Source organism: Podarcis gaigeae (genome assembly GCF_964106915.1).
Source record: "Podarcis gaigeae genome assembly, chromosome: 4".
Classification (NCBI taxonomy): domain Eukaryota; kingdom Metazoa; phylum Chordata; class Lepidosauria; order Squamata; family Lacertidae; genus Podarcis; species Podarcis gaigeae.
This window is the reverse complement of record NC_139677.1, coordinates 70,864,074-71,003,245: the sequence shown is the minus strand read 5'-3', so window position 1 is coordinate 71,003,245 and position 139,172 is coordinate 70,864,074. Positions and strand designations below refer to the sequence as shown.

At 43.4% G+C, this 139,172-nt stretch overlaps 1 protein-coding gene across 6 annotated transcripts; it reads right to left on the bottom strand.

Annotated features, from left to right (window-relative positions):
* Positions 1-39,748: 39,748 nt before the first annotated feature.
* CD47 (CD47 molecule) lies at positions 39,749-85,334 on the bottom strand. Of its 6 annotated transcripts, none has more exons than XM_083737206.1 (11): positions 84,341-85,334; positions 80,031-80,384; positions 71,536-71,625; positions 62,696-62,797; positions 59,568-59,660; positions 58,638-58,733; positions 56,443-56,535; positions 53,006-53,037; positions 47,553-47,577; positions 46,829-46,856; positions 39,749-42,956 (listed from the first exon to the last, which is right to left on the bottom strand). In XM_083737206.1, exons 1-10 carry the CDS (start codon positions 84,387-84,389, stop codon positions 46,831-46,833), a joined length of 960 nt encoding a protein of 319 aa, XP_083593332.1. In that variant the 5' UTR covers positions 84,390-85,334; the 3' UTR covers positions 39,749-42,956; positions 46,829-46,830. The 6 variants fall into 6 exon arrangements, with proteins under 6 accessions (XP_083593332.1, XP_083593334.1, XP_083593331.1 ...); XM_083737207.1 differs by having other exon boundaries at positions 42,751-42,956; positions 46,825-46,856; XM_083737208.1 differs by lacking the exon at positions 46,829-46,856.
* Positions 85,335-139,172: the final 53,838 nt, after the last annotated feature.

The window sequence follows — 139,172 nt, the reverse complement described above, 5'->3', positions numbered from 1 at the left end:
ATTGGCTATATGCTTTGTATTGTATTTTCAGCTGATTAAGACTATCACGAAACAGTAGTATCATTCCAGAAACACTGTCCTTGAGACTTTTGGGATGTCTTCCGTTGAAACTTTTGAAAAACTGTTGAGAAAACTTGACTTTTTAGACTTTTCAGATGTCTTTTGTTGAAACCTTTGAATAACCATTGTGAGACTGACCTTCAACGCCTATCTTGAACACATGACTTCTGCACCACTAGTCTGTTAGATTGTATATATGAACTCTAATAGATTTATTTCTACCTTTTGAATGATATCATTATTCTATTATATATGATTTAACAGTTATTAGCCTACGTGTTGTGTCTATATTTCTGTCTATATTTCTGTGCTTGATTGCAGCAGTAGCAATATCCACTGCCTTTCATTTTAAACATTAAGGCTGCATTTGTTGGAACGTCTGCTCTAGCAGAAGTCCATTAGTGCCAACGAGACTGACTCTCAAGTATGTGTGTGTAAGATTGCAGCCTAAGTGTGTGTGAATACTCTCTCTTTCTCTCTCTCTCTCTCTCTCACACACACTTTATATGCGGGTGGGCGGGTGGTATCAGGTACGCACAATGGTAGACCTGAAATTGCGTTGCTTTCTTAAGCTGTAATCAAGAATGCTATTTTTTGTTTTTGTTTTGTTCCCAGAAAGCTGCATTAAGATAACATCTGGAGTATAAATATAGTGCTTGAGTTTAAAAATGATAGTAATTTTTCACCAGTGCAATGTACGTGGGCTGGTCAGGTCTCATCTTTGGCACAATTGCTATTCAAAAGCAGCAGATCTGACTTTGTGTTCAGTTTTCAGCAGAGCCTTCAATCTTTTTGTCAGCTAGGCCTCCTCCTCCTCTCTCTCTCTCCCTCCCCCTCTCTCTGTGTTACAATTTTCAAATACATATTATTCATCCTTACAACAGGAGGAAAAGGTTTCATAAACATTTAGGTGCCCTAAGTGGAGATATCCATGCCTATGTGAATTGCATTTTCCAAATACATATTACTCATCCTTTCAGCTGAAGCAAAAGCTTCCATAAAATATTTTAAGTGTCCAGAGTTTAAGATAACCTTAGCATATCAGCCCATAGCAGAAGGTATATAGGAGATTAGATGAAACACTTTATTAACATCTCACAAAAAAGAACACTATATATTGCTATAAGTACACATGTGTTGTGCATTTGCACAGTTTCTTGCTCAGATGTCTTCAAAAACAGTTCAGCCTTAACCAACATGGTGCTCTCTAGATGTTTTGGGAAACAGCTCTCCATTCAACCCAGCCATGCTGGGGCTGATGGGAGTTTTAGTTTAAAAGATTTGGAGGGCAACAGGTTGGTTGACAAAAACTGGATTAGAGAATTTCACAGAGAACAGGTCTACCAGTAACAGCTAAATGGAAATTTGATGTTGAGAAGCAGCAGGAGATGCTGAGGACAATAATAAGGGAAGACCACTTGGTGTATTGCTTGCGAGCACGGAGAGTTATCTCATTCATTGTGGATGGGTTGAACTAGTTGCTCCTTGCTCTGATCCAGTAAAAACAAAAAAAAATTCCTTCCAGTAGCACCTTAAAGACCAACTAAGTTAGTTCTTGGTATGAGCTTTCGTGTGCATGCACACGAAAGCTCATACCAAGAACTAACTTAGTTGGTCTTTAAGGTGCTACTGGAAGGAATTTTTTTTTGTTTTGACTATGGCAGACCAACACGGCTACCTATCTGTAACTGATCCAGTAAAGTAATTATTATGTGCTTAGTTTGCACAACCTGAGAATTTCTATAAGCCCAAATCCAGGGTGGTTTTCTTTTTTGGGTCTAGGTGTCTTGATTTAATTCCTGTTTGTAGACCAGTCACCCACAAGTCCTTAGGGCATAGTCATGTGGGAGATGAACCAATAGCAACCAAAAAAAGAGGCAAGAAAATCACCCACCTTGGCCTATGAATAGATGAAGAACTGACATTGAAGAAATCTCTGCCCTCCATTAGATACAACATTAAATAATTAAACTGTATGTTTACAGTACTTGCTTACAGCATATGGCTCTCAGCCTCACGGCCATTTCTGTCTCTCCACTTAACCAAGACTGTCACCTGAGGGCATTCACATGACACCAAAATGCTGTTTGCATTTCCACATTGTGGTTGTAAAACGTACAAGAGCTAGAATATACATTGGACGAGGTTTGAAGGGTTTTTTGTTTTTTTAAAACTGAGGCTGTTGGGTGTGTTTTTTAACTGTCTTCTACATTTCATCCCACTTTAACAACATTCACACATATATAAAAATTGCAAGAAGAAGAAAAATCTTGAAAATGCATTTAGTATCATCTGGGGAAATACTCTAAGTTGCTCCTCTCCAGAAAATGAAATAAAATGTTCCAAAGCAGAGGTAGGAACCTGTGGTCCTCTAGATGCTGTCAAACTTCAAGAGCCCTTCAAATACAGTAGTACCTTGGTTCCTGAACTTAATCCATTCCGGGAGTCTGTTCGACTTCCAAAATGGTTTGAAAACCAAGGCGTGACTTTCAATTGGCTGAAGAAGCTTTCTGCACTCAATTGGAAGCCCCAGAAGCCGTGTCGGACGTTTGGCTTCCAAAAAATGTTCACAAACCGGAACACTCAGTTCCAGGTTTGCGGTGTTCAGGAGCCGATTTGTTCAGGAGCCAAGCCGTTCGACTACCAAGGTACCACTGTATTATAATTATTGTACATTTGTGATGATTTGTGCTCATGATGGTATCAGGGCATTTATACACAATCCTACTTTTAATTGAGTTTGCAACTGCAGAAGTTTTGGGGTGGACATACTGTTTTGTCTCCATAACTTCTTGCTGAAATCCAGTAACTTCTTATGCCACGAATGTTCTGGTTTATTTTTTCGGGTGTGTGACAGGATAAGAATTATGTTCACTGTGCCTTTCACTTCACCACTGAATATCTGCAACCTGTCACCACCACACAGTTAGGATTAGGGAACAAATGCACCTAGCAGATGGCGTGGATTGAAGGAAGTCTTGAGCCCCAGGATTTCTCTTTTAAAAAGAATTAAGCACTGGTGGTGGAACTCAGAAAGCTCTGTTTGTGCCAGCTGATATTTAAGTAACTGAAATCAATAACCTGTGTCAGCTTGTAGCAGAGTATAGGCAGAGGACAAAAGCATCTGTGCTAACAGTTGTCTGTTTCTACTTTGGTCACAAAAGGTCTTAGTGAAGTTCACTATCTTGGCCAGCACAACACTTGTCTGTCTGAAGGACCCTTCAATGGGGGTCTTGTTTGGGAACAAGCCATTTTTTGAGGCCACTGGGGGTGGAGAGCATCGTACAAAACACAAAAACTGGCGTTTTGAGCAGATGAAGGGAGACAAAAATAAATAGACATAATTTGATTTGTGTGCTTTGAGAGGGGAGGGATATTTAATAAGCATGTACACTTGTGGATCTCAATGTTAGACAGAATAATAATACAAGCTTCACTCAAATTGACTGTACTCCGATGGCTTGTTTACACCGCAATTCATATTTGCACAACGGTACCCCATTAGGCTTGAACAGTTCTTATTTTCTATTAATTTCTGATAAAAGGTTATGCAAGTTCTCACATCCCACCCACCCTCAGCTCATGCACCAAGTACTTTTGTGGAGAATGCTTCCTTCATTTCCACTACTGTGCTAAAGCACCAGACAGTCTGTAGGGCAGCTTTTCTCAACCTGGGAGTTAGATATTTCCCTTAGATTCCAACAGCAGCTCCTTATGCCCTGACACAAACCCCGACTGCCAAGCCCTGAAGTGAACCCTGAAGTATATATTTTAAGGACACAGGGAACCTGCAGTTGGACTCTAACTCCCATCAACCCCAGCCAGCATGGGGATAATGGAAGCCGTAGGCAAACAACTTTGCCTAAGTGTCTGGGCCAGCAATCAGCTTCACCTGCTGAACAGCAGCCTGAAGGGGGAGAAGGCAGAGTGAGTCCACCTGCAGCTGATCAGCCTTCAAGGACACAGGGGAGAAGGCACTGATGAGAAACAGCTGGCTTCAGCTTTCCTTAGCAGAGCTTCCAACAGCAGTCAGTTGCTGGTAACAACACTAGTAGTTCCTGGTCCTACCTTGCTGCTTCCTGTTCATCTTGATCCTAACCATCGGATTCATCTGACCATGTGGATTGCTGTTCGCCCAACCCTGCGACTGGACCTGACTTTAGATACAGACAAGGCAAGTATACCTCCAAGACTCTTCTGGTTGGCTGGCCTCCCAGTCCACTGAGCTCTGCTTGTTTTTGCTCAGCATGAGACTACAACACCAAGTCTGGTTTACATATTGATTTGGGGCCTCCTGTTTCTGGAAGATTGCCCCCTGGTTTTAATGGTGTCTGCCACACTCATTAATTTCTTTATGTTTACATTTAGCAGCTGGGCAACAAGGGAGAATTGGTGGTGTACTCTTAAGTGGGCATAGGTCTTTGGCATGGCTGAAGTGTGGTCCAAGCATATAAGCCCAAGCAAGGCCCATGGCATACCCCGCAAGCGTCCTGGAAAACCTAGGACATCCCATTAAAAAGAAAGGGCAAAGGGGTTATGCTGGGTGTAGGTGATTGGAAGCTAAAGTAGGGCTTTGAGGAAGGGTGTGTGTGTGTGTGTGTGTGTGTGTGTGTGTGTGTGTGTGTGTGTAACACAGTCTAAATAATGGTAGAAGATGATAATATTTTTTTGCAGCAGAGTTTCTGGACAGAAGCAGGGAAACTGAGTCATGGCAAAGGAGAAGCTAGAGAACAAAGTTGCAGTGAATAAAGGTCGGAGATGGCTAGCGTCTGGGCCAGGGTTTTGGTTGAGGAAGAATGGGCGGGTTCTTAAAAGCAAAAGCAAATGACTTGATTGTGCATTAAAGGAGTAAAGGAAAGGGAAACTGAGTTGAATGTATGAGAATTTTTGCTTGGATATTCTGAATTTGAGATGGACCATCCAAACAGAAATATTGTTGGAAGGCTGTCTGACAAAAAGTCTCTATCTCAGACTATTTTCTTCACCTGCTCTTGCATCTCCAAAGGCGAGGCCTCATGGGCAGTTCAGACAGAAGGCGTCATGCGTTCACATTCAGTGGGCATAGGAGGGGGAAGCAGGATTGCATCCATGGTGTTTGTCTGAAAGGGACCTACAGGTGTACAGATGCATGTGTGCATCTGCTTAACACCACCAGAAGTCCGGACTGGCCAGCACTCTTACTCACATAGAGTCATCCTTCATGTTCATGCAGAGGCGTATTTAGGAGAACGCAACCAGTCTGGTCGCACTGGGCACTGAGCCTCAGGGATGCCACAAGGAAAACTGCAACTATTATTTAGAATGGAGTGTGAGAAGTGTGTGTGTGGGGGGGGGGTTAGCGTTGCACAGGGTGCCACTGAAATTCAAGACCCGACTGGTGCATGTCTGTACCGGGATTTGGGTTTGCTATTCTGTACTCGTTCAGCTTTTGATCACGCTATCATAACTCAAACTCATCTGTCGTGGTTCACATTTTGTTAAACATACATGATCTTGGCCCACTCTAGTGGTTTGCAAAAATAGAATGATTGCTTTTCATCCTCCGAATAATGTTGTGAGCCTAGTTTACAAAATGGATATTGCTATTTACAGTTATTCATGGCCCACCATCAAGTAGCCATTTGTATGTTTTCAGGGGTATTGTAATGCATCTGTCTTGTGGTGCCACATTAACTATGACATGCTCTTTGCCTCAGTCTACATTTGAAAAAGAATTTTAATGAGCTTCAGGGGTGCCAACGTGAATAAAATGTTGCGGGGTAGGTAAGCCCAACCCCATATCATTGATCACAAGATGTGACCCCCCCCCCATTTAAATGGCAATTCCCAACAACTTTGGGGGTACCTGGTCCCATCAAATATTTTATTGGGGGGCAAAAGAGACCTTGGCCTCTAGGAGTTGGCTTCTATGATGAGATTTGTACGCGTGACTGAACAAAATACTTTGCTTTACTATTTTGCTATTATTATTTTTTAACTCAATCCTCAGTTGTGTTGCTGGCCCTGTTTTATTTATTCTTACTTATATTTTTGGGGCAATGCTAAGAAATGTCTCATGTCTTAAAGTTCTACTTTAAGCCTTATCAGTTTGTGTACTCCTCTCTTGATCATGCAGTTGCAGTGATCCAACTCAAAATTTATAATGCTCAATCTACCCACCCAGTGTAGAAAAAAATGGTATAAGTAATAGTTTTGTTTCCACAACCCCACTCCATTCCCCTCCCCTCAGCCTGTTCATTTAGCCTCAGGGCACAGACTTCTAAGCAACATTTTTGCACAAATTATTGACCCATTTCATTGATAGAAATTCCTCTGGGAGAAGCTCAGAGAATCGTTCTTGTAAAATTTATTTGCCTATGTATTTATAAAGCTACTAGTACCTCTAAGTATTTCTATCTTACTCTACCCCCATCCCCTGCCAGTCATGTAAATGGAGAGCTTTTTGATAAGGTAAGAAGCATAAGAATGAATGTTAATGGCTCCCATCATGGCCTCAGTAAAAGAGAGTTCAAGGGAATACACATTTCGGCGCATCAGATCAGACAGTAACTTTGAAACAATAAACACAAGCAGAGTCTGTTAGTATAATGAACTGGGTTATAAAGCACTGTTGATGTGTGTGCGTGTATCTCAGTATTGTTGTCTGCCACCCTTATTTCCAAGTAGTGCGAGATTCCTTTTGGAATGAGGCATGATATATATGCAACCTGAGCCTGTGTTGGAGGGGTTCGCAGCATCAACACTCCAAAAGAGTCTTGTTTCTCCCATAGTCACAGTCTTGGATACAAGCAGAAATCAAATGTTGCTCTCAAACATTTCTCTCTCTCTCTCTCTTTCTCTTGCTGCTTTTCTTCCAGGTCACATCACTGCCTCCAAGCTCTCTATTCTAAACTCTGGCTTTATCTATTGAGGGAAGGGCCCCCATCCAATGGCCATCTCACACCAAGCCCTTTAATGGCTCATCACCTGGGCTATCACTTTGCCTCGAATCCCAAAAATTAGAAGCCTTGATTAAATTCTAACACTTGCTGGATCCAGGGATTAGAGGAGTCAGGCACACATTTTAACACCCCAAACTCATGACAGCATATTGTTAACTAAAGCTACTGCTTGCATGAAAGCCAATTGGCTTGCACTGTTGGTGAATGAGCAAACAAAGTACAGGTCATGTTAAAGTTTGATGACTGCAAATTTCTCCACCATCTTTAGTCTGGACACATGTAGGCATCCTTTGAGGTTAGTACCAATGCGGCTGCCCCAGGGCATGTCCAGGAGGCATATCAATGTTGGGGGTGTGAGCATTGAGGGGTGGGGTAGAGCAATCCCATTCCCCTCTCACATATTCACTGAGCACATCAGCCCTTATATCTAGAGAAAAACCTAAGATCGGGAGAGATAGGAGAGGATTATTACTTTATATTTGTTTTATTTGTTTGTTTAAGCCATTTTACTTGCGCTCCTCAGCTGGGAAAAAAAAAGCTTCCAGAGCAGCTTATTAAATCAGCAATAAGACAATTCAAAAGTCATGACACAAATGGAAAGGGGATTGCGGGGAGAGAAGGGGGAAATCAAACTCAAGCAGTAGTTCTTAGATACAGAGTTCTTGTAATGATCAAGCGTAATTGGGGGGGGGGGGATGAATGAGAGGAGGAGCCAAAAGTGGCTGGACTCTCTCAGCTAAGCTGACGGAGCTCCACCTCTCCATTTGCTAAAACATGTTGAAAAGTGAGCTTGTTTCATCAGAACACCAACAAAGTGTGTGTAGAGAGAGAATTGCTAGGAACCCTGAACAGAACCTTGGGGGGGGGGGGATACCAAGAAAAGAGGAGCAGCAGCTGCTACTGCTAATAATAATAATAAATAATTTCCACAATGGCGAAACTGAACAAAAGTAAACCATAGGACCTGGCTGGGAAGAAAGCAGCTGTCACAATTTATTATCCAAATGTTCTCATGAGGTGAAGCCCAAACAGGAGAAATGAGCACAGCTGGGAGGATTGTAGTAGCATAGCAAGGGTAGCTATTTAACTTGCAGATCAAGAGCCAGGGTGCCAGTAGCCTTGTGAAAAGTGTGGCTGAGGTCAATATCCCTGGAGAAAACTGGGCAAGCAGGACGTCAGCTATGATTATTTTGTAATGCGTGAAGGGGTGTAGCCTCTTATTCTGACAGAGGCCAGTGTGCCTTCAAAAGCTGGATGACAGGCAGAGACCCAAGGAGGGTGGCTTCCCCCCCATCCCTGCTAGAAAAAGCTGCACCACTTGAATGATGGCCTGTTAAAGCATGTTTCAAGGGATGCAGCTGCCAGAAAGGTTATTTCAGGAGGGCTGCTGGAACAAAAAGGGTTTTCTCTGTTGTATGGTGAATATTTTTTCTTTCCTATGACAGGTTGAAAGGAAAGGTTTATTTTGCATGTGGGTTTTATCTGTTTCGCAGTGAATATTTTAGCATATTTCTTGCTGTCACTTTTATAGTAACACTCCTTGGCTCACATCATATTTAATGTATGTGGGTTCAATGTGAGTTTTGCCCAAATGAGTATCTCAGTTAAAAGGCAACATTCTGGATGGAATATATAAAAAAAATAAAATGAATCAAGGAACTGTCCCTCATTCAAGATTACAAAATTAGAGTTAACCAAGTTTACTGCTCACACTGAAGGCCTGGAAGTATTTATATTTTGTTAACAACATATTTGACACTTCTGTTATGTCCACCAGATCTATCAAACTATTGATTAGAATATAAATAATCTAACCCTGATCAGGCTGCAGTCAGAGCTGGCATCAGGGGATTGGCTTTGTCATTTAATTACGTATTGATTTTATAGTTGTAAACCACTTAGATGCCATTTTGGCACATAGATTAATAGGGAGGAGGAGGAGAAATAATCATTGTTGAGCACCAGTGGAGGGCACCATCTGAAGCCCCCAACATTGAAGCCCCTGCTGCTGCTGCTCGCAGCTCCCTGAAACCGCTGCTCTTTCTTGCTGTTGCTACTTTCTCACCTGCATCTGAAGAACATCTGCTCTGCATGTAGAAAGTTCCAGGTTCAATCCCTGGTATGTCCAGGCAAGGCTGGGAATCTTCTTCTTTTTTGGCAATCACTTGTAGCCGAGTAAGATTGTCTTCCATAAACACGGTTTTAACAATGAGTCCGTAAGTGACTATGGAGGCCAATTCTGGATCCACATGTCCTTCCACAGTGGGGACATTGGTTTCTGGGAGGGAGCTGATCACGGTGTGGATTTGCCAAGCGTGCCTTCCTCTTAGCACGTTTTCCCCTTGCGTCCTGAGTTCGAGTGCCCTCAAAGCCCATGACACCTTTGGTAAAGGCTGTTCTCCAACTGGAGCGCTCACAGCCAAGTGTTTCTCACAGGCAAGTGTTTGTACTACATTTTTAAAAATTTGCCTTGAGACAGTCTTTAAACCTCTTTGGTTGACCACTAGCATTACGCTTTCCATTTTTAAGTTTGGAATAGAGTAGTTGCTTTGGAAGATGATAATCAAGCATCCACACAAAATGACCAGTCCAATGAAGTTGATGTTGAAGAATCATTGCTTCAACACTGGTGATCTTTGCTTCTTCCAGTACACTGGTATTATTTCGTTTGTCTTCCCAAGTGATGTGTAATTCTTTTCGAAGACACCATTGATGGAATCTTTTGAGGAGTTGGAGATGGTGTTTATAAGTAGTCCATGTTTCACAAGCATACAGAAACGTTGGTAGTACAATAGCTTTGTAAACAAGCATTTTGGTTTCCTTGTGAATGTTCCGGTCCTCAAACACTCTGCACTACAATTGGGAGAAAGCCGCACTCGCAGAGGTTTGAAGGTCATCCTCTGAGCGTAAGGCTGGGTATGTCCCCAGCCTGGAGCCCTGGGTAGCTTCTGCCACTAAGTGTAGACAACATTGAGCAAGATAGACCAGTGATCTGACTCCATATAAGGCAGTTTCCTAAGTTCCTTCTCCAAATCTAGGAGGAAGAACAGCCTTCACTGACCTTGCCAGCTGTTCTGGCAATGGTGCTGACTGGGCCTAGAATGAGAGGACAAGTAAATAAGCAGTGATCATGGGAAGGCAGAGCCCGGCTCCTCTTCCTCAGTGTACATAAAGAGACCTGACTGAATCTTCTATCAACTCTGGCAACAGGACAGCGTCCTTCACTACACCTGAAGGCAGCAGGCTGGCTTGCAGGGCACTGAGTGGCCCAGCCAGCATATACACATTGCTCAGCCCTCCAACACCTCCATCACCTTGGGCAGCTACATCACTCTGCCAAATGACAGGACCCTTCTGCCACACACAAGCAACCCAGGTGTGAATGCACCTCCCCATTTGCATCCAAATATGCACCCAGACAGTTCAGCAGGAATCAGGTGAGCCTAGCAATACAGTGTTGGCATTCCATTCCCTCACTGTGGGATTGTTTTAATCGCATGTCTGTGTTTTACATTCCAGCACTGATTGTTGGAGTCTTGTGAATGGAAGCTCCGTTCTGTATTGCTTTTGTTTTCCCTTCTCTCTGAGAGCAAGAAGGAGAGGAGCCATGTTTTCCTTTGTCCTGATTTTGTATATAAATAAAGTAGCTTAGTGCCCACACCCCAGAGCCCGGCTTCTGCTGGTGCTGTTTCCCTGCTAATGTGTGCTCATGTCCTGGGATATGAGTCACATCAGCGCGACGGGGCACGGGAGTGATGAATTATCCCGGGCGGCGATGCGTTGCGGGAGAGGCATGGGCCTTGGCATTTCCCAACATACAGATGGGGATGCATGCAGGGAAGTTTTTAATGTCTGACATTTTATTATGTTTTTATATGTGTCAGAAGCCCCCTACCCCCAGTGGCTGGGGCAACTCAGCCAGATGGGCGGGGTATAATGAAGAAAATCACTATTATTAAATTATTATTATCATCCTCATTACATCCAGACTCACACCTGCATCAACACCACACACAGGTGGGCAGTGAGCATCTCTTTCTTGCTGGGTTGCATAGATCTTTATCTACATAAACATCATATTTAGACATTCTAATTTTCATTCCATCTCAAAAAAGGAGCAGGAAGAGCCCCCCTCCTTTGAAATGCAGGATGGTATTTTAATAAAATCGTGTGGGTTTTTTTGCCTAAACAATAATTAGGAAACGGGTTAGTTATTCTGGGGTTTTTATTTTAGTTCTTTTGGCAGCTGTGAATTCTAGTATGCCTGTCTCTCTCTCTTTCTCCCCCTTTCCCCCCCCTTCCCATCTGACCTCAGCAGCTCCTGCAGCGCTGGCACTTATGTCTGGTATTTTTGAATTCAAAACTGCTGATCCTGGATTGGGGCCAGCACCAGAGCTTGGTGGATGGACTGTGTTGGGAGCAGGGGCAGGAGCAAAGGCTTCCTGTTCATCTATTCTCGGTGTTCCCTGTTGCCAAGTAAGTAGCAGTCCCATCAGGCAGTCCCAAAGCTAAACTCTACACAATGCAGACTGCAGGTGCATCCCCAGCAGAAGGCAAGAATGAATGGAGTGCGGGCAGAACAAAACATGTCAGATGATGGAAAGCAAATGGCCCAAGCGACAGGCTGCAGGGCAAGTCAAACATCTTGCATTTATTTATGTATTTCATTTATATACTGCCTTTTCCTCCAAGGAGCTCAAGGTGGTATACATGGTTCACCCCCATCATTTTATCAGCCCTGTGAGGGAGTTTAGGCTGAGAGACAGCGACTGGTTAGACAGTGAGGTGCATGGGTGAGTGGGGATTTGAACCCTAGTCTCCCAGGTCCTGGTCCGACACTCTAACCAGTAAAAGGTAAAGGTCCCCTGGGCAATTAAGTCCAGTCAAAGGTGACCATGGGGTTGCGCTGCTCATCTCACTTTCAGGCCGAGGGAGCAGGTGTTTGTCCACTGACAGCTTTCCGGGTCATGTGGCCAGCATGAGTAAACCACATCTGGCACAACAGGACACCATGATGCAAGCCAGAGTGCACAGAAATGCCGTTTCCCTTCCTGCCACAGCAGTACCTATTTATCTCCTCCACTAGTGTGCTTTCAAACTGCTAGGTTGGCAAGAGCTGGGGCAGAGCAATGGGAGCTCACCCCATCACGGGGATTTGAACCGCTGACCTTCTGATCAGCAAGCCCAAGAGGCTCAGTGCTTTAGACCACAGCGCCACCCATGTCCAGTTTAACCACTACACCACACTGGCGCTCTCATGCATGTGTGTGCAGTATCAGCAATCACACATTTGGAAGATATTTGTACCAGAATATCAGAAGAAGCATTGGGGGGTAATTGGGTAAGCACTGAGGTTGAGACACAAGCCTAAAGGGCAGTTGGCAGATCTATTGCACAGGGACTTTCTAACCATGGAAAGACCCCCTTTGGCTTTAGGAGCCAAATAAATCAAGGCCAAGTAGATAAAATGCTATTGGTGTTTAAAATGTCTTTGCATTTAACATGCAGATTTTTTGGTTTATAAAGCTCAAATAGCATCAATTTGTGTGTTTGAGGGATGACGGCAGTGCTGATGGTTATTGGGATCACGGCAGGTATGAACTGCTGCAGTCCTCTGGCAAATCTCTCCTCTGAAGCTGATGCTTTCATGGAGGTGAGAGGGCTGCTCCTTGTGTGTGCGAGAGCCACAGAGAGCCCCTGTGCATTCAGCAGAGTCAATAGGATGGGATGATGACATAGCCATGGACTGGTTCTTGCTCATTCTGGGCTCCTAAACGTGCTCACATGAGCATTTAAAGCCCTAAATGACTCGGGGTCCAAGTATCTGAAATTGCGGCTCCTTCCCTTCAGAGCCTCTTGGGTTTAAGATTAATTGGGGGGGGGGGCTTTTGATAGTTCCACCATCTTAAGAAGTTCAGTGGGTGGCAGCCCAGGAGAGGGCTTTCTCTGTGGCAGCCCCTGAATTGTAAAACTACTTCCTCACAGAAGGTATCTAGCATCATTGTTATATAGGCTCCATCATATGCTGAAGATACAGCTCCTTAGGGGCTGCTTCCAGATTTGGAATTCCCTCCCTAGAATAGCTAGATTTGCTCCCTCCTTCTCCTGCCACCAAAATATGAAGACTCTCTTCTTCCAGCAGGCTTTTGGGGACTGACTGCTGTTAACGAAAGGGCTGGTGCTGTGCTGTTTCTATTGTAATGGTTTGTATGGTTTTAATGTATTTAATATATGTATCTAGTTTTAATTCCATCAAGGTATGTTTTAGTGGTTCTTACTTGTAAGTTGCCTTGAGTCCCAGTCAGGGGGAAAAGCATTGGGGGGTAAATAAATAAATAAATAAATAAATAAACAACAATCATAATACACTGGCATTTGATACCTGAGAAATATAATTTTAGAACCCACTCTATTTGCTTGATTAGAATGTGTTTTAATGGTTTTCAATACTGTGTTTTTAAACGGTTTTAACCTGCCTTGGGACCTTCGTGGTGAAAGGCAGGTAAGAAATATAATAAATACATTGGTAGATGATATATTTTAATTCATTTTTCTATTCCTATTGGGTTCTTTAAAAAAAAAAAACTTTGGAAAGGGTTGATACAAACTCAACTTTATATACCAGGAACAGCAAATAAAATGTCTCACTTTGAAAGCTACAGAAACTTCCAGGCTTTCATTTCATCATTAAAAATCCATCATCCCTTTTCTCTCTTTTTGCTAGTGATGTCCCCAGGAGTATTTAGAGAAGCAAGCAGAGTGAGCAGAATAAAATAGTGATAAGTGAAAAATAAGCAGGAACAAAAATATTCAAAAGCACATTATTTTGATGGCCAGCTCCAGAAGACTCGGGGAAGAGCCATCACTCAGGGACAGAGCACCTATCTGGTAGGCAGAAGGTCGAAGGCATCTCCAGGGAGGGCTGGGAGAGAACCCTGTCTGAAACCCCAGAGAGCTGCTGCCAATCAGTGGGTGAATACTAAGCTACATGGACCAATGGTGTGACTCGGTATAAGGCAGCTTCCTTATCAGCAAAGAAGCATGGAGGGGCATAGAAGCATGGAGGATCATAGTGTCAGAAAGTAGCTTCCTGCTCACAGGGCCAACACAACATATCTGGCTGTAACTCAGCAGAGACTCTTAACATCACCATGACCAGCTGAACCTCTGCCTGAGGCAGTCTAACATCACCTTCCCTCCTCACAAGTAGCCTTAACAGTGGCAGGAGCAGCAAGGGGGCCGGTTAGGTAAAAGAGTGGACAAAAGTGGGCCCCAATCTGCATCCTATGTGCATGTGGCAATACAAACGTAAAAGACTGTAATTAAAACAATAACAATACATATTAGGTAGAAGAAGTAAAGGACCCCTGACAGTTAAGTCCAGTCACAAACGACTCTGGGGTTGTGGCACTCATCTCGCTTTACTGGCCGAGGGAGCTGACGTTTGTCCGCAGACAGTTTTTCCGGGTCATGTGGCCAGCATGACTAAGCCACTTCTGGCGAACCAGAGCAGCACACGGAAACACCGTTTACCTTCCCGCTGGAGTGGTACCTATTTATCTATTTGCATTTTGATGTGCTTTCAAACTGCTAGGTTGGCAGGAGCAGGGACCGAGCAACGGGAGCTCATCCCGTCGCGGGGATTCGAACCGCCGACCTTCTGATCGGCAAGCCTAGGCTCTGTGGTTTAACCCACAGTACCACCTGTGTCCTAATATATTAGGTAATTGTCTGCTAAAGCCTTTTTATTATTCCTTATCTTTCAACCTGGCTTCGACGAGATAGCGTTCAAATAGAGGACCATCCTTCATAAAGTTGGGACAGTTTCTTGGTTAACTTTTCTTCAACTAGCACAGGGACAAGCAAAGGAGGACACCTTCACCCCGGTTTGGTTCCTCTTTATCACATACACTGCGCAAAAGGATAATGACCTATCCTCCCCCAACAGCATGCAAATCAATATGACTAACCTGACCCAATAACCTACTGCACACATACAAACAAACAAACAAACAAACAAGCCATACTGCAACCAACTGAACGCAACCAACTGATCTTGGGACCCCTTAACCTCTGTATTAAGGGGTGGTACAGTGGTACCTCGGGTTAAGTACTTAATTCGTTCTGGAGGTCCGTTCTTAACCTGAAACTGTTCTTAACCTGAAGACCACTTTAGCTAATGGGTCCTCCTGCTGCTGCTGCTGCTGCGCTGCGGCTGCGCGATTTCTGTTCTCATCCTGAAGCAAAGTTCTTAACCTGAAGCACTATTTCTGGGTTAGCGGCGTGTGTAACCTGAAGCGTATGTAACTCGAGGTACCACTGTAATGTAAATAAAGGTAAAGGACCAGTGGACAGTTAGGTCCAGTCAAAGGTGACTATGGGGTTGAGGCGCTCATCTCGCTTTTCAGGCTGAGGGAGCTGGCGTTTGTCCACAGACAGCTTTCCAGGTCATGGGCAGCATGACTAAACCACTTCTGGTGCAACAGAACACTGTGACGGAAACCAGAGCGCATGAAAATGCACACCCACACCCTTGCTATCCATGTGATGCTGACACAAACCCTACACTAACACTATGCATCAGAATGAAAGAACAACACTCCCCATTTTTCTCTCTCTCCTCCCCTCCCCCCTTTTCCCCCAGTCGCAAGATGCCTATGACAAAAATGTCTCTCACTACATGTAAATGAACTGTGAAAAAGACTATGAATTGAAAGTGGAGACGAAAAATGTACTTTCCCCCATTTATCTGTAGCACAAGTACATCTTTTTATTTTTAATTAGTTTTTATTAAAATGGGACAGTTGGCCACCCTGAGGAGCTGGCAGCTGAATGTGGCCACTTATGAAATGCCAATAAAGAGTACAGCGGGGGTGGGGTGGGGAGGTAATAGAGTTTTGCATAAGGAATACATAGGCTAATTTATATGTACAAGTTGCAAATTTAGAAATACTAACTGCAGTTTAAATAGAAATCCAACACACTTTGCCATACTGGTTGTGCCCAGATGACCCCTCCTTTCTCTCTACCCTGCACGGCCAACTACCCTGTGGGAAGGATCCTGACAACTTGTAATTTGACATTGTTTATTATGAATTCCTTCATGCATCCTGATGTAAGCCACAATGGGAAGAAAATGTATCCTGAACTGTGGTGATGCTGATCAAGGGAGTTTTTATTTTATTTACTTGTTTGTTCAGTTTCCTCTCTGAGCAATAAACAGCCATAACTGCAGCACAGATCTTGCTTTCCCAAATGCTCATAACTAAAAAATGTATATGCACATAGTTTAATTGTAAATGAAAATCACTAGGTCCATACGTTGTTATTTATTTATATCCCACTGGTAAACACATGCATATATATATATATATATATATATATGCAGGTTTTGGTGTCCTCGGGTGTCTTCCCGTGTAAAAGTTGGGGTGTCTAGGCGACGTTTCGACGAGGTCTCACTCGTCATCTTCAGGCTGGTGCTTTCGGCTTCTTGTTACTGGAACAGAGCGGGATCTCAATGTTTGAGTTCCTATAAATACTGTAGAGGGGGTGTGGTGTCTAGCCTCCAATGTTCTGGGCAGAGAGGAAGTTCCCAGGCTAGTGTGCCTTTTCTTCTTTTGTTCCTTAATTACTTGAGAGATACCTTGAGTGATTTCTTGAGTGATATCCTGAGTACCACTTAGGTGGGTCATTAGGTGTGGATTAGTTGCTAAAGTCTTTGTGTCTTGACCTCTTGAACTTTGTGAAGAGTTTTCCTGAGAAGATGGCTGTATTGCACTTAGTTGTGCTTTGGCTTGGCTTCGTGTATAGGGGCGAGCTGTGGTTTTGTGGCTTGTGTCAGCCAGATCTGTGTAGGGATTGCAGGGGGGTGCAGCATCCGGAGGTGCCACCATGGATTGGCTACTGGATGGTGTCAGTAATTCATCTGTGGAGAGGGTCTGGGTTTGGGTCTGGTGTGGTTGATTGGTGTTGGCGTTCTGTGTGCCTCTGGATCTGGTGTCAGTTTTTGTGGAGAGGGCTAATTTCCAGATGTCTGGCAAGCGGGATGTGTCGTCACGCTTGTTCATGTTGTGAGGGTGTTTCTCTATCTCGATGGCTTCCATGATTATTCTCTTGTGGTGATGTTCCGTGTTAAAGAGCAATTTGGAATCTGCAAAATTAATTTCGTGTCCTGTTTCTTTCATGTGTTGGAAAAGAGAGGAAGTTTTTTCTTCTTTTTTGACGGCATTCTTGTGTTAATTTTGCAGATTCCAAATTGCTCTTTAACACGGAACATCACCACAAGAGAATAATCATGGAAGCCATCGAGATAGAGAAACACCCTCACAACATGAACAAGCGTGACGACACATCCCGCTTGCCAGACATCTGGAAATTAGCCCTCTCCACAAAAACTGACACCAGATCCAGAGGCACACAGAACGCCAACACCAATCAACCACACCAGACCCAAACCCAGACCCTCTCCACAGATGAATTACTGACACCATCCAGTAGCCAATCCATGGTGGCACCTCCGGATGCTGCACCCCCCTGCAATCCCTACACAGATCTGGCTGACACAAGCCACAAAACCACAGCTCGCCCCTATACACGAAGCCAAGCCAAAGCACAACTAAGTGCAATACAGCCATCTTCTCAGGAAAACTCTTCACAAAGTTCAAGAGGTCAAGACACAAAGACTTTAGCAACTAATCCACACCTAATGACCCACCTAAGTGGTACTCAGGATATCACTCAAGAAATCACTCAAGGTATCTCTCAAGTAATTAAGGAACAAAAGAAGAAAAGGCACACTAGCCTGGGAACTTCCTCTCTGCCCAGAACATTGGAGGCTAGACACCACACCCCCTCTACAGTATTTATAGGAACTCAAACATTGAGATCCCGCTCTGTTCCAGTAACAAGAAGCCGAAAGCACCAGCCTGAAGATGACGAGTGAGACCTCGTCGAAACGTCGCCTAGACACCCCAACTTTTACACGGGAAGACACCCGAGGACACCAAAACCTGCATTCCTGTACCCGTGAAAATCTACGAAAGCAAATATATATATATATATATATATATATATATATATATAAGTTATCTCAACCAGTGATTTCAACATTGCCGGGATAAGCAGGAATGTTTTTAAAGTCCTTGTGATAGTCAGTAATGAGAGAGACATGCACCTCACCATGGAGGGCAGCCTACAATTGGTGAACTGCTGCCAAAAAGGCCCCATCCTTTGTCAACACCAACCAGGCAGCACCACCAAGATGGCTGATAGATCTGATTGCCCTTATAATTAAAACATCCCTCCAAAAGCATGTATGCATCCCTGGAGGGCAAAATCCTAATATTCCTGCATTAGCATAGGTTACATGTGTATCATGTATCAGTGAAACAGTGTTGATGCCCTAACTCTAGAGCAGGGACCATTTTATATCCAGAGGGCCACATTCCTTTCTGGATGACCTTCTGGGGGCCAACTGACAGTGGTAGGTAGCCCCGGAGGCAAAAGTTGGAGAAATGAATGTGGATTTTACTTTACCTACCTGTGCAGTAGGCTAGATCCTACTTATACACACACACCTCTCTCTGCCTTCCTAGTCCAGCGAAGCAAGCTGCATGATCAGAGTTCAAGGGCTCAGTCCAACCAGACAAAAACCCTCCAGGAGGGTTGCCCAATGTGGGGCTCAAACCCACAGCCCTGAGATTAAGAGTCTCACGCTCTGCCAACTGAGCTATCCCAGGGATGGATGATTCTCAGGTACACCTGTCAGAGTTCTCCCTGCCCTTTTGAACCTGGGTCTCCCCTGGAATTGTACATAAGAGCTTCTTCCACTCGCCTCCAGTAGTCCTGACTAGTCTCCCCAACTCCTGGCTGTGCTCCTTTCTTTTCTGTGTTATTCTTGCAGTAGTCACTAGGCAACTTTTTATTTTCAGCAACCTCCAACTGTGCTGCTGTTCTATCACCGTGAACTGCTTCTGAAACTATGTTCTGTTTATCATTGCTTACTTCCAACATGGCTTCCTGACTCACCTTGACACCCCTCCCTGCACACACACCGCTTGCCTGCCTCTCCTGTTCCTGCTTTCTGCTTATTCACTTGGATTTTGTCCCTTCTGCTGCAAAGCCTTCCACCCAGGCTCCTTCAGTGAGTTTCATCAGTCCCACAAAAGGCAGAGAGGAGGGATGGTGAATGGAGCTGTCAAGGTCATCTCTCCTTTAAGAGCCACCTGACCCACTGTCCCTTCAAGGTATGAAGAAGACTAGCAGTGAGAGCCAGCAACAGCAACATCTCTGGAGAAACATCTGCCAGGGCATGTTGCCATTTTTCAAGTACTCAACTTTGAGGGATGTCTTAATAAGACCCCCAGAGTCTTGAGGCCTGGAGCACAGTAGCTTAAGCCTGCTTTATATTAGGGGTGCCACTGTCCACATCCCTTGTCACAACTAGTATTAACAATTCAGCGGACACACGTACCACCAAACATTATTATTCCAAAGGCTGTGAGAGCATCGAACACTTGTTGCGGGTGCCGTCTGCTGCCCTGACATTAACGTAAGAGTTTAATCATCCTCATCCTCATCAGAAGTAAAGAGTAAAAATAAACATGCGTAATAATGTTCTCTTTGTAAAGAATCAAGGCACCAGAGAGGATGCAAGGAATGCTTATCTCCAGTTATTTTGCAGGTGGGACAAACCTATTTTGCAATCTTTCTCTCGTAATCTCTATGATGCACCCACAAAACAGTTTTGAGGAAAGAGGCATTTGGTGCACATCAAGCACTCACAGTCCCTACAGGCCTGGACCTTCATCCCATCCCAGCTCCCAGCCAACCTCATGGGCAGTGATGACCACAAGCTGGCATTTTGCAAAACTGAAGTTGCATTACGACCCTTCCCAAAATGGTTTTGTGAGAAATCCTTACAGTTTAGTACGGAAATGCTAACTTGGTGTGGGGAGTGGGATCTGATTGGAAGGCTGGGTCCTGAGCTCCCCCCAACACCCCATATGCCACTTTGACATGTGGGTAGGGCTGCTCAACTGCCAATCACCTTTCTTCCTTTTCAGCCTGGCTGGAACTATGCTGGTACCATCAATCGAGTGAGCTTTGCTTTGCTAGGGAAGGGTTGGCTGCACTCAGGAACTCTCACCTGGAGCTCCCAAGTGGAACCAATCTGACCAGGTCTTGCATTGGGTGTCTAATGTAAAATATGCCAAATACAAGTCTACCTGCCAAAGAACACTTTAAGGCACCTGATGGTTTCTTTGCATCACACCTGATGTCACATATGATGTCAGATGTGGGGCAAATTGGCATGGCTGGGAGAAAACTGCTTCATGGGCCATATTAGGACCCATGTTGGTCCTAATTAGGTCCTCAAATGGGACAGTCCCCACCACTGCTAACTTTAGAGCAATACACAGTTGTCTGAGTCCCTCATTCAATCTGCCGTAAGACATATTAGTATTAAAAGATAGTTAGCTAAAGGTATATATATTTGACAGATTATGGGTAGGATTTTACCAACTATTTCACACTCACAATGGGCCTTTCTCGTTGATTCTATGACCACATGAAACTGTCATGGGCCAGGAGTCAGCTTCTCCTGCTGAACAGCAGCCTGAAGGGGGAGTGAATCCACCTGCAGCTGATCAGCCTTCAAGGACACAGAGGAGAAGGCCCTGATGAGACCCAGCTGGCTTCAGCCTTCTTAAGCAGAGCTTCCAGCAGCAGTCAAACGCTGGAAGCAACACTTGTAGCTCCTGGCTCCACCTTGCTGCTTGCTCATCTTGACCCTGGACCCCTCATCAGATTCCCTGACCCTGGACTGCCTGACCTCGTGGATTGCTGTTCGCCTGACCCTAGGACTGGGTCTGGCTTTGGATGCTGCCTCTGCCTCCAGGCAAGTACATCTCAGAGACTCTTCTGGTTGGCTGGCCTCTCTCACTTCCCCTGAGTTCTGCATGCTGCTGCTCAGCAACAAGACTATGACAGAAACACCAGTAGCCTTTGTGTCATGAAATAGTCTGATTCAGACCAGGCGTGGGAGGCACTTGAGGAAATGGACTCTGAATGGGAAAGGGAGGGGATGACACAGCAGTGCAAAACCTTTTGACAGCCCCCCCCCAATGCACCAGGATCTGCTGATGAGGCAGGTGTTCCAGAGGCTGCCTCTCCTTCACCTGTGAAGAACAGGGATCCATTGGAGACTGGGGAGGCCATATCCCTGCCAGAGGGTGAGGAAGACTCTGCTGTGTCAGAGTGGGAAGATTCAGAGTAGAAGGTTGGCTGAGGGAGAGGCAGCACAGTGAAAGAAAGAGACGGCTTGCTCTTCTTAGGCAGAGCACCTGTATTCAGACCAAGAATGTCTGCAGAGAAAGGGATTCTCATCAGTAACTGGTCATTTGCAGCCTCTGCTTGGCAGGTAGGCAGGGAAACTCATTAGGACAACCTCACTGCTCCTGTGCAGTCTTTGAAGCCGTATTACTGATCTTGGGCACCTGAACCTAGGAACTCTTTATTGATTGTTGTGCTCCCTTTGCCTTTTAAGAGCAGCCGTACTATATCCTGCTCTTTCCACAACACTGAGTTTGTACCATGAGTCTGCTCTAATAAATATCCACTTCTTTACTTACAAGAAAGCACACCAATTGTCATTTTGAAGCAGGAGCCAGGACATGTTGACTGATGTGGGAGAGGGGAAGGATTGTCTATGGATAGCTCTCACAGGACCAGGGGCATTGTCAAAGCATTGGTCAGTGTTGCCTATACAGTCAGTGGCTCTCCAATGTTTTAGACGGGGGGGGGGGGGTTATTCACACAACCCTGCCAGAGTTCAAACCTGGGACATATATAGACAAAGTGTGTGCCCTACTCACCGACGAACAATGCAGTCTTTCATCCTTTTTGGAATTCATGATTCCCATGTTAAACAGCGCAAAGCGGTGTGAGGAGTTTGCACGCCTATCATGCTTTATATCGAACAAACAAACCACCTTGTTCAATTCCTCCTTTTCCAGCCAATTGAAAATCTACCCAGCATTTTAACTAAATGTTGTTTTCTCAGTGGTAAATCAAACTAGACCTTGAGCAAAAGGCAGAGATGGCATCTGTCTTAATTTTAGAGTGGCAAAAGGGAGATATATTTAGGGCAGTATAACGGAAGATTCAGTTGTAACTCTGGAGACAAATAGCAGCACTGATTAACTGTGCTGCAAACTGGATGGATGTACTGTTCGCTTAAAGCTGGGGTGATATTTGGACACAGTGCATTTATGTTGCTGTGCAAATCTCTTCTGAAGCAGAACAATACCTTTATTGAACCCAGAGGTTCTTCTCTATGAGAGGCTTGTGTTGTTTGGCTTTAAATCCAGCATTTGACTGATCATCGTAATGGGGCGGGACACGCAAAACTCATTCAGGCCATTTTGGCTACCAGCTTGGGTGGGAGTGCTGTTTTGAGTTATTTTGGAGCTGCTTATCTGCTTTGTCATGTGTGTGTCTTTCCCCTTCTGCTCTCTGTATAGCTTTGCATGGAAATTTATTTGCCAGAGTTGCTAAATAGGAGCCGACTTGCTCTGTATCAGAGCTGGTGAACTAGTGTCCCTATAGATGCTGCAGGACTGCAACTCCCATCAACCTTTACCTCTGACAGTGTTGGCAAGGGCTGATGGGAGTTGTCATCCAACAATATTTGGCAGACTGCGGGTCCCTCATCTCTACCCTTACACCTCTGCTCCTGTCCATGTATAAATGAACAGTCTATGATTATTGGTGTTAACCGCCTTGAGGATTGATTGGCAGAAAGATGGCATTGGCCTTTTCTAATTAGTTAATTAGGAAAAGCAACCAAGACATCAGCTTTCCATTGGCATATTTCTCTGAAGAACCAGCACAAAATAGCACAAACGGTTAGTGTTAATACTGTAAGATATCTAGACTGGGTGGAAGGGAGCAAGGGCAGGGGAGAGAGGTAAGAACACCTGTTGTTTTTGCTCCCTGGTAGTCCTGCTGACTTGCCGATCGAAAGGTTGGCGGTTCGAATCCCTGCAGCGGGGTGCGCTCCCGTTGCTCGGTCCCAGCGCCTGCCAACCTAGCAGTTCGAAAGCACCTCCGGGTGCAAGTAGATAAATAGGGACAGCTTACCAGCGGGAAGGTAAACGGCGTTTCCGTGTGCGGCTCTGGCTCGCCAGATGCAGCTTTGTCACGCTGGCCACGTGACCCGGAAGTGTCTCCGGACAGCGCTGGCCCCTGGCCTCTTAAGTGAGATGGGCGCACAACCCCAGAGTCTGTCAAGACTGGCCCGTACGGGCAGGGGTACCTTTACCTTTACCTTTAGTCCTGCTGACCCTCAGTGTTGTCATGTTGGAGCAGAACCATGTTATGAAGTGAGTAGAAGCTGTTGTGGACGGTTGCCATCCAGTTAGACTGCTACAAAAAACAGCAGTGCTGAGGTGAAGGGAACTTGGGATTGCAACGAGGGTACCCTCTGAAGTGTTTAGTGCTTCTTGTGTTTGCTGAAATGTCTGATGGTACCAAAGAATCTTTTGGTGGAAGAGAGCAACCAGGATGAGAGCCAAATTAATGTTGGGATCCCTACATCTTTTTGATTGAAGGGTGGCAATTCATTTTGGTTTTGATGCAATTCTGACAGTGAACAGTTTGGCTGTATCCTGGTGTTTTTGCCATAGATTTTTAGTTGAGTGGAAGGATACAGGAATGATTGGGTGCATGGGTGTGAAGTGTTGCAAGTAGACTGGGGTGAGCGATATTGAATGGGTATCATTGTATGATTTGTGTGGATGTAAGACAGATTTTGCGTGCGATGTGTATGTGTTAGTGGGGTGACTGTTTTATATTAGGAGCCTTGGCAAGAGAGAGGCTGAAGGAAGAGAACCCTGACTCTTAAGATGCTTTCAAAATGTGCTGCTATGGTTTTGTTTTGAGTGGATTTTGTTTGCTTTATATTGCATTGCCTTATAGTTTTGTATTATATTGTAGTTGCTCTGTTTCCTTGTTTATTCATTTTTTTTATTAAAGATTTTCTCGATTTACAAAAGTGTGTGCAATGTCTCTCTCTCGTATATTATTTTTCCCATGTAACATTTTTACAAATCAGTTTCATTTGTTGAGACATTGGGAAGAAAAGGGGGAAAGAGTTGGAGGGGGGAAAGATGGGTGGGGGTGAGGTCGGGTGGCGATGTTTCTATTTTACTTACTATATGTAGGGTTTGGTGTCAGCGTTGCTTGTGCAGGTTCTTTGCTGTTCACTTGTGTTCCTTTGGTGATGAGAGAGGTTGGGGTTGGCCTAGGGTGTGGTTGTTCATTTGTCGTTGGCTGTGGTGGTCTTTGTTTTCATGTGTGAGTGGGGTGGGTGGGTGTCTTGGATCAGGTTAGCCATATTGATTTGTATGCCGTTGGCGGATTTTTGTCATTGTTATATATACATATTGCATTTGTTGTTTAGCTAGCTGCTTAGAAACTGTCTTTATGAAGCTATATCTAAAGTTATGAAATAGATAAACAAGCAGCAACAATAAGCACAGTAGATTGTTCTTTCTAGCAAGGGAAGAATGTAAGTAGCAGGGTTCCCCAAGTCTGAAATGAAACTGTGGTTCTTAACTAAGTCTATATTCTCTTAAGGTAGCCAACTTTGTGGGCAACATTGAATTATTTGGGAGAGGTGTGGTTTGCTAAGATTCCAAAGGATCTCTCCAAACTGGGTGAACAGGCAATAAAATGGTAAATGTGATTCAATGTACACAAGTGCAAAGTGATGTGCTTTGGGGCAAAAACTCCTAGCCATGTATATGCTGATTGGAACTGACTAGCCTCATGATGGACAGCTAATGAAAATGTCAACCCAGTGTGTGAAGGCTGTAAACAAGGTAAATTCCGTACGGGGGATAATTAAGAAAGGGATTACCAAGAAAGCTGCCAAGATTTTAATGTCTTTATCAATGCGATGATGCGGCCATAACTGCAATTCTGTGTACATTGCTAGTTGCTGCAGCTCTTAAAGGGACAATATACTGCTGGGAAAGGTGCAGAAAAGGCAAACAAAATGATCAGGGTGTTTGAGCAACTTCTCTCTAGGGAAAGGAAAGGTCTCAGTCTGAAGGCAGACACTTCTGAAGCTAAGGAGGCTGGCAGTCTGGTCAGTGAACGGATCTTTCTCCATCTCCATGCTAAAGTTACTAAACAGCTAATTATTATGGGCTGACAGTTGTATCGCTACAGTTTCCACTATAAACCACTAAAATGAAGCTGTGTGATGCAAGTCAGTTTATCATTCATGGTGCTGTTCATGTCAATTTAGCTGCACCAAAATCAGCTTAAATACACTCAAATGCAAGTAATTGAACAGTACAACTGTTCATTTTAAAGTAGCACACTCAGCATTGAATAAGGACAATTAGCATTCAAGATCTCAGGCCTCTATCTGTGTGCAATCAATACAACACCAGCAGTCCCAATCTTTTATTGTTGCTGTTGAGTTTACAAAATAATGTGATGCCGTTTTCTTTTTTTGTTCACTGCAAAACAACATTGCAGACGTGGAACTGCTGGCTGTGCATGAACTTCTCTGTTATTTGCAAGGGAACCGACAGGCTTTGTGAAAGGGCAGACTTCTTCCATGGTCAATTGTGTGTCCTTAATATTCTAGACCAGGAAACAACAGGTGCTTCCTAGGGTGATGAATAATGTACTTTCTTCTGTAGCTTCCAGTGCCACACTACATCTTGTCTTCTAATTGCCTGAGAGTAAGAACGGAATCTGGTCCACACTCTCCAGTACATGGCAGCCAATATGTACATTCAAACTTTGTCTGCTCTATCCTGCTGCCACCCTGCCTCCACTTGTCCCGTTTCTGTACCATGCAATGGGTGCTGGCTCTCCAACAACAGAAAGGCTCTGAAACGGAGTTGCGCTTTGCAGCCCTTATCACCGGGGCATTTTTTCAGCCGGAACTTGTCAGAACTGTTCCGGCACCTCTCAGTTGGGTGCCATTGCTATTCTAAGAGAACAAGGGAAGTTTTCATGGTGAGTTCTGGCATCCTCTTTTGCTAGAAAAACAGCACAGATTATTACTCAGGGCATCACTCATGCTTAGCATAGAAAGCCCCAAGAAGATGGAAATATTGTGTGGTTGGAGAAGGTAAAATAACAGGAGACAGAAAACATTAAAAATGCGCACATTATACAGTGGTGCCCCGCAAGAGGAAGGCCTCGCAAGACGAAAAACCCACTAGACGAAAGGGTTTTCCGTTTTGGAGGCGATTTGCAAAACGAATTTCCCTATGGGCTTGCTTCGCAAGAAGAAAGCCCATAGGGAAATCTCCGGGGACCTCTTTTAAATGCTAGCGGTGGGGAGCAAAGCCTTTCCCCCCCCTCCGGCCTTCAGAAGAGGTCCAGGAAGGCCGGCGGGGGCCGAAAGGCTTTGCTCCCCACCGCCAGCATTTTAAAAGCAGTCCGGGATAGCAGGGAAGCGCTTCCCGCTATCCCGGATGGCTTTTGAAGGCAGGCGGCGGGGGGGGGGGAGCAAAGACTTTCGCCCCCCACCGGCCTTCAGAAGAGGTCCTGGACCTCTTCTGAAGGCGGGCGGGGGGCAAAAGTCTTTGTCCCCCCTGCCTGCCTTCCTGGGGGCTTTTAAATCGCCCCGGGACAGCGGATAATTCCTCCACTGTCCCGGGCGATTTTAAAATGCTGGCGGGCAGCAGCGCTGCCGCCCGCCAGCATTTTAAGATCACCCCAGACAGCGGAGAAGTCCTCCGCTGTCCCGGGGTTTTTAAAATGCTGGTGGGCGGCAGCGAAGGCTTCGCGGGCAGCAGCGCTGCCGCCCGCCAGCATTTTAAGATCACCCCAGACAGCGGAGACTTCTCCGCTCCCGGGGCGATTTTAAAATGCTGGCGGGCGGCAGCGCTGCTGCCCGCAAAGCCTTCGCTGCCGCCCACCAGCATTTTAAAAACCCCGGGACAGCGGAGGCTGTCTGGGGTGATCTTAAAATGCTGGCGGGCGGCAGCGCTGCTGCCCGCCAGCATTTTAAAATCGCCCCGGGAAGTCTCCGCTGTCCCAGGGGCTTTTAAAATGCTGGGGGACGGCAGCGAAGGTTTCGCTGCCGCCCGCCAGCATTTTAAGACCGCCCGGGACAGCGGAGAAGTCTCCGCTGTCCCGGGAAGGCAGGCGGGGGGGGAGCAAAGACTTTCGCCCCCCACCGGCCTTCAGAAGAGGTCGGGGGACAGACTGTCCCCGGACCTGGTCTGAAGGCGGTTTCCATAGGAACGCATTAATTGATTTTTAATGCATTCCTATGGGAAACCGTGCTTCGCAAGACGAAAAACTCGCAAGACGAAAAGACTTGCGGAACGAATTAATTTCGTCTTGCGAGGCACCACTGTATATATATATATATGTGTGTGTGTGTGTGTGTGTGTGTGTATAGTTGCACCACACAACTAGCCAATCACTTTCTGTATTAATAAAATAATAACAAACCTCATTAACAGTAAGAGTTAACAAGTTTTTAAATTTTTATTTTATTAATACAGAGATTTTCAGGTCAGGATTTAAAGGCTAGAGCAACAGTCTGCTGGGCAGGTAGTTCTGTGCTGCCTGTGGCTTTTTGTTGGAATCTGGTTGATTTTAGCTTCCTTTTATATCTTGGGTATTTTTTTAGCTTGTTTTTCTTTTTTTATAATGAAAACTTTTAAGCTGCAATGCTGGTAAAATGTCAACACTTAACACACAAGAAACAGAGAGAGAGGAGTAATGAAACCTTGAGCCTAATCCAACTTAATGGTTTTGTGGAGCTGGGGGGGGGGGGAGGGACCCATGCCATTTATTTCTTCCAGAGATACTAATATTAAAAAATGAAAAGAAGCTGGGGCAATAAACACTTCAACATACTTGTCACACATTACTTTGCCTGACCAGAAGCCAACACTAGGCAATTATCTATCCCAGCATTTAATAGAGGGTTAACATTTTTGTTGAAGCAACGTTGAAAAGAAAATCCTTTATCGGAGCAGAAGCTAATGCAACCACTTCTGTTGTTGTAGGAACAGCAGAGAGCCTTGATGTAACAAAGGTCTTTATATTAGATGCTATTTGAAAACAAGGAGTGTCCAATCCCAGTGCATCAGTCAGCGTCAGGTAGATTAGTCTTGATATTCACCCTTCACTTATTTGTTAACATCTGTTCAGTTCCTTGTCATACAGTGGTAAATAATTCCACTTCTCTCCAGCTGAAGAACTTACTCTTCAAATATTTGTGCTTGGCTCAGAGTCACCAAATCATGTTCATCGTTGCCTACATAGAACAGCTTTTGAAATATTGATAAATGGCTGCTGAATTATTAAACCTCCTCAAATTATAGCATATTTGAGTCAATTTAATAAAGAGAAGTTTAATACGGTAAGTATTTTCTGCAGCACTGTTAGTACTGATGCAAGTGGGGCTAGGAAATCAACATCTCTTGTGATTTTTATAAAAGAAGATGGATCAGTGGAGCATTCACCAGGAGAGCTTGTTCTTCATAGATGGTACTAATCACTTTGTAAAATGCAGAGCTTCCCTCCACAGACAAACACATGATGCATTAAGGAAAGCAGCTTGGCTCCCTTCGTCTAATGCTGCTCATTAGGCTGTGGGTGGCACGGTTCAAGGCTATCAATTTTGAATGGAGAGAATAGTTACAGGTTTTAAAAATCATACCATTAGTGCCTTGCACCCGAAAGAGCTTTGAGCCTGTGTTTCTCTCACGGCAGCTTTTTATGGCATGTACTGGACAAGCCCCTTTTGAAACTGAAGCGACTTTCAAAGGCAATGTATAATATGAGAGATCTGTTCAGAGTGAGGGTGGGGCAAAGGAGGGCAGGAGCGCAGGGATCAACCCCCCCCCCCCCGATACACGCATGCAACTCATTGGATTCTGGTCACTGTGCTTATTATACAGGCCTAATTTAATTTTAAGGAATGTTGATCTTTTGATACACACTGATAAATCACTATTTCTATTCCACCAGAAAGCATAGGAATTTAAAAATGTACCGTATTTGTTTGTGGGTATTTTTGCATTTGTTATAGATTCTCCCCCTCTATTAAAACCTATGCATTTTATATGGGGGTGGGGTGGGAAAGAAAGGAATAAGGGATGCCAGTTTGACAAAAAAATATTAGGCAGCATAAAGGTAAAGGTAAGGGTACCCCTGCCCGTACGGGCCAGTCTTGACAGACTCTGGGGTTGTGCGCCCATCTCACTTAAGAGGCCAGGGGCCAGCGCTGTCCGGAGACACTTCCGGGTCACGTGGCCAGCGTGACATCGCTGCTCTGGCGAGCCAGAGCCACACACGGAAACGCCGTTTACCTTCCCGCTGGTAAGCGGTCCCTATTTATCTACTTGCACCCGGAGGTGCTTTCGAACTGCTAGGTTGGCAGGCGCTGGGACCGAGCAGCGGGAGCGCACCCCGCCGCAGGGATTCGAACCGCCGACCTGTCGATCGGCAAGTCCTAGGCGCTGAGGCTTTAACCCACAGCGCCACCTGCGTCCCCCTTTAGGCAGCATAAGAGGAAAGGCAACTGAATGAGGGAAATAATTAGAAGACTTTAGGTATAAATTTTGGTTTAAATAACAAATACAGTGGTACCTCGGGCTAAGAACTTAATTCATTCTGGAGGTTCGTTCTTAACCTGAAACTGTTCTTAACCTCAGGTACCACTTTAGCTAATGGGGCCTCCCGCTGCCGCCGCACGATTTCTGTTCTCATCCTGAAGCAAAGTTCTTAACCTGAGGTACTATTTCTGGGTTAGCGGAGTCTGTAACCTGAAGCATCTGTGACCTGAAGCATCTGTAACCCGAGGTACCACTGTATTAAGTAAGGGCTGCCCATCTTCACACCTTATGTTGAGCTTTGGCCATTTCTTGGTCTCTCGAGATCAGCGTTTGAAACTCCCATTGTTCCGGACACCTTTTGCGACAGGAAATTTCATTAATGTGAGCAGTTTCTGAACTCTGGGCACAGTCCTGTGCCTAAGATTTCAGAATAAAACTGCAGAGGGGAAGGAAAGGAGGACCTTTTTCTGCCTCCCCCCTTCCAGCCACTCTCTGAAGACTGGAGAAGAGACCCACTTAAGAATATTAGGGGGGCAGGCAGGGGAAGCATGGCTTTGTTTTTTGAAGTCTTCACTTAGACCATGTGAAAAATGAATATAAGATTTTGGCTGCAGTTCACTCATTTTCAGCTTTATATTCTTGTTATAAAAAAGTGTGCCTAGACAGTCCACCATAACCTAGGCTTAAGGTGCCATTTAGCTTCTAGCTTTCATATCTCGGTTTCTAACACTGCTTGAGATACCCTGCCCCACTCCAGCCAAGGAGACAACTTGCAGCATTGAGCAGATATTAGGCTGTGGGCATAGGTGGAAAAGTTCTGTGAGGAAGGTAACCCATTGGGTTCTTTCTTAAAACACAACTTGTTTCTTGCAGGTTGCCTTTCTTCCCCTCCAGCTGCCCCCTTCCCACTTTCCTTTCTCACTCCAGCCCAAGACCTTGCCTGCCTTCTCCAGGCTATATGCTGCCACCACTACAACCTTAAGCCTCCGGTTTGCCTACACTGAATCATAAATTCTAAGCGCACCACAAGAGTTTCTACTTCAGACAGTGGAAATGTTACAGGTAGGAAACATGCCTTCCTGAAAGTGCCTTTCATAAAGCAATAGAAATATATATATAGTAAGACACTGAGATATCGTTCATCTTTATAGGCAGCTCACTGCTGCTGTGCTGATCACCCTTTCACATGTCATTAGAAGCCATTCATGGATATAGTACTGTGCTCTCAATGCTAGTATTCCTATTCCTATTAATATTAAATTAATAACACTCAACTTTGAGTTTCCATTCCCTCCCTTTATACTAATTGCTCTCTGTTTAAAATTAATATAAATATGTTTCATTACGCGTTTGTAGCAAGCCATCTGGGGACCTAATTTAGGCCTATAATTCAAGGTGTTACTATGGCAATGGTATAATAAATTGGGAAGCCACTGCCAAATATTTGGATTGTTAGTTCAAACTGAATGTGAGTACTAGACCCCTGGCTCACCCCTTGGCTGCTCATCCCAAAACTTCTACTCCAGAGCTTAATTGCCTTTTCTCTCCTGCAGTGCACAGCTCATCTTATAAGGTCTGTGTGAGTTTCTCTCTCAACTCGGAGCCTCCTTCACTCCTCTCTCAAACCTAGAGCCTCTTGGGCCTTTAGCCACTTTTTTGTGTGTGACACTTTTGCCATTCTTGTTCCCTCTCAAACCACAGGTTTCCTCTGGTGTGTGCTGCAACTCTTTCTGTCCCTAGGCCCTGAATTTTTCCCCCCTTCAGTCAAATGGACTTTTATCACTTCCTTCACAGAGGCTGCTGTTTTGTCAACATTCTCCGCAGCTCAAGAGATCAGAATCTGGCTCACAGTTCTTCTGGCTGCTTTTACTCCTCCTTTATGAAGGCTCCTAGGAGGAGGATGGGGCATGATGGAAACAGCCACCCACCCCAAACAACAGTCTCTCCGTCCCTCCCCCTTGGAGTTCTTACTGCAACAAATCGTTCCCTTTGAGAAACAGGGAAGGCAAGGAAAGCTCTGAACAAACAAGACATTTCACTATACACAATCGGTATGGAGATAAAATGGACAAAAGCAGCAATACATCTTTCTGGTGGAAGGCTGTGCATATCACACATTCAATACTCGGCGAAAGGGAAAATGTGGGTTGGATGTGGACTTCCCGTGAGCTGAACTTCGCTTTAGGGATGCCCTCACTTAAGAGGAAAGGAGGTAGTCAGCCAGTGAAGCTTTGGCTCACTCGCTCCATCTATCTAGATAAATTGCTCACAGGGTAAACTCTGCAGCCATCATCACAGCTTTTTCATGAATCAACTTCCCACCAGCACTATTACCAGAGAGAAGCTTTAGAAGACAAGGAAGATGGTGGCATTGCCCCATTAGAAAATGGGGTACACTTTTTAGGCCAGATCTGGAAGTTTATGTATCTACTGTTCTGGTTAACAGCTTCTCCTCCTGACATTTTGCTGAACAGCAGAGAATGGCAAAACATCATTAGACATTCAAGCTTTGACTTGAACCTCAGGTCACTCCATTATCCACAGGATGACACTGTGCATTGGCATATGAATTTACAGGTCTCTAAAGCATTGATTTACTGTTACTGATGTAGTGTGCGACACTGACATATGCCAAACCTCTCCTGCAAATGCAGCTAACCACTTTCTGCATTCACATAAACATGAAAAAGCTATTCAGCATGCTTAATAAAGGGGGGGGGGTCTGCTGTCTTACAGATGCAGTTTCTATGGAAGATTCAGTGCTTTCAAAATTCAAACTTGGTTTATTTTAGTAACAATACTGATGAAAATGTTCTCTGCTTTTCCACAGTTTTGATATATCACTGCATGTAATAAAATTGTGCTTAATTGAGTACCAAGGGATGTGACCTCAATGATCCCTTACAGCAACGTTGGGTGGGCCATGTGAGAATGGTGGTTACACACAAAGGCAATACCAGTTTAATATATTACGGTTTTAAAACTGACACCTCCAGAAAGAAGGCTTTCATGCTTTTAGCATAATCTTCAAGTATACGATTATTTTTTTTCCTTTGGGGAAATGAAGAAGAGCAGCAGAATTCCAAATGGATTTGAACATTACCTGCTGAGGCACACGCAAGTTCTGATGAGGCAGGCATTTAAACTATGAACACTCTTTAATTTCTTTCATTAAGAATAAATGAAGTGTACATCTTGCAAAACATGGTTCCCAAGTCATCTCTATCAAAAGGGGCTTTTTTAAAAAATGAAATCACTTTCCTTGTTTACTCAAAAGTCTATTTGATCATTTATGTAATACCTCTAAAAATGAAACTCTATAATTTGCCCCTGTTTTTCTAACTACAGGTAGTATCTGATTTAACCAATGCTGGGCAGGTTTGATTTATTAAATTGTTGCCGGTATTTTGCTCCTTTTAAATAGATGTGTTTGGATCAGACTTCCTCAGACTCAGCCCTCTAGATGTTTTTGGCCTACAACTCCCATGACCCCTAGCTAGCAGGACCAGTGGTCAGAGATGATGGGATTGTAGTCTCAAAACTCTGGAGGGCCGAGGTTGAGGAAGCCTGGCTTGGATCCTATGCTGCCCCTCTATTTACAGAAGGGGAAGTGATTTTCATCAAGTGTCTTGCCCATCACCATTCACAAGGGGCACTTGAACCCCAGCAACAGATTTTGGGGGACACGGGACTGCAAAGGAAAAGGTAAAAGCGAGGCAAGAAATGCCTGTTCCCTTCACAGAAAGATATTTAGTTGTACCTTCCTATACCTGGTATAGTGTGTATGTCGTGCCATTGTAAAAAACGTGCTAAGAGCCTTTCAAGGCTGAAGATGACAGAGGCTGTATTCATGTGGCAGCTTATTTGGTTTTCCTGAAGTTTCCCTGTTCATTTCTGCATTGAGTTTTCACACAACATAAAAGCCACTTGAGCAAATATATAGTGCAAGTTTAGTGCTCATTTCCATGTTATCTGCAAGAGGATTTTTTTTTTCTGGAAACAAGTAACATGGAAATGAGTACTAAACTTGTGCCATATTTGGCTATATTCCCAGCAGCGGCTTTTGCATTGCACAGAAGTCAAATACAATACAGAAATTAACAGATAAGGAAACGTTGGGAAAACAAAATTAATTGCATGCCAAAGCCCAGAGACCCAGTTGCTCCCTGTGTAATGAAATAAGCAGACCAGACAGCAGCATATAGTGTTACGGGGGTTCAAATACAGTACAGCTTTGTTGGTTACAGATGTGGTTTGGCGTAGGCGTTGGGTGAAGCCATTTATTTAACTCCAACCTGTCTGTTGGGAGTCTGCCTAAGGGTCAACCACATCATGGGCGAGGAGCTATTGTGGCAAGGCCCCCTAAAGAAAGCATACAGTTATATCATTGGGCTTTATATATATTGTTGTGCCTCACTTTACCTTATAGTGCCAAAAGTGCCTAATTCTAAAAAGCCAAATGCTGTGCCTTTCTCTTAGCCTTATTGCTATGTTAGCAGAAAACATGAATGCATTTAGCTGTGTTTGCAGTTTGTAAGGAAGACATCCATCATAGCCATGGGACGGTCATCATAACCCAATGTTCAGTGAAACAGGATGTCCAAGTTGGGTGCTTTCCACATAGTACACAGGATGTCTGATAACCGGAGGCGGTTTTGGGGCTTTGTCTGCCCATTGAGGATTTGTGCTTTGCTTGCTGATAACAGTATATGAGTAATTACTAAAATAATGAGCAATTATATGGAAAGCAGAAGTAATCTTTATATGGACATAGGAGGATATAGGAAGGGTGGTGTCCAAGCTTATTGGTTTAATTTTGCTGCAGTTTATGAATATGTACTCCTTCATGGATCACTGCCTTGCCATGACGAAGGGGCTTGAATAATGCAGAGAAGCTATGAGCTATGCCGTGCAGGGCCACCCAAGATGGACAGGTCATAGTGGAGAGTTTTGACCAAATGTGATCCACCTGGAGCAGGAACCGGCAAGCCACTCCAGTATCCCTGCCAAGAAAACTCCATGGAAAAAGACAACAGGCATATAAAAGTTATGACGCTGGAAGATGAGCCCCTCAGGTCGGAAGGCGTCCAACATGCTACTGAGGAAGAGTGGAGGACAAGTAGATTCAGAGCTGATGAAGCGGTTGGGCCAAAGCCGAAAGGACACTCAGTTGCGGATATGCCTGGAAGTGAAAGGAAAGTCCAATGCTGTAAAGAAAAATATTGCATAGGAACCTGGAATGTAAGAACCATGAACCTGGGTAAGTTGGATGTGTTCAAAAATAAGATGGCAAGCATAAATATTGACATCCCGGGCATCAGTGAACTAAAATGGACGGGAATGGGCGAATTCAGTTCAGATGACCATCACATCTACTACTGTGGGCAAGAATCCCGTAAAAGAAATGGAGTGGCCCTCATAGTCAACAAAAGAGTGGCAAAAGCTGTACTGGGATGCAATCTCAAAAATGATAGAATGATCTCGATACGAATCCAAGGCAGACCTTTTAACATCACAGTAATCCAAGTTTATGCACCAACCACTGGTGCTGAAGAAACTGAAATTGACCAATTCTATGAAGACTTACAACACCTTATAGAAATGACACCAAAGAAGCATGTTCTTTTCCTTATAGGGGATTGGAATGCTAAAGTAGGGAGTCAAGAGATAAAAGGAACAACTGCCAACTTTGGCCTTGGAGTTCAAAACGAAGCAGGGCAAAGGCTAATAGAGTTCTGCCAAGAGAACAAGCTGGCCATCACAAATACTCTTTTCCAACAACACAAGAGACGACTCTACACATGGACATCACCAGATACTCTTTGCAGCCAAAGATGGAGAAGCTCTATACATTCAGCAAAAACAAGACCTGGAGCTGACTGTGGCTCAGATCATCAGCTTCTTATAGCAAAATTCAAGCTTAAACCGAAGAAAGTAGGAAAACCCACTGGACTGGTAAGATACAATCCAAGTCAAATCCCTTATGAATACACAGTGGAAGTGAGGAACAGGTTTAAGGATTTAGATTTGGTGGACAGAGTGCCTGAAGAACTATGGATGGAGGCTCGTAACATTATACAGGAGGTAGCAACTAAAACCATCCCAATGAAAAGGAAATGCAAGAAAGCAAAGTGGTTGTCAACGAGGCCTTACAAATAGCGGGGGAGAGAAGACAAGCAAAATGCGAGGGAGATAGTGAAAGATACAGGAAATTGAATGCAGATTTCCAAAAAATAGCAAGGAGAGACAAGAAGGCCTTCTTAAGCAAGCAATGCAAAGAAATAGAGGAAAACAATAGAATGGGAAAAACCAGAGATCTGTTCAAGAAAATTGGAGATATGAAAGGAACATTTCATACAAAGATTTCCATAATAAAAGACAAAAGTGGAAAGGACCTAACAGAAGCAGAAGACATCAAGAAGAGGTGGCAAGAATACACAGAGGAATTATACCAGAAAGAAATGGATGTCTCGTATACCCCAAGTAGTGTGGTTGTTGACCTTGAGCCAGACATCCTGGAGAGTGAAGTCAAATGGGCCTTAGAAAGCACTGCAAATAACAAGGCCAGTGGAAGTGATGATATTCCAACTGAACTATTTAAAATTTTAAAAGATGATGCTGTTAAGGTGCTACACTCAATATGCCAGCAAGTTTGGAAAACCCAGCAGTGGTCAGAGGATTGGAGAAGATCAGTCTACATCCCAATCCCAAAGAAGGGCAGTGCCAAAGAATGCTCCAACTACCGCACAATTGCACTCATTTCACACACTAGCAAGGTTATGCTTAAAATTCTACAAGGCAGGCTTAAGCAGTATGTGGACCGAGAACTCCCAGAAGTGCAAGCTGGATTTAGAAGAGGCAGAGGAACCAGAGACCAAATTGCAAACATGCGCTGGATTATGGAGAAAGCTAGAGAGTTCCAGAAAGACATCTACTTCTGCTTCATTGACTATGCAAAAGCCTTTGACTGTGTCGACCACGGCAAACTATGGCAAGTTCTTAAAGAAATGGGAGTGCCTGATCACCTCATCTGTCTCCTGAGAAATCTCTATGTGGGACCAGAAGCTACAGTTAGAACTGGATATGGAACAACTGATTGGTTCAAAATTGGGAAAGGAGTACGGCAAGGCTGTATATTGTCTCCCTGCTTATTTAACTTATATGCAGAATTCATCATGCGAAAGGCTGGGCTGGATGAATCCCAAGCTGGAATTAAGATTGCTGGAAGAAACCTGATGGCAGAAAGTGAGGAGGAATTAAAGAACCTTTTAATGAGGGTGAAAGAGGAGAGCGCAAAATATGGTCTGAAGCTCAACATCAAAAAACCAAAGATCATGGCCACTGGGCCCATCACCTCCTGGCAAATAGAAGGGGAAGAAATGGAGGCAGTGAGAGATTTTACTTTCTTGGGTTCCATTATCACTGCAGATGGTGACAGCAGTCACGAAATTAAAAGACGCCTGCTCCTTGGGAGAAAGGCGATGGCAAACCTAGACAGCATCTTAAAAAGCAGAGACATCACCTTACCAACAAAGGTTCGCATAGTTAAAGCCATGGTTTTCCCAGTAGTGATGTATGGAAGTGAGAGCTGGACCATAAAGAAGGCTGATCGCTGAAGAATTGATGCTTTTGAATTCTGGTGCTGGAGGAGACTCTTGAGAATCCCATGGACTGCAAGAAGATCAAACGCATCCATTCTTAAGGAAATCAGCCCTGAGTGCTCACTGGAAGGACAGATCCTGAAGCTGAGGCTCCAATACTTTGGCCAGCTCATGAGAAGAGAAGACTCCCTGGAAAAGACCCTGATGTTGGGAAAGATGGAGGGCACAAGGAGAAGGGGATGACAGAGGATGAGATGGTTGGACAGTGTTCTCGAAGCTACCAGCATGAGTTTGACCAAACTGTGGGAGGCACTGGAAGACAGGGGTGCCTGGCGTGCTCTGGTCCATGGGGTCACGAAGAGTCGGACACAACTAAATGACTAAACAACAACAACAACAATGAATATGTAATGCCTAACGCTATCTGGAAAAAGGTATATAAGCCCAGAGCACAAATGATCAGGGTCCAGTCCTTGGGAGAGAACTCCACTGGACCTATTGCTGTCAGCAATAAATTTTACTTTCTTTTCTCCAGTTGCTGTGTCTGTAGTCTTTGAGCACACCTTAAACATGTATCCAGGTAACCTTCGCAACACTATGACCTACATCAAATAGGGGTACCCCCTGAGGGGTCCCTGCTGGAGTTCTGTGGCCCTAGCTCCCATCTGGGTGTCAAACAGAAGGAACTCCTCACAGATCTCTTTAATGGGATACCCTTAACCAAGGAGGGCAAGCAGAGGCTACAACCTCCCCTCCAGCCAAGACTAAGGCTTACCCAATGCCTAACCTCACAAAGTAGTGATGACTTCTAAGAGGTGGGCAAAAACTAAGTGGCTGGCCAATTTGTCAAGTGGAAAAACTCCTGCCCAGCCTTGAACATGGCAGCCAACAATGGCCATAGCAAGGTCTAGCATGAAAGCAGCAGCATTTGGAAAAAGGGGTGGCTTGTGGTCAGGCTAGTTAGTCACTTCCCTGACTCTCAATATGTATTAAAAATGCGCTGTCAAGTTTATGCTTTTTGAGAATTTTATTATTTTATTTGGGAGGTTTTTAACTCTTGATGTTTTATGTTTTCAGATATGCTGTACGCCACCCAGAGTGGCTGGAGAAATAATAATAATTTATAGTTTCATTATTAATTTGTGGGGGTTTTTGTAAACTACTTGGAAACTGTTCTGTTATTAAATGATACATAAATATATGAAATAAATAGATAATTTGTTGCATTAACCAAGTCCAATGTATGCTTATGGTAATATGCTAATGCTGCATGCCTGACAGGAAAGTAAAGGCAGAAAATGTAAGCATGTGAAGTGGGAATTCAGAAAATTGCAATATAAGACAGTCAAGTTTAAAACGAGAATGGAGGGAGTGGGAGAAAGAGAAACATCAGCAGAAGGTTAGAAACAGTTTGGGCTGAATTTTTATGAACAAAGCACATCAAGATGTGCTTTATTATTTTGTTGCTCTTGGCAGCAAAGGATTTTTGTGTGTTTTTTTTAAATCTAGAATTCTAAGGAAGCTTTTGTACTACCAATGCCAAGAGGATGGAGAAGTTCAGGAAACATTCACCTGTGTTTTCTGTGTTGCTTCGGTTACAAGGTCACCTACACTTCACATACCTTATATTTTCCCTTGTAAAACATATAAATTGTTCAGTCTCAAACAACATATTCTGAAGCATGAGGTGAATCAGACTCAATTTTATTTAAAACTGGAATGCTAATGGATCTGCAGCTGTTAACATCAGGCATTCTATCTTTGAAATCTCATTTGCCTTCCCTTCTTCATTTTCCTACCAATAAATTATGCCCCACCCAAACAGACCTTCTTGTCACTATATGAACTCCTCAAACCTTGCCTACCAAAACACCAAGATGTCCCAGGCATAATAAAATATTTGCTTTCTATGGAAGCTCTTCTGAATAATTTTTAACCTGAGAAGGGATGTGCCATAAAAGTAACTGCTAAAAGGTATGAATCTGACAAGCATCTGACCTGAAAATAATTTTTCCTTCATAGGTCTTGCTGACGTTTCTCAGGTCAAGTAATTAAAAAGTTAGCCAACTCCCCACCCCCCAGCCCATAACGCTATAACATGCCTTGAATGGTTAAAGTACATTACCAACTTCAATGTCTTAAAATGCACCTCACCATGATTTCTCCACAGCACAGAAGAGAGCATTTTACACTTTGCTAAGTTATTTCCATTATATTTACACTAGCTCCCAGAAATTTAATTATTTAAGCTTTTTTTTTCTTTGCATGGTTTTAAAGAAATTTCAACATTTAGTGCTAATATGCTAATTTAGAACATAGCATTGAACTCACCGGCTGAAAACTGTGTCACTGACATTTCTGTTTTAATGTTAATATATTTTCAATAAAATAAAGGGGCATGGTTAAGCATACTGTGAAAAACTGAATTAGTAACAATTTGCAACAAACTTTTCAGGGTTAATTTGAAAGAAAAGTAGCCTAGCAGGCCTAAAAATAATTGTTAGTAACTTCGAGAACGCAAGGAGAAAGACCCTCAAAAAATTAAAACACTTTTATTTTAATTATATAGTTGATTTACAAAGCTATGTTCAATAAATAAAAACACACTGTTATGTTTAAAAGACTGAAGATTTTTTCCAAATGGTCAAACAACAAAGATTTGGCTTTATATTTATACAAAAAGAAAAAGGAAACCCCAATCACAAGTATTAAAACAGGCATAACCACTTTGGTTTCTTAAACATCGGGAGAAATAAAGGACTAGTTTAGGAAAACTTTCTCTTCTGAATGACGGCCGTATGAAATTTAAAGCACAGGACCCTCTTGTACATGTTATGACATTCTCAAACGGGCATAATCAGAATCAAAGTCTTTCTGTAAGACGAAGGAATATTTATTTATAGGAAAGAATTTGGCTTTACCCGTTTGTGGGCTACATAAGTTGTTTTTAGTGCTTTTTCAAACAAAATCATATAGTCTTGCAAGGCAAACAGCAGGACTAGACTTCAAATATAGCATGGAATGAATTTGCAGAATTCTCATTTTCTGCATGCTCCAGAAATGAGATGCATCAGCAATGAATCAACTTACTACAATGCTACGGAACACGTGGACGGATCACCAACTAATGGGATATACTGAATTTTGTTTTGCATTCAGGATGGCGGACCTCAAACACATGCACAATAGTATCTAAATTTTTAAAAAGAGAGATCCAAGATCCCAAACCTTAAGATTTAAAGCCAATGTACAAGCTTACCACCTAATCCTGCCATCTTTACATGAATATTTATGATCTTCAAATACCTACCCTCAGTTAGGGGCAGACATGAGAATGTAGGCCTTTTACCCAGTTTGGTAGTTATCAGAGGATCAAACAATAGTACCCAGAAATCTTAATAATAAATTTTGGAAAACCAATGCAGGAATATGAGCATTGAACAGCGCTACCAGAGTAATAAAAAAAAGAGAAGCAAAGCAAACATTCAAAATCAGAGGCAATCTATGATATTCCTGCTCCCAGGGGGCACAGCCATTTAAAAAATGAGAACCAAACTGCATCAGATCGCTCTAATAAGGCCCTTTATTCAGGCAAATGTTTTGTTCATTAACTGCTGTACTGAATGGGGCAATGAGTGGGGGTGTGGGGAACTTGCCTTCAGCATCATCAAGCCTTCAGCTACTCAAGAAGTCTATGCTCTCAGCCTTCATTGTGGTGATGGTTGTTCAGGTAGTAACAATTAGCTAACTAGATTAAAATAAAACATTTTAGCTATGTAGATGTGAAACGCAGTTTTATTTGAGGGGAGAGGGCTATCAGGAGACTGAGCAAAAGTCCCACTGAACATTTTAATAAAGAGCATTTCACGAAATTGACCTGAACTTCCAAAAGGGAAACTCCACAATTTAGGGGCTCAGAACGCTATGTTTCAATACAATTAATCTTGCAGTCCATTTAAAGTGGATAGATTCTTATTGGGAAGGTGCAGAAGAGCACACAATGCTTTTTTAATGCAATTTCTTGAATGGAGTCTACACAGAATATTTTAGTGGGATGGAAACAGGAATACAGTTCCTTAAATCCTCTTGAATGAAGTGGGGATTATTGGTTTGTTTCTGTCCTTTTTTATTATGTATTTTGTGTGTTTTTATATTGTAATTATATATTGTGAACTGCCCTGAGATCTATGGATATAGGCAGTATACAAAATTTAATAAAAATAAATAATAAATCCTGTATATGTAAATAACTGAAAGACGAGATCACAGAAATCATAGTTTCAAAATAATAATAATAATGCAGCTTAATTTGGAATGCTGGCAATCTATAGACCAAAAAAGAACAACTCCTGTTTCTGCGCATAAGTTTCTGGCAACTGCAGGAGATGGAAAAGAAATAGGATTTAATTAGCATAAGTGTTATGGGATGATTCTCAGCCTCATGAACATTAAAGGACTACTACATTCAGCAGTGTAGAAATTGGGATTTGTGCCACGAAAGCTGAACTCGGTCCTTAATTTTAAAGAGCATTTTAATTAAAGAATAGGAAAAAAGAGAAAGTTACTTTGACTACAATACTGATCACCAAAGCACACAAAGAATTACAGTATATACAGCAGGAATACTAACAGGAAGTGTGTGGATGGGACTTTTGAGATCATCTGTGAGAGTTGGAAACCAGGCTCTTATTTAGAAAAGACTAATGACGATCGTTTTTCAAAAATATTATAATACAAACTATCTGTTCATCTTGTAATGTATCCACTCACATTCACACCACATAGGGTATGAACAGTGCTTAATATAAATAGTTTTCTCATTTGAATATTGTTTCTGTATTTGTCATAGAAAACGTCAAAAAGGTAAGATTGGAATTAGGCAGTTTTTGCACATTGTGCCAAACTGGCTTAGCGTGAACATGACATCACGGCCACTTTACCCTACTGGCCATGTTGCAGGCTACCAGGAAAAAACCATTTGTTTCGTAATATAAATCAGCCTTCACCAACCCAGGACCCCTCCAGATGTTTTGGAATGTGGCTCCTATCAGCGACATCCAGCATGGCTGTGTGGCTGGTGCTGAGGGGGAGTTGTAGTTCAACACACTTGAGGGACAACTAGGTTGGGAAAGGTTGAGCAAATACATTAGCACTGAACAGTTGTATGTACAAAAAAGTTTTTTAAAAAGTAAAAAAAGAAAGAGTGAGAACTGCGGACTCATGAGCAACTCTTCTGCTTCCCTTCCTTCAACACTGCTCCCCAGTTTTGAGGCTAGGAGTGCTACTTCATGTAAGAAGTAGCTGCTGTATAGCATCACAAAAATTGGCCCAGGACAGAAAGGCGCTAATGTGCCAAACACTGTTATGTTGGAAAGTAGTCCTTTCATGAAGTCTGGTCTTTATGAAAAGTGGCAGTTCAACAGTGCAGCACTAAAGAGACACAAAACGGTGAGTAAAAAAAAAAAAAGAGAGAGAGTCCTTTGTATTCTTTCCCTCATCTAACCAAAAAGGAGAGAAATAAAAATAAACTCACGTGCATACACTCATTTCTCTTTTAAACATTACCACAACTCCTGTGACTATAAAGTTACCTCATAAGTCATTACAGCACTTTTCCACACATGCAAAACAACTAATTTCCTGATTTTCTTTTTCTTTGAGTAGTGCATCATCAAGGCCACGGTGTATCAACAAAAGTCTTTCTCCACTTGTTTCCATGTCCATTGCCAGATTGCTTTACTTTGCTGGGAAGGGAAAAATAAACCACAAAATTATCATCTGAAATTTGGTACACTTTAAAAACAAACAGTTAAATCTGATAAATCGAGCGAGTGCCTTCAGAACTTAAGGTAGGTTGCTTGAGATAGGAATAATAGCCATTCACTATATACATTATGAAAGATCAGCACCATTTGGTTTTTGCAGCTATTTTCAGTTCCACAAACCTATTCGAGGATGTGCAAATGTATTTGAAGTGTAAGACTGAATGCAGAAGGTCCCAAGTTCCACCCTTAGCATCTCCAGTTAAATTGTCATGTGATGCAAAAGATCTTTACAGCACACCCTGGAGAGCCAAACAAATCATGGCTTAGCATGATGTGTTTGGTCCATCTGGCTCTGACTGCCAGTGGCTCTCCAGGGTGTCCTGTAAAGATCTAGTGTTTTCTAGCTATTCCTTTGTAGCTTGGCAAACATCTTGGGTGGGGTGGCTAAACAAACCAGAGTTAATTATGGCTTGGTGTACTCACAAGCCTTCCTTAACACAAACCAAGTTTCACAAGCCAACAATAAATCATGGCTTGAGGATGTGGTTTGCTGATACCAAACAAACAATATTTAAGGTGGTGGGTTTGGATGGTCAAACTACAGTTTAATAAACCGTAGTTTACTTAACCATGGCTTACTGTTATGTGCAAATGAGATGTCAGTACAAGGCAGGTTTGTATGTCCATGTGGAGAAACAGTGACATGACCAGGTTACGTAAATGAATGATGTTCTGTTATAAAAAGGGTTCGATTTGTAGATAGTTCTGAATGAGACAAAAAGATTGGCAGTTTACTTCTAAAAGAGACCTGGAGCATAAAAGCTGTTACTCAGTTAGTGTAACAAGAAAGAGTTATGTTAAAAACAATTAATAACAGGGGTATCTATATGCCTTGCAAGACTTTCCATGATGTCAGTTGACATTGGAGACCAGCTTCTTAAGACAGGATAGTGGAACCAAAAAGGTCAAACTGTGGCAGATCTTCAGTGGACATTCCATTTGGACTCACTCATTCTTAGTTAAAAATCAACAAGACATTGGGGTGACAGAGCATAATTTTTGTGTAGTTGAACTGTCTTCTGACTGAAGGGAATACAGTGGTGCCTCGCAAGACGAAATTAATTCGTTCCGCAAGTCTTTTCGTCTTGCGAGTTTTCGTCTTGTGAAGCACGGTTTCCCATAGGAATGCACTGAAAATCAATCAATGCGTTCCTATGGAAACCGCCTTCAGACCAGGTCCGGGGACAGTCTGTCCCCCGACCTCTTCTGAAGGCCGGCAGGGGGACGAAAGTCTTTGCTTCCCCCCCGCCTGCCTTCCCGGGACAGCGGAGACTTCTCCGCTGTCCCGGGGTGATTTTAAAATGCTGGCGGGCGGCAGCGGAACCTTCGCTGCCGCCCGCCAGCATTTTAAAAACCCCGGGACAGCGGAGGACTTCGCTGTCCGGGGCGATCTTAAAATGCTGGCGGGCTTAAGAGCGCCCCTCGCGCAGGGCAGCAGGCTGCTATCCGCAGCCTAGGCGGGAACTCTTCTGAAGGCTGGCGGGGGAGAAGGGCTTTTCTTCCCACCGCGAGCCTTCAGAACAGCCTTCTGAATGTTGGCGGTGGGGAGGAAAACCTTCCTCCCACCGCAAGTCTTCAAGACAGGTCCGGGAACAGAGGAGAAGCGCTGCGCACCTTCCCCTCTGTTCCCGGACCTGTCCTGAAGGCTTGCGGTGGGAGGAGGGCTTTTCTCCCCACCGCCAACATTCAGAATGCTGTTCTGAAAGGTGGCGGTGGGGAGGAAAAACCCTCCTCCCACCGCAAGCCCCGGGAACAGAGGAGAAGCCCTTCGCGCCTTGTCCTCTGTTCCCGGACCTCCCACCGAAAGCCTTAGGACAGGTCCGGGAACAGAGGAGAAGGCGCGCTGCGCTTCCCCGCTGTCCCCGGAGATTTCCCTATGGGCTTTCGTCTTGCGAAGCAAGCCCATAGGGAAATTCGACTTGCGAAGCCGCTAAAAATCGGAAAACCCTTTCGTCTTGCGGGTTTTTCGTTTAGCGAGGCATTCGTCTTGCGGGGCACCACTGTATAAAGACCAAGTACTGACGAGAGAGTATGAAGAGGACTGTGATGTCCAGACTGAGTATTTCAGCCTAGCCTACATCAAAGGGTTGCTGTGAAGAAAAAAACGGGGAGGGGGGAACCCTTGAGCTCCTTGCAAAAAAGGTAGGATATAAACTGAATAATAATGTCCTCTTATTTTACACTTCAAGTATCCCCATCTCTTTAACACAGTACAAGTGGGGTTTAATGAATTTTACTTACTTTCTCATTGAATCTAGTGTTAAGAAGATGCACAAACAGTTGGAACAAACAGATTAAACACTCATGATTATCTCATTGATGAATTGCTTGAATGACTAAGACCTAATTACTTGCAAGTTCGGTTGCGGTCCTAGATTAATTAATCTTGATTCCCATGAAATCAAGATTAATACAGAAGCCACCGAACTAAATAGCAAGCCAGAGATTAATGAAGTATGTAAAACATGAACACTTATTTCCCACCCTGCTCAATTCCCTATGGATTAATAACAAAATTAGGAAAATCAGTATTTTTAGTAAGCATTAGTCTAACAGACTGATCACATCCACTACCAATACCATTTTTTCTGATCACATCCACCACCAATACTATTTTGCCTTTATTTATAAAGGAAGGAAAGTAATTTAAAAAACAGGAATAAAGTGGCAATTCAATATGTTGCAGTGTGGAGGGGTGTTCATGGTCAGGGTTCCTGACCACCAGCTAAGCAATGTTGCAGGAAACTCTTCCCACTGACCCTGCGTGTGCCTGGCAACTTTGCCTGTAGGACATTCACAGCCAAGTGGAATCTGCAGCAAACCTTGCACAATAGAAGGCCCTCATTCAGTTTTCCAGTCAGTCCTACCTTCTTTCAAGATGTTCCAATCCAATTCCTCTACTCAATATACTTTAGCCATTTAGCATGTTTTGTACTCATTGGACTGTTTCTGTCTCATTCCCCTCTTCTCCTTTTTCAGGCGCTCTCTCTCTCTCTCTCTCTCTCTCTCTCTCTCTCTCTCTCTTGCGCAAACCTTGGGACTGCTGATAACCTCCCTCTTGTGTGAGGGTGTCGTAATTTTGGCTCCACAAGCTCCACACTCAGATAATATGTATATGTTCTATTTGTGAACTGCATTCTTTGCTACAAGGCTGTGAGCCTCTCAAGGGAGGCAAACAGACATCTACAAGTTTTACCCTGGCTCAGTAGCCAGCCATTATTTGTGCCCGATGCTGACTCCTTCCCTAGTCATCTGCATTTGCCAAAGGGGCTGGGGAAGATGTAGGAGATTTGCTTCATATTGTTATTGGTTTTGGAGAAGGAAGAAGCTCCTTTCTATCACTGTTCTCCGCTGCATTGCATTCTGGGGCTCAGCAGTTGACTGAAATTTTGGGAGGGCGACCTGTGGACTGCAAAGCCCCCTGCCTGATTTAATAAGGGGCCAGGGCCATTTGATGCAGCAAATGGATTTATGGAGCCACAGCTGCAAAACTAAAATCTGTAAAGATGCTGGAAATAAGGAAGTTTGCCAATGGCTTTAAAGTGACTATAAACCACCACTATTTGGAGACACCCGCACACACCTTAATTCATAGCTAGAAAAACTGGGCCTCAGGGACTATTTTTGGTGAAATATTCAAGGATTGTGTCTTACTAGAAAAACTAATAACTAGAAATACTAATGCTCTGAAGTGTGCCTCCTGTTTCATGAAAAAGGGAAAAAATCAAAACAAAGGAAAAATCCCATAGCCCTACTGAAAAGCAAAGCTAATAAATACAGGCAAAACTTACCATCATTCTAACATCACTCCTTTCGCATCTTTGCAAAACCAAGCAAAATGTTAGTAGTTAGAGAAGCAAGGAGTAAACAGCAGTTTAGTAGAAACAGTGTTAAAATATATTGTAATTTAAGACATGCAAGAATTCCATGTAAACAGCAGTTTAGGAGGAACAGTGTTAAAATATATTGTAATTTAAGACATGCAAGAGTTCCATGTAATGGAAAAGAAATTAGAGGGTCTGATGCACAACCAGCCTTTCTCTTGATTATACATCAGCATTAATTGGGATTTCCCCCAATACCAGTTGGATCAAATGAGGAAATCAGAGACCAAAAGGCAAAAAACCAAAAACCCCCCCAAGTTTTGCTAAGCACTATCCTAGAAACTTGTGAACCCCATGCAAAAGATAACTCATATCTACTTTTCAGAAGGAACCAATCTTTCATTAAGAAACTAATTCCTTTTGGCAAATGAATTTATAAGATCAAAGTGGTATTTATCGTATAAAAAAAAAGCCATCTGAACTTTGAAAAGGTCCAGATAAACCAAGAATTACAGAGCCATAAGCTATTTTCTAATACCCATAAGAGATCTATGAAAAACCAATAATTTAAGGTCAGGAATATTTTTTCATTATCTTATATACATTTTTTATACAGCCCCAAAAGCTAATTTTTGGACTGGAACAAAAACCAAGTCCCTGAATATAGATCAAAATTTCAATTACTACCTACCATTAAGTGGTTCTTCGACAGCTTTCTGTAAAATATTTAAAATATATGTGTGTGTGTATATATATATATATATATAAATATAAATGTCTTCATGTCTAGCTTGGATCTCCCAAATTAAATGACTCTAATTGACATATACAATAAATAATGATTCTACAAAACAAATACAAGAAACAGCAGAACATTAATAAGGTTAATGGCAGGCTGTTAGCTCTAGGGCCAGTAATGACAACATGTAGTCAAGAGCAGAGAGAAAATGTGTCCCACAGGTTGGCTCACAACCTCATCCCCCCTCCCCAAAACTGCAAGATTGCTAGTCCCTTAGCTCCCAGAGGAGCTGATTTGGACAAGAGAGAAAGAACACATGGAGTGTAGATCCCAGTGCAATGATGAGTGTACACTTAACCCTCCATTTGGAGCCTACTGGAGCAAAGAGGATGTTTTATGAGACCCCAGCCTTAAAAGTAGGCTTTTCTTTCCAAGGCTTCTGAACATTAAGCATTCCTTCTCCCAGTATTTATACAACGGTGTGATATCTACTCATCCTTCCATTCTCAACTTCTTCTGATCATCTGTACCTATGAACTTACACACATGAAGATATGCTCTCATTACAACAGAGCAGACATGTGATAAGACGCAATCAGGAAATAGCTGTTGGCAAGTCAAGAATTTATTACTACAATATCAGATTGTGACTGCTAAGATGCAGAAATATTTCTGAAATAATAATTCTTCTGAGACTACTATAGTCACTGGTTGGAAGGCCTCAAAATCAGTGATGAGGGTCTTGATAACATAGTGTGGCCTATTTAATAACAAAAGGGGAAAGGATTTGAAGGATCTTATCAGTCAAATTCAACAATTAGGGGCAGGAGAATATGCCTATGTTTAAGACAAATGTAGGCAAGATAGAAGTCCCAAGAAAGCAAATTGGCCTAATCAATTGCACCCAAAACATTTCAAGGCATTTTTTTTCAAGAAGGCTACCAGCCAAACATTACTTTCATCTATGGATGTAAAATAATCTAATAACATGGTTCAGGATTGAAGAACAGGGATAGGGCTGAGACAAAGCCAAAGGACACTGCATATGAATTAAGGAAATGTTATGTAGCCCTCAGATTCTCCCTCTTGAAAGAAAATAAGTTCCTATTTAGAAAACATTAAACGGTCCTGTTTAACAAAAACAGATATTGAAAATCGTCAAAGGCCAGTTAAAGTTATTGAGCTCTATACAGCTGTTGTTGAATTAAAATATTTCTAAAACAAGAACAGATGGTTTTGCTACTAAATATCATAATATTTTCTTGAAATGCATTGTCATATCTTCTTCTGGAGGCATTAAAGGCAGATATGCAAGAACAAACCTTTCCAAAAACATAGGCTTCTTTATCCTTAAGAAAGGATAAAGATGCTTCTGGAGTCAAATCTTACCAACCCATCACCCTTTTCAAACAAGAGTTTAAAATCTGGGCAACACAATCATTGGGAAGTATACGGCAGAAGATCAGTTAAGTTTTATTTAAGGAAAACATAAATTAGAAATGAATATAAGGAATCTTTTGAATACAATTCATGTGATTACTAAATCTAAAAACCATAGAGGGTTATATTTTTTTATGTGGAAAAAGCTTTTGACTATTTAGAATAGGGCTATTTGTACCTGATTCTGGAAAATGCTGATCTGGAAGGGAAATTTTCTACAGGAATATTGACGATATATACTAACTCATATACTTCTGTCTCAGTTAGTGGTGTACGTTCAGTTTACCCTATTTTTAAAATCATTTAAAATCATTTCCCCCTAACTATTGAGCCAAAGCATCAGGGTAAGACAGTAGGATTTTAAAATTAATTCATAAGCAGATGCTGTGGCATTATTTATATATTATTCAAATAACTTTTTTGAGAAGCTACTGAACCCAATTAAGGAATTTAATGTGATTTCTGTTACAAAATTAATTTTACAAACTGGATGGGTTGTTAGATAAGACAACAAACAAAAAATTAACAAAATATCTGATTTAATGGAGAGACTTCCCTATTAAGTATTTATGCAAAGTCTGGAAAAGCTAACTAAAGTTAATCATGAAAAACTCATGCATGACGTTTAAACATATTTTGCAAGAGGAAAAGGTCTGCCCCAGAAATTACAGTAGTCTCAAAGACAGTTTTTATTTTTTGAATATACCACTGCCAGTATCTTCTGAAATAACCATTAACTGGTAAAAAAATACTAATAAATTTTGCCTGGTATGAAGAAGAAGAAAAGAACCCCAGGGTTTCAGGAAAACTTCGACAGACTTGGAAAGTACATTTGAAGTGTACTAAATTTGGCAAGGAGTTGATAAAAGACCAATCAAAGTAGTCAAAGTGTATTATCTGCAGTGGATACAAGGAAAAATTCAGGCCCGGATTGTCACTACTCACTGCATACATGTTTCTCTCTCTGCTGGTTATATTAAAGGTTGCATTTCCCAACACTTTTTAATTGTTTATGGGGTTTGTTATTACTGTTTTTTATTGAGAGTTATGCACCTCAAATGATTTTAACCAAAGGGTTATGTATACAGGCATCCCACCACTTATGTGGGGCGTTATGTTCTGGGCCCCCGTGCACATAACTGAAATCGCAAAAAGTGAGGAGCACCCAACTTTTATAGAGAGGGCATGTGGGGTGAGGAGGGAGAGACTCGGGTGCACTGCCGGAACTGCTGCCTGGAAGTTGCTTGGGGCCACTGCCCAGTGTGCCTTCTCTTGCTTGGGGCTGCTGCTCCCAGCCTTCCCTCCAATCCCTCCCATCGCAGCGAGCGAGCAGCTGAGAGCGACTTCCAGGCAGCAGTACCAAGCGAGGGAAGATGACCCGGGCAGTAGCACCTGAGCAACTTGCAGGCAGCAGCTCCGAGAGAGGGAAGGCGTGCCATTTCAATCATTTTATTTCTTTATTTCACAGCAACCCATGTAAAAGCGGTCGCGCATGAGTAGGACACGCATGGGGTGGGGAGAGAATGTCTGTACATTTTTTTTTAAAAAAAGAAATCAATAAACAAACCATGGTTAACATGATTGCCTTGCAGCCAGTCTGAAAACTCCCATTGTAAAAGAACTGTGGTTAGGGCCTAATGGGACATGGAAAGAGGGTGTGTGGAAGCTTAAGGTACATTCTTGATCTCCTAGCCATTGGCATAAATGTTAGGTCTGCACTAGGGCATAGGGCAGGTGTCTTATTTGCAACCTGACATATCCAGAACAGTGTGAAGTGCAACCCAGGAAGCTTACATGATAGATCAAAGGCCGTCCTGCACAGACGGATTTTACAATTTGCAGGGGAAAGGACTGGATCTCCTCCTTTTAACAGTAGCTGTATGGCTATCAATTTCTCCTACTGCCAGAGGGGGAGAAAATGAAACTTCAAGCAAGGGCTCAGGTCTGACAGATGAAGAAATATTAGAAGCACCTGCCGTTTCACTTTACCTTTCAAGTGTGCTTTCAGGATATATATATATCCTGGTTCCATTGGTATAGACCAGAGTAAAAAAATAAATGCAGGCCTAGATGTCAAACATAGCAAAATTGGTGGTAAATCCATTTATATATTGTACCACTTCAAGCAGCTAACAAAACTGAATGCTTTTCCATGTTCCTCCTCCCCACCTGCTACCCCCAACCATCAGCCAAAAGAACTCACATGTCAGGGAAAAGATTAGTTTAGAATGATTCTCATTAATTTTTATTTGTGCAGGGCTCTTGTTGTTGTTGTTGACAGAAGAGCATTCAATCATATTAGCCCCATCTGCAGTCTAAAGTGGCACAGTGAATAAACAGCTTTACCAACCAATCCGCCGCTCATGAGAAACAGTCTAACAGCAAACTTCAAGCGCAGCATCTTTTTGCCTTCCAGTCATATTTGAGTGACAGTGCGTCTATATAAGGAAGCAGGGATGAAGGGTAAGAGAACCACACAGCCTCCTGCCAATCCCTCTCTGGGCTGATCTTTCCACATTAGAAAGTAGCCAACACTAGTGTCACAGTTGATAAGGAGCTTGCAGGAGCGGTGAAGCACCCCCCCCCCAAAAAAAAGAATAGGGAGGAGGCCTTATTAGCATTGTGCATATGCACAAATCCTCAGCCAAATCAGAACAATTTGGAAAGATCAGAAACTTAGCTGAGCTCAAGTGAGGCCCTCCAAATCACCTTGAGCAGTTTAATGGGCCTCCAGCAAATTTCTCCCCCCAAGCTGATAAGAAAAGAAAAAAATCAGAGTAAGGAAGGCGGGAGCTGGGGAGAATATCTTTGTGACTGACGAGGATGGGTTTTAATTGGAGGGAATGATCCTTTACCAGTGGACTCTAACTGCAGTGTTTTGGGGTAGGAATGCCGAAGAAATAAATATCCTTGTTCTTGTTAGTTATTCTAGTGCTGCTGGCCTCTGGCGCGCGCACACACAGCTTTGTACTTCAATTCTGAGACTTTCTGGGGCCAACTGAGCAGAGCATAAGCCTGAAGCAGGGCTCCCCCCCCCACCTCATTCCTCTTATCCCCCTAGCCCAAGCACCCATCATTCTGAAATTCTGCATGTTACACTGTTGAGGTGTTCCTAGGAAAGTATGCCATTTTCATACAAAAATAACTTCCCCAAAAACCACAAGGAGGAAAGCAAATCCCTTTAAAAGGCACCTAGCACAAAAAAACCCCCTGCATTTATGTTTCTGAAATTTGGCAGGTTTTCACCTTTAGGGAAGCACATATCTCTTGAAGAGACACAGTATCCCCTAACAAATTTACCACAACAAAGTAGAGGAGATTGTATTCATATTTTTTTTGTATTCATTCTTTTTTAACCACTCCAAAACTGTAAAAGCTGTAAACTGTAAAAAAAACTGTAAAAAAACGAACCCAGCAAAGCTTTGGTTTCATCAAATGGAAACTGGGACTGAGGTGAACTGAGCAGCCTCTGAAGGAATCAAGAGTCAAATTGCACTACTCTCTGAAGTGCTAAACTGGGGGCTGAGCTTAATTTTTAGGCTTTAATCTACTACCATTTCACCATTCAAAGCTGTAGTATACAAGTTACCTGAAATGCATTGCCTTGATTTTATTTTTCAAATGTTTCAAATTTTTCTAGCTTTTTTATTATTTTAAAAAAGGTTACTTCTCCCATTCTTAACGATTCCAATGTATGAGTGGTAAAGCTGCACTTCAAGTCTCCACTCTGTAGTCGTTGTATAATGAAGGAGATGGGAAAAGATGTTGAATGAATAAAGAGTTGAATGAATAATGAGGCAAAGCCAGGGTTGCATGTCTACATAACCTATTAAAATGGCAAGAATTCTCATTGCCGTGATTCTACTTGCTACCAATCTGATCAAACCAATTGTGAAAGATTCAGAATCACATTATGTATCACCTGAGTCATCCAGCAACCCCGTATGCATTAATTTTAAGCTTACCTTTGGAGGCTGATGATCTTTGAATCTGGTACCTATGGTTACAAGTAAAAATATAGCACAATTTCTTACTGGATACTCAAAGCACACAAATCTAATCACCACTATGCAGGGACATAAGATGACCAAGAAAGAATTTCAGCCAAAGCCTTGGACTCATGCTCTGTCCCCTTCCTGCCATTTTCCTACATGGCTACTAGCATTTACTTTCAGTTGTTGCACATGAAGCACAGCTTGTTTAAGCCAGCACCTCCTACTGGTACATGATGTTTGCTGAGAGATGCTGTGAAACGGAAAGTAAAGGCTAGCAAACTCCTTCCAATCACACGGGAGGAGAGGCAAGAGGGAAACATGTGACAATTCATGGTTTTAGCATTACCTGCAATGAGGCCATTGTCTAATATGTTCTATTTTCCTTTCTACTTCTTAACTTGTGTCTCTGTCTCATCCTCCTTGCTTTTCCCATGCTTATCTTTTAAACATTGCAGGAGTGTGACAGAAGCAAAGCTTTTCTTCTGGTTGCTCGTGCAAAGTTCCTTTCTTGGCCCAGACCTGCATTCTTGCAAGCTTTCCAGGAGTGCATGTTCAAAGCACGAATTGTGTGGAATGTCTCTTCAATATTTATATCTTTGGTTAAAACCACATGTCCCCTTTTCATGTTTGCTATTGGAATGCAGTAGACAGAATGAAAATGGTACACATGCAGGACCTTCCACCTCTACGACCCAAGGCCAAGAAGCAGAGTTCGTAGCCATGCATGCATGGATTCCACAGCAGTAGCCTTCAGCTTTCTCAGATGCAGAACACACACCTGCCATGGGAGACTCACTTTGGCTTTTATCTTACAATGTGTGACTATATTTGTCTCTCCTTCTATCCTCCTCTCCCTTCCTTCCTGTCCCTGGCTGTTTCTTCACCGCTAACAGTCACCACTTCTTAAAGACTTATTTATTCCAACTGCCATTTCTTACTTTATTTGGCTGCTGCTGTGGGCTTAAAAATAAAATAAAAAACAAACCTGCTACCACCCACTTTACCTGTTTTAAAGCAGTGATGGTTAGAAGTTAGATCACAATGTACTAGTAGATTCATGGGCAATTGACATTAGATTGGCAAGGGTTTCTGGTGCTCGATTTTTATTTTTACAGTAGCAACAACTTCCCGCAACTAAATTAGGCTGCTGAAATGAAGAAAGCTAACAAGGAATCAGGAGTGCACTTGTGTTGAAGGAGTGAGACCTCATCAATTCTGTCACTGAGAACAATTTCTTAGACATAAAATGGTCCTTTAACACTAACTAGAGGTGGACATATAGGCTGGAGTTCCAGTACAAAACACAAAGTGGTTCCAAAAAGCAGAAGTCTGCTCAGCTCTTGTATCTACCACTATCAGCAGATAATTGCTTTTTTAAAATTTTATGTTGTTAGCCACCTTTGGACATCTTCAGGTGGAAAGGCAGGACATACGTTTACTAAAATTTTTTTAAAAAGATGCACTCTCATACACAAACACAGACAAAACAATGGAATCATGGTCATAGTGCAGGTCAGCGCATAATTCAGCTGTGGGTCGATCATGACCCAGCCGAGAAGATCACCATTACACAGTACTAGTCCTCTCCCTTCACACCTGTATCAGAAGCAACTGTGAGACATGGATACATAGAACAAAAAGCTACGTACACAAAACACTTTTGGAATAGATTGTTGTGAATGCAGTTCCAATCTCTTCATGTTTACCTCCTCAATAAGTTTGCGAAAGAAGTGCACAAGCGTTCCTTCCTTCTGAAGCACTCGGAAAGCTTAGAAAAACTTTAAAGGGCTTAACCTTTTTCTCTGAACATCAGCCTCCAAGGCATAGTTTCAAAGAGTGATGCTACTGTGCATGGGGGGGGGGGGGCTAAGAATCAGAAAGCCCCGTTATATCCATGGGCCAAGTTACATGCTTCTCTGGATAGTTTTAACCATGTGATATCTATTATTTCAGCTCAAAGACTTCAAGGCCTATGTGCATAATACACACAGCTGTATTATTACTGTCTAGCTTGCAAACTTTCCTTTCAGCAAGACTGCGTTTATTTTTCAAATACCTATTAAGCAGCATTTGTGCCAGAGCAACCCTCACATTCTTCATCCACATAACTTGCATATAGAAAATCCAGACCAAATATTTTCAGGTATACATAGTCAACAACTGCCTACCCAACCCCATCCCATTTTCTCTCCAATCAGCAAACTCACCTTCCCTTCATTTACAATGCAGGCATACTGCTTCTTCAGTCTTGAGTCTCCAAAATGATATTGGAGTACAGCTGCCATTATCCCCAGCTGAATGGTCAGGTATGAAGGGGGTTGTAGACTAACAACATCTGGGGCCCAATGTTGGAATAAAGTTCTACTTCAAGTAAGCCTGGGACCTGATTATGTGCCCCCAAGTTTGATTGCTGATTGCTTTCCTTTTATCAATAGATCCCCCAGACCAAAAATATTGATCTGCATTAGAATGCATCACCAGATGCCTTATAGAACTCAGTTGCTGGATATGTGCCCCTACTGATCAATGCCAGCACCTTCTATTTCCCGTAAAAAGTTTTTCTGAAAGAAAGGAGAATGATAGGCTCCACACCACTTAATGGAAGGCAGCTCATTGTACTCATGGCACAGGACTTAAAAACAGCCCAATATAACCCTAGCAAACAGAGACAAATCAGTGAGATCCACTGTCAACTGCCATCCCTCCTTCAAAACAATGCTACATAGTGCCCCAAATATTTATCTGATAGGCTAGGTGCAATATCCAGCAAAGTAGTTCTATTAGCTCAAGGATTTCTGTTTTCACATTGGTACTTCACCTCCCTCTCTTCTCCCCACGTGCCATCCCCAAATCTACTCATGTGGTAAAGGAACTTTTTTTTTTGCATGATATCACCCCATGTATGGAGAACCTTTCTCAGTCTGAGGGCCACTTTCCCTGGCTGCACGCCAGTGGTGAGCGAGACCCAAGGCAAAAAGTAGGTGGAGCCAGAGGTAGAACAAAGAATGCAACTCTTCCCTTTGTACAGGAGGCTACATTCAAGCTACATGCAAGTCACTGGTTTCTATCTACACGCCCACATACACATCCTCCATCCAGGCAAGCAAGGGGCATTATCATAGCTCAAGGACACATCTCAGCCAGTCAAGAGCCCTTAATGATGGTACAGAACAGGATCTGTGAGCAGTGTGACCTAGGGAGAGTCCTGAGGGCTGGAAAGAAGCACTGGCAAGGGTGCATTTGGCCCCTGGATGTGAGGGTTCCCCTTGCTCGTACACAAGGCAACCTGCATTTGTGATCTTCTGGTCAATCCTCTCCGAAACGGCACTAAACAAGAACTTTGTTTGAATATTCATTTGATTTTAAGATAAAGCATTTCATGTATACTCTAAGTAAATAGTACTTACCAATAACAACCATATAAATGAAAGCAATTGCTGCTACAGTATCAATAATTCCTAAGCCTGCAATCATAACAGAGGTTTGTTTTGGTGGGCATTCTGTTGAGAGAGAAAAAATTGAGTATTTAGGTTAGCATTTTTGTTTCTATTTTCTGAGTTGGTCTGGCAGTGTAACTACAACACTTAGGAAAAGATCTACAGCCATAACATCTTGCACCAATGTGCACATTAACTGCTACAGAAAGTGTCAGGTTTTGCTGTATCTTTTACATGCATCAACCACCATAAGGAATATGCAGAAAGATATTAAGGAACTGTGGGTCAAAAACCAACAGCAAACAAATACACTTGGCTGTATTTTAATTTTCTGCAAGCATTGGTCTCTAAGACTCGTAATTTCAATGGTTTTATGCTAAAACCTGGATCACAAACATCTTCTTTGATAATATGCAGTTTAGTGAAATTAAAATATTATTCACTAACAATGAAGTTATTGACAGGAGACTGAAGAACAGATGTTACTTCCATCTAGGACGGGGGGGGGGGGACCCCCAATACAAACACAATTATTTTTAAACTCAAAATGGTGAGTGTGGAGGAAATATTTAGATGCTGGATGCCAAAGAACAACTCACACACTTGACGAACTTGTTGAATAGGCTTGTGTTAAAATGAGTCACCGTGAGCCTAAAAAAAAAATTTCTGCAAAATTCTATGCAATGACTTTGACACACAGTTACACAAAGCTTAGTAATCTTGCTGAAATTTAAGAATGCATACAATCAATTTCGTCTTCATTAATCGGAGACCCCAAATTTTGTGGGCTGGTGTGGTGTGGTATGGTGAGCTGTGCTGTGGTGTGGTGGTGGACCTCTCACTAATGCCAAAGGAAAAGACTAGAAACTGCATAGCAAAATCAAACTCCTTTCAGATATTTTGTGATCTCAAATGAGTATCTGCAATCCACAGGAGTCACTGCAACCCTGAACTAGCCTTTATCTAATAAGAAAGATAAGAGGCGAGCATACAGAGCCATTAGAACAGAGCTACTGCCGCTTTATTTGCCAAACATTGAATATTGCTTTAGAGCAGTGGAAAGGGCTGAAGACTGGATGCCTGCAGTTAAAGATAATTTATTCAAACAAGGTTTTAGGACCAAAAAAAAAAAAAAAGCAGCTCTATTGCTTTATTTTTTTAAAGGCTGCAATAAATGTAATTTCACAGAGACAGCTTTTTCTAAACTCAAATCTAAGCACAATCTCCACGCCCCCACCAAAAGAGCACCGCAAATTTAGATGTCTAGTATGCTATTATTATTTCTGGCTGGCCACCCTTAGAAAGACAACCTTTAAATATTTGAAACTCAGTCATTTCACACATTCTGTCATCTTGCTGATGTTTAATGCTGTTAAGAGTATAGAATTGCATCTAAATGTGAAAAGATGCAGACCCTTTAGCTCCTACTTACAAAATGCAGCAGTACATGGCATGGTAAAGGTAAAGGTACCCCTGCCCCTACAGGCCAGTCGTGACTGACTCTAGGGTTGTGCGCTCATCTCACTCAAGAGGCTGGGAGCCGGCGCCGTCTGAGGACACGTCCGGGTCACGTGGCCAGCGTGACGAAGCTGCACTGGTGAGCCAGCACCCGTGCCGCACACAGAAATGCCGTTTACCTTCCCGCTATAAAGCAGTACCTATTTATCTACTTGCACTTAGGGGTGCTTTCGAACTGCTAGGTGGGCAGGAGCTGGGACTGAACGACAGGAGCGCACCCCGCCGCGGGGATTTGAACTGCCGACCTTTCGATCGGCAAGTCCTAGGCACTGAGGTTTTACCCACAGCGCCACCCACGTCCCAGTACATGGCATAGCCATTCTAATTAGAAGGTAACACCACCTTCAGGCAATTGTTCAAGAGATAAAATAGTAGCTCCAAGTCCTCATAGATCCCTGTTCTATAAAACCCTGTTATGATTACGATTACGATATCTTTATTGTCATTGTCCCTTGCAGAACAATGAAATTGAAATCTTGTGTGGATTTCACAAACCCTTTGTGCATTTCATAATGCAGACAAGCTGCTTTGTAGGATATTTGTTAAGTGTGCTAGCAAGCTGATTCCCCTTGATAGTATAAAGGGTAAGTAATTTCTAGGGATCAAAAAATGTAAAGAATTTCAATAAAATAAAATACATTGCTCACCTGGCAAACTTGTAGCCAAACCTGCCACAGCAATTAAATATCCAAGCGCTTTCAGAATTATCAGAATAATTGCAAAGAGCGGTGGCTTCTCAAAAACTGGGAAAATAATCATACGTTATTGAGAAAAGAATGGCAAAACCAAAAAGATACGTAAGTGAAAAATGGAACAAAAGTAAACACCTTCTGAAATGTAACTGAAACCAGTGTGAATGTGTGCTACATGGAATGTTAAGTAAAAACAATCAAAAAAACCTCCCACAGCTAGGCTGTCTCGTTTAATTTATCTTATTACATCTCAGTACATACAACGCTGTATATTGAAACAGAAATGATATACCAAAGACAAGTAGCTGCATTCCTCGATCCAGCTAACTTTCCGCACTTAGGTGCACACATGTTTATATCAGAGCTAATTGGATTCATCCACTTATCTTTACCAAGTTAAACAATCTTTGCAGCTTAGCTTCTTGTCTCTGTCAGGGAACATTGGCAGATGAGGCCAACTTATCTATTGGCTTCAAGTATCACCACACTTCTGTGAATGGCAAAGGAGGAGACAAAAGTTCGCTCTCTCCAGCATCTGCAGTGAAATGCCACAACGCAGACACAAGCTACACCTCAATACAGTCGTACCTTGGTTGAGGAAAGCCTTGTGACTTGAACATTTTGGCCCCCGCAGCCAATCGGAAGCCGCGCCTTTGTTTCCGAACGAAGTCAAACGGACTTCTGGAACGGATTCCGTTCGAATTCCGAGGCACGACTGTAATGCTAAAATTTCTCCCAGAGGTTATCCAATACAGGGCTGGAGCTAGCATTGTTAAAATATCTACAACCCTACATATCTAAGGGGTTCTTCCCTTTCTGCTTCCTCTCCCCACACAATGGATTATGAAAACTAGTTCACAAGTTAGTAAAGTAACAGATTCTCACCTGATTGAAACACAAAGAAGAGAGGCGGCACCAAAAGGATAGTAGGGAGTACAACTAAGCCAAGACCAAATTGAGATGCTAATGTATAGCCCTCTGCAAGAAGCCAAATGAAATAAAAAAGGAAAAGAACAGTTACTATTCAGGGAAAGCAAGCCAAGTGCTACTTTGATCTAGACTCTATGTTACCCCTTGCTCTTAAATCCTGCAACCCATAAAGCTATTGATTTAGAGGAAAAGAACACCCCAACACATTTGTGCCCCAAATAAATATATATTATTTTACCCATTGTATTCTTGGAATACACCATTTATTACTAGTTTTTAAGAAAGGAACAGTACTGGACAGCCTCAAGGACAATAAAAATTAAGTGATACAATCACAAGAGTCCTACCCCTTTAAAGTAACAGTGTTTACCATATCCTAAAAGAGGCAGCAAATTATGAAGGTGACCTACTTAAATGCCCTCTGCAAGAGGAAACTAGAACTGTTTCCATAACAGGATGTAATAAACAGCGCTCCAGAACCACCCAAGCTATTCACATAACAAAAGCATTCATATCAAGACTACTAAATCAGAAAAAAGGTGCTCTTTTACTTGAAAAGCTAACATTCAGATTAAGATTCTAACTGTTACCAACTTTGTCAATGGAGACTGCAGGCCTTTCTTGGAACATGTGATGCCCCCTCTCAGCCTCTTAGCTTAATTCATATTCTTGTTGATCTTTTACACATAATGCTTGCACAGTGAAAGAAATACAGCAGGTGTGGGGAACCTTTTTGTTCTCCAGGTGTTGCTAAATTATAACTCTCATCATTCAAAGCAAGTTATGTCCAATGCCCGGGGACGATGAGAGCTGTAGTTCAGCAACATTTGGATGGCCAAATATCCCCCACATCTGAAATCAAAGCAAAAACAAACTAAGGCCACAGTACTCAGTCATCTCACCACTCCTAGCTATTTCTGACATGACTAATTTATACTGAACAAGAAAAGGATTAACAATAGGAAGAAGGTGAGTGCATGCAAACAATAAAAAGCCTGTCCTTGAAATCTCCCATGGAAATTAAAAGGGGTTGCAGAAAAGCATCACTGAGAGAATTAGGCTCACGGTTCACAATCTGGTATAGTCACAGATTGTTCAAGATTGAGAATGGCACACAATTCTGCCCCTCCCCCCCCCCCGATTTTGTTCTCTCCAATTCACAGCTCTTTGGGCATGCTAAAATTAGTCTGTTAGCAATTTTCAATGCATTTATGTTTTACTTTTTTTAAGAGCATGCTATTGAACTGTCATGTGTTAAATAAAACAAAATGAAGCTCTGGGCTTGTTTGAAAGTAGCATTTAAACTACAATAAGTATGCTTTATTAACTTTTTTTTTTTAGCTAACCGAATACTTTGATTTAAATATTTGGCTACTAGAAAAAATATTTATACAGTGAATACAATTAGTAAGTCCCCCCCTTTAATTTAGTAAATAAAAGTCAAACAAACAAGTTAAATCATATCCAAGTAGAGCACCAGAAAATGAACCAGTGTTGCTGGCCCTGTGCATACAAATCTAGGTGCTATTAGATTAAACTGTCCCTCTCACTTCTACTTGGTATGAATTGGTATGAGCTGTGAATTGGAGAGAACTATTTCCTAGCATTAACTTAACAAAATCTGGAGGAGGGGCAGGATTGTGTGCCAATCTTCAGCTCGAACACCGAGGTCCAGCGTCGAGGGCCTTCTGGCGGTTCCCTGGCTGTGAGGTTACAGGGAACCAGGCAGAGGGCCTTCTCGGTAGTAGCGCCCACCCTGTGGAACACCCTCCCAGGAGATGTCAAGGAAATAAGCAATTATCTTACTTTTAAAAGACATCTGAAGGCAGCCCTGTTTAGAGAAGTTTTTAAATGTTTGATGCTGTATTGCGTTTTTAATATTCAGTTGGAAGCCACACAGAGTGGCTGGGGAAACCCAGCAAGATAGGTGGGGTATAAATTATTTATTTATTTATTTATTTATTTATTATTATTATTATTATTATTATTATTATTATTATTATTATTATTATTATTAGATTAAGGGTGCATCTGAGGCCTACAAGCTTCCTTCCCTTTCCCTGTGCAGAAGGTAATAACTTCCCCTTTTCCTTTATTTGAACAGGTTTCTCATCTCCTGTACCTGGTATATAAAACCTTCTGCAAAGCTTGAAGGAGCTCTACTGATGCCCAAGTAACTTCAGTGGTTATGTCCAGTTCTGGCTGGTTCACCAGCTCTGGCAACCTCTCCAATAGACTACTGCAACATGCCCCATGTGGTGCTGCCCTTAAAAGTGGTCCAGAAACTGCAGGTGGTATACAGCATGGCAGCCAGGTTACTGACAGATGATGCAAATTGGCATCATGAGTCTTTTAAAAGAGGCCCCATGGAATATGTGTACTCTGTATCCACGGGGCTTCTTTTAAAGGACCCTGTACCTGTCCTCAAGAATCTGCACTGGCTATCTGCCTGCCACTGGAACCAATCTGAGGTGCACCCACTGGTAGACAAAGCTCTAGCTCTATTTAATACCCAACTATCTGAAGGACCAGCTCCCTTGTTACTGGTCAGCCCATGCTTTAAGATCTGCAAGACTTGCTCATGGTACCACTGATATCCATAGATCATGGCAGAGTAATGTGGCACACTACGGATGTGGAATTCCCTCCCCACAGAGGTTTGTTTGCCCCCTAAATGTCATCTGAAGACATACTTGTCTCCCCAGGCCTAAAATGCAGGCTGAGAGGTCCTGGATGCATGATTGCTTGCCATTTCTGATTTTTGTTTTTTTCTGTTTGGACTATACAGTGGTACCCTGGTTCCCGAACAACTTGGCTCCCAAATAATTCAATTCCCGTATGCTGCAAACCCAGAAGTAAGTGTTCTGATTTGCAAACGCTTTTTGGAAGCCGAACGCCTGTTTCGGCTGTTGGCATTGTTTCTGGGACCAAGTCAAACGGACTTCCAGAACAGATTGAGTTCGAGAACCAAGGTACCACTGTATTATTGTTTTATGGTTCTGAGATATTTAACCATGTACCGCCCTTGGAACCTTCAGACTGAAGGATGGAAAGTAGTAATGATATTAATTTTTGACACTTACCTTTGAGCAAAAGAACAGCACCAGGCACAACAATAATCATGACTATTAGTGCTACAAGACCAAAGCTGATCTTCTTAAGAAGACTCATCTCAAACTTCACAGCTTTAAGTAAAAATGAAAAGGGGAGGAGAATTTAAACACTAAAGTACTTAAACACAAATATGCTGCTTTTACATTTCATCTGATTCTATGATCTACTGGAAGAAAAAGCATCAACAGAATATAAATGCTGAATGTTTCTGCAAGTGATTTTGGACAGCAGTGATTATAAATAAAACTACATAAACATGTTTATGCTGCTGTAATCATTCTATATCACACTTACAGAGGTGCAGTGAAGCAGGGACAGGCAAGGATGAGGCACTACCACCTACTTCACAACAGAGGTGATTATCTTCTGGGGTGCTATCTGCCAATCTTCTGCATGCCAAATAAATCAGCTTCTCCCAAAGAGAAACCCACCAAGTAAGCTAATCAGAAGAAAGGTAAGTTACACTAGCTTGCATGACTAAGGGCTAAAATGCCACCATTGTTCTGAAAAAGACCCTTTTATGACCAATCAATTTCCCAGAAAATAATGAGCAAGCTTTTGGGTCCACCAGAACTCTTCATCAGGGTGGAATTCAGGAAAAGGCTCAAAGGGGCATGAGGGGAGGGGAAATGCCTTATTATTGAAACCACAATGTCTGCATCAGTAAAAAATTCAGTTTTGTAAAATAGTCTTATGAGGGGCGGGCTGTGGGAGTTGTCATAAAGAGCTTATCTGTACACTTATGCATAATCTAAAGCATCCACATATTTGCCAAATGGGAATGGTGTGCCTAGTGCAAACTGGTTGCATTCCACCAAAGGCTTTTAAAGAGGCAAGACCGGAAGCGGAAGATGAGGATAGTGGAAATGGTATCTGCAATTCTAAGAGTTTGTAAAATGTATTTTTAGGCTTGTGGAAATTGTCATATGCCAATGGTGGTTGCCCGTGAGTAACCAGTCAGGACTCTGACCTGTCTTTTACAGGTTTTATTTTGGTGCAAAACTATTTACAGTGCAGAACCACAAGTTCATGTCTGCCTCAATCACTAGGAGAATCCGGGAGTGGTCATTTTCGGGTCTTCCCCCAACATAAGAGCTTAGTCACCCCCAGCCTTTTCCTTCCTTCTTTGCGTTTTACACCTCTGCGCAAGGTGGGCGACAGAAAAGGCATGTTTCCCTCCTGGCCGGCTTGGCAAGGAGCAGTGCTGAGGCTCCCAGCAGCATCCTCTAGCCCTTTCCGCTCCTTTACCCTGGAGGTGTGGCCTTTCCCACCCTCAGACTGACGGGGTGCGGCGCTGGGGCTCCCAGCAGCATCTTCTGGTCCCTTCCCCTCTTCCCCACTGGAGGTGTGGCTTTCCCCACCGCAGGAAGAGGAACTGCTTCACAAGATTTTCAGAGGTTCCCTGTATCCCAACTGCCTCCCTTCCCTGTTCCGATGGCAGTCCCCTGACAGAAATGTTGGGTTCCTTCTGTTATTGCATGCAATTAGGGATAGTTGGATTCCTTAAAGCCTGGTCTCTTTGCTGCTACACGCTTTGAACGCACATGCAAGTGGGGCGATGGCTTTCCATCACTCTATGAGAATATGTTGAAAAGAATGGCTGCCTCCATGAACACTACTCCCCTACATGCTGCCGCCTTACATTTATGTCCTGCTATGAACATTCTCATTTGCTTTAGATGCCTCTGTGTTAAATTCAAATGGTTTGCCTGCCCCTTTCTACCACTGGCACACATTATTCATCCCACACTTGCTTTGTAAGTGAAACTAAAATTCCAACTCCTCCACTAAAGGTTCACACAATCGCAGATTCAGGATCGGCTGTGTGAAATCTGTAACAATCATCTACACAACCTGTAAAACTCTGAGCGACTCAAACTGGCAATATCAAAGGGACAACTGCAACTATGCGCTCCAAGACTTCCTGCCCCCATTACTACTTTCCTGCACTCCTCTTCCTCCCAGCAGCAAACACTCCACCTGTGCCATACAATACTGGCCACAAGCAAAATCTACAGCTCTGTCTATTCTATTTCAAATCAGAAGTGCTCTGCATAGAGTTCAATTCGTCTGCTGTTAGCTTCATGTGTGAGACAGATCAGATCCTAAATTCTTCCTTCCTAATTCAACAGAACATGCCAGTCTTCTTCCTTTTCTTTTTTTAAGGACACCCAGTTAAATTAGCGAAGTTACAGAAGTGGTTTGCTTCAAAGACTGATGGTTCATAGGTTTGTACAGCACTTTGGGAGCCTTCCAAAGAAAAGAAGTTGGAAAAATTGTACGCTCAGTAACACCAGCTGTGCTCTCTTCTGCCCTAGGCACTGTTAACAAACTGCCAGGTACTTTTCTCTGCTCCAGAATCATCTTTGTAGATGTTGCACGTGGTTAAAAAAAAAGACACAGCATGATTTCCGTGTTTTAAAAAGTATGTGTGTGAGAGAAAGAAACATTGCAAGTAGAATTCTAAAGAGCAGCATTTAAAAGCTGAACAGCTATCAGTAATCACCTCTCACTATACTCATGTTTTCTGATACATTAAAGCAGTAGCTGTCTTACAGTTTACCTCTGCAGCACAGCAATAAATTGGAAATGCTCGGTTTTGCTACTCTGTCGAATGTTTACTTAATCAGCGTGACATGAAATAATGCCTACAGGCATTGGGTTAGCATCCCCAAGAAACATTACATCACACAGATGTAAGTACGCTCCAGCACAATGGGACTGTTTTTAGCTTAATAATATATACTGTATCCAAAGTGATGTCTAAAGTGATTAGTAAGCTTTGAAGATCCACATCTAGCATTACAAACTCCCTCAATGTGCACAATGCCCACTGCAATAGGCACTGGTCTATGAATGACATTTTAAATTACACAGTATTATAAATAACAATTTGCGTTCTCTCAAGTGCTTCAACATATGTACCAAGGGCATGTGGAATTTTCAGAAGCAAATTGAACGAAAATATTACCTATTAATTCCTGCAAATAAAAGAGACAGGCAACTGACAAACAGATGGCTACTAGCACTACCCAATCATTGCTCTTCTTTTGTAAGCCACAAAAAGAATTACAATCGACTTTCCACATTATTAGGAGTACAGAGTTGTATTTTTTTCCTATATACATAGCAAAAAAGGAGGGGTTCCCCGGATAAGCAACAGCAGCAGCAGCAGCAGCAGGCCATGCATTTCAATATATTTACCCCTTGCCCATGAACTGAAAACCCTTCACTTGGGCTCTTCATTCTTGGAGTAACAACCCTCTAGGATTGATTCAAATGCCTAGGTACATGTAGCAGAATCACAATGTATAGGAATAAAGTATGTCCAGGGGGTGGGGTGGGGTCTGGAAAGAAAGAATAAGAGGATAAATGGCTTCCATCCACAAATAATTCTTCAACTGGTTTCTGAAGAAGTACAAAAGAAGAGAAAATCCTGAATTTTCTGGTCTTCCCTTGATAATGGACTGGATGAGAGCCAATAAACTGAAGCTCAATTCAGATAAGACTGAGGCACTGCTAGTGGGTGGTTCGCTAGACTGGATAGGTAGAAGACTGCCTGCTCTTGAAGGGGTTATACTCCATTTTAACCTTAAGTAGCTTGGATCCAACACGGTCATTTTGAGGCCCAGATGGCCTTGGTGGCACAGAGTGCCTTCTGTCAGTGTCAGCTGGTGGCCCAGCTACACTCCTATCTAAATAGCCTAACTTCTGTGGCCTACGCTCTGGTAAGCTCCCTCTAGGATGGATTTCTATAATGCAATATACACAGGGCTGCCTCTGAACATAGCTGTCAATGTTTCCCTTTTTTAAAGGGAAATTCCCTTATTCCGAATAGGATTCCTTGCAAGAAAAGGGAAAAGTTGACAGCTATGCCTCTGAAGAAGGTTCGGAAGGTTCTGGTGCAAAATTCAATGAGAAGAATGCTCAACAGATCAAGACAGTTTGAGCATACATATAAGCCCAATCCTGCTCCAACTGCACTGGCTTCTAATTAGTTTCCTGGCCCTGTAAAGCCTATAAAGCCTTGCATGGCTCAGGACTTCAACACCTTAAGGATCACCTCTCCCCATACAAATTGACCCGGGCCCTGTACTTGTCATTGGAGGTCCTTCTCTATGTCTCCCTGAGAGGTCCGGAGGGTGGCAACATGAGAATGGGCCTTTTCTGTAGTGGCTCCCTGACTGTGGAATGCTCTCCCCAGAAAGGTTGGCCTGGTGCCATCACCACATGTCTTTAGGCAACAGGCAAAAACATTCCTCTTTACCCAGGCCTTTAGCCATTAAATAATCTATGGCCTGTTAAAGCAGGGGTGGGGTGGGGGTTGCTGTTATTATGATTTTTTTAATACTTTTTATTATTATGCTTTTTATTATACTTTTATTATTGCTGCTCCGTAATGTGTTCTTAACGTTGTGCACTGCCCTGGTATCTTTTGATAAAGAGCAGTATATAAACATGAATTAACAACTACAAAACAACAACTCCACTGCTATTTATGTAGCAGGCATTGATTGGATAACTCATATTTTGTATCTGATATATATTTGTGTGTGTGTGTGTGTGTGTGTATTTGCACATGCTTATGTTTCAGTAATCACATCTATTTTGTTGTTACTTGGGTTCCTGCAACTATGTCTTTTTCTTTTCTTCCTATATTCATCCTGCTATGTTCTTTGTGTGCCACTGGGCATGACTGAGTTGTTATGTGTGGGGACTCCAGCACTCATTTAGTTTAACCATTGTGTTGGATGCCATTATATGACTCCCATTCATTTCTTAAAACTGATCATTTAATGATCACAAACCCATATACATGAATGCATACACTCATACATAAATATTTTAATGAAAAAGAGGTATAGCATTATAAACACCATGCTATAATGCTAATTTATTAGCTATAATACAGCTATAGTGCTGTAACACTCTACTGCAATAATTCCACAGCAGTATGGTGTCACAGGAATATTTCTCTTTCACTTTTTTTTTAAAGGTGGATTTTTAAAATGCCGTCAAAAATGGTGCTCAACACAAATGTTGTCGTAATGGTGTGCCAAGGTGTGCATGGGTCAGTTATCCTGTCTGTCATGGAAAAACTGCACCCTTTAGAAAAGACTAAAGAGTGCATTAAAGGTAAATACATCTGTGAAGTTTCAAGTACTCCTTCCATTCAAGTACTCCATATGAACCCAGGGAAAATCCAGGATGACAACGAATGAACGACAGTGCTGTGTGGATGCTCTGTAACACTGAGTGAATGAAGCATGGCAATTCCATACTAAATGCCTGTGGGGGAACATTGGCTCATTCAGAGAAACATGTTAATGGATACCATAAAATGAGCTCGTAAGATCAGAAACAGAAAGAGAGCCTTATTATATGGCTGTTCAGCAAGTTTTCACTTCACGGAAAATGTATTCCACCATATGGGAATGATGATCGGCCTTGGCTGTCTCCCCATGCCAAAAGTTACTTTACTGGACACCGAGTGATACTAATCTATTATTTAGTATGGGTATTCATTAAAATTCTCACAGCAGTTTAAAATAGGACTCAGTGTACAAATACAATTTAGCTAAAGTAAGTTTGAATAACTGAGGGGGGAAAACTATTAAAGCTGCAACTCTATGTCTTTAATTCAGTTCTTTCAGTTAAATCTCTCTCTCCCCATCCTGTAACCTTCTCTTTACAGCAACTTTGAAGCTTTATATCAAAGAGCTTCTCCTTGTCCTTTAATAGAGCTCTACAAGGGTAAATTATTTCCCCAGATGCTATATGGAGCATTGGTGTGGGCTCATTCGGACATCTCAGTACAGTAATCAGTACAGCATAAATTATTGCCTAGAATGGTGGAGTAACCAGATCTACTTCTAAGGCCTTTGTTCAATCAGAGACAGTCTGCCATATTCAGCAAGAATGCTTGCTAGGAAAGAAGTAACTCCCCTTTAAGCATCACTCCATTTTTATTGGATGCTACAGATTTTAAAATGTCATACAGGACTGCCAATTTTTAAAAATAGGTCATGGGGAAGCAAAAGTGATTGATGATCTCTGGAGATCACGCGTTAATCTGTACTGCTGTGATTTTGTGATGGAAATCTTGTAACTAGCATACCATGGCAATGTACCATGTATTCTGATGCTCTGTTCTTGGTCTTGAGCTATGTATATTATTATGTATGTGTGTCTGCAGAAGCCCTGAGCGATAAACTTTGCTTATTTACTTATTAAACAGGTTGCTCTAAGTTTACACCAATAAACAGAAGAAAAACAGTAATGGAGCCCACAAAGGATTAAAAGGCTTTGATTGGTACCCAAATGATAATGCAGTCAATGCCAAGGAAGCTTCTCTTGTGAAATTTTTTCATAACTGGGAGCCACCACTGAGAAAGCCCTGTTCCTGGTAGCTATCTCTCTTGCCTCTGATGGCAGGGCACCCACAGAAGCCCTTTGGTTGCAAGGCATAGGAAGGTGTATGCAGAGGCAGGCCATGCTTCAATTCTCCCATGCAGAAAGAAGGGTTTTCATCTAATTGCTGGTTTTGTCCTTTTAGTTGGAGCTAGAGATTAGTCGAGTGCTGAAAATATCTCCTCCTTTAAGAAAACCAAACTAAAAACCAAACCCATTCTACAGCAATTAATAAGAAAATAAATTGCATCCAAAAATTATCAGAGGGGGGAAATGGGCAGGGTACAAGAGTTCTGTTGCACTTTCCTTATTTTCACAGTGGCTGCTGAGGTTTGTGAGCATGCTTTCTTTCATCCTACAAGTCTCCCCATTGTTCTGCATTCTGCAACCTCACCAGGTGACTGCACTTCCTTAAAAAAACTCACAACAATAAGGTACACTCAACCCTATTCCCACCAAAATTATTAAGAAGCTTTAAATCACCCCAGAAATGCAGCAAAAAAAGTAACCACCCTAGAAGCCTATTTCACAGTGGTAGGGGTTGGTTTTGGGGTGGTGGTGGTTGTTTTTGAAGAATGGAAGACAGATTTCAGCACAGCCACAGCCACAGTCAGTGCAACTAATGCAGCAAGGGCATGATGTGATCATGGTACCCAGTCCCAGTTAGTAAACTAGCAGCAGCACCCTCAAAAGCAGCACCAAGTACTACAGTTGTTTAACCAGGAAATCACCAGAGCAAGGCTACCTCTGTCTAGACAACACTGGTCTAAGCATTCTGTAGCACCAAACAACTAGTGCTTGACAGTGATGAATCAATGAGAAACAACTGACTGCAATCATAATCCTTCAGCAGAGTGCAACCCAGTCAACCACAAGATGAACACCTCAGTCTTTTCTGGACTGAGCTTCAATTTGTTGGCCCTTATCCAGCCCACTAGCACAGCGAGGCGCTGGATTTAGCATTTCCTCTGCTTCACCTAAACTAGATGTGGAGTAGAAACAGAGTTGGGTGTCACCCACATGTTGAGAATATTCTACCTCAAACCTCCAGGTGAACTTACGCAATGGTACCACTCTGAGGCATCACTGTGTTACTATTTGTTTTAGGGCGAGTGGTGCATGAAGTGGCGCGTGGGCATTTGTTGTCAGTCTTCTGTATCTCCACCTAGCTGACCGTTACTTGCATAGGGCATTTTGTTGGGTAGTGTCACTTGCAAGGATTACAAAACCAGAATTTGTGGCTGTATGCAATCAGTGACGCCGTATCTACTGTTGCTTCCGCACTTCTCTTGGGATTCAATTAAACAACAACAACACTGTTCTGGCTCATATTTGTCACTGGAATAATCCTGTTATATTTATATTTCAATAACATGAAATGCTAAGTTCTGAGGTTAGATGTCTAGCACATAGTTGCTATGAATTTTCTGTTCCCCTGACTCCCCTCAACATGTCTGAAAGATCCCAAATCTCCCGGCACCTCCATTTCACACCCTGCATTTTGCTAGTGCTGCTTAAGCCTTTATTGAAATGTTATCCGCAGCTGTACAGTTCAAGCACTAAGAATACAACAGGAGCCCTGGTAGGTCAGATCAAAGGCCTATCAAGTACTGCATCCTGTTTCCTGTAGTGATGAATGAGACGCCAGTCTAGGAAGTCTCCTAGCAAGATGCAATTGGGATATGAGCTGTGCAAGTACCTATTTTCAGATTATTTTTCAATCCAGTTGTTCACAGTAGGACTGATTTGTAGGCAGGCATAGGAAATAACTCCCCCAAAATTAAATGGCCAAGTTGAGGAACATCAAGAAAGGGAGGAGCAGTCACCTATTTCTTGCTGACAGAGCCAATACCCCAATGAAGAGTGGAGGTGGGACAGAAAGGTTGCCAAACCAGTTCCTCAAGCTAAAGCCATTCCAACGTTCCAAGTCTAGCCAGGCCCACTGAGATTGGGGTATTAGGTCAACAGGTGGTAGGGCCCCCAGACTCGGAGCTAGCTTTCTTTTTTTACAAAATAATAATCCTTCTAGAAAGAAGCAAAATGTGTTCTGTGTTCACTGCACCGCTAAGATCTTGAACAAGTAGTCATTGATAACCACAGGTTTCCTTTCTACAGCAGATCATCAGAAAAAGGTACTGATCACCATCAACAGAAGTCACATATTAAAGGGTATCAGACTTGAAATTAATTACAATGGAATCTTTTATTCCTGGTAATTTTCCAAGAATGGAAAATGTTAGAAGCTACATAAACTGCTCATACTATGAAATCTTACACATTTTTTTTAACCTAATGCATTAACTACTACTTCTTTTTACTCCGTTGTTGGGCACGTGCAAAGCATTTTACGATAAAATACTATTCAGCATTGGTAAGGAATAAAGAATTTAGTACTTACCAACATAGCCAACCTGTAGCAAAAACAATGCTACCGCCAATATGGCTGCACCAATGACTAAGAAACCTTCCACTGGTTGAAACCAAAATGCTATAAGAAAAATATAGTAGAAAATACAAATTTTAGTTTGATTTAGCAACACAAAACAAGCAAGTCTTATTGTATTAATTAATATACTGACCTGACATTAGCTCTGGGGTTTACTTTGGAGACCACAGGAGGAACCAAACACTCTTCTAAGTTTCACTTTCATAAAATGATGGAATTGTGTATTTTTACTGTTCTCCCTTGGGCATCCCCCCCTACACCCAGTATCTTAAGAGTAACAGCTTCTCCATCTCAACAGACTGGCTCATTTCCAGGGAGACAGGCTTAACATTAGAAAACTATTCTCTAGTTTCATTTTGACATTCCAAAAGTCCTTGACATGGAACAGATTATTGATAGATTACATCAAAAATCTTTATATGCCATCCACTAGTACAACTGAGTAAAGTTATTAAATATGTGCACACACATTAAAAATATGAATGTTTAATTGTTGATTGCCTTCAAGTATGCTACTATCAAAGGAAATTAAAACAAGTTTAAGATGCTATTAAAAGTTATCGAGAACTTGTTACTTTTATTCTTCTTTGATCTCATGTCTACCACAAAGTCAATTAATTCATGCCTAAATCTGGATCAATATACTAACAAACTGAGACTCAGAACAAGTTGTACCACAGTGGCTTCTTATCCATCCCAAATACTTACAGAAGCTATACTACCATGGTAGTTTACATAGAACTTCATAATCTAAAAATAATATCACATTTCCTCTGCAAAGCCAAGTAAAGCTATTTGGCTAAGAAAAGCAAGACCCTAGATAAAAAACACTGCAATGGATTTTAGCCTTTGGAATGCTTACTTTAAAAAAATTACTTCTGATCAGGCCATTCCTTGAAATGCAAGAATACTGCGCAGAAACACAATGACAATTCAAGGAGCACAACATGACCTAACTTCTACAACTGCTATTGCCAGATTGTGATGACTATTTCCTTCTAATGGAATAAATCTGGCCATGCAAGTAAGCAGGAAAGAATCAAACTTCTTGAAAGGAACAAACTGATTATACCCAGGAGCAGATTCAGCTTGTACACTTCAGCAGCTTGTCAGCTACTCACTAGTTAATAACAGTGCTATTTGTGGCATTAAATTCTTAGTACAAGCCAGGTCCCACAACAAAGCCATTAAGCTCAATTCAAAGGCTAAATCCATCCATCCATCCATCCATCCATCCATCCATCCATCCATCCATCCATCTATACTGAAGAACCGGCAGTGACAAAAAAAGAAAAAAGGCAACATCTAAGCTAGCTCAGTCAGTAGAGCAGGACTCAAGGGTTTGAACCCCACATTGGGCAAAAGATTCCAATGTTGCAGAGGGTTGGACTAGATGATCCTCAGGATTCCCTTCAACTCTACAGTTCTATGATTCCATCTACTTTAAAGGCCACTACAGAACTGACCTAGCACTTGCAAGTTGCAAGAGTAAACAAACATGGAAAAGAGGGAACATGAAACATCCAAAATGATGCAAAGGAACTGGTGGAAAGAGTGTAATCATACAGACAAAAGGTCTACAGCTCATTAAGGACCGCAAAATGAATCTTCTTGCAGAGGCAAGACATCACCTTTGCCTTTATCAGCAATACATGAAGTGGAGAATATGGAAAGATCTGTGACACATCTGCAGAGAGAAATCTGTTCTACACATCTGCATGATCTGGGAATGGAGATTTGTCTTCTTCTTGCATCCCCTTGGAACGATAAGGTCACAAGGCTGGGAGAGCTTGTGGACCCAGCCTTGTTCCTCAATGCTAAGGTAGCAGCTATTGCTAGGAGTACTATGGCAGGGGTTGTATCACTTCTGTCCCTTCCTGGATAAAGCAGATTAGCCAGTGACATACATACATGCCTTGGCCATGCCCAGACTGGATTACTGTAGCACACGCTACATAGGGCTACCTCCAAAAGAATCTGCCTCTGCAGATCTGAGACCAAGGCATCTCTGGCATCCTGCCATATGATCCTGTATTCAACATTCAAGGTCAAACAATGCATCCCACCACATTCAGAAGTACAACTGGCTTGAGTGTGAAACATGGCCTATTCTACTTTGGCATTCGGCAACTTGTGAAACTCCCTCTTTAAAAAGACTTGGTTTGCTCCCTATCTCTGAAGCTCAAGGCAAGCCGTCAAGACCTTTTGATTTTGGCAAGTTTTTAATATGAGTTTTAAATTTTAATCTCCTTGTTTTTATGTTGAATTCCCCTTGGGGTTTTTACTGCATGCAACTCACTCTGGTAATTGAACTGCTCCTACTGTGCTTTAGGTCTTTAATGAACTTTTTTGGAAGCCACCTTGAGTTTACTTTATTAAAAGAGATCTAGCTATATATATTTTTTCAAAATTAAGAAGACCCAGCTGAAAACACAGTTCTTCATTCTTATCAGTTCATGCTGGCAATTTAGTTGCACTAGGCTATATCAAAAAACATTTGAAAGAAGAATTAGCAATTCCATCCAAATTAGCAGCTCAGAATACAGATGGGGAACAAGCTGCCTGGGACCCAGAAGCAGCCTGTAAAGGCTTTGAGTGGCCGGACAACCCACCAAAATATTTACTGGTGGTGGCAGCGTTGCTGCTTCCATTTGGTTTTCTTTAAAAGACCCACTGTGCAGAATTCATTAGGAACAGTAGCAGCAGAAATGGCACTTGAGGCACTGCTACTGCAGGGGAAATGTCTCTCTTGGCTGATTTGTTTGTGGAAGGGGGGGTTATTGGTTTGTTGTTTTTTAAATTACCGGTATGTGTTTTGTGTTCTCATTTGCATTTTCATGTCGCGAACCGACCTGTGATTTTCGGATGAAGGGCAGCATGCAAATTTAATAAATACTCATAATAAATAAAAACAAACCACAGAGTCCAGGAAAATCTACAGCAGTGCTGGGGGACCTGTGGCCATTCAGATATTGCTGGACTCCAACTCCCACCAGCCCCAGCCATCATGCTCTATGGCCAGGTATGAGTCACTGTTGCAGGCATCTAGGACCCCACTAGTACAAAAATGCTTCAGTGCTCATGGCTAGTTACACTGCAGTTAAGGAGCACTGAAGAGTCTTTCTCTGCCCCCAAATAGGTGTCAGAACTGAATCATGGCTCCAGTTTCCTCTCGAAACACACAGTGACACAACACTGTCAATTGTTAAAGGTAAATTGAGCTATCATGTTAGTCAGCTAAAATTGCTTATCCTTCTGCACTTCATATAGCTACATTATACAAATGCAGGCAATTACAGACCATCTACGAATGAAATAATGCTGTGTGTTCAGAGTAGGATAATTTGATCTAACCATTTCTTACACAGAATTCTTGAATAACAAAATCCCAAAATTCAACTAATGGTTATAAACAAGCTGCAGGCCAAATGTAAATTGACTTTTAGAGTCAATTCAATTTCCAGAATTGATTACAAAAGTATTAGAATTCTGAGTTGCCATTACTTGAAGATTCTTGAAATTCTTGGTACTGTAGCATGCTTTCAGGAATGCCCCCGTGATCATTGCCATTTCCTTTCTAACCAGAAGGTGGCATTGTGATTCCTTTGTGAGCTTGGGCAGCTTTTACAATTACATTTTAAAGGTATGTTTTGTCTAAGATTCAGGAAAATCACTTCTGAGAATAAGGACAATTTTGTTGTCAAGAACTGGAAGTGGAAACGTTTCAACAATAAAGAAAATTAAACAAAAGGTGGGGGGGAAGGAATATACATTTCTATATCAATTTCAACACTCATCAAGACATTTACCACAAGTGATAATCTCAAATCCCATAGTTCTACAAATGTGTATAATTCAGCCTGATTAATTCCGTTAGAACTGAATAATAAACACATTTTAAACCTCAAGAACCAAAAGAACAATCAACCTATATTTTAATTCCAGGTTCAAGTTGCATTGCACCTGTAGCCAAAACAGCAATATCCATGGGCAAGAAAGATGTACATATACATAGGAGTAAAGCTCTTGCTGCTGCATTAGCTCAATACAGACAAGATACATTGTACCTCATTACCCTCAGAAGTGTAAGGAATGACGACCCGAGAGGGCCTTTTCTGCGGTAGCCCCTAAATTGTGGGACTCGCTTTCCACAGAGGCATGCATGTCTAGTATTTTCATCAAACAACTTTCGCCATGTGCTGAAGACATCTCTCTTTACATTGGCCTTTGGTGCCCCATAAGGCTCCGCATTTGTAAGAAATCAGCCTTTTAGTGTGGCAGTACCCACAATTTGGAACTCCCTGCCTACTCACATCTGGCGGATGCATCCAGTGCACTCCTTTCGGCACCTGCTAAAAACATTTTTGTTTACACAAGGCTACCCACACATGCAGAATGTTTGTATGTGCTTTAATCTGATTTATGATTTAGTTAGCTGCTTTCAATAGTCTTTTCCTTGTAATTTTATTGTTGTTGGGTTGTTGTTGTTTTGCAAACTGCATTGAGCTTGCTGTTTTTTTAAAAATCAAGCAGTACATGAAATGAATAAGCATAAGGGCATAATCAAACTGCCTTATACCGAGTGAGGCCACTGATTCAACTAGCCAAGTCCTGTGTATTTCAGGGGTAGCCAACATGAAGGCCTCCAAATTTTGTTGGAATATGGCTCTCATAACCCCTGACCATGCTGGCTGAGGCTGATGGATGGTCTCACTCAGAGAGGCCCTTTTCCAGTATCAAAGGGTTCGGACTCAATTGCACCTGTTGAAGGTGTTTTGTAAGGCTGCTTCCTGTGTGTCTGTGTCTACTTTTGCAAAGCACTACTAAACTGACATTTCTACCTCTGCTAATTCCACTCTCAGCACAAAGGCTCTTCCTCATTCTTGTCCAAATGTGGCTGCCCAACTCAGGGTGTCAAGGGGCATTGCTACAGTACATCCCTAAGCAGGTTGATCTCCAACTCCAACAAAAATGAAATTAGACTTATCATAAGCCTTTGTTCTACTTTGATTTGGGAGGACATCCTGCCCACACCTGGTACAAGGCTGTTTCTCACAGACTAGCCTATGAAAGCCTCTTTCATCATTATTTGAGTTGTGATTCCCAGAGGAAGAGAGATTGTCCATATTCTGCCTCTCTCTACTTCATACTGGATGCTATTAGTTTGCCTTGTTGATTTAGCAAAGTTACATAGTCTCCTAAGAAGTAGCAATTAGTCTACTTCCAGTCTCTGACAATTTCACACCCATTCATTCAAAAATCCATTCTGTCCATAAACCTGACTTTTCTATTAAAAAAAAACCCAAATCTGTATGAAAGTTCACATTTAAAAACATTTAAATACAAATTTTATTTCAACACACACATTTCTAAGCATATTTTATTCTAAAATATACATTTTATAATGGATTTGTGTACTTTTTTGAGGCAAAAATTGTACTGCACAATTCCGAGAAGTGGATAATCTGAAAAATAATTATGCTCAAATCCTTGTACAGCAGCTAAAAATTAGGTCAGTTTGCCAGGTAAACAAATGGACAGAACAAGGCCCACCATCCCTGCTTAAGAGGATTCCCCCCCCCACCCCGCATATCTATGGCTTGTCTCAAACTGGGTGCCTAACTAAATTCATTAAAATTCTGCCTCTGGAAACAGATGGTGAGGATTATTTTATTCATTTTATTTGTCACTTACTAAAAACTAGAAAGATAAGCACCAACTAAGAGCAAAATGTCTGAGTGAATAGGAACATCTTCACATAGCACAGAAAACTAATAGTGATAGTGCGAGGCACATCTCTCTAAAAGGAACATTCCAGTCAGGGAGCCACAACCGAGAAGGCCCCAACCTAACCTAGAGATTTCCAGAGCGTAGACAGCAGAAGCTAGGCTATCCTTGTCCAGATAGGGTCACAGCTGGGACACCAACTAAAGATGATGAAGGCACTCTGCACAATTTGTGCCTCTAGTGATGGTAGTGGATCCAGAAGTATCCTCGAACTGAATACCTACTGTGGTGTAGGGACTGCAACTTCATCTAAAAGGTAGAGAGACCCCTGACCATTAGGTCCAGTCGTGGCCGACTCTGGGGTTGCAGCACTCATCTCGCTTTATTGGTTGAGGGAGCCGGCGTACAGCTTCCGGGTCATGCGGCCAGCATGATTAAGCCATTTCTGGCAAACCAGAGCAGCGCATGGAAACACCGTTTACCTTCCCACCGGAGCGGTACCTATTTATCTACTTGCACTTTGACATGCTTTCAAACTGCTAGGTTGGCAGGAGCAGGGACCGAGCAACAGGAGCTCACCCGGCGCGGGGATTGCCGACCTTCTGATTGGCAAGTCCTAGGCTCTGTGGTTTAACCCACAGCACCACCCGTGTCCCCCGCAACTTCATCTAGAACAGCTTAAATCCCACCTACCCAGTCAAAGGAACCACCTGCTAACAGTGCTTCAGTGTTACCCGGATTGAGCTTCACTTTATTGGCTCTCACCAACCTAGCATATCCCACAGCTGCCAATGTGAAGGGCCCAGGACACATGTAGCCACCTGCATTGATCCAAGCACCTTTCCCACATCCTTGAGGCATACCAGCTGAAGCTCATCCAACAAAAAGAACCGGACACTGCTCTGGATACCTCTTAAGATTCACCTACTATATTGTATAGGGAAGGGGTAGCCCGGTGTGGGAGAAAATACCATTCTAGCCACCATGAATGCAAACCAGCAGCCTAAGCCTCTTCAGCCTGAATGATGTATCACCACCAGAAGCAAGCATTGCCAAAAGTGGGCACTGCCACCTTGCCTATGGCTTGCTTGACTCTCCTCCACTTACCACACTGAACATCCAATGAATGACAGAGGGACAATGCTCATCTTAATCATGGTGCCAGGGAGGGGGAGGGGCTGAAACCTCTCCTCCATCCAGCCCAACTTTACAAGGAGATACATATTGTCCCTTCCTTATTTTGCCATCCACTGTGCTGTTTACCAACCTCATATGGGAACATTGGGACTCTGCAACCCAGTCCATGCTGCCTTCTTGTGGAGAAAAGGTTTATGATATTTTATTGCAGCCACCTTAACCTGCTGCACTGTTTGGTTTTGTGGTTTTCAGACTGGCTGCGTTTTATGAGCTGCATTGGATTTTGGTAACGAAACGAAGGGTGCATGTACTTTAAATACACTGTGGAATTCACAAGGATAAAAGAAAACTGTCTAAAATCAAGATGCAAGCAGGAGTGGCTCCCCTGGCAGGGAAGAGGAAACAGTCTCCTGGCAGGGTCATCACTAGTTTACATGAATGAGGAGAGGTAAAGTGAAGGCAAGGTCAGGGCTAATTGGCATAGCAGCAGGAGCACTGGATTGGTTCCACTGGTGTGACTGCACAGCCCTGACATCACTACATTCTTGCCCCTCCTGATAAGTGGCAAAGAGGACCAGTGACAATGGTATTCTGATGTTGCTCCTAACCTCAGTTTGTATTGATGATTATTAGTGTTATATATTATTAGTGCTTTGTTTTACGCCTGCTTCCCTGGTGTTTGTCCTAGCCCGGCTTCAGATTTGCTATCAATTTGTGGTTGTAGGTACTTGCATTAATCCCATGTTTTGTAATGGCATTGTGCCACAGACAAAAATTAAAATTAAAATCACTTACCGTATTTTTCCGTGTATAAGACTAGGTTTTTTCCTTTAAAATAATGTCAAAAATTAGGGGGTGTCTTATACACGGGGCCATCTCCCCCCCATTTTCTTAAATCTGAGTCCCCCAAAATAGGGGGCATCTTATACATGGGGGCATCTTATAGACGGGAAAATATGGCACTTTATTACCACTGTAATTTATTATACTGTAATTTTCCATTCCATTGCCCATTCATCGAGTTTGAGGAGATCCTTTTGGAGCTCTCCAAGCATGCCTGAAACATTACCATCTCAGATAAATCCACTGTCACCTACCTGCCAACATGGCTTCTTGCACCCCAACAAACTTGCTTGCCAGCTACAAATGATCCTGGCCCTCTAGGAAGCAGAACACCAAGAAACAGATTCTCCAACCTCCAGCAAAGCTCTTCCCAAGTCATAGAGGATTTGGTGGAACGTTTCTTGTGCTGTGCTGAGCAAGCCGAAACACATTCGCCAAAACTCAGTGCAACACGAGACTTCTGTCTGCAAGACACAGCATGAGAAGCCACACTGGGCACACTGCCCATTGTAAAGCTCAATAGAGAGCCCCACCCCACCCTGCCCTCCTCTAGCAGCCACAGAAGTCTCAGGGGAGGGAAAGACTCCATTGTCAGCACCAATTCTAGCTGGCTACTAAACTAAAATGTGTGGACCCCTGGCTACTTTGTCATTCACCCAAGAATCCAGATAAATTATACATGGGCCTTTAAAAGCACCAGTCTTGATACATAACAGAGAAAAACAAGACAAATAACTTACGTGTACCATATCGAAGTTCAATTACATTCTCTCCTTCTCTGTTTCTTTCTACTACTACACACGTGTAGTTTCCAGGAACGGCTTCCTTTAGAGACATCTTGATTGATGCAACACCAGCAGTTAGGTTCAATATATCCAGTAGATCTACACTCAAAAAAGTATTGTTTTTGAAATACCTGTTCTCATAGCCATCATAAGTAAAAAACTCTTTCCCATCTATTTTCCAGTTCAAAAATATTTCATCTCTACTGAACCTTTGTAGATTAGTAACTATGCATGGTATGATAATTTCGGTTCTATTACAGACATCAAAGGAAACATTGTGAATCTTCTTAAACATCAACTGGGCAGAACCTGCAAGAAGGAAAAACAACTGTTACTTATTTGAACAGAAAGAATTAAGTCCATGCTAGTGTTGATAACTTTTGGAAGGTACATTCTGCTGAGGACTACCCCCGTACAAACTCATAGAATGAGGGCCACTTAAGAACAGTTCTGGGTGTACTGTGCCACTATTAGCCAAAATTGTGGAAACTTTTGTTAATTACTCCATCACTAACGCTGCCTCAGAAGAACATCAGGTAACAGCAGCACAGAAAGGGAAAACAAGCCAGCTATCAGTTTTTCCTCTGCATTATTTGATATTCCAATGTTTGGGATAATCCCCCCACACTCCCAATTATTTGTTGTGATTGCTTTGTGCCAGTACTGTTGTCAAGCCATCTTAATCATATCAGAGAGAAGGTGGGGCCTAAACAGGCAAGAGTTTCTAAAATATTCAGCTTAGGAATATCTCTGTTTTACCAATATCAGACAATGTAAGTTTGCTGTCCTATAGTTTCACAAAGCTTCTACACTTCAGAGATTTACAATTCTATGTGTCAATTTATTAGCTACTCAAAGACTTATTGGCACTTCATAGGCCTGAGCATCATCTTGTGGCTTACAATGGTTTTTAAACTATTGAGACCCCCAAGGCTATAGTACTGTCACAGGCCTCACCTGGTTTCAAATAATTCTAATTCCCCAGAAGAGAGTTGTTTTGAAAGTAAGTCTGCAGTCCTAACCCCATTTACCCCAGGAGTAAAGTAGTGATGTAGGGAAGTGAGAGCTGGAAAATAAAGAAGGCTGATCGCCGAAAAATTGATGCTTTTGAATTATGGTGCTGGAGGAGACTCTTGAGAGTCCCATGGACTGCAAGAAGATAAAACCTCTCCATTCTTAAGGAAATCAGCCCTGAGTGCTCACTGGAAGGACAGATCCTAAAGCTGAGGCTCCATTACTTTGGTCACCTCATGAGAAGAGAAGACTTCCTGGAAAAGACCCTGATGTTGGGAAAGATTGAGGGCACAAGGAGACGGGGACGACAGAGGACGAGATGGTTGGACAGTGTTCTCAAAGCTAAAAACATGAGTCTGACCAAACTGTGGGAGGCAGTGAAGGACAGGAGTGCCTGGCGTGCTCTGGTCCATGGGGTCACGAAGAGTCGGCCATGACTAAACAACAGCAGCAGCAGCAGCAACAACAACAACAACAATGCTAATTAAACTCAAGTGGATTTACTTCTGAGTAGACAGGACTGCAGCCTAAACCCCTTCTCTCCTTTACAGATAGTAAAAATCTTGGACCAAATTAAAAGCATTATTTTGAGATTTCCCTTCAACTGTCAGCATTTGAAAACTCTTAAAGCACCATTCCTTGGTCATTGGAAGAAAGATATTGGGAATGCTCACAAAAAAATACTCAGGTGGTGCACTTCTAATCTCCAATCATTCTTCCTGAGCACGGTTGGGTTGTGGAATACTTCCCACTCCTGGCTGAGCTGACCTTAAAGCAGCATTTATGATTTATCCAAACATAACTATTAACACAGGCTAAGGGCAAGCCATGTTGGAAGTTGTTGCTGGTGGAAAGGGCAAAGAAAGGGTATGCCCAATGTATGCAATGAGCATGTCAGGGCAAAGAAATGAATTAGCAAAGTTACTCTGCATCCAAATTTCCTAGTCCCACGGACAAAGTTTAGTGTAATTTACACCACCAAACCTTCAAGTGCAACTAAAATTGAGCCCATATGAGTCAACAAAAGGGCTGCCCTCCTGCAGGCAGGACCCATTAGGATGCAGTTTAATTCATGCAGGAAATGCAAGGGTCTCTTGGCATATCTGCATAGACAAAGTTGCTCTGTTAATTTTCTTTTCTTGTATTTAATGTTGACAAGACCACTTGGTCGGAACATAAGATGAGCCTGCTGGATCAGACCGAAGGCATATCTAGTCCAACATCCTATTGTCACAGTGGCCAACCAGATGCCAGTGGGAAGCCTACATGACTCAAAAGCAAGAACACTCTCCACACCGATGATTCTCAGCAGCTGGTATATAGAGGAATACTACCTCCAGCAGTGAAAGCAGAACATAAAACCCTTATCCTGCATGAATTTGCCTAATCCTTTAAAAGTCATCCAAGTTGGTGGGCACTGCTACATCCTGTAACAGAGCAGGAAATTTTTGCCCACAGAAAGCTGACATGATTTGAAGGTGTCCTACCTGCTGTTTGAAAAGCAGGTCCACTAGTTGTTTACAGATTTCAATTTTACAGATTTCATTAACTTTTAGGTCTTTATGTTGAACTAGCCTAGTCCCCATCTTCTGTGCAACCCAGCTTAGCCTTTTCTGTTCCTCTTCAAAACTCCCACTTTAACTCTCTCACACACTACAGACTGCTTACGTGCTTGAGCCGAAAGCTTGATGCATATAATTTATTAAACCTGTAGGTGGCTGACAGCGGCACATGTTGTGTAACTTGAGCCCTTGCTCTGCCTGCGTAACCCAGCAACTTGGAAAGCTTGCAGGCCAACAGATGTGGGTCCTCGGAAGGTTCACCAAAGCTATAGGCTCAACAGCAGAGTTTGCTTCACCTGATGCCTCCGACCTCTGCAATTCATGGACAAGGGATTGGAGGCAGGCTCACAAACTCTAGCAGCGCGGAAACCACAGGCTATGAGGAGGAAACCACAGGCAACAAGGAACTGCTTTGCAGTCAAGTACCGTGCACAGAATACCATTTGGTGAGTGAGCAGGCCAGGCCCTCTTCTGCGCCCAGAACAGAAATGCAGTGGGATGGTGCTAAAGAGATAAGCTCTCTGTGCCCCTCTTCTGCTAGCACCCAATAGGCTAGTAAAAAAAGGTGTTTCTTCTTGCAGGCTGGCAACTTTTGTGCGCTGCTTTACAAGGCATGTGGTTAACCCCACCCCATTAACCGGCTGCGACAAAGGCCCAGCATGGATTATTCCGCAGATTACTTCTGCGTGTTGAGAAGGAAGCAGCCCAGGGGAAAGGAATGCTCTCCCCCCATATCCCACTCCCACTCCACACCGGATCCCCGTTCCAGTTCGACTGCTGTGCGAAACTGCTGTGCACATGTCCTCCGAAGTTTTCAGGGAACAGCAGCCACACAGAGGGAGGCGGATTACCCGCTGCCACAGCAGTTTAGGTGGGTACTTTCAAGGGCAGCAGCCATCGCCGATGATGATGAGGTGCGAAAACGCCAGCGGGAGCCCGGGCCTCCTAAGAGCAGCCACGGAAGCACCGCTTCTCGGAAACCAGCTGGAGGGAGGAGAGAGGGGAAAGGGACATTCCCTCCACGTCTCCCGCCTGATTCCAGGCACGGCAAGTGCCAGGCTTGCCAGCGCCCCAGTTCCCACCTCGTAGTCCCCCCCCCCCCCACACGAGAGCCTGCTGTCGGCTCCGCTTCCCTGCACGCTCCGAGCAGCAGGAATCCTGAAGCGGAGCTTATGGAAAGCGTCAGGCGTCGGGAAGGGGGGAAGCCAATCCCAGCGCGCATCAACCCCAGCGCCCGCCTAAACAGCGGGCTCGCTCGAAGGGAGGGGACGTGGCGCAAAGCGAAGCCCTGCCCGTCATTGCGCACTTTGGTGGGACCAGCAGCGGCTCCCTCGCCAAGGACGGCGCGGGCTCCCACCTGCCAAGAACAGCCAGCCGCGCACCTGGGCGGTCCCTCCTCGACCCCCCACCCCCTCCCAACCCCCTGTCCGCCCTGGGGCCTGAGGGCGGGAGAGAGAGGGAGAGGGAGAGAGAGAGAGAGAGAGAGAGAGAGAGAGAGAGAGAGAGAGAACTGCGCCGCCGCCACTACTCCGAACCTGCTCCACCTGCGAAGCGCAAAAAGCGCAGGGCGAAGCTCCCGCGTTCTGACGCGAGGGGCGAAAGTCGTCCGGGCGGTTAAACGCCCCGCGGAGGGTTGGCGGGAGGGCGGGGGGGGGGGGAGGTGAGAGAGAAAGAGCCAAGGCAACTCACCGGCGCCCAGAGTGCCCAGCAGCACCCAACACACGCTCAGCGCCCACATGTCCAGCCTCGGGGTGGGCAAGCCGCCGCCGCTCTCTCCGCCGCACTGATTCTTCCTGGCGAGCCGAGGGAGGGAGCGGGCGGGCGGGGGCGCCGGAGGAGCCGGAGCGGGGACCCGGAGTCGCCCAACCCGCAGCCTGACGAGCTTCCGCTGCTCCCTCCAGCCGCAGCGCGCGGGGCGGGGCCACACGCGGCTTTTGCTTTCGCTCTCCGCCGCGGGAGGGGAAGGCGGAGGCGGGGGAGAGGAGCGGGAGCCCTCCGCGCCCGCGGCCCCACAGAGGCGAAGCCGAGCCCGGTGCTCCTCGCCGCCGCCGCGCGCTCCTCCCCAAATTCCTTCTCCCTTTCGGCTCGGAGGCGAGCAGGGCGAGCGGGACCTGGTGCCAAACGGGGTTGATTATTTTTTTGGGGGGGTGAGTCCGGTGGGTCCGCCTCGGAGCCGACGCCGCTAACGACCGCTCTCCTGAGTCTCCCAGTCGGTGGTTGGCGGAGTTCTGGGCGGTTCTAGCGCGCCGAGCCGCGCGCCAGCTTCGGAGTCAACGCCGAGCAACTGGCGAGGAACCGAGGAGGAATTCTGAGTCACACGGAAACTTGCGCGAGGCGGGCGTCGTCTTATGTGAATGCAGCCTGGGGCGAGATGGGAACCGGCGCTGTTCCGCGCAGCTTGCGGAGATCGCCTTGGTCGAGGGGCTGTCTCTTGCCTTGCCTGCACGGGAAGGACTGCCGAGCCTTTTCAAGACTGGGGGGGGGGGGGGAAGTTGCGTGAAGCCTATATGCTCATAAAAGGTTTTCCCGTCCTCTGGACCTTCAGTGGCCCGATCCTAAATACGCTCTGTATTATTCCCTGGGAAATTAAGATTGAAGATGAGAGCTCTTAAATCTCGCATCCAATTCGCCTACCTTCGCCTGCTGCCTTGTGACTCCATCATTATCAATAAAGTTTAATTAAACCAACGCTTTTGAAACGTTTGAAATTAAATGTGAGGAATTATCACGCCCGTTGACAAATACAGTTTTTCCCTATTGAAAACAACCAGGTTGTGCTGGGCAACATCAGGATCAAAATAATGGGGATATTTATCTTCTTTATTGTCCCTTTCCCCAGATACTTTGTTACTGTCATAGAACACAAGCACACTATTTTCAGTGCATTAAGGCAGCCTTGCATTTAGGCACTTACTTGGTAGCCTTGGTAGGTAGGAAGGGGAGAGCATGGAATTGCAGGCAGGCAGACGGGAGGACTGGTGGGAGAAGGGCAAATTCCATCTATGCTCTGTGCCACAGAAACCTATTTGGCTGCTAGAGGAGGGAATCCTCTTTGCTCAGCCTGGACATGCGGCAGGCTGCTGAAGGAGGGGCAGTGCTGTCTCTTGCTCCTCTACCCCCCCCCCCGCCCCACAGGCTTGTAACTTCTGTGCATTCATTTACAAGGCTGAATTAGGGCTCATTTAGATGCTACTCAGCCACGTGAAGACTGTTGGTCATCTGCTGCACGGCACAAGTTTCAGGCCGTTCTAACGTTTAAGCCCCGTTCTCGTAACAAGTGGGGGTGGGGAACCATATAATTCCAGGGTATTTCGCAAAAGCGCACAAATGACATTTTGCAGCCATAACATAAAATGTAAATTAAGTACACAGAGACAAATCTAATTACACTGCACGATATAGTCATTGCTAAGCTATCTTCTTTCCCAACCCTTCCAGCCAGGAACACTCTGGCTGTCCTTTCAAGCAAAACTAATGGAAGTTATTCCGGTGGAAAGGGCAAAAACGGGGTGCGTCAAGGGGTGGGCAATGCCAGGGCAGGGGTACCCAGCTCGTTCTTGCCACATCGGCATCAAAGTGCATCATTTAAAGCACTTTTATATCACTGGAGACATCCATGTGTCCTGGGAATTGGATGAATCCTGGGAACTGCAGTCTGCTTAAGGGTTTGAGTTGTCAGGAGACCCCTATTCCCTTCAGAGAGCTACAATTTTCAGAGTTTTCAATCCCTCTTCCCGGAGACCTGATATTCCTGCCTCGCCCCTCCTTGAGAAGACGAAGCTGGCCACTGTAATTCATGTCATGGTGACATATTAAAAAAGACTACTGCATTATGTTCCACATGGGGCTCACTCAGAAGAGTGCTCAGAAACTTCTACCGGTTCAGAATGTAACTGCCAGAATACAAACAGGAGTTCCCTGCATGCCAGGAATAGGAAGGGCATCTAGACATTGCAGTCATCTAGATAGTGCAGTCATCTGGACATTGTGGTACTCCAACTCCCATCAGCCCCAGCTAGTGGTCAGGGAGAGGGCAACCCATAGTATATACAAAATTTGGAGGGCCACAGGTTCCCTATCCCCACTGACGTACACTCAATATTGTTCCACCTTCATTAGATTCAGTTTGTTTTTGAATCCATTCCATGCATTGGTTTGGACTTTTAAAGCCCGAGATAGTCATGATAAGGACTGCCTTTTCCAATACACACTTTCCCAAAAACTCAGATTGACATCAGAGGCTTTGTCCCTTGTCCCATCCTGTTCCCCTGCCCCAAGGTATAGTAGATGGGTGCAAGACAGCCTTTTATTTTTTTTTCTGTGAAATTGTTTGTATTGGATTTAAAAATACAACATGTGAATAAACAAAATAATACTTACATATCTAAATAAAGAGATTCTCCGAATCTCAGGACTTCCCCCCCATCCCCCCATGGAGTCTCAGTTTAAATATCTACAACTGCATATTCATCCGTACTCCAGAATTTGTATCAAACCATATTGTCCATAATAATTTTTACACTACAAGTGAATCAAAATCCTGCTCTTGTTTCCATCTGCTTACAGTGGTCACTTAAGTACTGTAACTTATATTTCCCCTCCCCCCAATAAAAAAATTGTCTTCTTGTTTTCTGACTTTTCCAGTCAGTTTTGCCATTTTGGCATAGTCCATCAGTTTAGTTTGCCAATCTTCTATGGTAAGGATGTTGTCTTCTTTCCATCTCTGGGCTAGTAGCATCCACGTGGCTGTTGTTCCATACATTAAAAGTCTCTTCTGGTCCTTTGGTATGTCCATGTAATTCCTAACAAAAAAGCTTCTGGTTTCATAACAAAAGTTATTTTAAGCTTTCTTTTTCATTTCATTATATATCCTTTCCCAGAAGGCTTTTATTAGCTTACAAGTGCACCACATATGATCAAAGGTACCTTCTTTTTCTTTACATTTCCAGCAAGTATTTGAACTTGTCCTATACATTTTTGCTAACTTAGGAGTTAAATACCACTGGTATATCATTTTACAAGACAGCCTTTTTAGTCACAGTGCCACAGTTGTGGAATGCCATATTTATATTTGTGGAATGCCATATTTCTGCTGCTGTTTTACTAGGCAGTTTGATACTGTGCTTTGCTCTCTTTTGGTTGTTTGGTTTGTTGGTAGTTTTATCATGTTTCATAACCTATCATCATCATCACTACTGTAAGCTTTGGTGATTTTTCAAATAGAAAGGGAGGTTAAGAACCAGACTGGATTGCTACAGTGCACCCTACATGGGGCTGCCCTTGAAGATGGCTTGGAATCTTAAACTGGTCCAAAGCGCGTGATAATTCAGTCTGTGGAGCATGAGACTCGCAATCTCAGGATTATGGGTTCAGGCCCACATTAGGCAAAAGATTACTGCATTTCAGGGGGTTGGACTAGATCAGGGGTCAGCAAACTTTTTCAGCGAGGGGCTGGTCTACTGTCCCTCAGACCTTGTGGGGAGCAGGACTATATTTTGAAAAAAATATATGAATGAATTCCTATGCCCCACAAATAACCCAGAGATGCATTTTAAATAAAAGCACACATTCTACTCATGTAAAAACACCAGGCAGGCCCAGCAAATAACCCAGAGATGCATTTTAAATAAATGTATTTTACTCATGTAAAAACACACTGATTCCTGGACTGTCCACGGGCCAGATTTAGAAGGCGATTGGGCCAGATCCAGCCCCGGGACCTTAGTTTGCCTATCCATGTACTAGATCACCCCTGTGGTCACTTTCAATTCCATGATTCTATGAAAATACACTGGCCAGGCTTCCATTTAGAACTCACATAACCCCTGTTTTAAAACAGCTGCACTGGTTTCCAGTTTGTTTCCAGGCCCAATTCAAAATGTTTAAAGGCCTGATTGACATAGGCCCCAAATATCTGAAAGACTGCCTCCTAGCCTACAGGCCCTCTCAGGTGTTAAAATGATCGGGGCGGGGGCTTGGTACTTTTACCACCCACCCCCCTCATAAGTTTGGGGGTTGATGGCCCGGAGAGAGTGCATTCTTTATGGTAACCCCTAAACTGGAATTCCCTCCCCACAGAGGGAACGTTTCTGGCACATTCATAAAAAATTTACAGCGTACCGTATTATCTTAATTGTAATATTTAATATTGTATTGTTAGATTGTTGTAATGGTCCCTGGGATCTCATGGTGACAGGCAGGTAAGAAATATTATTAAATGTTTTGTAGAATATATAGATATTGGAATATGGGTGTTTGCCTGACAGCTACTGACTGAAATAATAGAATGAAGCTCTAGAAGGTGGTCTGAACAGGTGTGCAACTTGTATTAGCAAGGAGCACATTGTACCCCTAAACTGAAGAATTGAAGCTAGGCTAGGAAGAAATGGACGAGCGATGTGTTTTGTGGCAGGGGCTAAAAGGTGAGGTATAAATGAATATTTTAAAACATTCCTGTTTACTCATGCACTTGATGGCTGAAAGATACTGTTCCTGGCAACTCTGAGATTATTGTTTTTGAAATGTTTTAAACTGATTTAAACTCTGAGATTATTGTTTTTGAAATGTTTTAAACTGATTTAAACTGATGTTTTGAAATCCGTTCTATTGTGAATGTTTGCCGCCCTGGGCTCCTTTGGGAGGAAGGGTGGGATATAAATTGAATAAAATTATGCAAGACATATTGTTCACTCCATTCTGCTTATTGCAGAGGATAACTGTGCCCGTATATAGGTTAAGTGGAGAGATATGGTTTCAGCATTTGCATTCTGCTGGCACCTTTGTAAAATAAGCTGGCAAAGAGCACAACACAATGCATTTTTCCTCAAGAAGACAATTCCAGTCTGTTGAATGGGCCTTTCTCTCATTCAGCTATGCCTAGGATCACAGCCAAAACCTTATAAGTATAAATAGACTGCAGAAAATACAATTTGAACAAAGGAAAACCAATTGTACAAAACTGTAATAGAAGTACAGTTGTTAATTTATAAAAACAAACAATAGCAGGAAGTGCAGCCTGCCTAGAAGCTGCAGGTCCTAAGGGATGGGGCTTGGTTTTTGTGTTATGAGGGGGGGAAATGCTCACTGCACATGCTCCAAAGTTCTCTTGCATTTCACTGCCAAGGTTTATTTTTGGCAATAAGAAACTGGTTTCAGGACTGAGACTGGCTCAGATTAAACCCTGCTAGAAGCCTTATTCAGTGTATACAAGCAACAAAATGTAGTTTGTGATCTAGGGCATGTGGGAGGTGGGGGGTTCTTGCTTCCCCGCTCCCATCCTCGATGGAGGCTTCTTTGCCCCCTGACCCCAAATTAATTATGTTTTCTGCCTGAAAAGTCATGAAGCACTCGGAGATCTCTCCCTCTCTGCGATCAGGGTCCCCTAAAGCGATTCAGCCCAGCTGGCTGTAAAAAGGCCATGCGATGGGAAGGGGAGAGCTTGCGAAGCGGGGAGCGGGCGGGGAGGAAGCTGATGCTAGACCCAGCCAGCCTCCTCTCGGCAGTGGGAGTCAAAAGGCGCTCATTTGTAGCCAGCAGAAATGGAGCCCAGCTGAGAAGGAGACAAGGATTTGGGGGCGGCGAGGAGTCTCAATTCAGCTCCCGAGATAATGAGTGAATAGACAGGAGAAGGAAGCTGGGTTTGTGTGTCTCTGTGTGTGGCAGCGTTGGGCTTGCACTCAGTCACACACAGTGCACGGTCTGTCTGTGATGAGATGACTGTGCAAAGCTTGGTGTACTGCCGGGTCCAGAGAGATGCAGCTGCAACAGCACACCCACTCATCTCTCTGCTGCCAAGGCAGGCTCTCAGAGCCCACCCACTCCCGGCTGCCTAGCACACCCACGCTCGGCGACGAGCGGCGGCACGTACACACAACCAGTTGCTGGTCGTGCCTCTCCGAAGGGTTTGCCACTCAGCAAAGCAGCTGTGCAACAAATGTGCTCATCAACGGGGGGACGGGGACTATTAACTAACAGCTGTAGCTCTGTGAGGAAATTAGCAGCATTAGCACTTATTTGCAACATCACAACAGTAGCGAGATAGTAGTTGAAGTTATTTGCATGATAGCAGGGGCGTTCCAGGGTCAGATCCCCGCACAGCCATCATGCTGTGCCTCTTAGCCTACCTCACAGGATTGCATAGCTGTCAACTTTTCCCTTTTCTTGCGAGGAATCCTATTTGGAATAAGGGAATTTCCCTTAAAAAAACAGGGAAACGTTGACAGCTATGTTCCAGGATAGAATGGGTGGGGCAGAGATCTAGGGATGCAGCCATGACCTCCTTGTAGGAAAATGTGGTATATACAGTGGTACCTCAGGGTACGGAGACTTCAGGTTACAGACTCCGCTAACCCAGAAATAGTACCTTGGGTTAAGAACTTTGCTTCAGGATGAGAACAGAAATCGCACGGTGGCAGCGGGAGGCCCCATTGGCTAAAGTGGTACCTAGGGTTAAGAATAGTTTCAGGTTAAGAACGGACCTCCAGAACAAATTAAGTTCTTAACCCGAGGTACCACTGTAAATGCAATCATTTTCAATATTTATTATTATTTATTTAGTGCATTTAGAGCCCGCCTTTTCTCTAAGGAGGAGTACATAGTTGTCCTTCTCATTTAATCCCCACAATAACCCAGTGAGGTGTGGGAGCACCCGCTGTGGTAGTGGCCTAAAGGGCCATAATGAATGTGATAATGTAAACCCCCTATAAATCCTTGAATATGCTTCTAATAGAGAAGTTATGGTAACCTATTGCTTTAAGAAACTGATGATTTTGCAAGATGCCGTCCCCCACTGGGAGAGAAGGACTGCTAATACTTAAATCACAAAGATACAGCTCATAAGATAGAACATAAGTTGATACATGGTGCAAATGGCTACACGTAACACAGGTTCCCAACATGCATACTAACACAAAGTTATCATGGTGAGAATCAAAGCTTAGTTAGCAATGCTTATTGTGACGCGGGTGGTGCTGTGGGTTAAACCACAGAGTCTAGAACTTGCCGATCAGAAGGTCAGCGGTTCGAATGCCCACGACGGGATGAGCTCCCATTGCTTGGTCCCTGCTCCTGCCAACCTAGCAGTTCGAAAGCACGTCAAAGTGCAAGTAGATAAATAGGTGCCGCTCCGGCGGGAAGGTAAACGGTGTTTCCATGCGCTGCTCTGGTTCACCAGAAGTGGCTTAGTCATGCTGGCCACATGACCCGGAAGCTGTACGCCGGCTCCCTCGACCAATAAAGCGAGATGAGCACCGCAACCCTGGAGTCGGCCACGACTGGACCTAATGGTCAGGGGTCCCTTTACCTTTACCTTTATTAAACATGAAAGGAGGTAATGATGTATATGATTGGTGGAAATACATCTTGAGGTGAAAGGCAACACGGCCGAAGATAATTCCAGCCTATGCCTAGTGAACCTGTAGTTCACACATATACCCTGGAACCACCAACCCCTAATTATACCAACGTGCCTGTTACTGTAGTTTTAGTTACCTCAGGCAGCAAGCAACTGGGAGATTGCATATTTACTAAGCTAAGGACCCCTGATCGTTCAGTTGGATTAAATCAGCTCCAAGTTGACCACAGATCCCTAGAATAATGCTTATTATAATCCTGTGTGTGCTTTTGAATCTTTCTTTCCAGGGTTACTCAAAGGACCCAGATATAGTGCTGGCAGGTCTCCAGTTCAATGAACAGGTGTTTAAACTAGAGGAACAGGTAAACCAACTCCTAAGCTTCTTGAAAAGGGCAAAATGTGGCAATAAGAGACCTGCAGCTAATCTTGCATTTTCTCTTGTGCATCTGTACACATAAACATGCCACATACGCACCACCCCCCTCAACACAAAGAATACAAATTCACAACATATACAGGACCTTCAGGTTTGAAGGGAGGGAGATATGATTCAGTTTGCATTTAAAATTGAATCTATGAAATCTGCACCCTCTGAAATGAGACCCAAATCACACACCTCTGAATTTTGTGATGCAGTTCTCCAAACAAAGAATGTTTACTAAGATGCACATTTTAGGGGAGAGAGTGCATAAAAAACAACATATTAGCAAAAATAACATACACAAATGCATCATATTGTGAAAAACTGCTTCGATTTCTCCAAACTGCATACACAGATGTGTTTATCCAGAGAAATCCACACTAAAATGCTGAAGAGATTTCACAAGGATTTTTTTTTTTAAGGCAACCACAAATGGTTGAAGAACTGTGGAGAACTGAATTTGTGACTGAAAAAATAAGAATCAGAGAACAAACTGACAGATTCTACCATCCCTCACTGGGCAATAGGTATAAGTCACAATATAGATTTTAACATCTGGGGAAAACTCTAGAAAAGTGACTTGTAGTTTACAGCATGCTATTCTTTGAATAACTACTTGAAAATGATTTACAGATGGCATTTAACTCTGAGTAGGCTTGCTAAGATGTATAAGACTGAATCAGATAAGTGCTGGAGATGCAAAGAGATGGAGGGAACATTCTTTCATATGTAGTGGACTTGTATTTTTTTTAAAAAAATAATTTTTATTAAGATTTTCCAAATTAAAACAAATTAAATCCAATTTATACACTTCTTCCAATAACCAGGACTTCCCCCTCCCCCCCTCTTGTGTTCCAAATCTTCCAAATAAACAATTAAATTCAACAAGTTCTTATCCCCAAATTACACTCATCGTCAATAACCCAATTTTTTCAAATTCCCATCCCCTAAGATCTGTCTTCCCTTCCACGAGTTCCCCCCTTTCAGATATAGTGCAGATGAAAAGAAAATACAAAAAGAAAGAAAAAATAATTTTACAGCCTTTGGATTCCAAATTTCCCTCCCCTCTTTCCCTGTTGCGTTCCTTATATCCCTCCAGTTCTAATATCTTCCTGGTGTTCCCACATTTCACTAAACCCATATCTCTCTGATTCTTTACCAGTCATTTTTAATCACAAGTGTCCAATCTTAGAAGGAGTCTATCTCAAAAAGGGGCTCATTTCTTCTATCCAGATTTTTGTATCCAGGAGTAAAAACTCCAATTTTATTTCCATAAGCTTGTCAAATCTGGATATCCCAAATGTCCCCACTTCCAGTTCTGTCCAGTTCTTGTTGTTTCCTTATTCTTGTCGGTCACTCTCCTCCTTCTTGTTTCCCTGTTCTCCCGCAGAAAGGTTCTTTTTCCAAAAGCTTCTAATTCCTCTGCAGAGGCTTGTTATTCAGGAGCAAAACATTACGTCATGTCCCTTTCATTTTCCAACAAATAAATCCATTGTTTCTTGTAGTATGTGGACCTCTGTAGACAAAATAATGTTCCATTTCTGCAGTTTCCCAGGAGGTTGAAAGTTCTATTCAACTGTTCAAGTTTCCTAGCAAAAATACATGCAATATCCCTCAGCTCCTCTAGATGGATTACGGTAACTGAGTTCCCTTCCAGATCACATCCACCAGTCCAAATAGCTTATTAATCCTTATTTGAAACAATTTGTATCCAATTTATATCCAAATGTAACTGGCAAAGCCCTCATATGTAGTGGACTTGTAAAAGGGTAAAAGATTATTGGGAAATGATCCATAATGAATTGGGGAGAGGGATGATTAAAAGTACTTTCCCCCCCAAAACAGAGTCCTTTCTGTTGAGGATAATTAAGACTGAAATTCCCAGATGTCAAAAAAGGTTGTTTATGTATGCCACTACTGCGGCCCATGTTTTGTTAGACCCAAAATAGAAAACGAGCAAGGTCCTAACCAAAGATGAATGGCAACTTAAGTTGACAGAATAAGCACAGCTTGCAGACTTAACATATAGAATAAGAGAACAAGAAGAACATAAGTTTAGAGAAGATTGGAAAACGTTTGTTGAATATACGGGAAGTAATTGTGTACAGTTGAAAATGCTGGCAGCATTAAGATGAATTCAACAGTGTAAATAAGTTTTGATGGATGCTATAATGGGAGACTGAATGGTATAGTTTTTGTAAAATATGCAGGGATTTGTGATATGTAAAATGAACCATGGAAAGAGAAGAAGGGAAGACATTGATATCTTAAGGTTGTGAAAATGAGCACATACAGGAAGGAAAGGCATTCCCGTTTGCTCCAGTGTTTCACAATTGGAACAGATCAAAGTCCTGTTTCCAGAGTGTTTTGCTGAGCTCTCTCAACAGTGACAGCTTGGTCAGGTGAAACTCACAATAAAATGGGGGGGGGGGGGAATTGCCAGGAAGCTGACAGCCCATTAACAATGGATTGCAGGCTGGCTCTAGTGCAAAGGCCAGAGGTTCACTGCCCCAGTTGAAAGGGTTATGTCCACATTAATGGGTTTACAAGTTTTTGGCACTCTCATTAAGAATATTGATAAATAGCAAGCCATATGTTTAGGAGGAGTTTCTCTTTGTTGGTCCATATGGATAAGCCTGGAAGACAAAGCTAGCAGGTGGACTTGTTTGTGACTCTAAACTCCAACAACAACAAGAACCTCTTTTAATAAAGTAATTCTGGTTGCCCATAATATGCGGTGATAATTTGGATGGTTTATGAGTATGCTTCCATTTTTCAGTAACCCATTATTGGCCTAGCTTCCTGTTTCAGTTCAGCACAATGTTTGAAATGTAAATGCTGTGCCAAACTCTGTTTTTTCAATTATCAGGGCACTTTGGAACTTCTTTAGTATTTTGTTACCATTTTGCTGGGTGTGAGGAGTTTGAGAGCTGCTTATTGTGGCAAGTTGGCCAAAGGTGTTTCTTCCCAGTAAATATTTGTCTGGCACTCTGCAGCCTTCCTGGCTGCCTGACCTCCGTTATTTGGATAAATCCCCATGGGAAGAGTTGTCTCAGGATATTTCCCCTGGGCCTTAATTGAAGCCCAGGCACCCGGGAAGGCTGCAAAGAGCAGACCATTAGTAAGACGATTTCTGCAATGAGGGGTACTCACAGATACCCCTGACCACCTCAAAAGTAGCGTAAGCGCAAGAAAAACCCCTGCACCTGACCCATGAAAATTTCACAGAAATTTTCTCTGCATTGATAATTTTTGAATACAATTTCTTTTCTCATTAGTTGATGGAGAATGGGGTGGGAGGAGCACAGGAGAAATATTAAACACAGCACTTAATAAGAAAAAAACCTGGCTTGACGCCCTCAGAGATTACGTTTAGAACTTCTTCTCAATATAGGCTAATTTTGCTATATAGTTATTAGGATTCAGAGCCACACTAGATGATTTCCGAAATAAATGAATGCATTTCACATGAATGGTTTTTTTTAAAAAAACTTAAGTCTCTGCTGAGGTGGGAGGGGAGGAATCAGGACTGGAACAATGACATTTGGGGAGGAGAAATTTAACCCTTTTCTTTCACATCATTGACTTAGTAAAATTCTCTCCCCGACTACCTGTTCTTGCCACCAAAACATGCACAAAAAGCACACCCACCCATTTTACAAGTTGTCTAGCTTGACCCTCAAGCATTAAGATGATACTATTTTGTTCCACTTAATGAAGTAATTAATGTAGGGCTGCTGTCCAATTAAAGCTTTCTTAGCCAATTAATCAGTTGAATGAATCAGTTAAAACGTAGATTTGCATACAAAATTACTTTTTTATTTTTGCTAATTGCTCATGTTATTTCAGTATTAGCTGCCTTGAAGAACCTTGGGTGAGTGGAATATCAATATATCTTTTTAAAACAAGGCCCATTTAATATGTTAATGCTGTGAAATCCTCCATCACAGGATCATATATGTCTAAATAAACCATATATCGTAAAGTCACCACAGTCTCCGCTGACCCTCAGTCTGAAAGGAAACATGATCCTTGCTCAGAGATTGGGGTGATGTGCCACATTATTTTAGCTGTTTTAAAGGATATGTCTGGGCATCACAGCTTAAGAAGGACATTGACAAGCTGGAATGTGTGCAGGGAAAAGAAGAGGAGGAGGAGGAGGAGGAGGAGTGTGGAATTGGTATCCTGCCTTTCACTTCCCTTAAAGAGTCTCAAAGCAGCTTACAATCTCCTTTCCCTTCCTCCTTCACAATAAACACTCTGTGAGGTGAGTGAGGCTGAGAGACTTCAGAGAAGTGTGACTAGCCCAAGGTCACCCAGCAGCTGCATGTGGAGGAGCGGAGACGCGAACCCGGTTCACCAGATTATGAGTCCACCGCTCTTAACCACTACACCATGTTGGCTTTCAAGGGACCAGGGTGATGAAAAAAGGGGTCTGGAAGCCATTACTCTGAGGATGTTTGAGGGAGTTTGGTATGTTTAGCCTGGAGAAGAGAAGACTGAGAGGTGATAGGATATATGTCTTTTAATATCTGAAGGGCTGTTGCATGGAAGATGGAGCAAGCTTCTTTTCTGCTCCTCCAGAGAGTAGGACCTGAACCAACGGATTCAAATTGCAAGAAAGGAGATTCTGACTAAATATTAGGATACCTATTTCTGACAGTTCAAGCTGCCTGACAATAGAATGTGATTCTTTAGCAGTGATTCCTGTGTTGCAGGGGGTTGGGACTAGATGATTCTGAGTGTCCCAACCCTCTGGTTCTCTGATTCTAAATCACCTTAGGATCTACAGAAGGCAGGCATTTTGCTGTTAAAACCATGCTGCTCACTTTTGCAGTTCATTTTCTCCTCACACTGGAGCGGGAATCAGAATTAGGAGGCCTTTCTCTTTCCACGCTGAATTTTTTCCTCAGGCTGCAGCCCTAGCTCCTACGTTGTGGTTTTATTTTCTGTTCCCCGCAAAAGTAAAAGTAGTCACTTGTTAGGAAACTTCTGGGTTTTTTTTAATGTGTCAAATGGAAGAAGTCGACAAAGCCTGGCTTTTCTGTGCAGCTAAGGCAGGCTAATAAAGGCCACGTGCTGCTTCTTAAATAGGAAACGGAGAGCCTAGCATAAGCCTGGTTCCATAATACATTCTCCTCCCAGCTCCTGAAGAAATTAGATGGTAAAATAGGAAGAGAAGTAAGAGAGAAGAGATAACCCAGGCAGGCAGGCAGGCAAGCAAGCAGGCAGGGGATCCTCCTTCACTGGGTGTGTGAGATAACCTATCACTTTCTTTACATGTTGGTGGGGAAGCCTTCAGAATTCAATAAAAGCTAGAAATGTCAAAGGGTGGTCCTGCTTCCCGGTGTGGTGTAGTGGTAAGAGTGCTGGACTAGGATCTGGGAGAGCAGGGTTTGAATCCCCACTCAGCCCTAAAGCTTACTGGGTGATTAGGGGAGGGTCACTGTCACTCAGCCTAACCTACCTGACAGGGTTGTGAGGATAAAAGCAGGAGATGACAAACTTTATATGCCACCTTACGCTTCATGGATGATATAAAAGGTGAGATAGAAATGCAATAAAGCATGTTCTCATTAAAAAGAGAGCACATGTTGTGGATGGGGCCAGACAAAACACCCACGGTTGCCAGCCAGGTTGATTCAAGGGACTTGGATCAGATTGGTGGCTGGTGTTACTGGGGTAAATTTGACGTTGCCAATTTAGGGGTGGGATCAGAGGTTATTTAAGCAAGGTCCACAGCATGTTCCTTTCTCTTTCGCTGTGGAAACCGGATCACCCGCCCACCCTCCCTTGATTGGGCTTCCGCTTTGACCTTGCTATGCCTGTCATGGGGTCGTTCGCATTGGTGCGGGGGCCTGGTAGGAATTTTTCCTTTTGGCTGATTAGCGTGTGCCAATTGGGTTTTGCCTACTGCGTAGCAAATCGTCACAACTTGTAAGGTTGGCGGTTAGGCATTGGTTAAATTGGTTGGTGGAGGGGTATGGATTGGCTGTGCCTGCCCCTCCAATGCTGCTGCTGCACGGGTATTCCATTAAAGGAATTCTGGAGCTTACCATCCCCTTCGTCCAAACCCTGAGGGCAGGGTGCGGGCCGCGTAAGTTCCAAGGAACATGCGGGGATTAGCTGAGGGTCTGTGTCGCAGCTCCAGTTGACCCTGATCTTGTTCCTCCGCACTGACTAGGGAGTCAGTGCTGTCCCCCAAGGCGGGGGGGACAGCTAGTCATAACCAGTGCCTAAGCAACCACTCACAATTTGTATGATAATAAAGTTGTGGCCAAAATTATGCCAAAAACCTTAAACAAAAATTATGTGTGATGTGTGAGTTATTGGGGTAGGGGTGTTTTGGGGGACCTCAGCACGCAATAAACAAACCATGAATACAGATTGTGTCAAGGCCAGATAGGCAGGGTATAAATAATAAATTACTACTACTACTACTACTACTACTACTACTACTTCTACTACTACTACTACTACTAAAACAAGGGTATCTAACCTCTGGGTCTTCCACCACCAGCCCAAGTTAGATTGGATGATACAAATTGTTCAGTGGAGGACCACAGGCTATCCCTGCTTTAAGGGAATTGTTGTTGTTACTCTTATTATCTTTTTAAAATAATTTTTTACAATAACAATCATTTCATTGAAAACAGAAAAAGAAAAAAGAACTTAAAAAGAACAAAGAAAAACAAACAACTTCTGAATACATTCTGAATGTCAATTCCATATTTTGGGATTCCTTGAATCCCCTGACTTCCCTCCACTCCCTCCCCTGATTCTTTTGTATTATTTTCATTTTTGAATGTCAGCAACAAATCTTTATCTCTAATTACCTCCTAATTTAAACGTTGTCCATAATATTACAAGTGTTTTGTTTTTTTAACCCTGCTAGCGTGTTGACTGGTTTACATTGCTTTTCCCCCCCAACTTAAATTTTTATTAGTTTTCATCAAACATACGTTCCAATACATTCATTGTATTAATACATCTCATACATAACATTAGCTCTGTTGAGCTTTGGACTTCCTTCCTCTCCTTCGGTAAGTATCATATATTTTCATTATGTCACGTATTTTATACATTTATCTATTTGATCATAAGCTGTTGAAGTTAATCAAATCCTGCCAGTGTCTTTAAAGATTTACAGTTGTCTCTTATATAATCCAAGTATGACTTGTTTACATTGCTTTTGTAAAGCTTTCCCATTCCTTTTTATATTTATTATCATCTTGATTTCTAAGTTTCCAGTTAATTTAGCCATTTCCGCATATTCCATTAACTTAGTTTGCCAATCTTCTTTTGTAGGGACTTCTTCTTTCCCATGCTGGGCTAACAATATTCTCTTGGCCATTGTAGTGTACATAAACAAAGTTCTATACTCTTTTGCTAAATCAGTTCCTGTAATTCCTAATAGAAAAGCTTCAGATTTTTTAACAAAGGTTATTTTTTTTAAAAAAATTCAATTCATTATATATCATTTCCCAATTTTTTTGATGACCTTACATTCCCACCACATATGATAAAACATACCTTCTACTTTTTTACATTTCCAACACTTATTTTCTTTTGTTTTATACATTTTTGCTAATTTTATCAGTAAGTACCATCTGTACATCATTTTCATAAGAATCTCTTTAAGTGAGGTACATGCCATTAATTTTATATCATTTTCCCATAGTCTTTCCCAGCCTACCATCATAATGTTATGTCCCATGTCCATTGCCCACTTTATGATAACAAACTTAAACTCTTCATCCTTGGTTTCCCATTCCACCAATATGTTATAAATTTTTGATATTATTTTATTAGCATTTTCTATAATTTCTCTCCGAAAGTTTGAAATTTCATAATGAAATCCTTTTTTATCATTTTTAAATACCTCTTTTAACTGGAAGTATTGAAGCCAATCTGTTACTTTCCCTCTTATTTCTCGAAATTCCTTCAATTTTAATTGATTATCCGTTTCCATTAACAGCTCTCTATATGTTGCTCAATCAGTTTTTGTATTTGATTTTTTCATTGATATTGCTTTCAAAGGTGAAAGCCACCATGGTGTTTTTTTGTTCTAAGATATCCTTATATTTTTCCCACACTTGGAAAATTGCGTTCCTTATTATATGATTCTGGAAGCTTTTATGTACATTTGCTTTCTGATACCATAGATACGCATGCCAGCCAAATCTATTATCATGTCCTTCTAAATCTAGTAAATCTGTATTTTTTAATAATATCCAATCCCGGATGCAGCAAATGCAAGAGGATTCATAATATAATTTTATATCTGGTAAGGCAAAGCCACCTCTTTCTTTAAGATCTGTTAACAATTTATATTTTATTCTTGGCTTCTATTGTTACTCTTATTACCATCCTCTTTATACAACAATAGTAGTTATTAGTGTTGTGGGTTTTCCGGGATTCAAGGACCCCCTAAAATTCCTGGGTGCTAGGTTCTTGTCATAATTTCTGAAGTTATTAAATTCTGGGGTTTGAAGTCTAGTCAGCCTCCTGAGGAGCTGGGCTTAGAGAGGTGCCATTCAAGAACAAAGACAAGTGATAGCAGAGTCAGTACCTTGTCAAAAGGTGAAACATTTGGCAACAGGCAAGAAAGGGGGAGGCTGCCAGGATTACAGGTGGTGTGTAACACTATTTTATCAAGCAGTCCCAGAGCTAGGCATGTACAGTGATTGATTTGGTTGTTGTTGTTGTTGTTGTTGTTGAAGAAGAAGAGAACAACTCTGCTCATAGCTTCACAATGGTAAAAGATGAAACCGTATTTTATAGTTTTCCCCTTTAAAATATTTCTCTTGTGTAGAACTATCTGCTTCTTGGTGAAGGCCGTAGGGCAAAGGTGGACAAGAGTATGGTCAAGATATCAAGATTCACCTTGTTTAATGCCTTCATATCACAAAAGAACCTAGAATCATAGAATCATAGAGTTGGAAGAGACCACAAGGGCCATCGAGTCCAACCCCCTGCCAAGCAGGAAACACCATCAGAGCACTCCTGACATATGGTTGTCAAGCCTCTGCTTAATGACCTCCAAAGAAGGAGACTCCACCACACTCCTTGGCAGCAAATTCCACTGTCGAACAGCTCTTACTGTCAGGAAGTTCTTCCTAATGTTTAGGTGGAATCTTCTTTCTTGTAGTTTGGATCCATTGCTCCGTGTCCGCTTCTCTGGAGCAGCAGAAAACAACCTTTCTCCCTCCTCTATGTGACATCCTTTTATATATTTGAACATGGCTATCATATCACCCCCTAACCTCCTCTTCTCCAGGCTAAACATGCCCAGCTCCCTTAGCTGTTCCTCATAAGGCATCGTTTCCATGCCTTTGACCATTTTGGTTGCCCTCCTCTGGACACATTCCAGTTTTTCAGTGTCCTTCTTGAACTGTGGTGCCCAGAACTGGACACAGTACTCCAGGTGAGGTCTGACCAGAGGAGAATACAGTGGCACTATTACTTCCCTTGATCTAGATGCTATACTCCTATTGATGCAGCCCAGAATTGCATTGGCTTTTTTAGCTACCGCGTCACACTGTTGGCTCATGTCAAGTTTGTGGTCAACCAAGACTCCTAGATCCTTTTCACATGTACTGCTCTCAAGCCAGGTGTCATCCATCTTGTATTTGTGCCTCTCATTTTTTTTGCCCAAGTGCAATACTTTACATTTCTCCCTGTTAAAATTCATCTTGTTTGTTTTGGCCCAGTTCTCTAATCTGTCAAGGTCGTTTTGAAGTGTGATCCTGTCCTCTGGGGTGTTAGCCACCCCTCCCAGTTTGGTGTCATCTGCAAATTTGATCAGGATGCCCTTGAGTCCATCATCCAAGTCGTTGATAAAGATGTTGAATAAGACTGGGCCCAAGACAGAACCCTGTGGCACCCCACTAGTCACTCTTCTCCAGGATGAAGAGGAACCATTGATGAGCACCCTTTGGGTTCGGTCAGTCAGCCAGTTACAAATCCACTGAGTGGTAGCATAGTCAAGACCGCATTTTACCAGCTTCTTTACAAGAATATTATGGGGCACCTTGTCAAATGCCTTGCTGAGATCAAGGTAGGCTACATCCACTATGTTCCCTTCATCTACCAGGCTTGTAATTCTGTCAAAAAAACGAGATCAGGTTAGTCTGACATGACTTATTTTAAGGGCAAGTCTTCAGCCTTAAGGGCAAGTCTTCAGCTGGACAGATATTTCACAGATTCTAGCAACTGACAGTTGGCAACAGGTCCAACTGAATTGCATTAGGATATGAGCGAGCTGGACCTAACTCCTGTGGCTTAAAAAGAAAACCTGGAAAAGATTGAGTCATGCAGGTAGATTGCTTCCCATGACAAGAGAGGAGTGGTAGATAGCAGCATCACAGCAATCTTATCCCCTGCAATAAATCCTACTGAGGTCAATGAGACTAAATTCCCCAAAAAGAGAGTAAAGGATCACAACTATTATGCATTCAGTGGTCTGTGTTTGCCTGAGCTTGAGTCTGGACTAAGGATTCTGGACCCCTGTGTTCTGATTCGATACATGATATCCAATCACAGAACATTTCAGGATTTGGGACTCTGCCATTGGCCCTTTAACTCTGAGTCATAATTTGCAGCTTGGCAGTTTAAACAGCTGATCACACTGGGAGTGGGATTGGCCCAGGCCTTCACAAATGTATATAAGCAGTTGCTTTGCCCCTGTTGTCCAGTTCTGTTAGTTCAATAAAGGTTCTTGCTGTTTTCTCTGTGTCTTGCCTTGTGGGAACCCACCTACACTTCAACAGCCTCATAAGATGAATTTCAAAACCAATTCTGTTTGTTTTTTTAAAAAATAATTCAGGCATGGTATTTAATTTTCACCATGGAGGGCCTACCTGGCTCAGGCCAAATATCAATCCAGCCCACCATCTTGCTTCCTGCAGTGTCCAAGCAAATGACCCCCTGAGAAGGCTACAAGCTTGGCATGAAGGCAATGACCTTCTTCCAATGCTGCTTCCCAGTAGCTGATATCCATTGATGGACTGCCTCTGAGCATAGAAGTTTCATGCAGCCATCTTGACTAATAGCTAGTGGTTACCCTCTTCCTCCATGGAACAGTCCAATCACTTTAGATAGAGGACATTGCCACATCTTCCTGTACAGAATTACATTGGATTAAGCCGGCATTCTGTCAGGGATGGGGAATCTGTGGTCCTACAGATGTTCTCAGGCTACAATGTCCACCTGTCCCATCCAGCACGGTCAACAGTCAGGGAGGATGGGAGCTGTAGTTCAGCAACATCAGGGGTGCTGAAGGTGCAAAAGGTTTCCCAACCCTGCATTGTCTGAGGAAATGCTTTATTGTTGTTTGTCCTGCAACTGCTGCAAACCAGCTTCACTGGACGACCCCAACCTGTCGACCTGTCATTTCTCTCTGCAAGCTTCTCTTTTCTATTTGAGTGCCCTCCTGGGTCCCTCTTGTACATGGCTTTTATTCTTAGCAATCCCTCCCCCTGCAGTGTTTGGCAGTCTGTGTGTGTTAGTCTAAAAGGCATGCTTCTGTTTCTGCCCTAAGATTCTAGTGAACCAAAGTAATTTGTTATCAGCTGGCATGGTTGCAAGAGTCTGGGAGGTCAGGAGCAGAGCTTGAGTGGATCACAATGCACTGAGATGATTTTAATTGGACATGATTCCGCCCAAGAAAGGTCTGAGCGACTGGTGTCCTGCTGGTCTCATCGGCTACCAGCTTTCCTGCTTCGCTAACGCCTAGCTGAAGGAGGCAATCAAAAGGCAGCTGCATTTTAGTGTTCCTCGCTTATTTCTTCCCTCAGCAACATCTCCAGAAGCGCCTAAATTATGGATGCTGCTCTTGCCCGCCTTGCCAGAGCCTGCCGTTCTACTCCTGTCCTGACCCACTTGTTTGTGAGAATCTTAGCTGTGTGCGTTGTGGGGCAGGCGTGAGGAATGGTGCAGCTATATCTGTACAGAAACTGTGCTGCCGACGGTATAAAATCGAATTAGTTTGCGGAGGTGTTTAAGGAGCCCTTAGTATGGGGGCCTATCCATGTTCAAATGCGGCCCCTTATCGCTGCCACAATTATGGCCTCCGTGCCTCTGCGCCACTTACTCTTCATCATTTATAAACCAGGCAAATAGAAGTTTCCAGCTTTATAGAGTGATGTTGAGTGGATAACTGTGTTAAAGATTACGAGGCATTCTGATGCTATGGATACAGCGCCAGTAGGAGACAGATGGAGGGGTCGGGCCTGTCAAGAGTGTGTTGTGAGAGAATTCGTGCATGCCTAGGTACAGCTATGGGAAGATTTCCTGATTAAAACCTCTTTGTTTTTCTGTTGATGAGTGTTGGCAACTACACCTACAGAAATCACTCCCAGCTGGTTTCTTCTCCACACAACAGTCTCTAGTCATGCAGTGACTGTATGGATCCTTGTCTCAGTATATACTGCCCTTAGCAAGTCAGTTTTCTCCGGAGACCTTGGCATCCTGCAACTTTTTCTTTCTCTCTTTTTTTGGACTAGGTTATCTGCACAGACCCACGCAACAACAAACAACAACACCCCCTTCTGCCATGCCAACACACACATAACATGAAACGAGACGGTGGTTTTTGTCTCCACCTCGCTCTCTTTTAGCAAACAGAGAGGTGCTCAGCTGGAGTGAGCAAGAGGCAGCATGCACCCCTCTGTGCAAGCAGCATGTCTCAGCCAGCAAGCGCATTGTCAGGAAATCAAAGCAACCTGCTATTATTTCTGGAGCCCAGGATATACTCAAATGAAGTTTGCCAAACACTCAAATAGCACTGTCCCTGATTTGAAAGAGCTCACAGGTGAGAGAGAAGAAACAAGGAGTTCCTTCTTGGGTAGCCAAGAGAATTTACGAGCTTAAGGAATTGAGGAGACTCATGAGAATTTATGAGCTTCCGAGGGGGAAATGCTGTATGCAAAAGGCAATAGTTTCTATGGTGCCAAAACAGAACATTGGCACAGAACTGCCGCGAAACAAACCGTTGAGAGAGCTGGTATGTTGCCCACAACCACAAGCTCCACTGGTCACTGGTTCCTACAGCATTCTGCTCACTGCTGGTTCATTTCCTCCTGCACCAAAATCCAGACGCATAACTTCCAACATGGGGGACAGATGGAAGTAGCCCCTCATAATGTGGTACGTCACAAAATGCAACCAGGGGCCATTTCTGTCATCTGACACACCCACCAAAGAAGTGTGAAAACCTAAAATATAGAGCTCCCTACCAGCAAATATTAGATCCTATTATTCTAGGCTCTATCTTTTATGTGTTGTTGTTGTTGTTGTTGTTTTAAAACTTAATATACAGCATACTAAATTGCAGGTCAGATAGCAAAGTAGAGGGGCAGCTGTTATTTTCTGTACAAGAGGACACAGCATGTACACCACAGTACAATGTGCAGATGTGGTGTATTCCAGGTTCCCCCAGATGTCCCTGGGCAACAGCTTCCACCAGTCTGGCCCAGCATAGTCAATGGTCAGGTGTAATGGGGGCCATAGTCAAAAATATCTGGAAACCAGGCACCACCACAGGATTTTGTTTTGTTTGCTACAGATTTAAAAACCAGAGCAGCAGCAAATGATTATGCATTTGGATGTTCTTTATTGTACATGACTTTGAGGTAGTAGGTGGGCTACCAATGGGTGGATTGACTGGCGGATTTAGACAGGAGGAGCCCGAGCCACTTTCAAAACTTTCCAGAAAAACTGCCTGCCATATTTTCCTCAGACCCACCCATGAGGCAAGGTGCAGTGATCATCACAGGTGGCAGGATTCATAGGGGCAGCAGACCCCAATAAAGGTAAAGGTAAAGGTACCCCTGCCTGTACGGGCCAGCCGTGTCCTTTATTGACCTTTATTGACCTTGGACAATGTCATAAATTCCAGGCTACCTTGGTGGCTTCTCACTTGTGCTGATGGGTGGATGAAGGGGTCAACGTCTTTCTTTCTGCAAGCTTCTTCTTCCCTTGAGGTCTTTCAAGTGTACTGTGGGCCAGCCATCCCAAGTGTGCTGGCTGGAGCTAATGGGAGTCATTGTCCAAAGAATCTGGAGGGCACCAGGTTGGGGAAGGTCACTACAGGTCAAGTTGTTTCCTTCCTCCTTTCTTTTCTCAGGCTGTTGCTTCCCCGTTGGGTTTTTAGAGCATGCTATGGAGGCTGTGCCGTCTCCTTTTTTATTTTGTGCTTCCTTCCACTGGTGATAGTGATAAATTATAATTAGACCTGACTGGAGCATAAAATTAACTGCATGGTTTTTGTAGTTTTCAAAAGCTGTATATTAATATTTTTTTTGCAAATAAAGGCAGAGCAGTGTGTTTCCTGGAGTCATGTGCATTCTTAGTCATGTTTGTTTGGACAAATGCAGATTAATTATGAAAATTCCTTATGATTCCTTGTCTCTCTCACATTTCTGCTTATGTGCACAAGTGCTGCCTGCTGAGTTGTTTTTAGGTTGCCTTAGTAACTTGCTTCCACTCTCTCCTTACCCCCCACAACCTCTCTCCACTTGGTGCTGTTCAATTCATGATGAGTTTTGAGAACCCTTGGTTGGGGTTAAAACACAGTCACTGAAACTGAAGAATAAGACAGCAGTGGGCCATGTCCTCCACAATCAAGGTATGACTCCTGTGATTGCAAAGTTGAAAATATCCAGGTTTTAAAGACCTAATCTGAGGAGTGGTATTTGGGATGCCATTACCCATTTGACTTTGCTTCATCCACGCCTACAGCATCGGTGCCCCATAACCAGCTATGAAGGTCAACATGTTTAAGGCTTCCTAAGGCTTCATAATACCAATTTCTTGCTGGATGAGGAAGCACCAGCATAACTCTGGTGTGAATGCAAACATGGACGTCACATGTGTGCATGCCGTGTTGGTTTCAAAGGCTTGCATGTACTGATTCGCATTCCAAAGTGGCTTTCAAAGGGATGTACGTGTATTCTAAATGTTCACTGAAATAATCAAACCCATTCACATGTGGGCACAAAAAGTAAATCCCTTTTAAAGAGTTACTAGACCTTGAATCATAGAATCTTAGCGTTGGAAGGGACCTTGAGAATCATCTAGTCCAACCCCTGCAATGCAGGAATCTCAACTAAAGCATCCATAACAGATGACTATCCAACCTCTGTTTAAAAACCTCCACAGAAGGAGAGTCCACCACCTCTTGTGGGAGTCTGTTCCACTGCCAAACAGCTCTTACTGTCAGAAAGTTTTTCCGAATGTTTAGTCTCCTTTCTTGCAACTTGAAGCCTATGGCTCGAGTCCCACCCTCCAGAGCAGGAGAAAACAAGCCTGCTCCCTCCTCCATGTGACAGCCCATGAGATATTTGAAGATGGCTATCATATCTCTTCTCAGTCTTCTCTTTTCCAGGCTAAACATACCTAGCTCCTTCAAGCGCTCCTCATAAAGCTTGGCTTCCAGGCCCTTGATCATCTTGGTTGCTTTCCTCTGCAGACGTTCCAGCTTGTCAACATCCTCCTAAATTGTGATACCCAGAATTGGACAAAGTATTCCAAGTGTGGTCTGACTAAGAGCTTTACGAAGCAGTTCTCATGATGGAGGGCTTCTTTTGACACCAGCACATTCTGGATGCTGGGGGGAAGTCACAACCCATCCTAACACACAGCCACGTCAGTCCTTGGCAGGCAACCATGTGTCCTGCTGTTGCATACTGAATGAATGAGCACCTAAAATTGTAACCACATGCTGAAAATTTCCCCAGGACGAATGGCAGTATGTGGTTATGGAACGTGCATGATCACCATGTTGCACAATAAAGGGCTTGGGAGACAGAGCATTTGGGGAGTATTCATACAGACATCCACACACTGAGATGATTATTGGGAAAGAACCATAGCTGAGTAATAGAACATCTGCCTTTCATGTAGAAGCTTCCAGTTTCAACTGCCCACAGCTCCAGGGAGAGTGGACAGAGAGTCACTGTTTGCAAACCATGGAGAGCCACTGACAGTCAGGCCTGGTGTGGGGAACCTTTGACCCTCCAGATCTTGCTGAAGGACAGCTCCCATCATCCCCAACCACTGACCATTCTGACTGGGGCTGATGAGAGGTGTTGTTCAGCAGCATCTGGAGGGGCAAAGGTTCCCCTGTGTCTGGCAAACATAGTACTGAACTAGTAGCCTGCCCTGGTCTTAGGCAGCTTCCTGTGGGAATATGACAAAGTGCTTTACATGCAGACACATTTGGTTCATGGTCTTGGTGTACCAGTCATGTGAAACCAAGTGCATACAAGGTAAGATTTCTTATCCAAACAATGGTGTAGCGATTAGTGTGTGGAACTGGATGAAAGTCAAATTTCCTGATAGCCATATAGCTCAGTGGGTGACCTTGGGCCTGTTATGCATATCTGTTCTATCTCACAGAATTGTTGTGTGCATAAATTGGAGCAGAATTGCGTATGCCATCCTGAGCTTCGTGGAGAAAGGGTGGCTGATATCCGTCTGTCTCGGGAGACAATAGGGGAGTGTGCTTTTGGGGGTGAAGTCAAGCTGTTGGACAGTTGCAGTGCCTGCTGTGGCTGTAGAGACTGATACGGAAGAGACATGTTTTGTTGAAGCTGGGGTAGATGAAGGAGTTCGGTTGTGCTGCTGCAGATGCACCATGGCGTTTCATTTCAGTCTGGTCTGATTGGCAGCAGCTCTGTAGGGACCCAGGCAGGGGTCTTCGCCATCAAGCTGTTACCTGATTGGTTTAATAACTGGAGACAGGAAGGAAGCCTGTGCCAGCTTCCTTCTGCATGCAAAGCATGCATGCTGCCACTGAGCTATAGCATCTTCCCATCATAAGCTATAAGCACTATTGATTTTAATTTAGTCGCTCCTCTAACTCTGTTGTTAAATTTGGCTGACTTAACAAGTTCCTTTGGAAGCCTGATCTGATTCTAAAAAGGGTTCTGGGTTCCTCCTACTTTGTTTGGTCAAAAAAAGAACTTCCTTTTTAGATTCAAACAGCTTTGAGAGGTTAGATTTCACCCACTATTTAAGAAACAACAAGAAGCTGTACCTCTGCTCTGCCAATGGGTAGTTTTTTAGCAGTGGGTTGCTAAAGATTGTGTGCCTTTTGCTGTGAAATAGATTTTCAGGAGGGGAAACACAATTCATAGGAATTAATATGCAGTTTGTTCTTGCTTGAAATTTTCGTGTGTCTCCCAGCATTCTTGTTTCAGTTTATAAATATTAATAAATAACCATTAGTTTTGTCTGACACATGCAATTAATTAATGGCTTGTTTTTTCAAAAGTATTTGAGCAAACACACCCAGACTGTTGGGTGAATTTCATGTGCTCATCTGCTTTCTTTGCCATATATATTAGGTTAACAGCAGAATCATTTCAAAACTTCCCTTTCCGTTCCTTATGTCTTCCTCATTTTCTTCCTCTGCCAAACTGTGGAACAAAGTACAGGCCGGATGTTATCTTCCCATGATTAATGTAACTAAAATCAACTTATGTCATGGATAAATGTGAGTGATTCTGTCCCATCAACATCTACAAAAATGAATCATTCCAGCAGAACTGGCATTATTATTATTATTAATGATTTGCTATTTGAATTGCTTATTAGAAAAGAGGTTTGAAGAGAGTCTCTCACACTACTGGCACTACTGCGAGCTCCTGTTAAGACCAGTGGCAGTCAGTAGCAATGGCAGTTCATTAGGCCAAACTACAGCCAGCATAGCACAGAAATATGGATGGAAAGGATCTTGCTGCCATTGCCTTTAGGGACCAGGAGGCAGTGCTAGAGGTGGGGTGGCATAGCCAGCAACATGTCGGCATCTGTCTGTCCATGAGGCAATGGAGTGCACCTCTGGAGGTGAAGTCAAACCACGGTGTTAACAGCACTGAAGTGCCCTCTCTGAGGTGCAAGCCTGGGCAGTGTGTATGGAGGTCCTGGGCTGCCCAGATTACAAGACACCCCCACCCCCAATCTCAACCACACTGATGTGGCCGAAAGGAAAGCAGAGCAATCCATCTGGTACCAGCTTGGCTGCAGGAGTTGCCAGAAGGAGGCGTACAAGGTGCCATCAAACTATCTTAGGGCCTCCACTCCGGATTTGTGTAGAGTTTATGCCTCAACCTTTCTTCTCCTGAAGCTATCTCGAAAGGCAAGAGAGGTTTAGGATCGTTTCCTTTTCTTTTTGTTGTTGTTGCTAATGTCATGTGTGTGTTTTTTAAAAAATTATACCTTCAAGTTTATTTATTTCACTAATTTTACAATCATTTTGACATTTCAAAACTTGACTTCCTTCCTCCTCTTTCTAAAGTCCCTTAAATTTATTTTTAATATCTTCTGCATATCCAAATTAACTTAATTTACTCATTTATTCATCTTCCTTAAATATACAGTAGAATCTCTATTTATGACCACCTCTACTTGGGCCTGATCCAAGTCGCGACTGTGGCAAACCCGGAAGTAAATACCGGGTTTGCTGCGATTTGCACACATGCAGAAGCGGTTACCGCCGTCTGCACATGCGCACAATGGCGCTTCTACCAGCGACCCGTTTTGCCTAAAGGACAGGCCGCCAGAATGTTCCACTGTATAGAAACTGCAGGTAAGTACAATACTTACAATACTGTGGTACCTCGGGTTACATACACTTCAGGTTACATACGCTTCAGGTTACAGACTCCACTAACCCAGAAATAGTACCTCAGGTTAAGAACTTTGCTTCAGGATGAGAACAGAAATCGTGCAGCAGCGGCGCGGCGGCAGCAGGAGGCCCCATTAGCTAAAGTGGTGCTTCAGGTTAAGAACAGTTTCAGGTTAAGAACAGACCTCCAGAACGAATTAAGTTCTTAACCTGAGGTACCACTGTAATTCTGCCAATGTTTTTATCTGTTTACAATTTATCTGTAAATATTCAATATGAGTTTTCCTCTTCCTAGATGGGCTACCTTCCCAGACTGACTAGCCACACCTGCCCCTCACTTCCTTCTACAGCATTCTTGACCATTGGAACCACTATTGGCTCAATCTGCCAGAGCCTGTCTTCACATGCAGTGGAAGTCCCTAACTCGCTGAGGGCTTGGGACCCATTGGGCTGCCCTCACCTGGTTTAGCCGGCTAGTTGAAGCCATTCCCGGGGTGTGGCTGCTGTCACATGCTGACAGCTTCTATTTTTCCAAAATAATTTTTATTCAATTTTCCATCCATAACAAAGAAAACAAAACAATAAAGAACATACAACACGTATAATTTCAAACTCTTAATTTCATATTCCTTACTCTCCCGACTTCCTCATACCTCCCCTTTCTGCATTCTCGTGTCGAATTAGTTGATTAACAAATCCCTCCCTTATTTTCAAATTAATTATAAAAACATTCAAATTCTTCCACTTAACCATTATCGCTATTAACCCCTATTTTTCTCATTCAACATCAATCTAACATTCAATGATTTTTGAATATTTCTTTAAATAGTCTTTAAATTTTTTCCAATCTTCTTCCGCCGTTGCTCTTCCCTGGTCTCGGATTCTGCTCGTCATCTCTGCCAAGCCCATGTAGTCCATCACTTTCATCTGCCACTCTTCCACGGTGGGTAAATCTTGTGTCTTCCAGTACTTTGCTATAAGAATTCTTGCTGCTGTTGTAGCATACATAAAAAAGGTTCTATCCTTCTTTACAACCAATTGGCCGACTATGCCCAGGAGAAAGGCCTCTGGTTTCTTAGGGAAGGTGTACCTAAGTACCTTTTTCAGTTCGTTATAGATCAGTTCCCAGAAAGCCTTAATCCTTGGGCACGTCCACCAAAGGTGAAAGAATGTTCCTTCTCTTTCTTTACACTTCCAACATTTATTCTCGGGCGAGTGATAGATTTTCGCAAGCTTGACTGGGGTCATGTACCACCTATAAATCATTTTCATAATATTTTCTCTCAAGGCACTACACGCCGTGAATTTCATCCCGGTGGTCCATAACTTTTCCCAGTCAGCAAAAATTGTGTCAGACATGCTGACAGCTTCTAAGAGCCACAGGTGGAAGCTGAACGCAGGGTGGGGGCCAAAGGGTCTTTCACTGTTGTCTGGGAAAGGGGATATTATTGCTGTCTGGGGATGAGTTATTAAGAACAACAGACTCAGGTAATGAATTGGCACAAATACAGCCACTGTCTCCCACTGCAGCAGAGTCACCTGCATTCCTTAGCCCCTCAGGTCATGTGTCCCCTGTCCCTGGCAGAGACTGAGCTTAGATTTCTGAGGAAGTGCAAAAGTGGGCACTTTCTTTTAAACTGGGGCAGATTATGCTTGCTGGTGGGAGGCCATCACTTGCAGAGGACAAATAATGGCTCGATTAGAGGCATCGCTTGCGCTGGATGTGATGCTGTGACTGGGATTTTATTAAGGGAACCCAATCATGATGTCATTCACTGCGGGGAAATGTCTATTTACATGAGTTAGCCCTTGTAATTAGGCAACCTTTGGGGATTCCCATCAATATATGCAACTAGGCTCAAGCTTCCTCCTATCACTTTCATTTCGCTCTTTGCTCACAAGTGAGGACATAGTCTGGAACTGACACTCCTTCTTTGGGTGCAGTTGTCCATTGTGAAAAGAGGATGCTGGGCAGGATGAGCTATGGGCCTGATCCAGCAGGCTCTTCAGCAGGTTCTAGGGACACAGGTGGCACTGTAGTCTAAACCACTGAGCCTCTTGGGTTTGCTGATCGGAAGATTGGCAGTTCAAATCCCCGCGACAGGGTGAGCTCCTGTTGCTGTCCCAGCTCCTGCCAACCTAGCAGTTCGAAAGCATGCCAATGCAGGTAGATAAATAGGTACCACTGTGGTAGGAAGGTAAACAGCGTTTTCGTGTGCTCTGGCACTCATTACAGTCCTCTCTGCACCAGTAGCGGTTTAGTCATGCTGGCCACATGACCTGGAAAGCTGTCTGTGGACTAACACCAGCTCCCTCGACCTGAAAGCAAGATGAGTGCCACAACCCCATAGTCATCTTTGACTGGGCTTAACCGTCTAGGGGTCCTTTACATTTTTGCCTTTACCTTCAGCAGGTTCTGATGGTCCCCTTTCCCACTGTCTCAGAATTCATGTACGGCCAATGTTCTGGTGGCCGCATGCCAAAAGTGGGTGTGGCTACCCCATGTTTGTCTACACACTCCTGCATGCACACAACACACACACACACCCCTCCTCAGCTCATTTGTTGCCTGGGAGTGGGAGAGGAGGGTTTTTTTGAACCCCTTCAGGGTGCTTCCCCCACCCCAGTGTTATGTCTGCTTTATTTATTTTTATTTTTGCTTCCACTACCAAAGTCAAATGGGTCTTGAATTACCAGAAAAAGACTGCTTTGTTGGGATCGATGAAGCCTCCTAACTATGTGTTGGCCATCCCTGTTCTGTGTTTTCAAAAGCATATAAATCAGAGTCCTTAAGCCACTTGTCTGCTTATGTAATCCTACTTCCTCCATTTTCTTTTGCATTGCTTCATTCAAAGCCTTTGAAATGCAGCCGACAAAGGAAGCTAAATAATATCTAATGCATAAATAAAGCATTTTCAATGAATCTAAAATTAGATCTAATGCACAAGAGAAAGAATGCTATGCAGTTGTAAAATACATAAGAATGCACATTTCTCCTCAGTTCGTAACATGCTGCATTACTCCTTCAAGGGTCATTTCAAAAATGGCAGTCAGAGAGGTCTCCCTTTTGACTTGCCTCTACTCAAGATAGATCATATGCTAAGGTCAAAACATGAAGGGGAAGTGGGAATATCAACCACCAAGTTGTTAGGGCAGAAACAAGACAGCTGGCACCGACCTTCACTGGGAGAAAAGTGGCTGGAAGGAGACCAAATGTATTTATTTATTTAAAATGTTTTTACCTAGCCTTTCACTGAATAGCTTAAAAACAAAACAAAACAACAACCATCAATTTTTAAAAACTGCAGTAAGAGGCATGATAAAACACTATTAAATAATTCATTTATTGAAAATGGTAAGGATTGCCAATTGTTATGGCAGGCAAGCAATCATCCACTGAGGCCCTTATTCATGTGCCTCCTCCACAAAAGGTCCGGAGGGTGGCCTTTTCTGCAGTGGCTCCCCATTTGTGAAATGCTCTTCCTGGGGAAGCTTGCCTTGCCTGGTGTCTTTGTTACATCTCTTCAAGCGCCTGGCAAAAAACATTCTTTCCCAGGCCTTGGGCTAATTAAACAATCTATGGATTTTGAAGCTGTATGATGGGCGTGAGGCAGGGGGTGGGATTTTGTTTGTTTGCTTGTTTGTTTGTTATCTACTTTTGTGTTTTTGTATTGTAAACCATCCTGTGAAACTCAGATGAAGGGCAGTATAGAAATTTAATACAGTCAGACCTCGGTTTCCAAATGCCTCTGTTTTGGAACCTTTCGGCTCCCGAATGCCAAAAACCCAGAAGTAAGTGTAACGATTTTCAGAAGCCAAACGAGCTTCTGTTTTGAGTTTCCCTGTTGTATCGAGGCTTCCGCTTTCAGTTTTTGGTTGTCGGACGTTTCTACAACTGACTGTAAATTACAATAATAATATCCAGCCTTTGAGGGCCAAGGGGCCATGCTTTATTAAAGGTCTGAATGCTGCAGCAGAAGGCAGGCAAGGAGGGGTGGGCAGTAGGTGCCACCCTAGGTAGGCCGCTCTAATGTGTGGCTGCAGCATCAGAGTAGTGCCCCCCGACCTTTCCCCCCTGTCCCAACCAAACATGGCCCTGGACCTGATGAGAGGTCCTCTGCAGATATATTGCAAGGGCTCTGTAGGAAGCAGGAGCAATGTGTGTCCCTTTGTGCAAATTCTATATTTATAACCAGAAGCTTCTTCAAAGCCCCGGTGCCAAGTATCACTGTTACTTCTTGTAATCCCTTCTTCAGTGAGCTTCCAGCAGTGCTTTCCTGCCACTTGCAGCTTGCGCAGAACGTGGCATCAGAGTTGTTTACTTTACTGATTTTGACAACTGTGACCATATTTCTCCAGCTCCGTTCTCTGCATATGCTGCCTGGAGGTGACTGGATTAAAATCAGCATTGCAGAGTTTGTTTCCAAAGCCGCAAACCGAATAGATCCTGGCTCTGTCTGAGCACAGACACCATGCATGGTTCGGGGACCCTGCCATCATAGGATAGAATCATAACATTGTATAGTTGGAAGGGACCCCAATGCAATGCAGCAATCTCAACTAAAGCATCCATTACAGATCCATCATTACCTCTCAAGTCAGAGGCTTTTTAGGTTTCACTTCTGTATATGCTGACCTGTGAGTAGGAATGGGTGAACTTGTCAGTATCTCATATTTCCAATCTTAAATTCAGTTATCTACATTTCCACACCAATCTAATGTCCTCATAAAAATTTACCAGCACTTTTCGTGCAAATCTCTCCTAATGACACATTTTGTATGCAATTTTGCCCAATATACACATTTTTGCAAAGCGTATTCCCCGCCGCACCACCAGTTCAATGCATTTCTGTTCAATTATTTTTCACTCACATATGCAGTTTTTAATGCACACTTTACCCAAGTATATGCTGTTTTGTACACATTACCTAGCTGGAGAACTGCATTTCAAAACTGGAAGAAGTGCAGTTTTTGAAGGAAGACTGTGCTTCAGTTCCTTTATGGTTTCAGGAAGTATGAATTAGGAGATAGGTTCACTGTTAAAGGGCATGTGGGTGGTGCTGTGAGTTAAACCACAGAGCCTAGGACTTGCTGATCAGAAGGTCGGCGGTTTGAATCCCTGTGACAGGCTGAGCTCCCGTTGCTCGGTCCCTGCTCCTGCCAACCTAGCAGTTCGAAAGCACGCCAAAAAAGTGCAAGTAGATAAATAGGTACCGCTCTGGCGGGAAAGTAAACAGCGTTTCTGTGCGCTGCTCTGGTTCACCAGAAGTGGCTTAGTCATGCTGGCTACATGACCCAGAAGTTGTACGCCAGCTCCCTCGGCCAATAAAGCGAGATGAGCGCCGCAACCCCGGAGTCGGTCACGACTGGACCTAATGGTCAGAGGTCCCTTTACTTTTACTCACTGTTAAATGTGAACTGAACAAAATCCCCCCCCAGATCATCTGCAGCATCAAGGTGTCAGGAAGAGGTGCCATATGGGCATATGGGCAGCAGAAGTGACCTCATGTGCCCCCCCCCAAATGTGGCGGCAACTGGTAATACTAGAGGTTGCGATGTCATTAAAAAACCAAGAATTTGTCTTACCAAAATCCATACAATCCAGGATTAATATCTGTTGGGGATAATAATATAATCTACTTTACTTTTCCATACTAATTGAAGTTGGAAGTGGTCATGAGTCCACAGATTTATGCCATGACAAATTTCTTATTTTTCAAGATGCCAGAAAACTCTTCAGTATTTTTGGTGCTGATAAGGATAAAGTGTTTGAGCAGTAATTCGGGCAAATACTGATCATGGCTTTTGTAAGATGAAGCCTCTGTTTCTAAGGTACCATAATCTTGCTTCATAATTGTTTATTTTAATTTATTTATTACATATACATATATATATATCCCACCTTTTTCTCTCTCCAAGGAGCTCAAGGAGGTTTACAAGGTTCTCCTCCTTCCCATTTTGTCCTCACAACAACCTTGTGGTGTAGGGTAGGCTAAGAAATGGTGACTAGACCAAGGTCACCAGTAAGTTTCATGGCTGAGTGGGGACTCGAACCCTGGTCTCAGAGGTCATAGTCCAACACTTTCCCCGCGACATCACACTGGGTCTCTGGTTGCTTCATAAATGTTCACGTAGTTCTGAGGAGTCTCTCTTTGCAAGGAATACCTGCAAAAAGATGCTCTTCTTGCCAAACTGAATGGTTTCTACTCTTTCAAATCCTGTTCTGCTGCTCAATGAAGCCGCTGTACGCACAACTCCGAAGGCTTTGGAGAGAGAAAAAAAACCTTGCAGACAGCCTATCCCTAGAAGGACCTGGGAGGGGGCATGAGGGAACCACTGCGAAGGAGAAAGAGCTACTGTGGGATTTGTCCCCTTTTAGGAACATAAGAAGGCAAAGGATCAAGCAAACAATGGGAGTGTTATCCCAGCTGGTAGATCCTGGAAAAAAAGCTACTGCTTGTATCAGCCAACACTTATCTTAACAGGCTCTTTGTGATTGCAGCAGATATGTAATATCCCTCTTCATAACGACTGGAACATTTCCAGCTATTCACAGAAAAGAGCTGGAAGAGCTGTGTGAAAAACATCGTTATTACAGGGTTTTCAGCTTTTCAACCCCCCCTCTTTTCCCCAATCATTTAATTATGCCTTTTACTCCTGCGTGTCTCTCTCTGATGTCTCATAGTCACTGTCCTAACCTAACCCCGTCAATTTTCCCCACCCTCTCTCATTACCATTCTCTTTCATACTCATTTAAAATCTTTTCTGCTGCACTCTGATGCAGTTGCCATCGAAATAAACAGGAACTGCACCAATTTGTGCTTGGCTTTCGCTGCGTTGGCCGTGCATCCCTCCATTCCTTTCATTCAGGCTTTCCTTCCCCCTTCCTTTAAAAAGCTGCACCATTGCAGCCCTTCTCTCTCTCTCTCTCTCTCTCTCTCTCTCTCTCTCTCTCTCTCTCTCTCTCTCTCCAATCCACTGTTTTGGATCAGAGGAGGCTTTCTGTTCCTCAGATCAAAGTATCTTTTTCTGACTTCTGCCACCTTATTATTATTCATTCATATCGCACCAGATGTGCATGGCGTTTTACAAAGTATAAGAATGGTCTCTTCCCCAAGGGTCTTCTAATCTAAAATAGGAAGCAGAAAAGGCAATACTGGAAATGGAGGGAGATGGGCGTCAGGGATGTAGACAGAAAAAGAGCATGGCATACAGCAATATTCTTCAGCGATGGATCACCAACAAGTTGTCAGCTTACAACTCCTGACCATTGGCTAAGTTTGCTAAGGATGATGGGAGCAGGAGTGTGGTGGCAAATTCAGAAGTGCAGGATCCCCCCCCCACAGCCACACCCCTTCTAAGATTATGTTGTAATCTCATCATTATACAAGGGGTGTATGGGATCTTCTTCTCTGGCGATCATTCATAGCCGAGTAAAATTATCTTCCATGAACATGGTCTTAACAGTGAGTCCATAAGTGACTGTGGAGGCCAATTCTGGATCCACACATCCTCCCACAGTGGGGTTTCCGGGTGGGAGTTGATTGCGGTGAGGGTTTGCCAAACATGCCTTCCTCTTAGCACATTTCTCCCTTTTGCCCTGAGTTTGAGAGTCTTCAGAGTCCATGACACCTTTGATAAAGGCTGTTCTCCACTTGGAGCACTTGCAGGCCAGTTTTTCCCCAATTGTCGGTGTTTATACTACATTTCTTTAGATTTGCCGTGAGAGAGTCTTTGAACCTATTTTGTTGACCACCAGCATTACGCTTTCCATTTTTAAGTTTGGAATAGAGTAGTTGCTTTGAAGATCCAGCACTCAGCTCTCACATATGGCTCCTAGAAGCTGCCAGTATGCAGCAGTTCCCGCAAGCTCCAGTGGACTGAACGGATAAGACCAATAGTGGGCCCAGTGGTCAAGGAGGTAGTTTCTGCATGTGCTATAGAGGGAAATGAAGGGCAGATGGGGTTCATGAACCTGGGAAGGTAGTCCATCTAGGACAGGGGTCTGCAACCTTTAAGACAAAAAGAGCCACTTGGACCCATTTCTGAAGAAAAAAAAACTGGGAGCTGCAAAACTCGTCATTACAAAAATAACTTCTTTGTCACTTTTTATTATTTCTTTGTTTTACCCCTCAGAGTTACTCCTCCTCATAGAAATAAATGTTAAATTAACAAGTTACCTTTTTTTGTGTGTGTGTTCTTCACTCCCCTTCAAAACAGTGACCAGCGTACATGCTCCCTTTCAATGCAGTGACCAGCGTGCATGCCCCTTACAATGTAGCGAGCGGGCGGGCGGGAAGGTGACGTCGGGACGGTGCGTAACTAACGCACGCACTGCCCCCATGCGATGTCACAGCCAGTACAGCGCCCGCCACAGTGGGGAGTGTCGGGACACACAATGTGCCTCCTCCCCTCGCTAGTATCCGCCCCGGAGCCGCGGCTAAGGTGTAAAAGAGCCACATGCGGCTCCAGAGCCGCGGGTTGCAGACCCCTGATCTAGGAGAAGGAAAACTCTGATATTAAATCTCTGCTGTATTCCATGAGAAGAAAAGGCAAAGGAATAAACCGTATACAAATCCGGAATGAAGTCCCTAAGATGGTTGCATGACACCATTGTACACCTTCTTCTGGCAAACTCTGCAGCCAGCTGGTGCCAAACATTTTGCTCTGCTTTCCTTTGGATCACATCAGCAAGGCTAAGAGGTTTTTTTTTTTGTTATCTGGACCCCAGGATCTCCACATACACTGCCCAGGCTTGCACCCCGGGGAGGTCACTTTGGTGCTGCTAGTGTTAGGAGTCATTCTGCAAAGAAACAGAAAAGATGATTGTAACTTTAAGAACTGTTTCTGTGAGTTCTGGGTGCGGTTTTCTAGGCTGATTAGGTACAGCTGGTGATGACTACAAAAGGAGGAAAAGTTGCAGTTTGAATTTGCCTGCAGAGAGAGAACACCCACATGCTTTATGTTTGTATATAACTGTAATAAAACCTTTGTTTGAGTGTTTTACACCGGTCTCGTGGTCCTGTCGTCTGCCACCAGAAGAAACCCCTCCCCCCCTCTAACAGCTAGCACTACAGTTTCACTTCACCCCTGGAGGCGCACTCCATTGTCTCTCAAGACAGATGGATGCCAACAACATACAATAACAATAATTAAGGATCTGTTGCAACAGTCAATGCAGATCTCCATGTTTTGCCTTTCAGCTGGATCTACTGTTTTCTGCACATGCACCTGGGAAATGATTTGGAGTGCTCCAATATAATTTTTCAGAGTGATTTGTGTTCTTTCTGAAGTTCCGTTGTGTGTAAGAGAACTTGCACACCATTCTTTTGAAGCTGAGGCACCTTCAGTGTTCTGAAATGCTTTGTTTTGCAGCACACGGTGGCTAAAAAGAACCAGTGGCATAGCGTGGGGGGTGCAGGGGGGGCCGGCCGCACCGGGCGCAACATCTGGGGGTTAGGGTTAGGGGGCGCAAATCCACAGGTTAGGGGGCGCAAATCCACGGGTTAGGGGGCGCAAATTACTTGCCTTGCCCCGGGTGCTGACAACCCACGATACGCCACTGAAAAGAACCATTTCATTCCAACTGGATAGCTCTTGGATGCTGTAGACAGAGACCCTGCTGCAGAAATAGTCATGGGTCTTCAACCCCCTGCAACCCCAGAACGCTGCACTGTTGGGTGGGATTTGTAGTCCAACAACATCTGGGGACCCAAGGTTGAAGAACAATGGTTTGAAGGAAGTGATTGGAGGTTCTTCTCTCTCACACATAATGCTAAAACTCATGTTGTTGAAAATAGCAACATATTGGGAAATGACCTTCAACAACTGAAGGAGAAACAATATAGTTGAGTGTGAATGATGCAGAACATCTCTCATTGTGGAATGTAGATCTGCAAGGGAAATGTCAATGTGACACATTGTAGAAAGGGTTGTGAATATGGTTGGGAACAACAACAGAGCCTCGACAAACAGTGACAAGGGCAGGATTAGACAACAGATGGGATTAGAACAAGTCATGAATTGCTAACGTCAGCTGGGCGAGGGGATCAATTTGGTCATGATAGTTCTTCAGATGAATAAAGCTCTGGAAACAAAGCAACAGAAAAAGTCTGCTGGCAAAGGACAAATAGAATTAAATAATGGGTTGCAGCAGGGCAGGAGGGAAGAGGCATGGAAGGAAAGGAGCAATGGGACTCGCAGCAGAAGAGAGAACAGTAAACCTGAAGGTTCAAGCGCAAGCAGAAGTGGAGGCTGGTCCTTGAGGATGAATGGGGCACTGTCCCAGCAACCTCTGTCTGCCCTCAGCCAGCCCCCACCATCATATTTACAGGCAATACGAGGGTGGTTCTGCCTGTCAGCTTCCTCCTCCTTAAATCTAGTGTTGCCCCTTGTAGAACTCAGCAAGGAGGAGGAGGGACAAAATTAGAATCAGGCCACCCTCACATCACAGATTTAAAGCACTATGATGCCACTTTAAACAGAAATAGCTACGCCCAAAGAATTCTCGGAGCTGTAGTTCGTGATGAGTTCTGAAAGTTGTTAGGAGACCCCCCATTCCCCTCACAATTTCCAGAGTTCCCTGTGAAGAGAGATCGAATGCTAAGCCACTCTGAAAATTGTAGTTTTGTGGGAGGAGCGCTCAGCACCCCTAAGAAACTGCAGCCCCCAGAATTCTTTGAGGGAAGCCATGACTGTTTAAACTGGTATCACAGCAAGGTATGAATGTAGCCACAACTGGCTCTGCCTGTCATTGGTTCTGGCTCCACCTATTGGGTGGGCTCCCTACCAGCTCCAACAGATGCTAGCCACTACTGAAAACAAACACCTGAGAAGGGAAAGAAAGGAAACACCTGCTTGCAAAAGAAAGGAGAAACGGGGATTGGTTTTTGAGAAACTGTATGGACATATTTCCCATCCTGGTCTAAAAACAAGGGAGTTGTTTTTGCCACATGCTTGCTCTGAAGCCATTACAGAGGCTTCTTAAACCTGCGGCCTACTTCTCCATAGTGCTCACCCGGCCACCAACAAGACCATCGCCATTGTCTCTGCCGAGCGTGCAACTTGTGTTGTGCACTTGGAGGTGTCTGTGCCTTCTTTCTGTTCTTGCGCCTGTCTGAGGTATAGAGGACATCCAGTGAACTTTGTGTGCCACGTCTCACTCACAAAGTTTCTGAATACCGGTTGCTAGGGAACAAGAGCTAGTAAGGTCTGTCGTCCTCAGGTTCTGCTTGTGGGCTTCTTGGAGGAATGCTGGTGGTCACCACCATGAGAACAGAACACTGGACGAGAAAGGCCTTTGGTCTGATCCAACAGGGTCTTTCTTGCATTCACAAAACCTGTGAATTGCTATTCTTGACTCCGACTCTTCCTCCATCTCTTTCTCTCTCACACACACAAACTTTCCCTGTGGGGTATGTGAAGTAGCTTAGACTCAAAGATTATGGCTCACTAAATGCCACTCAGGGATTTTCATGGCTGAGCAGGAATACAAAATCAGAGCTCTTCGATCTAAGTCCAATATCACACTACACTATCTTCACAAGGGGACCCCTAAGGATGTGCACCACAGAGGACTCAGGCACAGAATACACACAGTAACAACAAAGGTGAGGGTGCCTCTGAGCATGTGCAGGGTGCCTTTTATTTCCCATTCATTCCCCTACACAGGGGCATCAGGAAGTGAAGTTTTCAAGTAAAACAGCATTGCACTCAGCCTCTGCACTGATTTTTTTTTTTAAAGAACCATTGTTTCAGCAGCTAATTGTTCCATCTGAAAAAAGTTATTTTTAATGCCATCAAAAATACAAGCAAACAGAATAATACGTATTGCAAGACTCGAGTCCCTGTCAGTCAGCAGAAAGACAAACCCTGATCTTTCGGAAGCAGCTGTATTGCCTATGGGGTGAAAGGCACCAGTGAGTGGCATTCAGGGTTAACCTGGTCAGCACTAGAAAACAGAAGTCTGTTTGTGTTTCATTTGTTTTCACATGCCCAAGAGGAACAAATAAGCAATGGCACCATTGTCTGCAATATGTGTGTGCCCATCCAGTTGAAAACACAGGATGGCATGGTGAGAAAACAATTAACCCTTGATTAGATAATAATCCTGGAAGTGCTACACAGGTTAGCCCTCCTCTGGCATCCCATCAGCATGTTAAATGAACACACAAGGAGCAGGCAACTGTGAGGATAAGTATGGTAGCACCATCCTCCAATGCAATGGTATTCTCATCAACTTCCCTGAGCTGGAGGGCAACTTTGCAAAGCAAGGAGTCTCCCGTGCTCATGGAACCTCCCAGCTCATTTTAGAACCCTGATTTTTCAGGATTCTAAAATGTGCAAGGAGCCTCCGTGAATACAGGAGGGGGGCTATTGGGTTGTTGTTTTTATTTTTATTATGTATTTTGTGGTTTTAGATCTTGATTTTATTCTGTGAACAGCTCTGAGACCCCCGGGTATAGGGCAGTATAATAATAAAAATAATAATAATGGAGACTCACTTTAACAGGCACAGACAGTAATATGAATTGTGGGGCAGAACTTGCATGCTCAATCCAGGTCCCACCTTAATCTGTTTCCTGAACAGGCTCACATAATTTCTGAAAATGCTACAGTCTGAAAGCAATGAAAGACAAAGGCTTATAATATACAGCGATGGTTAAGAAATATACCTTTGAGAACTCATGGTGATTATTACCCCTTTTCAGTTAAATATAAAGTTGAACAGCATCCTGTAATTACTGGAGGTGCCAATGGTTTCTCACTAGTCCAAAATATATATTTGCCCAAATCCATCAGCTCAACATCTTTTTCTCACTTCAGAAGCAACTTGGGTACCTGCGTGCCATTTATGAATTAGGAGCAGAAAATCACCCACTTTGTCTTCCAGCAAAATTCTAATTTAGACAATTATTATTTGTTGTTGCTTTTGTTGTTATTAATCCAAATTAATTGGAACAGATGGAATTTAGCAGCATTCGCTCCATCTCCAGAGTCAAAAATTGCTACATGTAAGTTGCTGAAAGGTTCGTAAGTCTCATGGGTAGACAAAGATCTGTCTGGTTCTATTATAGGTGTGATCAGTCAGTGCGCTGTTTTTCAGATATCAGTGGAGTTTTGTTGGTGCCTGAGGGTTTCCAGATATGGAAGAAGAGAGGAGCGATGAACATACAGGCCAAGAAATAAATAAGATGGAAGAGGCCAGAACAGATGAAAGAAAAAGATGTTAATGTTTTCCCTCACTTTTAAAACTGACTTTACTTCTTGCAGCTTTCCCAGAGCATTTCTGTGGGAATACGCACCTACACAGACTGCAAGCCAAGGCTATTTTCCTTAAAAACTATGGCTGATGGGCCTAATTCCTCCCCCCCCAGCCCCCTACCCACACCCCTTGCTAAAACAGGGAGTTCCAAGAGGGGAACTACTACTTCCCATAGCCCCCCCCCCCCCTTATCTACCACTGAGCAAATTCTGCAGGGGCAAAACAAGCCATGCAGAAAGGAGGACCCACTGAAAGCATCTTGTCCCAAACCAGGAATTGGCACGGACTATGACAGTAACCCTGATGCGGGGTTTGCTATGTATACAGTGGTACCTTGGGTTACATACGCTTCAGGTTACAGACCCCACTAACCCAGAAATATTACCTCGGGTTAAGAACTTTGCTTCAGGATGAGAACAGAAATCATGCAACGACTGCGCAGCAGCAGCAGCAGCAGGAGGCCCCATTAGCTAAAGTGGTACCTCAGGTTAAGAACAGTTTCAGGTTAAGAATGGACCTCCGGAACGAATGAAGTACTTAACCCGAGGTACCACTGTAATTGGTTTAATTCACACTGAAATGTGAACGCCTGTGTGTAATGCAGAAAGGGTTTAGCTGGAAGATTCAATTGAAGCCAAATGAAAGCAAAAAGGGCTCTCTGAGCTGCCTTGATGGGTTGATAATTAACTGTTATTGTTCTCTGGTAGCTCTGATGTGGCTTTTAACCTTAGCTCACATGAGAGGTATTGAATTGCAAATTCACCACCTTGGAAGGGTGGTGGCAGAAGGTCTTTGTTCCCAGGCTCTGTGAGAGTAAGGATGTAAATGAAGATCTCCAGGTAAACAGCCTAAAGTAGGATGCAGGCTGGAATGCAGGCTGTCGGAAGAGAAGGACCTCTGCTTTTAGGTCTTTTTGGAATTATTAAGAAGAAGAAGAGGAGTTTGGATTTGATATCCCGCCTTTCACTCCCCTTCAGGAGTCTCAAAGTGGCTAACATTCTCCTTTCCCTTCCTCCCCCACAACAAACACTCTGTGAGGTGAGTGGGGCTGAGAGACTTCAGAGAAGTGTGACTGCCCAAGGTCACCCAGCAGCTGCATGTGGAGGAGCGGGGAAGTGAACCCTTTCCACCGCTCTTAACCATTACACCACACTGGCTCTCTCATTAAGATGCTGAGCCTATGCCTTGAACTGCCATATGTCTTATGGAACTGTTTGGATGTATTGTTTGATGTTTCTGTTCTGTTTTGAAGAAAGTTCTGCAAGTAAAGTTTTGAAATAATCTCATGGGCCTTAACAATGTTTTATTTCCAAAAGGGCTCAGTTTTTATGCCTCCAGTCGCTTCAAACTGTGCAATACTAATATCCGCAATAGGGTTTTCTGTGTGAATTAAGCAACACACCTTTCTAAACTAAAACAGTGCCTGGACCGTATGAATGGGATACAAAGAGAGCTCTTCTTACTGACAGGCCAAACTCATTGACAGTCGTGTGAGCAATGCTAGTTCATTGAAACAAATGAAAACTGTGGCTTGGTATATGGATGCAGAAAGTGAGAGCTAGCCTGTTGCTGGCAGGAATTCCAGTACAGCAAGTGAAGTGCATTTTTCCCACTTATTAACACAGAATGGCCTCTTTATAGTATTCAGACCTTTTAAAACAGTCTTTAAATAACGGCGTTTTTAAAGCTCTTGGCAACATAGAGATGCTGTGAAAACACTAAGTACCCAAACAGAATAATCTTAAGAGGGAAAACTTATGGTGGCAGGGCAGCCAGGAACGAATAGCTTACCAGAAATTTCAGTTTTATTGCCAATACGTTGAAATGCCATAAAATTGTGCTGAATCAGCCCCCACAGAAGAGTAACTGAGGCCACTATATCATATTGGATCCTCCATTCAGTCATGGCTGTGCTTGCTGAATAATAACATAAGACCCATGAGATTTACAAACCTTTCAGCAAGTTACATGTAACAGCAGTGGTGGGCTTGGGTACTATGGAGCCTTGTAGAGGTTAAATTTGGCGCCCCCCACCCAGTCTTTGTGATTCCTTCCCAAAGGCGGCTAAAGAGATTCCAGAGAATCTAATTAATGCTCACGCCAAACTTTTGCATTCCTATATATTCTCCCATTTCTGCCCCTCCCCCCCCCACACAACCCAAGCACAGGCTGTATTCAATCTTAGGCTAATATTCTGTAATTGGAAGGATTTCTCCTTGCATAATGACACTCGCCCCCCCCCCCCTGTTCCCAGCTCTTAAATATCGTCTGCAGTTTCCTCCAACCCACTGGAACAGATTTGGTGGTAGTCATGCATGAGGAGCACTACTGGCAATCCTTTTGCACATTGAATGCCATCAATAATCTTACGTAACTGTAGCACAATCTTTTCTGGTGTCCACAAACTCTAGTGATATTGTCTTACCTAGGGACAGAGAAATGAGTTGTGGTTCTTGGTGAGAGCACAGAATCCCACCTCTCCCATTCTAGTAACCTCTGAATTTTCTGTTCCACTGCCATTTTCTTCAAAGCAGTGTTGCATCTGACAACAATCCTTCCCAACCCAGTCTCTAGCACTAGCTCAGCGGCGGGACTTATTTCCACTTCTGAAACGAAGAGTTCACGGGGAAGGGAGGGATCATGTGAGAAGCATGTACTAACCACAAGGCTCGTAGGTTTGTTTGGGAATTTTTCACATGGTTTGCCCCTCCTGTTTTTATATATTACAGGAGTACAGTGGTACCTCGGGTTACATACGCTTCAAGTTACATACGCTTCAGGTTACAGACTCCACTAACCCAGAAATAGTACCTCGGGTTAAGAACTTTGCTTCAGGATGAGAACAGAAATTGTGCTCCGGCGGTGTGGCAGCAGCGGGAGGCCCCATTGGCTAAAGTGGTGCTTCAGGTTAAGAACAGTTTCAGGTTAAGTATGGACCTCTGGAACAAATTAAGTACTTAACCTGAGGTACCACTGTAGTATGGGGTGAATCATCTGGAAGCTCTATCCATACTACCAAGATGCCATAATAATCCTTTTCCCAGCTGATGTTGATTGCAGGTCATAGTTTAGTGGTAGAACTCAGTGGCAGAGCACAAACTCTGCATGCAAAAGGTCCCAGGTTCAAGTCTCAGCGTCTCCACATAGGTCTCAGAAAGACTCCTGTCTGTAAACCTGGGGCAGTCAGTGTCAATGGTACTAAACTAGATAGACCAATAGTCTGACTCAGTTCAAGGCAACTTCCTATGTTTCTGAATGTTTCGAGTGTTACAGGCTCAGAATCAATAAGAGCATAAGTCCATTGAACTTGCGTGACATAATTGTTTTGAATTTGGAAAATAATTATGTAGCTCACCCCAACTGGAATTTTGCCCAGAACCAAGATAAAGTGAGTAACCTTTCAAAATTATAAATTATCTCATGCTTCAATGGTATTAAAATGGAATGAGATGCCAAAACACCCAAGATGTGTTTGTGTGTGTGTGTGTGTGCGTGTGCGTGTGCGTGTGTGTTAATGACTAAGAAAACCGGTCTTTGGTCTCTTTAGTGATCAGAAGTGATTTTTTTTTATTGAATTCAAAAGAGCTATTAGAGCCTATTCTCATAGGAAACAGCTGCAATCTCTCCATATTTTTCCATAGCAACTGCCCAGAGCTGACTGCATAGCTGTTCCAAGTCTATTAAGAGAATGAATTTTCAGATATCAAGAAACCTGCTTGTATCCGCCTCGCATTTGATGAGCCTACCGGATTATGCTGGGCCTTGTAAACCATCCAGGAAAAAATTAAAGTTGTGGATATACCTGGAACCTATCACTGGAATCTGTAATCACAAGCACTTGAATTTGAACTAGCCAAGGAAATAAATCTTCAAAAGGATAAAATTCAGTAAAAATCTTAACATTTAGCATATCTGGATCGGAAAGCTGATCATTTCAGCCTTAGAATTCTAAGATCATTTGAACAGTGGTCCACAGAGGTGGCATCAGGACTGAGTTGTGGGGAAGACATCTACCCATTGCCAGCATAATGAGTAGAAAGCTGTCCCGCCCCCCCTGCCCCACCTCCCGAGCAGCAGGGCTCATTTACCACATTGTGAAGAGATACACATTACCATCTAAAGAGCTTTCCTATTCCATAATATCAATGTTGAATGTCTAAAATTTCCTGACTGTACCATTGATGGCCAACATTGCTGGAAAGTTCCAGGAGATGGATTTTTGGACTGTACAAAATGATACGAGCCATAAATAAAAATAACAATTAAACTGATAAGAACAGAGGAATCTCTATATTAGAGGATAAAGGTAAAGGTAAAGGTACCCCTGCCCGTACAGGCCAGTCTTGACAGACTCTGGGGTTGTGCGCCCATCTCACTTAAGAGGCCAGGGGCCAGCGCTGTCCGGAGACACTTCCGGGTCACGTGGCCAGCGTGACATCGCTGCTCTGGCCAGAGCCAGAGCCGCACACGGAAACGCCGTTTACCTTCCCGCTGGTAAGCGGTCCCTATTTATCTACTTGCACCCGGTGGTGCTTTCGAACTGCTAGGTTGGCAGGCGCTGGGACCGAGCAGCGGGAGCGCACCCCGCCGCAGGGATTCGAACCGCCGACCTTTCGATCGGCAAGTCCTAGGCGCTGAGGCTTTAACCCACAGCGCCACCTGCGTCCCACATATTAGAGGATACTTGGTTCCAAATCTATGTACAGGCAGTAAAGCAGCACACACCATTCTTGGGAAATGCAAGTGCACGCAAAAAATGGTTTTAGTGGACAACAGTAGAAAATAGCACTTAATATGGTGTACAAGTCCTTCCCAGGGTTGAGGTTTGGAAGTGAAGGTCAAAGTCTGGTTTGCAAATGTCCAAAAAGGGAGTTTGGGAGCATGCCTGGGTTTGCTTTTTGTGTGGCTACACTAATCTTCTTTCCCCATATGGGTGCTTGGCAGCAAGAGTGTTTCTCCAGGTTAGGGGGTAGTCTGAGGTGGCTCCTGGGAAGTCCAGCTTCGCCTGAGTCACAGTGGCGTAAGGGATGTGGTATGGTGCACATAAACTGGACTGGTTTATGCTTGTCATTGGAAATGCACTAGAAATGGCATTCCGTGAATCTTCAAATTCATTCAATCTTACAAATCAAATAGGGAGGCCAGTGTTTCTATCAAGAACTATTTGTCACTGGGTTAGGACCAGTTTGAATGGTTTAAATCCCCCCAAACAGGAAATATTCAGCCTACTGTAAATGTGTTTTGTCTTACCAAAATGTGCCTTGAGTATGGAGTGTATGTTTGATCTTCTGCGTGTTTTGATTCTTGCATTAAATAAATTTAATTTTTAAAAAGATACTAATAATTGGGCTCTTTGGTTCTATACTTTGTTCAGAGGACAGGAGTTAGAAAGCATCTGCCTACCATTAGATAAAAGAGATGCTTAGTTCATATTGCATTGGGAATCTATGTGGCAGTCTTCTCTTTCTTTGCTTACAGAACAACGTATTGTTCCTTGATCTGGAGTCATCATTACCCAAAGAGTCCAGCTATTGCACATCCCTGGTTGATCCTCCAGTTGACCCCTATATGGTGCAAGCAGAATGACAAACAATGAATGTGGCAGACTTGGAAAATCATTTGATTACCAAATACTGCACTAATTGCACAATATCTGCTCAGATGTAAGTCCCACTGAGGACCTTTCACACGGGTATGATTAGCTCCCTGTAGTTTTTTTAATAAGCCGCTTATGTTCTTCCAGATATCTCTGTGTTTTCCTTAAGCTTTGATAGTATGTTTCTTTTCAGAAGCAGATCTATTCTTTCCCTTGAAAGTTTTGTCGCTTTCCTGGTGATTGACTGCGGTTTAGCGTTAGGGCGTTTTTCACACCTGGCCTTTCAAGTCGTTCTTGTCATGCCGGCGTTCAAGCTATATTAGCCAGCATGCTCATTTGAATTACAAATGTAACTTTTCCTGCTTTCTGTTCTGCATCAACAACAATCAGATGTTCACACAAATGAACACACTTTCAAAGGCTTGAAAGGCGTTTAAGTCTCTTGTATGAAAATGCTCTTCATCTTGAGATGGGGAACTTTTATCGAGTGTTGCCGGTCTAGACTCTCTTTCCTGCCTATATTGTTACAAAAGTTGCATGCCACCCCAACTTCTGCAGAGCGGTGCATGAGATTCCAGGGGGTTCCAGGCCTTCACCCAAGGTCAAGACACAGCAGACACTGCAGTGCCTCTGAAATATACAGTAGTACCTCGGGTTACATACAGGGGCGCCAACTTATAAAAAATATTGGGGGGGGCCATACTGGGGTCCTGCCCCGGGAAGTTTTATAAGATCCGCTCCTGGCCCGTTGCTGCTGCTGCCGCCCGCCTCGTGGCCCCCTCGCCAGCTGAGGGAGGGAGAGAGACCAAGAAGGAGAGAGATGCGTGGTGGGCAAGGCAAGTGCCCGCCTCGCCTCCCACCGCCCCTCGTGCCGGCCGCCCCCTCCCCTCCCTTCCCCGCGCTCGCGCGCTCGCTCGCCCTCCTCACCCCAGCTCTTGGCCGTTCGCCCCAGGAACTCGCCGCTGTTGGGGTTGTAGATGAACCTCCGCCACTCGGCCATAGACTGGCTGAAGGGCTTCTCCTCCTCCTTGGCCATAGCGAGAGAGAGAGACAGAGAGAGAGAGAGAGAGAGAGAGAGGCTGGAAAGAGAGAGGGAGCTCAGCGGTTCGCGGGCGGCGGTTTTTCCCCTGCCGAAACAACAGCGGCTCCTCAGAACCGCTAAGTAACTCTCCCTCAGGCGCCCGGCGGGAGAGCAGAAGAGAGGAAAAGGAAAGAGGGGCTGGGCCAGTCGCACGCACCGAGCAAAACTACTCGCGCCGCCTCTTTTACTACCGTAATAATTATTTGTTTTAACTCATTACTGAATGTATTTTAAAAGGTAACTATCAGCAAACAAGGAAAATAAAAAATACCAACATAATTTTGTGATTTTACAAAGCATAATATAACTACCGTATTTTTCGCTCTATAACACGCACCTGACCATAACACGCACATCGTTTTTAGAGGAGGAAAACAAGGGAAAAAAACATTCTGAATGAAACAGTGGATGTATCATATTTGTGCTTCAAGCTGTGGCCACAGACATGTGATCTGATGGTGAATTTGGGGTGACCCAATGCAAAGATCCTGAGGATCCATGTGGATCCATGTTTTGTAACCACGTTTTTGCACCACTGCAGCCCCAGGCAACAGTGGGTGCGTGATTTTTGGAGGGCAGGCTGTAGCCATGGACATGCTATGTGCTCTGATGGTGAATTTGGGCTGACCCAATGCAAAGATCCTGAGGATCCATGTGGATCCATGTTTTGTAACCACGTTTTTGCACCATTGCAGCCCCAAGCAACAGTGGGTGCGTGATTTTGGGGGGGGCAGGCTGTAGCCATGGACATGCTATGTGCTCTGATGGTGAATTTGGGCTGACCCAATGCAAAGATCCTGAGGATCCATGTGGATCCATGTTTTGTAACCACGTTTTTGCACCATTGCAGCCCCAGGCAACAGTGGGTGCGTGATTTTGGGGGGGCAGGCTGTAGCCATGGACATGCTATGTGCTCTGATGGTGAATTTGGGCTGACCCAATGCAAAGATCCTGAGGATCCATGTGGATCCATGTTTTGTAACCACGTTTTTGGACCACTGCAGCCCCAGGCAACAGTGGGTGCGTGATTTTTGGAGGGCAGGCTGTAGCCATGGACATGCTATGTGCTCTGATGGTGAATTTGGGCCGACCCAATGCAAAGATCCTGAGGATCCATGTGGATCCATGTTTTGTAACCACGTTTTTGCACCATTGCAGCCCCAGGCAACAGTGGGTGCGTGATTTTGGGGGGGCAGGCTGTAGCCATGGACATGCTATGTGCTCTGATGGTGAATTTGGGCTGACCCAATGCAAAGATCCTGAGGATCCATGTGGATCCATGTTTTGTAACCACGTTTTTGGACCACTGCAGCCCCAGGCAACAGTGGGTGCGTGATTTTTGGAGGGCAGGCTGTAGCCATGGACATGCTATGTGCTCTGATGGTGAATTTGGGCCGACCCAATGCAAAGATCCTGAGGATCCATGTGGATCCATGTTTTGTAACCACGTTTTTGCACCATTGCAGCCCAGGGAACAGTGGGTGCGTGATTTTGGGGGGGCAGGCTGTAGCCATGGACATGCTATGTGCTCTGATGGTGAATTTGGGCTGACCCAATGCAAAGATTCTGAGGATCCATGTGGATCCATGCTTTTTAACCACATTTTTGCACCATTGCAGCCCCAGGCAACAGTGGGTGCGTGATTTTTGGGGGGCAGGCTGTAGCCATGGACATGCTATGTGATCTGATGGTGAATTTGGGCTGACCCAATGCAAAGATCCTGAGGATCCATGTGGATCCATGCTTTTTAACCACATTTTAAGTGGGGAGGGAAGGAAAAACACAGAAGGGACACGGAGCAGGAGAGGGGTGTGCAGAGAAGCAGCTGGCTAAGAATGCAGGAGAGGGGTATAACAGGAGGAGGGAGGAAAGGAAGGCAAAAGTTTTCCCTCACCTACCCACCCAAGTCAGCCAGCTCGAGCGCTCTCTCTCGCTCTCTCTCTCTCCCTCCTGCACGGAGCACAGAGACACACTCTGCTTTCCCTCTGCCTGGAGGGGAGGGGCTTTCCCTGCTCTTTGTTCCGTTTGAGCAAACACAGCAAGGAAACAGAGCAGGGTGGGCAGTAAGACCCTGAGGCAGAATGCCGGAAAAATACGGTAATAATTTTCTTAAATTATTGGGGGGGCGGAGCCCCCCCAAACGAATTTTTGAGGGGGCTCGGGCCCCCTCAGGCCCCATGGAGTCGGCGCCTATGGTTACATACACTTCAGGTTACATACGCTTCATGTTACAGACTCTGCTAACCCAGAAATAGTGCTTCAGGTTAAGAACTTTGCTTCAGGTTGAGAACAGAAATTGTGCTCTAGCGGCGTGGCGCGGCAGCAGCAGCAGTGGCAGCGGGAGGCCCCATTAGCTAAAGTGGTGCTTCAGGTTAAGAACAGTTTCAGGTTAAGAACGGACCTCCGGAACGAATGAAGTACTTAACCCGAGATACCACTGTAGTTTATTAACACACTTAGGAATAGGCAAAGTGAGTTTACAGCATTCTCAGCTCAGCAGCAGCTTGTTCTTCATAGCAGCCCAGCATTGCAGACAGAGACATTCTTCTTCTTTTTTTAATTAAAGATTTTCTTGATTTACAAAAGTGTGTGCAATGTCTCTCTCTCGTATTTTTTCCCCTCCATGTAACATTTTTACAAATCAGTTTCATTTGTTGAGACATTAGGAGGAAAAGGGGGAAAGGGGAGGGGAGATGGGTGGGGGTGGTGTGGTGATGTTTCTATTTTACTTACTATATGTAGGGTTTGGTGTCAGCATTGCTTCTGCAGGTTCTTTGCTATTCACTTGTGTTCCTTTGGTGGTGAGAGAGGTTGGGGGGGGCCTAGGGTGTGATTATTCATTTGTGGTTGGCTGTGGTGGTCTTTGTTTCCATGTGTGAGTGGGGTGGGTGGGTGTCTTGGATCAGGTTAGCCATATTAATTTGTATGCTGTTGGTGTATTTTTGTCATTGTCTTGTTGGGCTGTGTGTGTGTGATAAAGGGGAACCATATCGGGGTGAAGGTGTCTTCTTCTATTTGTCCCCGTCCCAGTTTCAGTTTATTGGTTAATTTTTCTAGTAGGGCTGTTTCCCAACACAGAGCCAGCTATAATAGCTACAGCCCTTCAGCCCCCACCTGGTATCCTCCCTTTGCTCAGCTTCTCCTTCCCAGAAAACCCCTGCCAAACACAGTCCCGCCCCTTCAGCCTCAGCCATTCCAAACCTGGTGCAAAAGGCCGGATTTTCCTGTGACAGTCACACCCCTTCCTGTCACCTTGGCAACCCCTGTCCCCCCCCCCCCCCAGACCTCAGGATTCTTCTTGGAAGTGATAGTGACTTCCTGTAGTTAGGCTAATTGCTTCCTGGTCCTAGGAAACTGGTCTCACCTATATTTTAGCACTTTGCTAAGTCCAACATCTGGCTCCAAGCATTTATTAAATTTACAAACTTTGGGGAATCTGCCCACCACCTCCAGAAACCTACACCACTTTATTCAGGAAGACTATGGCTGTGATACATTATAAACATAGGAGGTTAAGGAAACAATATCCCCAGGTCCTAATCTGGATCCTTGCAAATGGAGAAGATGCTGATGATAATAAACACTTCCACCGCCATCACAACTAGTTCTTAAGGAGCACTTACCCAACCTCATATTCTTACCTAAAATATTAATTAAATGTGTTTTGAATTAGTATATACTGTATATTGTTGCATGCTACCCCAGTCTCTGAGCAGGGCAAGATTCCAGGGGTTCCAGGTGATTTGGGATGAGGCACAGAGCAGACTGTGGTGTCTTAATGATATATACAAATGATATATGTGTATATATAATATATACCTGAGCCTGCGATGGAGGGATTCCAGCATCTACACCCAGGTGAGTCTTGCTTCTTCCTAGGCCACAGCTTCTTATTCCAGCAGAAATCCAACATGGCTCTCTGTCACTCCAGCCTTCTGATTCTGCATCCAGCTTTTATCTCACATAACTCCAGCCTCCACTCTGGCCTTTTGACTTTCTAACTGACAGGTTGGGGGACGGGGACCCCTTTGCCCTCTAGCACAGATCCACTTCCTTGGTTACCTTAACAACCTATATTTAATATGCCAGCTATTCCAGCAATGGTGGATCCAGGAATTAGAGGAGGCGGGGCTCGTGCATACAGCCTACCCCCAGCAAACTCATAACAATACAGAGCATTTGGAAACGTCTAAGGCTCACTTAAGACTGCCACCCGCTCTGTATGCAGCACAAAGATAGATTGGATGACCCAGCATTGTCTGACTCTTCTTTCAAAAATCTCTGTAATTCTATTTCAATAAAGGTTTGAAAAAAAGCTTACATTTCATAACTCCATCTGAAATTCAGGGGATAAAAACGCTTACAAGCAATTTACAAGAAAGCAGCAGCTACTCTTTTAGTGACCCAGTCACAAAGTATTTTTCACGACTGGAGGGTTGTGGAGGTAAATTCATCCTGGGGTAAGAGTAAAATTATTCCAGTCACAGCAGGAATATCCAGTCAAAACCTCAATAAAGTGTGTACCAAATAGTGTGTTCACAACAGTGAACAACACTCACAATTATAAGATTTCGGTGTGCATTAGCTGGTGTTTGGTGCCATAAACAACACAATCTGTGGTAGCATCTGTTTTTGTTTTCTGTAAACTTGCTTGGATCACATCTGTGCCATGCTTATAGTGACCTGGAAGACATGCCATTTTAAATATTTTAATATGCATAGTTAATTTCAATTTAATTTCACTCTGTTGGCACTGCCTTAATACTGTAAGTGTGAGGACCAGTGCATCCATTGGGCAGCTTAGAATGGCGTCCAAGATGCTCAGTCTTCAGATAGCTTTTCTTCCTCTTCCTTATCTTCTTGGAATAAATGGTATCACAGGTTTTTAATAGTAATTGCAGACCCTCATATTCAACAGCTTCAGTGGCTCCAGAGGAAGGAAGGAACCAGAGGACAAGCACAAATGGGACCTTCCTACAAACTGTGGCGGGAACTCAACAGTTAGAGAATTGCTTTGGAAAGAGTGACAGGCTGTTGACTGGAGCCCGATGGCAAGTATGTGATTCCCAGGTTACAGCAACTATACAAATCCAAGTGCTGGTTATGCCATATAAACAGTGGCAGACTTCAGGCTCTCAAATTTCAACAATGCCCAGTGTGATGCTAAAATTTGGCACCCCTGTGTCTCACGCTCCATTGTACAGCATTGTTGTAACACTCCCTGCAGTGTGGTGCCCAGTGTGGCCAAACTGCTTACACTACCCCAAACCTCCCTCTGCTATGAAGTCCTAAATGGCTTGGACCAGGATATCTGAAGGATCACCTTCTCCCATACAAGCCTGACTGGGTGATGAGCACTTTTGGAGAGTCCCTTCTCTTTTTCTCCCAATAACATCTGATGTGTGTGTTGGTGGGAACTTGATACAGCATTTTCTCAGTGGCTGTGCCCAGACTTTGAAATTCCTTCGCAAAGCACCTTTCTTGATAGCCTTGGCTGTTTATTCCAGCTGCTCTTATCTGAACTTTACATTATTTTACATTATTTTACTGTGATTTATTCTTTTGTTACTTAATATTTATCATGCATCAGGTTTATTGTTAGCTGCCTGGGGCACTTTTTCATGAAAAAGTGGGATATAAGTGTAATAAATTCTCACTTTCTTTGGAGTGATTGACACTGGCCATCACAGTTTTTGAAATACAAGTCGCACACCAAGTACCATTCTTGAAGCAGAGACTTACAAAATACATACTGTCATCGCATAATATACATGTAACAAAAGTAATAATATTGCAATGTTATGTGCTGTGGCAGCGGCATAGCTTCATAAATATGAGATTGGATTTAGAAAATAAGCTGGTGCCAACTGAATACGTGGAATGATAAATAGGCAAGGACCCCTACTTTCTTTAACTCAAAACAGGAACTGCTAAAGAAAGGGTAAGTGCTGCTTTGTTTTGCTTTGAATGATGAACACTTAAATTACTCTGCATTCATCTTTTCATTTTCATTTACTTGCAGGGACTCGTTGAAGAAAGAAAATAAAATGACAACTCTGATTTTTTTTTAAAAAAACAACAACAACAACCACGAGCCAAGACATTATGAAAATACCTTGTGCATATTTACTCAAAAGTAACTCCCATGCGTGCAATGGGACTTACTCCCAAGCAAGCATGCACAGTTCCCAGCCTAAATCATGACATTGCAAACAAAAGAGTAACTTCCTGTTGCACAACAATCTCTGACTTTTCCAGTTTGCAACAGACGCTTCTTCTTCTGAAGAGGTAATATAGATTAACTCTGTTGACCTCCCATAGAAGCCAAGATTTTCAGAAACCTTTTGTTTACGTTGAATAAGCCTCACGTTCCCCTGTGGGTTCATTAACCGGCTTACCTCTATGGGTATATAAATGCCCACAGATAGAGATAAATCAATACATTTCTGTCATGTCTGGCATGGTATGTGCCAAGTGTGAATAGCAAATGTATAAAGGGTATTGACTGAGGAAATGTAATTGATAAGGAGGGTTTTAAGACATATTTATATATGTATGAAGTTGGCTTACACTGAGTCAGTCAGTTGACCCATCTAGCCCAAGTGTGGGGAACTTCAAGACTGGTTCCCAGATAACTGGCCCTCATAACCATACCCAGACCCACATCTCTTGCTGGCTCTTCTTTGCATTCAATGTGTTTTCTTTTACTGGAAAGTCTCCTTGAACTCTATCCTACTTGCCTAGATGGAGCCTAGAGAGGCAGGTGTGTGTACAAACCATCTTGCCATACAAAGCCTGCTCCGCCCATTTTTGCCCCTGGCCCTTCCCACCACTGGCACATGGCCCTCAGAAGTTTGCCTAGAAAGCAATGTGGCCCTTGGGCTAGAAAAGTTCTTCCCACCAGTGAACCGAAACACAGACATCCTTTGACATTCACGCTTTTCTGAATTTTGCAATATGGTTTGCCAGCTAAGTAAAAGGTAAAGGGACCCGTGACCATTAGGTCTAGTTGTGACCGACTCGGGGGTTGCAGTGCTCATCTTGCTTTATTGGCCGAGGGAGCCGGCATACAGCTTCCGGGTTATGTGGCCAGCATGACTAAGCCGCTTCTGGCGAACCAGAGCAGCACACGGAAACGCCGTTTACCTTCCCACCGGAGTGGTACCTATTTATCTACTTGCACTTTGATGTGCTTTCGAATTGCTAGGTTGGCAGGAGCAAGGACCGAGCAATGGGAGCTCACCCCGTTGCAGGGATTTGAACCGCCGACCTTCTGATCGGCAAGCCCAAGGCTCTGTGGTTTAACCCACAGTGCCACCCTCATCCCTATTGCCAGCTACATAGCATGTACCAAAATACATATTCAGGGGTAAAGTTATGCACATAAATGCATACGTCAGAGGAAATAACTTACAAAAATGCATTAGATATGTGTCTATTGGGCAAATACGCGTACAAACATATTTCTGTTAGGAGCCATTCACACCCGAATGCTGATGAATTTTTATGAAGAGTGTTTCCATTGCAAATGAATACACAAGTGAAAAACTTAATTTACAAGTGGAAGAGGGACATAATGAGGGAATCCAAAATTAACAAATTAACCAATCCTTAGTAAGCACATAAAAGGAGACCTGCTTGATCAGACCAAGGACTTGTATAATAAAGGCTCAGGAAGCAGATGAAGTAAAATAACTTTGCCTGAGACCAAGGAGAGCTGTTGCCAGTCAGAAATGTCCCCAATTTGCATTTTGTGTGTATGCTTAATTCTAATCTTATTTCAGTCGTATTGTCTGTCCTTCTGCCCATCCTTTTCTGTCTCTCTTGCATATGTCCCTTCTTTCTTTTTTTAAAAAAGTAGCTTGGCGATGTTCTGATGTTAACAGGCTCCACACTGTGCCTTTCTTCAGCTGCTAATTTCTTCCCCAAAAGATGCTCTGGAATGCTCAAGAGCAAACCAGGCCAGATTATTTTCTGCTTCATTGACAATGCTCCTTTGTGCTGCACCTGTCACAATTCTATCTGTCACCCAGTAGTTAAAAATCAACAGCAGCCAACCCAAAATCGCAATATACAGGCACGGCCAGCTGAACAGACTTTCAGCCGAATGAGAACAATCCCCAGTCCCACCCGCCCCCCTCCACCCACTTCAGTTCCTTTTAATACTAAATTATGC

Excerpts from the sequence above, each read along its gene's own strand:
- CD47 (XM_083737204.1), bottom strand. The coding sequence starts at position 84,389 with ATGTGGGCGCTGAGCGTGTGTTGGGTGCTGCTGGGCACTCTGGGCGCC. Across the intron at positions 80,385-84,340 it reads GCTGGGCACTCTGGGCGCCG|GTTCTGCCCAGTTGATGTTT; the intron begins GTGAGTTGCCTT and ends TCCTTCTTGCAG. Across the intron at positions 59,661-62,695 it reads TGCTGTTCTTTTGCTCAAAG|AGGGCTATACATTAGCATCT; the intron begins GTAAGTGTCAAA and ends GGCTTCTTGCAG.